The sequence below is a fragment of the Centropristis striata genome, chromosome 4 (assembly GCF_030273125.1).
Source record: "Centropristis striata isolate RG_2023a ecotype Rhode Island chromosome 4, C.striata_1.0, whole genome shotgun sequence".
Classification (NCBI taxonomy): domain Eukaryota; kingdom Metazoa; phylum Chordata; class Actinopteri; order Perciformes; family Serranidae; genus Centropristis; species Centropristis striata.
Window position 1 is genome coordinate 37,848,299 of NC_081520.1, and position 137,241 is coordinate 37,985,539.

At 39.1% G+C, this 137,241-nt stretch overlaps 5 protein-coding genes across 7 annotated transcripts; 4 read left to right on the top strand and 1 right to left on the bottom strand.

The window, feature by feature from the left end:
• Positions 1 to 4,651: 4,651 nt before the first annotated feature.
• Positions 4,652 to 29,193, top strand: si:ch211-235m3.5 (BICD family-like cargo adapter 1). The gene is made up of 10 exons (XM_059332000.1): positions 4,652 to 5,251; positions 8,700 to 8,915; positions 17,238 to 17,357; positions 18,836 to 18,982; positions 19,501 to 19,683; positions 22,006 to 22,158; positions 23,668 to 23,745; positions 24,355 to 24,467; positions 24,745 to 24,865; positions 27,151 to 29,193. Exons 1-10 carry the CDS (start codon positions 5,006 to 5,008, stop codon positions 27,394 to 27,396), a joined length of 1,623 nt encoding a protein of 540 aa, XP_059187983.1. The 5' UTR covers positions 4,652 to 5,005; the 3' UTR covers positions 27,397 to 29,193.
• A 1,324-nt stretch (positions 29,194 to 30,517) lies between these two features.
• Positions 30,518 to 48,329, top strand: ube4a (ubiquitination factor E4A (UFD2 homolog, yeast)). Of its 2 annotated transcripts, XR_009394163.1 has the most exons (21): positions 30,518 to 30,615; positions 34,341 to 34,507; positions 34,716 to 34,892; positions 36,413 to 36,525; positions 36,791 to 36,943; positions 37,075 to 37,234; positions 37,323 to 37,525; positions 37,738 to 37,929; positions 38,028 to 38,361; positions 38,938 to 39,064; positions 39,242 to 39,549; positions 40,039 to 40,171; positions 40,306 to 40,496; positions 41,401 to 41,501; positions 42,302 to 42,415; positions 43,368 to 43,542; positions 44,215 to 44,395; positions 44,609 to 44,756; positions 44,907 to 45,064; positions 45,846 to 46,447; positions 48,021 to 48,329. XR_009394163.1 is itself a non-coding variant. In XM_059331561.1 (20 exons), exons 2-20 carry the CDS (start codon positions 34,381 to 34,383, stop codon positions 45,979 to 45,981), a joined length of 3,231 nt encoding a protein of 1,076 aa, XP_059187544.1. In that variant the 5' UTR covers positions 30,518 to 30,615; positions 34,341 to 34,380; the 3' UTR covers positions 45,982 to 48,329. The 2 variants fall into 2 exon arrangements, 1 of the variants encoding a protein (XP_059187544.1); XM_059331561.1 differs by having other exon boundaries at positions 45,846 to 48,329.
• A 4,688-nt stretch (positions 48,330 to 53,017) lies between these two features.
• On the top strand, positions 53,018 to 98,330 carry kmt2a (lysine (K)-specific methyltransferase 2A). 2 transcript variants are annotated; one of them, XM_059330724.1, is made up of 34 exons: positions 53,018 to 53,278; positions 63,027 to 63,099; positions 63,217 to 66,560; positions 67,197 to 67,374; positions 68,317 to 68,545; positions 68,666 to 69,369; positions 69,478 to 69,551; positions 69,711 to 69,947; positions 70,849 to 70,995; positions 72,634 to 72,732; positions 73,047 to 73,167; positions 73,844 to 73,957; positions 74,169 to 74,353; positions 75,112 to 75,288; positions 76,074 to 76,184; positions 76,389 to 76,462; positions 80,699 to 80,913; positions 81,357 to 81,451; positions 81,536 to 81,673; positions 81,765 to 81,923; positions 82,614 to 82,725; positions 83,087 to 83,165; positions 83,306 to 83,466; positions 83,819 to 83,965; positions 84,364 to 87,007; positions 87,707 to 90,292; positions 91,358 to 91,426; positions 91,509 to 91,735; positions 92,279 to 92,353; positions 92,986 to 93,160; positions 94,043 to 94,150; positions 94,362 to 94,442; positions 94,982 to 95,111; positions 96,083 to 98,330. In XM_059330724.1, exons 1-34 carry the CDS (start codon positions 53,033 to 53,035, stop codon positions 96,356 to 96,358), a joined length of 13,590 nt encoding a protein of 4,529 aa, XP_059186707.1. In that variant the 5' UTR covers positions 53,018 to 53,032; the 3' UTR covers positions 96,359 to 98,330. The 2 variants fall into 2 exon arrangements, with proteins under 2 accessions (XP_059186707.1, XP_059186708.1); XM_059330725.1 differs by having other exon boundaries at positions 91,361 to 91,426.
• Positions 98,331 to 105,163: 6,833 nt separating this feature from the next.
• c1qtnf5 (C1q and TNF related 5) lies at positions 105,164 to 113,665 on the top strand. The gene is made up of 3 exons (XM_059330435.1): positions 105,164 to 105,292; positions 110,597 to 110,841; positions 112,734 to 113,665. The coding sequence occupies exons 2-3, from the start codon at positions 110,610 to 110,612 to the stop codon at positions 113,252 to 113,254; spliced, it is 753 nt and encodes a 250-aa protein (XP_059186418.1). The 5' UTR covers positions 105,164 to 105,292; positions 110,597 to 110,609; the 3' UTR covers positions 113,255 to 113,665.
• A 15,223-nt stretch (positions 113,666 to 128,888) lies between these two features.
• Positions 128,889 to 133,176, bottom strand: rnf26 (ring finger protein 26). The gene has a single exon (XM_059331889.1). It carries the CDS (start codon positions 132,704 to 132,706, stop codon positions 131,363 to 131,365), a length of 1,344 nt encoding a protein of 447 aa, XP_059187872.1. The 5' UTR covers positions 132,707 to 133,176; the 3' UTR covers positions 128,889 to 131,362.
• Between the last annotated feature and the right edge of the window lie 4,065 nt (positions 133,177 to 137,241).

Here is a 137,241-nt window from a genome sequence, read left to right on the forward strand (position 1 = left end):
AAAATAATATTTTGAGAAAAAAAGTTTACGAGATTAAAGTGGCAAATCTAACAGAAAAAAATGCGTAGATTTATGAGATTTAAAGTGGTGAATCCGGGAGAGAAAATATGTTTTTTTTCCCAATTTTTTCTCGTAAATCTGCGACTGTTTTCGTGCAGATTTGCCACTTTAAATCTCTTAAATCTGCAACTTTTTTTCTTGTAGATTTGACACTTTAATCTAGTAAATTTGCAACTTTTTTCTCGAAATATTATCTGAAGTTACCAAATATAGTTATTTGCCTGATAAAGGGTTAATGCATCCAAACAACATCTCTCCTCACAAAAAAATATGCATATATGAAATTAGAAGCAGCCAAACACATAACCAACTTCTCTTCTCTCGCTCTGTGGATTTATTTAAATCCCTGATGGACATAATGACGATTTGGGGTCCTTACTTACTTGGGGATCTTTGCTGACTAAGACAATCATGATATATGTGCCACTCACCATGTTTTGGCTCTGTGACATAATTCTCTTCACCTTGATTATGTTCTATAATATTTATGTGCCCTTTGCTCACAGGGCGTACTTTGGCACACTCAGCACTCTCAGCACATCACTGGTGCTGATGCAGGCAGTGCAGCGGATGTTTGCTTCAGTAGAGCTGGTTGTGCACACCAACAGTGTTATTTACAATGTTATTGCTGTCAGCAAGCTCCAGCGGCACTTCTTTGATTTAAAACATCAACCAGGCTTTTACGGTCGTCAGTTCTGCTTCAGTTTAATTTCTTCTTCACAGCTCGGAGCTCTTAAAGCAGGAAACCTTGGATTGAAGTGTTGCCATCACTGTGAGGGTGAAGAGGGAGACTCTTCTGTGGAAGAAGGACTCATTTTGTCTGAGTGTTGCCTGATGCCAGGAAGTAATGGATTATAATATCAGATTATAGAAGATAAGTAGCGACAATCCGCACAGATTACATTTGAAAAAAAATGTAAATGTTGTCAGTTTTGTTAATGGTGATTTAACTAACATTTGATTTTAATGATGATTTATTGTCAAATAGTTCTAGATAGATAGATAGATAGATAGATAGATAGATAGATAGATAGATAGATAGATAGATAGAAATTCGGTTGTCACAGCAGTCCGGTATTCAATTACAATAAAATACAATAAATGACAATAGAATAAAATACTGAAGTAGCATAAATAAAAACAACAATAGAAAAAAACACAGAATAGAACAAGGACACTTAAGAATTTAAAAAAAGAAGATCAGTTGGTAATTATACTGATGATATGATGGCAACAATGCTATAGTGACTAGACAGTATATAATAATAATAATAATAATAATGGTACAGTATATATGTTATTTACATTAAAAATGGAAGATGCACATTTTGAGATGGTGCTCCTCTTGTGTCACAAGTGTAGCAGCAACAAACACACACACACACACACACACACACGCACAAAAGAAACAGCATCACACATGTTGTCGAAAACGCACAGCGCACCTGGAGTGTGTGCCAGTTCTGGTTTTATACAAAAAAAACAAAAAAACATTGAAAACAAAAAAAAAAACTGAAAAAACATTTAGTGGCTGCATCCATTCTCAGTGTAATATAAAGTAATACAAAAGTATTCATAATAGATTACACCTTTTTTTTTTTGTAATCCAGTGGATTAAGTTACTAATTACCACAACCCGACCGATGTGGCTTTATGAGACATATGCCGATACTGATTTCAGAGGGGAGAACTCATCGATAACTGATATGGTGTCCAATACTGTAATCTTTTAAGCTGGAATGAAAATAAACCTTTTTATGAGGATTGTGCACTTATTTTACACCACTCTTAAACATAAAACTTTATTAAATAATATTTAACATTATAATGTATTGCAGTGTATTACTTTGTCAGCCAATTCTATAAATGATAACTGAGAAAATAAACAATAAATAAGAATACATCTACTACTGTTCAGTTTCAGTCAATTGCTGACTATTTAAAAATAAATAAATAGCTTACACCATTTCTAAATCAAATTTTTTTTTGTGTGTTTTTAGTGTGTTATTTTGGGTTCAAAATGTTGATCCAGTAAATAAAAAAATTACAAAATAATAATCAGTTGAGGTTTTGCTGAAAAAAATGATACCAGCATGGAATAATAAACATTTTTTTAAGTTGTTTATACAGACAGAATGAAAAAGAGTCAAAACCCATCAAAATAGCCCCAAACTCCAAAGGGTCAATATACTGTTATGAGGTTTAATTTAAAAGAAAATGTCTATTTAAATGTATCATGTTTTTTGTTTTAATCTTGACCTGAAAAGTAAAGCTGGCAGCTAAATAAAGTGGAGTAAATAGCTTACACCATTTCTAAATCACATCATTTTAATTTTCATTAATTTTAAAAGCTTTCATAACGGCACATATCCACCAACACATACATCGATGCCAACCAGCCAATATCGGCCAATAATATCTGTCAGGCTCTACTAATTACAAAAATTGGCTTTAATTTGTGTTCAGTAGCTGCCTGTATGTCAGACTAATCCGACCCAACCTGCCTAACATCTAATGAGACGACTGACTGTGCACACACACGCTGAGCAGACAAACACACGTGCTTCATTAGTTTTCTCTGAGTGTCGTCTCCGCTCCTCTGATTCACCACATGTGCCACCAGCCTCTCCATCAGCTGCCTGTAAACTGAGCAGCAACAAAGAAGACGGCGGCGGCGTGCGTCAAAGCCGAGCCTTCTACGCCGGCTCTGCCCTTGGTGCCATATGTACAGAAGCTGCACCGCCCCCCGACAACAAAAGCCCCGACATGCGTCAGGATGCTGCGTCTTTTATTCCCCTGACACTGCCCGCTGCTCCTTGAAACCTCACGGGGTCTGACCTCTGACCTCTGGCAAACAGCGGGACAAAGCAGGCAGAGACTCCCCTCTCGGTGGACTTGCTGAGCACTTGTTGGGTGCACGGATGACTGAAACAGTGATTCCCTGACAGTGTCATATTCACTGTAATTTTTTTTTTTTTTTAAACAATATGTTTATTGATTTTCACAGCACACAGTGAAAAGCAAACAAACACAAAGAACAATCAAACAAATAAAATAGAATATAAAAATAAAATAAAATAAAATAAAAAGAACCCACACTGGGCTATACTACACTACAACTCGGCTCACAGATACAGAGAAAAAAAAAATAAATTAAAAAAAAAAATACATATCGACAGATGATTCAGAAATTATATAGATACAAAAATAAATGACAGTTAAGCACATGTTCCAGCACATGTTCCAGTCCTATGTAAATCCTCGTGTAAATATGGTTGAAATATTCATACCAATGTATAACATAAAAGGGTCCCATATTCTATGAAAGATGTACTGTAATTTAATATATAACATGTTGTGGGCATCCAAATGTGTTTTGTTTACGTTTGTGCAGAGCAGATCTGCCCTACAAAGCAAAAAGGCAGTAACTGCATTTTTGGTCAAAAATGAGTTATTATCATTTTCATGACATTCAAGGCATCCTTTGTTATTTGACAACACATCTTATCTCAAATGTGTGTCGTTTTAGAGGAAAATGGTAGTCGTTTGTACAGTTACTGCAAAAAGCCCTAGTGAAACTAAGCAAGAGTACAGTAACATCCATTACTGTATTCTTGTTATGTTTTACCTAACAAAAAAATAACCATGTTGCTGCGCAGTGAAGTTACTGTTTCCATGGTGAACGCACACAGCTGATTTTGCGGCATCCTCACGAAAAATTATTTTGTTTATTGTTTGTTTTATTTTGGAGAATCTACTGCCTTTTTCCTTGGTATGGTGCCACGTTTTTGGTAACTAATACAAAGCAAGATTACAGTAACTGCAAAATAGGGTTAAAATATAAAATTAAATATGAGGATTGATATGTACAAAGAATAAGCTAATATAAAGTAACAAAACAGCCACATGTCCAATAATCTACCTACAACTACTTAGGCTACTTTAAAGTCATTTTTCTCAGTTCTGCACTCTGCGTACTTACTGCCTTTTTGCTTTGCAGGGCAGAGATCATGTAAACAGTGTGTTGTATTAAAGGACAAAATGTGATTTGTGGTGAAAAGTAACTAAATACATTTACTCAAGTAAAGTTCTTTATTTGACCTTTATATATATATATATAAAGATCATTCTGACTGTACTGCACTTTCAAAATAAAAAAAAGTGATTGTGCACAAAAATGAGAAATGTCATTGTCATACAAAAAAAAACTGTTATTGTTGGTCAGTCTCATTATTTAAATCAATGTATTTGTATCTTCCAAATATACTTAATGAGATGTTTAAATGAGCTAAAATAAAGACTTTAAATGCTTCAGTATCATCATTCAGTATCATTTTTTAATGTGCTAATGTGCCTTTCTGATTAAACACTGGGCCCCCCTTGGCCCCCACAGTAAAACTGGTCTAGAACCGCCACTGCCTGAAAAGTAAAGCTGGCAGCTAAATAAAGTGGAGTAAAAACATATAATATTTGCCTCTAAAATGTAGTGAAGTAGAAGTATAAAGTAACATAAAATGTAAATACTCAAGTAAAGTAATGTACTGATACTGACACTCCTCCCAGCTCTGGTCTCATCTCTCAGTTTCTGTGCTCATTGGGGATTTTCCACAATAAGGTCTGACCCTGGGCGTCGCACGCGGACAGGTGTCAGCGTGGTTGGTAACAGTTGCTCAGGTGACTGAAGCCACATCCCCATGGAGACAGTCAGTCATCTGCTGCTGACAGGCGGACCAGCCCACTCTGCAACCTGCAGCCTCACTCACACATCCACTCAGACACACGCAGGGAGCAGCAGCGCTCAGGTGTCATGGCCGGACAACTTCTCCACACATGTGCTGCGATATTTCACCCAGTTTCTGCGTCGTTGCGTCTTTAAAACTCCTCTATTTATTTATTCATTAATGAACTGATTTCTGGAGGTGTGTGTTTGATTTAACTCTCGGCTATGGATCGGCTGGATGACTGGAGCTTCAAGTCCAAGAAAATGGAGCTGGAGGAGGACTTCTACTTCGACTACGGAGCGGAGGAAATGACAGATTATCAGGACCCCGGTGAACTTGTGGCTGCTTTGAAACAAAAGGAGGAAGAGGTTATTTTGGCAGCCCAGCTGGGAAACGCATTGCTCCTGGAAAACCGTCAGTTGAAAGAGCAGAGCGACAAACTTCATGAAGAGTACGCAGACAAGCTGGAGGTAAGACGAGCCTGCTTTTATTATGATCATTCTCAGATATATACCATATTAATTAAAGTTTCCGGTGAAATGAGGCATTTAAATAAGATTTCTCCGGGTGGTTGCTGCTAGTATTTGAAGTGGGTGGTGAAAACGGGATGTTTCCTGATTAAAAAGGATATCACGCTGGAACACACATTTATAGGATCACTGATATCAGACTGTTGGAAATAATACTGTGAGAAGTTAATCTGCAAAGACACATACATCAGTTTTATTCCTTTTTAGTAAAACTGCTGCTGTTTTTTCTCGTTAAAAAATGATCCCAAGTTTGTTTGTTTTTTAATTTATTGTGCTCTTACAGTCAATCTAGTGTTGGTTTATTCATTTTCATGAATGTCTCTTATTTGTTTTTGCAAATGAACTCTTCACTGAGTCTCAATTTGTATTTATATGTCACAAATTATACAGACTATAGATTACATCAGTTACTGAACTACAAGTAAAAGTTCTGATTCAAAACTCACTGAAGTAAATGTACAAAAGTATATACATGTACTTGAAGTGTCAAAAGTAAAAGTACTCGTTATTATATTTTACTGTTATTCTGGTAGGGCTAATTCTAACTACTTAATATGCTTTTATTTGGTTTAATTTATAAACATGTGTAATAATTTTAAATTGATCATATTTTTCATGTTAAATCTTGACCTGAAAAGTAACTAAAGCTGGTAGTTAAATGTATTGGAGTAAAAAGTACAATATTTGCCTCTAAAATGTTATATAGTAGAAGTTTTAAATAAAATATGTGGGAATACTCAAGTAAAGTACAAGTACCTCAAAACTGTACTTAAGTACAGCAGTTAAGCAAATGTACTTAGTTACATTCCACCACTGGATTACATGATTATAAATGTAGCTGTCATAACTGTACTAAAGTGTAAACATGTGTTGTTTTCACACCAAATCGTCCCTTCACCTCACTGTGTTCAGGTGCCCTTATTGAAGTTTCTTTTGATTATAAAAAGATTTATAAAGCTTATATAAAATGTCTATTCTCTCAAACAACACTCACACATTTCAAACATCTTGAAATGAAGATTAAGATTAATTAACAGAGATTAATCTAAGTGTAATAAATGTCTTAAAGCAAACAAATTGATCCAAGCCTGACAGCAATGAAGTGAAAAAAATCAGGTTAAAAATAAATTCTCTGCACTTTTACACATGTTTGTGTTTGTTGTGAAGCTGTACTGCAGAAGATCACACACCTGAGCAGTTTATGACAGACTGAATAATGGCCTCATAATGCTGATGTGCCCTTCAGATGTTCAATATGAATCCTTATCAAGTGGGACAACGATTTGAATCAGGACTTTACAAAGTACAATAAAGATGTGGTGAGGACTTATCTGCAGAGAGACTGATACAATGTACAAGAGAGATCATGTGATGAGTGATTGTTACATAACTGAAATAAAAGGCTGCCACTCTGGACTATTTCCATTATTGATAATCTGCTGATTTGTCAATTAACTGATAAATCATTTGCTCTTTAAAATATTAACAACCATTATAATACCTTTATCTATAAATAGCTTTTCAAAACAGGTTAAAATGTGCATTACATACAATTAATATAAGAAAATGTTACAATAAAAAACAACAAAAGATAATAAAATAACAGTAAAATCAATAAAAGTCAGTTAAAAGAACACGATGTGTTAGCTACTCCAGAAGAAGAAAATAGTGACAATTTCCTAAAGCTCATCATATGCCTCAATGCTGTTATTTTTTAGATAAAAATATGTTTTTTATTTCTTCACATGAAACAAAGATATAGACAATGATTTTCAATTTTACCCCAAAAAAGACTCAAACTATTAATCACCTTTAAAAGTAGTTTTTCGCTGATCAACTAATCAAGTAAATAGCTAATAGGTTCAGCTCTAATTGAATATTTTAGATCTCACTGATATTTCTTTATAGTAGGCTATACATTAGATGATTTAAATTCTCAATGCAACCTCAGATACTCCATTTTCATTCATTCAGATTCCAGCTCTCATACATTTCCCATAATCCTCCACTGCTCTGAATGAGCCCATTTTGTCACTGAAATTCCTTTTCAAAACATTATTGTTGCAACATCCTTTTGCAGATCCATTGTATAAATAGTAGCAATGCACCTATTGTGAAATTCTGAGCTGATAACCAATACCCATACTGATGTTTTTTGTAGTTATTTATTACCTTTCATTGTAAAAAAACAAACAAACAATTTTTAAAGACTTTTTTGTTCAAGTCTAACAAGTCTGCAAGCCTCTGTTGAGTAACTGTGATCATGGATCAACATTATTCCTTTTTTTTTTTTTTACTTTTTTTTTTTTCAGTCAATAAAAACACATACAGAAACATCCAAAAACACAAGGGGGGTAAACACTACTGTGTCACATAGAGATGCCATTTTGTCCATCTTACAACATGTAGCTCTGTTTTGATTCTAAGACTGTGGGTCATTTGTTCCATTGATCCAATTTCTTCTACAATGTCCAGCCAGTGGTTCAGTCCAGGAGGGTCAGTTCTCAGCCAACTTCTTTTTTTTAGAATATTTTATTTTTCAGTTTTCAATTCAACAAGATATACAGATATACATGAAAACACAAACACACAACTCCAAACCCCTTTCCCAACCCACCCACAAACTGAAAAGCGAGAGAGAAAAAAAAATAGATAAATAAAATTAAATAATGAAAATATTAATGATATAAAATGAATTTAAAATAAATAAATAAAAATAATAAAAAATTAATAAAAAATAAATTAATTAATAAAAACGGTCGAGAGGCAAGGAAGACAAGAGTAAGCACTGACAACAAAGAGAATGCAAAAACTACAACCCGTCCACCATAGAAGATGGCAATGTGTCCATAGATGCTAAATAGGGCTGCCACATCTCTGTAAAAGTATTATAATTCCTGAGTATACAGTACAGGCCAAAAGTTTGGACACACCTTCTCATTCAATGCATTTCCTTTATTTTCATGACTATTGACATTGTAAATTCATCAAAACTATTAATGAACACATGTGGAATTATGTACTTAACAAAAAAGTGTGAAATAACTGAAAACATGTCTTATATTCTAGTAAGCAAAGGGTGGCTACTTTGAGGAATCTAAAATACAAGACATGTTTTCAGTTATTTCACACTTTTTTTGTTAAGTACATAATTCCATATGTGTTTATTCATAGTTTTGATGCCTTCAGTGAGAATCTACAATGTAAATAGTCATGAAAATAAAGAAAAACGCATTGAATGAAGGTGTGTGTCCAAACTTTTGGCCTATACTGTATATGTAATTTTTTCAGCCAACTTCTTGTAATGGCTTTCTTAGCTGCAAGTGATGGGATCTTCTTCACCTATTACATGATCTGGTATAACATTAATCCTTTTACTGGTGTGCAGGAGCTGGAGCAGGGCAGGCATGAGCTGCGGCTGAAGCTGGAGGGCTGCCAGTCCCAGTGGGAGAGCCAAGTGTTGGACCTGGAGAGAGATGTGAGGGAGCTGAGCGCTCAGGTGGAGCGGCTCACCCGGGCCCTCAGCGAGGCCGAGAGGGACCAGAGTCGAGCCCAGCTGGAGCACAGTGAGCACACGCAGCGACTCAGGGAGCAGCTCCACACTGTGAGTCCCACACCTGGATGTGGTTTTAGTTAGTGTTAATGTGATTCTGTCTATAAACTTTGGTTCAGAGAAAGCTCCCGGCTGCGTCAGGTAACTAATCCTCTGTGAAACAAACACCTGAGCTGCTGGCCCGCTGAGTCAAACTAGATAAGACGGGCTGTCACCCAATCCTCACACTGAAACTCAATGTTCTCTGCAAAGCACTCAGGTATCAGTCTGACTCAGTCTAATCTGCTCCAGAGTAAGGCCAAGCTCTCAGGCTGTGCAGACTCAATATGATAAAACGCTCACTTATACAAGTTAGTTGTATAAGTTTTAATCAGAGCAGCAGAGACAGAAGTCTTGAGCCTTTTGGCTTCATGCAAATGATTCATGTCCGTGTGGAGCAGCATGGAAACGATATGCAAACAAGTTGGAGGCTGAAAGTTAACGCCATGATGTGATTTGAGAGCGAGGACAGAGGGAGGAAAGCAGAGAAAAGTTCTGGAAAAAGCGTGTTAGTTGATCAGATTCAGTGTCACTTTGTTGACCAGAAATTCAAAAAATGCTCTTTTTCCAGTTTCTCAAATACAGTATGAAGATGTTCTGCTTTTGTTTGTTTTTATGTTATTTTTTGAGTATTGGTTAAACAAAGCAAGATATCTGATTCGTTTGCCTTGAGTTAATCGTGACAGTCCAATTTCATTTCCCATTTCATCTTTTTTTCTGACCTTAACTTTGTCTGAGATAGTAGATTAACTTCTTTTTTTTAAATAATAATCCTTGTGTGGAGATGGGAATAGTTTGGTGGCACAAATCTCTTACCTTAAACCGGACCTGGGACCTTTTTGCTAACCTTAAGCTACTTGGAAATTAAAAAAGGCTTTTGTTAGAATCTCTTAACCTAATCTGACTTTTGACCTCTTTCCTAATCTTAATCTGTTTGGAGATGGTAGTAGTTGTGTGTTAGGGCTCTCTCATTCTTATTTGGCTCTGGATTTCTTTACTAACATTAACCTGTGGTGATAGTCAATAAATTGAGTGCTTTACCCTATTTTTTTATTTGTTTAATGGGTTTATTAGAGTTTATTAGAGTAACTATTATTTAGACTAAGACCTTTTCATGATTATAGTCACCTAACCTGAGAAAAAGAAATGTGCAGATGAATCAAATATAAGAGCAATCATTAATTGTCGGCCTACATGAGAACATTATAATCTGTGTAACCAGATCCACATTATTTAGTAACATGGAGTTAACTTTTAACAAAGTGCTGAGGTACTCATGTGACGTAATGGACAAAAATAACTTACTGATTCACCTCATTATCAGCTCATATGTTCAAGTCAGACATTTATGATGCTCAGTGTTTGATCCTGAGGTAACAACGGGAGCAAAATCAAACCAGTCACATATTTTACTGCCTCTTATCAGGAGCTGATTGAATCACACAGCTGGACAACCTTGAGTGTTTTTCCAGCCTGAGAAAGTGGGGAATGTTTTGCTTAACATTTTAGTCATGACGTGTTGTGTGCTACACGTCTGATTACTGAGTAGAGCGGTTCTTTAAAAATGCAAACCAGAGCTGGCAAAGTTAAAAATGAATCCAAACAAGTGCAACCCTCCCATGAGTCAAGGTCCACAGATTAACTAAGAACCATGAATGTCTTTCCCCCCTCTGCGGCCGGGTTGAAGCACTTACTGAGGAAAACTCCCTGGAAATTCAGGAAAAAGTCAATTTAGATAAAAAGTGCTATCCCAGTTTGGGCTGTTAGGGAAGAAGGAAGTGGAGAAAATGTTTTATTTGGCATCAGATGCGGGCAACTCTGGACTCTGTTTGGTTGTAAAAAGCCAGAAGAGAGAGTGAATGTGTTGAAGGAAGAAACACAGTGAAGGAGCTCCATGTCTGATGTGTCGTTACCAGACGTGGTGAAGGCTGCTGTTGTTTCTGCCGCGGTGAGTTTGAATTTCTGTGATTGTGTGTGTGTCTGTGGAGGCACTCCCACAGTTATGACTGGAACAGGGGGTTTTCTTCTGTGTGTTATAATGGGGCTTCAGATCAGGCTTGAAGGTTTAATATGTGGCTTTTTCACACTAAAAATGTTTTCACACCCAGAGATATACACAATTTTAATCAAAGTAATGATCCTCTTCATTTGGTCGCCTGTAAATGGCATCATGAATTCACTTTCTATCCACTTTTAAGACAAATGTTTACTGTACACTTTCATTTAAACGAAGGATAGATAGATAGATATACTTTATTTATCCCAAGCTGGGAAATTACAGCGTCTGTATCTCAAGTTATCAGAGAAACAAGCTGAGCAAACCTTAGCAGCAGCTGTTCACCAAACAGCATCTGAGAAACATGAAACATGAAACTGCTTTATAAGTAACTATTATTTAGACTAAGACCTTAAAAAACTTAAAAAAACAAACAAACAAAAAAATAATAATAATAATTTGGCCCCCAGTAAAAACCTCCTGAACATCTGGACCTTGAGTTATCCTCATTTTCCAAAATATGACCATTTTATTTAAGTGTGAAACCGATGTACGGATGCCGTTTAAACATGTCAATATTGTGAAAAAGAACGTAACACAGCTAGCTAACATAAAATACCTTCTACCTTTAATTGAGACCCAGACATTGGTCTCTTGGGTCTCGTAGTTCAGAAACTAGTAAAAAGGTACCCAAAGATGACTTCTTCACATGTCTCACAGCACAAAAAAATAAACGATATTAAGTTTGCTATCATCAAAGGCTAAAACACACAGCAAATAGTCACTAGACAACCTTGGAACCATTTGCTCAGGAATACACTTTAGGGCATTTCTGTCTACAATTTGTCCTCTTATGGATTGTGTACATCTCTGACTGATATACTGAAGCTGTCGCAGCCATCAGAGAGCTTGAAACACTATATCCTAATTATGAGAGTGCAACCGGAGCATGACAGGAATCTGGAGGAGGCCGTCTGTGTGTTCTTACCAGAAACCTGAGAGACAAAGAATTAATAGTGTTTATAGGCAGCAGTAAAGCAAAGCAAAAGCTCTGATCGGAAAAGCTTCGCTGTGACTCAAATCCCGGAGCATTTGAGGAAGCGCCTGCAGAACAACAGTGTTGACATGTGCCAGATTGTCACATGGTTCAATGCTGACTGTAGGTGTTAAAACATCAGGGAGTGTTGAGTGATGTCAGGCTGTTTTTCTTCTGATTACATTACAAATGGTTTTATTCCTGCAAGTCACGCTGTGAGATCACTTAAAGTCAAGCATGAATGAGTTTCGCTTGTTTTGGTGCATGTGTTTGTTAATTTGTCACTTGACTCTGTGAATGTTTAACAAGGAAATATATAAAATCTGATTCTGAGGATCCAGTGAGTTATTTACTCCAAGGAAAGAAAAATATCATGAAGACATTTTGCTGGTTTAGTTTGACTCTTGTGCAAGAAAATGTTGCATGTATTTACAATATCAGTGTATTAGAAACTGGGATATAAACACGTCTAGTGGATAAGAAATGCCAGACTGGAAAGGGAGTGAGATCACTGGAAGATAAGCTGGAAATATTGATAGTATTCAGTGTATTTCTTATATAACAAATGCTTAAAGGTAAGTTCAGGACATGTGTTTGAATAAGCATTCATCACGTGTTATCAGAATTTATATTTTCACCAGCAACTTAATCTGCTTCAGTCAATATTGAATCTGAATGATCAAAGTTCTTTAATAAAAGAATAGAAGTTAGACTTTCTTTAATGAAAGTGAGATATTAGACTCCCCTGCCACTGCCTGATACTCAAAAAGAAAAAAAGTCCTAGACACACAACTGGATTACTTTTTATTTTTTATTAACAGCTTGCACACAGTGCTGGTGCAGAAAAGGAAAAAAACAAACCAACACAGTTGATTTTTTGTCCCCGTTGTTTCACCTGTGCAGCCTTGGATTCAAATGATCGTATCAAACACGAGTATCAATACTTTTGAAAACTTTTAAAAAATAGTGAAATAATTCCAAAATGATGTGTTTAAATTTCTTATAAATTGTTAAGCCAAAAATACAACTCCCAAATATATTTAGTTAACCATCATGTGTGACCCCAAAGCATCAAGTCCTCACATTTGTGAAGCGGGAACCAGCTTAAATATCGGATCATCAATAAAGTCCAGTTTTCTTTTTCCATAGATTAATTAAACATAGTTTTTTTTGTAGATTTCATAGTCTAAATGATTCATTGAAAAAAATAATTGGCAGATTAATCGGTAATGAAAATAATTATAATATTTCATTCACCTCTTTTTTTAACAAGGAGGGTAAATGGGGTGTAAATAGAGGTGGGCGATATATATCGTCTACGATAATATTGTTAACGTTGGTTTGACGATATGCAATTTTACATTATCGAGTATTTATAATATCTCAAAAAGAAAACAAACTGATATTTACCTATTTAATGTCTCAACATTGAAGTTTAATTGGGAGTCTTGAATGCTTAACTTTAAAGAAAATAAACAAGCGCTGTTGTTCTGAAACATTGTGTCCATCCATAGATGTCCTAGTAGGCAAAAATTATTTTCACAGCTTTTCTTCTTGGTAAATAAATCACATTTCAAAAGATATCATCAGATTATCGTTTTCCGAAAATTTAGAAAAATAATCAAGATTTTTTTTTTTCCTATATGGCCCACCCCTAGAAAGATATTCTGTTTTTTACTTTTTTGTGTTTCGTCAACAGATGAAATACACATTACCTTTTCAGCTTTCCACCCAGTGTTACATGATGGCCCCCCTGGCTGTGGATCACAGTGCGTTTATTGGACGCCTGTGACGAATCCACTGTGAGATTTCCGTTATTGTAAAAGGAGAAGCCTGAATTGAGGCGAGCCCCCGTGACCTCTGCTCCCTCTAGCAGCATCACATAGCTCTGGGACAAAAAAGGGAAAGACAATATACATTGGGCAGAGATATAAATCTTTCATTTGCTCCTTTGAAGTCGCCCCTCATACCCAAACATCCCATCATCCCAGGGGAAAGCCGTCTTTTCTGCCCGCTCCCTGAGGGGCTCTGCTGTAGCTGGGCTAGTCAGCTGTTGGATGCCTCCGCCTTCGGACCGGCCTGAAGCTCGGGGGGCCGTGTGAGGGGATATCATCTTTGTGTCTCTACCAAATGGAGCGTCCTCCTTCCACTCCTGTTTTGGTGATTCTCAGTGGGTCGCTGCCTCTTTTGTGGAGAAGGGGCCCGTGTTGATGAGATGAGGCACTGCTAATGATGATTTACAGACATAATCTTAACCCATAAAAACCCATGGTGACACCCATGTAACAAACACTTTAAATCTTCTAGAATCTCCCATATTCAGCTTTATGCTTCACCATAACTCATTAAATCCCTAAGCGACGTATATTCAACACCCTGGTGTGCTGGTCAAGTGACTGTGACAAGAAGTGATTTCAAAGAGCTTATTTTTTGTTACGAGGCTAAGTTTAAACCCATTTAACAATTCTAATCCGTTGTGTCCTGTATTGCATTTAACTTGTTCTGACCGTATTTCCTGAACAAATTAAATTCACAATTTTGATATATGTTATGGAGATGCAAACAAAGAGGCAAATGGATATTTGTTTTAAAAAATCTAAAAAATATGTTGTTGTTAAACAGCACTATTAATGTTGTGGAGATGCAAAGAAAAAGGCAAATTTGTGTCTCTGTAAGTAGAAAATGTGTCTAGTTTTTTATTTTAAAATAAGAAATATCATAAACATAAATACCATAAACGCCCAATGTCACATCACAGATCTTTGACATTTAGGGGAAGATTTTAAAAAAACATCATAAATGTGTTCTATGTGGTCCAGTTGGTCTGTGGTATATCCCCCATAATTTTCCTTTAAGGATTACTGGGTCTGGGTTCTTATGGGTTAAAGCCCCCCTCCTCTCCCCACTCCTCCTCATAGTGTCTGCATGCCATGTTTTTGTTTTTGTCCATCAGTGCCGGCTTTACTCTTGTCACACACACACTTCCCACTAATTTTAACCCTCACGCCTGCCTCACTTCCTCCGTACACTCTTACAAACACGTACACCCCCCCCACACCCCTCCGCTTCACCCTCATGATGTCCAAGTTCAAACCTCCGCCACATTGTTGTCTAATGTGGCATGATGATGTCACAGACAAGACCAAGATGCCCTCTGCTCCATCTGCTGCAGAGGCCCGCCTTTCATCTTCTATTATGTGGCAGTGATGGGACCTGACAGGGGCCCGCCAAACTGCTGAGTAAGGGCAACTGAGGGTCCCAGACCAGGACGGAGAGGGAGGATGGGGAGGGGGACCGGGGCTTCAGATCTGGCACTGCAAAGATCCCTCGGTTTCACATTCATAATGTGTCAAAGTCTTGTGTTGGAAATAAGAAAGTAGGGTATAGTTAGATGAACAAGTAGAACAATGACATAATAAATAAATCGCTATCTACAACCTTTTTTGATTGGCTAGTCATTTCTGTTTTGGATGGATGACTGATCACAGGAGTCATGTTGGTTTTTGTTTTTTTTTGCCTTTTTGGCTTTTGACCTCATGAAGGGTGGTGGACATTTTAAATGGTGTTTTCCCCTTAATTGGGCAGTTTGACAGTAAAGAGGTAAATCTGATCATAAAACATTTTCAAAACATTTTTTTTCTCTTCTTTTAAATCCAACCTTGGGCAACGCTTTATAATAAGGTCCTTAATAACCATTAATTAACAAGTAATAAGGCATTGTTCTCGCTTTAGATCCGGTAGTTGCAAAAAGCATAGTTAACTTATAGTTAACTTATTATAGATGAGCAATAAAGTATATTTTAATATCAATAAGCAAACAAAATAAGATTAATAAAGGCATGGCAAAGACATAATAGGTGGGTCATGGGTGTTTGTAATGCCATTATTAACACTTATATAAGCTTATAAACACACAATAATGTTAATAAGCATCTTGTAAGGACTTACAAGGGCCTTATTACTTGTTAATTAATGGTTATTACAAGGACCTTAATATAAAGCGTTACCCAACATTGTTTATATGTATGTTTGGTAGCACAGGACACACTAGTTTGTGAACTACCTCTGAAGTCTTTGGCATTTTGGGCCGTAGCCATCTGGTTCTTTCTGAAGCCAGAAGAGACCATGTGGCTCCACCAGGTCTTTTTTCCAGGTTACACCACAGGGATTGTGTGATGTGTTGAGTGTTTGAGCTATCCATCTCCAGGGCTGTTGGAGAATCCCTTCCTCTACTGGCTGTCGTTTCCTCAGTTGCCACAAGTCTTTGTTGCTGATTATGTTCGGTCGGTTGATACATTTTCGGATTTTCAAGTAGGACTGGCTAGGGCTGTGCGATATGGACCAAAAGTCATATCCTGATATATTTAGGCTGAATATCCATATAGGATATATATCCCGATATTTTTATCGCAAATTGAGAGCAAATGTTCAGTTAAAGCCAATTATGACATGTCACAAGTAGTTTTAATGAAACCCTTTATTTAAGTAAACATAAATTCGGTATAACAACAGGAGTACCTTTTTAAAAAAAATCAAAGCTCCATAAAGTGCACATTTGAATAAAAAAATATCTTAAATAAAATAGCCTGTAAAATAAGATAGGCCAATCCTTTTCTGTAATAATTATATTCTGATCTTTGTTGTCGTGTGTGAACGTGAGTTACGAGCTGTTCCTTAAAAAGCTTTATATGATGGATTTTTTCAAGAACTGAAGACATGAAAATTTTATTTCAAGTAAAAAAGGGAGAAAAGATAAAAAAAAAAAAAACATAGTTTTGTCTTTCCTAACCCTTCAATCATCTTGTGACCGCTCCGATTGTATCTTTAGACCCCACTGAGGGTCTTTGGGTTCCCGGGCAGGGAATATTGTAAACATGAGCAGTAAAGAAAACCATCTCCCACTTTCATTGCGCTTCATGGCCCACAGCAACAACAAAAAAACACATGTTCAATTTTAGCCACCTAATCCCCACCTTTCACTTGGGTATCATATTGTGCTTCTTCTCATCAGGGTCGAGATTACAGGATTTAAAATCCTCCTGCTATATATTTGGTTATTTTAAGATTCTCTTAAAGCTCATCCCTCAGGCCAGATCCAAATGTATGATTCCAGTTTTCCCGGTCATAGTTTGATTTCTAGCTGAGTGAACTTCTTCTCTGCTTTTATCTCTTTTATCACGAAAAGAACAAAGAAGGCTGTCCTGCCAATTCAAAAGACAACATGTTTTTTCTTCTTTCACTTTCTTTCATTTGTGAATCTCATGTGTGTGTTTCCTGTCTCTGTGTATTTGTGTGTGTGTAGGCCATGGAGGTGGAGAGAGCCATGTCCAGTGAGCTGCAGGCTCTGAAACAGGAGCTCCAACAAAAAGGAAACCACAACAGGCCGCAGGACGAGGAGCTGATCAGCGCCATGAGGGAGCAGGTAAATAACATGCACTCTTATTTGTTCCTGTAAAGGCTGCTGCCAAACCAAAACTAATCCCTTATATAAAAAATGTAAAATGTTCTGTCTGAGAGCATTGTGTACTCACACGGACAGGATGACCAGAACACACTGCTCCAGTGTGTCTGTGTGTGTTTGTGTTATATTTCCTGTCAAAAGCATTGATTGTGTTACCAGCTGCTGGTTCACCTCGCCTTACCTTTTTGCATTCACTTCAGTTTAGTGTCATTAACAGACCAGACTGTGACAAGAAATGTTATAGAATAGAATAGAATAGAATAGAATAGAATTCTTTATTGTCATTGCACAAAAATACAACGAAATTGGATGGCAGTCCTCTTGGTGCTTATAAATTAAAAAAAATTAAAAAAAGAATAAATAAAGGCAAATAGAGTTCTAACATAATACAAGACAAAATACAGTATGGCGACCATTTTTAACCTATGTAGAAAAAAGTGGATAACACTGATTGTGTAGTTTTGTATTACTGACCCTGTATTATATAAACATTTTTATAACTATGATTTATTTATTTCTAACTTTAATTATTTTTTAAATTCCTTCATTCATTCATTCTAATTTATTTATTTTTGTTTATTATATTTAAAAAATCCCGTCGGTCATGATATGTATTTAAATTAATTTATCTGATTTTTTTAATTTTTTGTTGTTTTTGTGTCTCACTTGTGTCTCAATTGTTGTCCTATTTAATTGATTTATTTGACACAATAGTAATAATCTTGTAGTAAAACATGAACATGAAGAACATGCAACAACAAATTAGATGGGAATTAATATGGGCACATAAAAGAAGCCAATAGAAATAAAATAAGACAACCCATTAAATAGAAAAGAGTACCAAGAAAAATACAACCTAAATACAAGAAACGGTGAAGAAACGGCATTTCCACAATAAAATTGTATTTCCAGCCCATCTTCTACCATAGAAACATCTATGTTTCTTTCTGTATATAAATTTAAAAATAGGGTCAGACTGCACAGAACTTCCCTTAATAATTAATAAGAAGCAATATCTTTCATGTATTCATTCATGATTCAGCGAAATCAGGCTTCAGCTGCTTCTTCCAGTAACAGAGAGTATTCCTTGAAAATACAAATTCTTGTCTGAATAGACCTGGTGGTTAAAGAGACCCGTCTCCTAATAAACACAGCAGGGCAGATTCTGATAATGGTTTATGCAATCACACTTTCGTTTCGAAAGCAGAGAAAAAAATCCCCACATTAAATGAAAAAAAGTACCTACTTTAAGAATTTTAGCGAGAATAAAGTCAGAGATAAAATTCCAGATATTCTTGGCAGCTCTCCAAACACCCCTACGCCAACACTGGTGGAGTGATACGGTGTGGTGCAAGTAGATAGTGGTAGTTAGTGGGAGTTTTCCTTTCCGAGAAGTTATAACTAAAATAAATTATAACACTGTGTTCGTGTTCTCTCAGGTGCTGCGTCTCACCCAGAAGGAGCAGGTGCTGGAGGAGCGTCTGGAAAGTGTGTGTCAAGAAAACACCGAGCTGAGGGCAACTTTGGCCTCTTTACACACACGCCTGGCCCTGCACGACCAAGTCAACCAGCAGCACAGCCAGCAGGTACAGGACACATGCACATACCCACAGGCAGACACACACACACAGACGGGGAAACACAAAACAGCTCAGTGCGGTCGGTGTATGAATGAAAGAGCCTTCAATAACAAAGGGATTTTCTACTCCCTGCCCGGCGGACTGGGTTTCGGCGGGATTGTGGACAGCATTGCTAAACAATCACCTCATTCCCGTCATTGTGACTTTCACTGGCAATTCTGGATTCCACTCGTGTTCGTTTAGTTTCATGTTGTGCTGCAGGCTGGAATCTGGCATGTCAGGATTTCTCTCCCACTGAAAGTTAAACAAGTCTCTTGTGACGGCTCTTTATAAAGCACACATATGGCCTTAGGGAAAAATCATTATCAAATCCCTCTCTCTGTTTATCATCGATATAATCTGAGGATTCATTACGTTTTATCTCTGTCATCTGTTGTACATGTTGCTAACTTCATATTCACGTTTGTGCCTGAAGCCTTTGTCTCTGTGTTCATGTATGTGTGTGTGCCTCCTTGTGTGTTCAGCTCGCCGAGGCCTGGCAGGAGGTGGAGGTGGCGCGGGGTCGCTCTACACAGCTGCAGGCGCAGGTGGAGGAGCTTCAGGAGGAGGTGTCCCTGCACGACGGAAGGAGTCACGGAGACGCCTCGCTGCTGTCGGAGCTGGAGAGCAGCCTGGAGACGGCAGGGCTCGGGGTCAGCAAAGAAGAGGTATCAAGCAGATTCCTCAAATTATCAGGCCAGAACAGGAAAAGATTAGGCTGAAATCTTCATTTCAGAAATATAAAAATAATATAAATAATATGCTTCATACGGGAAAAAAATCATGAGGCCAGAACAGGGAAAGATTGGGATGAAATCTTCATTTTAGAAATATAAAAATAATATGAAGAATATGCACTCCACTTCAGTTTGTTATGAGATTGTCCACTTCAGTTTTGTTTGTAAAAAACAAAATATTTGTAGTTATCTTTGTAGTTATTGTTCAGTGTGGTTGTAGTTGAATTACAGTAATTATGACTAGTCATCTTTATTTCTTTCTTTTTATGCATCACAGTATGATTTCAGGTCTTGGGAAATACTACAAGCAGTTTATTTTCCAGGAAATTTACTACATCTATTATAGAAATATTGTGATATGAAATCATACATCCAGTGACTTACTTGATTCCTGTGGTCTATGTCTAGTACCATCAGGTTGAATGCACTGAATGTAAGTCGCTTTGGACAAAAGAGTCAGCTAAATGACATGTAATGTAAAAATGTAATGATTTCTTTATGCATATCACATAACACGCTTTGCAATAGGTGACAGGGCATAGTTTAAAATGTTTTTATAACACAGTTACAATGGAGGCTGCAGATTAATTGTGCAAAATGAAAGTAAATCTGTTCCCAGAAGTAGGAAATATTCAGTGTATCTGATTAACACAAGCAGCCTTAGCAACGAGGCAGAGAGGCTGTAAATTAAATTACTTGTACTGTTCTGACTTTATCTCCACACTGTGGTCGGCAAGTGTTCGCTTCAGGCTTTTTTTCTATTGTACTCCTGCCTGCGATGATTCATGTCTGTTTTGAGGGGAAATTGTTTTCCTGTGATGACTGGAAACAAGAATATTAAACAAAGTCTTTCCTGAACGATGTGGTGAGATAACAGAATAATGGCTGCAGAGAAACTTTAAAGTTGAGTTTTAGGAAACATGTCTAAATGTTGTTGCAGGGAGAGGAACGTGCTGACTGAACATTTTGTGCAAGTTCTTTGTGAGAGTGTGACTCGTGTTTGGACAGACATGAGGAGGTGTGAGATTTCAAAGTGAAGACGCTCTGAAGACATACTAGATAAGAATTGTTGCTTTGAGTTATGAAACTGACAGTGAAGCTCTCTGTGTTTCTACTGTTTGGTTCCAGTAGGAAAATGTGACATTGATCTGCACTCATGAGTCATTCGCCACATTTCCTGTTTGTCATCGCCACATTGTAGGAGAGTTTCCTTGTTTTACAGCTTGCGGCGCCCATTTACACCTGCGTCTGTTAACGGATCATAGCATATCATGTGATTATCTCTTCTACTGTATGAAAATCAACCTCAAGATATCTTTGTTGACCTGTCATAGGATCAACATCATGTGACTCAAGGAAGTTAAATATAGTGATGAGGTCATGTTTGCTCCTCCCAGCGTGTAAATACTTGATGTCACTGATTTGTGTCACACTGAAATGAAGAGGAGGAAAGATATACCTTGTTTTTTGACCCAGTTTTTGAAACTTTAGCTCTTTTATTGTAGGCTAGTTATATAGTAGCAGCCTCGAAGCACAAATAATAGTTGTGAGAGAAACTAGGGATGGGAATAATAAATCAATGATCGATTAATGGTCGTTAAGAATTTGCTCAATCACATCGAATTTTTAATCGATCTGTGTATTTTTTTATTTTAATTTTATCTTTGAGCCTTTGAGCTGAGAATTAAATTGGATAAAGGTACAGTTTGCAAACTGGAAGTTGCAATAACAGTTATAAAACACATAAATACAAGAGACAACCTTGCTAGCATGAATTACTGAGTTTAATTTTATCAAAACTTATTTAGACACCAAACACACTTAAATATGCAAGATTAATATGAAAACTAACCTCATGCCTCTTCGGGGGCTAAAACATAAAACATTGAAGTCCTTGACGTTATCTTTACAGAATAATCTCAGTTGATTTAGTTTTACGATCGACAGGATCAAGTCTCTTTTCGTCCTTTCAAAATAAAAGCGTCCGTTATCAAAACAGGCTTGTGCATAGTACTGTATATATATATATCTTTTATTTTGCCCATGTATGCATGCGATTAATCGATTAATTGATCATTAACGATAGATAATAGAATATTAATATATATAATTGAGTTGGCAGGTTTCTTCCAAATGCAGATCCCTAAGAGAAACTCAACACTTCTAACTACCTATTTTAGGTCATGAAAACTGAAAGTTAATAATTAAGTTGGCACTTTAGAATCAACACGCCTCCTCTCTATTTCTGCGTAGATAACACAAGAAATGGGCTCCATCCTTCGGTTGCTGCTCCCATTGACTGGCTCGGGGAGGTCAGAGGTCATGGATCAACAGGAGGACATGCAGGCGGTGCTGCAGCAGCTGAAGGGAGTGGCCCAGAGCCTGGCACAGACCTCCAGCCCTCAGGTGAGAGACGGTCACACAGAATGAGCAAGTGGGGCAGCAGAGGAAATGCAAAACAAAAGGCTGACCTTGTTGTTTTAAATCAAAGGGGGATGGGAATATTACACTGTGCCTTTTATATCTTAGAAGGATTTCCAGAATCATATATCAATAACGTATACAGAGAATATATGTGCAAGACTCCCAGCTGTTGAGTCTATATGTGTCACGCTAAATAGGATAAAAGGTAGAAACACAGGGGTGCAATAACTGTACTCTCTGTAAATGTGTAGTCAGCGATTCTGGATAAAGATTGTTGATATTTGAACTGAACAGCGAAACAAATACACCCCTCCCATCAGCGCTCCTTCACACCGTCAGCATTTGCCAAATTTACCGTCCCTCACACTCCCACTTGGCCACTTGGATTGTTTCCGTTATTTACAGAGCCAGGTCTGTTCCAACACCTGACTTTTTTTTATTGCACACAGAGAATAAACAGATAATGGACTGCAGAATTAATTTTTTTACATCTGTTTTAACATATAAGACAATATACTACAATCGAATAAAGGCATAAAAACATTTTTCCGTAGAAATTAAATAAATCCCACAATCGTCTTCATCTGACGAATGACCAACCAAGAGAAAAGCTTTTTTTTTTCTTTTTTCTCTTTCGTCAATTATTTTCTTTATCTCTTTGCTGATCCTACCCCAGTGTCAGCATAGAAATACCTCCTCCTCCCTCCTTTTAACTGGCTAACATACTACTCACTGCCAAATTTTGTCTGGGAAAATTGAATCAAGCTCTTCTTGTCTGTGTGCTGTCGAATAGGACCCAGTGACAGGCATTAAGAAATAGATATAGAAACAGCTAATCTTCTCAGTGAGGCATTACATTAAGACTGTCAAAACAAATTAAGAAGTCCTTGTAGCTGCATTAAAACTATGTCACTTGTGGGCCAGTGCAACATGCACAGCTTATGTAAAAATAAAATAAAAGATATTTAATAGCACACATGATATCACCTTGAACCTCTAAAAAGGGTTTTATGATCCAGAAAAGGGACTGAACTGGACTGAAAGTGAAATAACTTCACTACTTTGTTTTTTCTGGACAAATCATTCTGAAAGTATTCTCCTCACATACCACATCCATCATTTAATTCACATTCAACCTCTCTGCCCCCTGGTGGCTGTTTGAGGCACCACGGTGTCCTCACACTAAACCATGCTGAGGAAGTGTGTTCTTGTTAATGCAGTGGATGTCAGTGAATTGTTGCAATAGATAGCTCATGTGTATTGTTGAGCCTCTATTTGCCACAAGCAACCAAATACAATTATCTAGTTGTGTCTCATGGCATTCAGATCCGTAACAGGTGTTTACCACTGTAACTAAATATTCCTGCCCATCCCCTTCCTCCCTTGGAGCGCCTTGCAAATAGGCCAATGCCACAGAAGCTCCTTTTTGGTGTAGATCTCTGAGAATTGCACAGCTGACACCTGATCCATGTGTTAATGTGTCTGTCCCAGGAGCTGAATCGGGCTTTTGTCGACAGGACGGGCGATCAGTGTGGGAATCCGAGCGCAGCACAAGGACCCAGAGATCAGGTAACACAGTGATGCACGAACAAGTCTGTCAGGGAGGAGCAGAGCACACAGCAGCCCATTATTTTAGGATTTGATTGTGTCTTTACTCACCTTGCTGCTGTCACTGTCATTCACTGACCTTTGAGAGCTTTTATTTTTACTGAAAATTGTATTTTTTCTCTCTCTTAAAATGACTTGAACACATTGAATATTATAGTGCAGTATAACACCTGAACAAGTTCACAACTTCCACAAAAATATTTGTAAAGAATTGCAACTTATCTCATTGCCACTTCAGTGTAACCATCTGTCTTAACCGAAAAACCCCAAACACTGTTAAATGCTCCCTTTAAATTGTATTTTTATTACATTAGAAAAAGTTGATTTTAAAACCAAAATGGCTCATTGTAAGCTCCAGCAGTATAAAAGATTAAAACTAAATAATAATTAAAAAAAGTTTTCCCACACTTGTACATTTTTGGAGATGTAGTAACTGAAGTAATATGCACATGTTCTGTATTTTTCATCTCTGTGGGATAAAATTGTAAAAAAAACAATAAAACATATTCACACAAAAAAGCATTTAAGATAAACAGTAAGTTTCACACAGTTCATTTCTTTGTCCTGCAGAAGGTTCAGCTGCAGCAGGAAAACACTGAGCTGAGGCAGAAGCTGCAGGGCATGCAGGAACAGACTGAAGTGGTCCAGCAGGCCATCAGAGACCGAGATGAAGCCATAGCCAAGTGAGACCCTTATTATTCTCAATGCAAATTATAATAAATCTGATATATTCTGCTGTGTATGACAGCATTTGTTTGTTTTACAAGAATCTTACAAGAATATATAATATTTCTGCAGAATATGGGTTGAATATTCAGAAGAAAATCAAAGAATTACTGTCAGGTGTTACAAAACATATAGTGAGATGAGTCACTGTTGCAGCTCTAGTAATGAGTTTGAATTGATTCTTGTTTGCTACTTTGATGATGTGACTGAAGAGATTAAATCTTTTCTTGGTAGGAAAAACCTGATGGAGGCAGAGTTGGTGAGAAGTAAAAATGACATGATGTCTCTGAACAACCAGTTACTAGAAGCCATCCAGCGTAAACTGGAGCTGTCGCAGGAACTGGAGGCCTGGCAGGTGAGACGCCTTTTTAAATGCGATATAGAATTAGACCAAAGTGCATATATTGATATAGTTCAATTTTTTTTATTTCTTTATATATAAATGCTGCCCTGACTAGGGTTTGTCATATTTAGTTATTTTATAATGTTCTTCATTATTTTCGGTAACGCTTTATATTAAGGTCCTTGTAATAACCATTAATTAACAAGTAATAAGGCCCTTGTAAGTCCTTACAAGATGCTTATTAACATTATTGTGTGTTTATAAGCTTATATAAGTGATAATAATGGCATTACAAACACCCATGACCCACCCATTATGTCTTTGCCATGCCTTTATTAATCTTATTTTGTTTGCTTATTGATATTACAATATACTTTATTGCTCATCTATTATAAGTTAACTATAAGTTAACTATGCTTTTTGCAACTAACGGATCTAAAGCGAGAACAATGCCTTATTACTTGTTAATTAATGGTTATTAAGGACCTTATTATTAAGCGTTACCTTATTTTCTCATATGAATATAGTTATTTCAGAAAAAGATTGGCCTATTTTATTTCATAGGCTTTTTTTATTTAAGATATTTTTTTATTTAAATCTGCACTTTATGGAGCTTTGATTTAAAAAAAAAAAAAAAGGTGCTCCAGTTGTTATACAGTATTTATGCTCACTTAAATAAACGGTTTCAATAAAACTATTTGTGACATGTCATATTTGGCTTTGACTTTGACTCAACATTTGGTCTCACTTTGCGGTAAAAAATATCAGGAAATATATCTTATATATGGATATTCAGCCTAAATATATTGAGATATGACTTTTGGTCCATATCGCCCAGCCCTACCTTAAACCATCTCTTATGCTGCCACAAACTGACTTGTAGACTGTGAGCACAACTCCTTTTTTATGAAATACTTTACAGATCCATTTTGGTTACACCTTTTAGATCTGCATCATAACTGACTTCATATATGGTGATAATTTGACAAGACAGGAGATGGATGTCTCACAGTTTGGTGTCCTCAGTGGGAGGTCAGGGACAGATGCAGCTGTATCTCTCTCGGATCTGTCAGTTTGGAGGAATATGAGCAGCAGGTGTTTCTGTCAACGAGTCCTTCTGGTGCTGAGTCACGATGCCAAGCAGAGCCATCTGCCCGATTGTCTGATCTCTAGTGTTTCAGTGGAGATAATGCAAATAATATCTTAATTGGGAGAAATCTGGTTTGTTAGCAGAATTATCATGTTGTCCTTAATCAAAATGTGACTTCTAATGTAAAGTATAAATGATAAATATATACATTTAGTCATTTAGCAAACTCTTTTACCCAAAGCAGCTTAAAGAAAATGGGAAACAATCAAGGTACATTCATGGAAAAAATTATTAGACCACGCTTGTTTTCTCTAATTTCTTGTCTTCTTTTCTCTAGCCATTTTCCATGGTTTTCCTGACAATGACTTTGGTTATTATCAGCTCTTAAATGTAACTCTTATGAGCTATATTTCTATTGTTATCGCTATATTTGTCCAAACAAATGCATCTTTAGTTGAACCAGGCATTAAAATGAACAAGAAATTGTAGAAAACAATGGTCGGTAACACTTTACAATAACCATCTAAGTGATGTTTATAGATGGTTTATAAGCCAATTATTAACCATTTACAAAATTATATACATATTTAATCTTTAAATGTTTTCAAACAATTTCTTAAAGGTATAAGAATAATTTTGAAATCATTTACATACTTAATATGGTGTTAAAATGTTATGAGTGCAAAACTATTAATAAACGAATAATTATAATGTAATTGTTTATGGTAAAGTAACTATCAACTTACATTAATATACCATCTATTTGGCATTTATAAATTATACTTCAACATTAATACATTTTCTATTCACCATTCTAAATGGCCTATATACGGTTTATAAATGATGATTAAACATTAATAAACTATCTGTTTACCATTTGTAAATGGTCTATTTACCATCTATAAATGATGGTTATTGTAAAGTGTTACCCAATGGTCTGATGTTTTTTTTCATGACTGTATAGTGCGATAAGAGCCGTTGGCGCTAGTGATGATTCTTTAGGAGTAGAATGAGTAGAGGAGTCTTGTAAGTGCAGATACAAACTGGTATCAACTCATCTAGAAAAACAAAAAAGCAAAGCAGTGTTTAGATCTGATGCAGGCAGTTGGCTGTACTGTTTATGATAAGTTTGATTGATATGAGGGCCGTGTTGCTCCTGCTCCTCAGACTTGCAGCTCATTTCCTCTTCCTCCCCACCTTTCCTCAGGACGACATCCAGATCATCATCAACCAGCAGCTCAGGACCCAGCAGCAGTCGGAGCATCCTCAGAAGAAGCCCGCCTCCAACGGCATGTCCTTCTTCCGCAGGCCCAGCCGGACGCCCTCCACCTGGACACGCCAGCCCTCCTCCACCTCCAGCTCCACCTGGAGCTCAGACACTAATCAGGGCAAAACCCAATCCCCCTGGAGGGACTGGTTAAGACGAGGGAAAGGGGCAAATAATGGACAGTGAGTGTTAAACCTAACCCCTGAGGATGTGCCAGGATGTGAAGACAGGTCAGAGGGAAGTCACAAGTGCAGCTTCCTGTACGGCGAAAAGCCATAAAGACACTTTAAGTGACCAACAACGGAGCCACTGCGGACAAAGACTCTTCAAATAGGCACTTACTTACTTGTACACATTTCACTGAGAGGCTGAGCCCTTCTAAAATCTAAACTGTGACAACCTTGAACACTACATTTTTTCACAGAATTACATTAGAAGGTTTGTTTGAGACTGTAGATATGTGCCTTATTTTTGTAATATTATGAATGTCTTTATGTCTGAGACTTTATACATGAAATACATGGTAGATCAGTGGCAAGTATTTGTTCACATTATTTAATGTCACAGATCAAAGAGAGAGAGAGAGAGTGATCAAATACTTCATTTGTAATTGTGCTGAATCGTGTTGTTACACCAAGTCTGATGTGAGAAGTTACGTTTTTTACTGACAGCTTTGCTCAAAAGCTAAATATGTAAAAATGTTGATTGTAAAAGTAACAATGTATGTCTTCATGTACACTGACATAGCTGTTTCTTGTTATTTTTCGTTCTCTGAATGATGACTTGGTGTTGTATGTGTGAAGCTGACACGTTGATGTTTGTTCTGTGACTCAGTGTTAAATATCAAAGCTGCTCAGTACAAACTGGGTTGTTTCCTAAGCTGTCTGACTGGCCACATCTGGAATGATTGCTGGATAATTTCACAAAACATCAAATAATATGTACAGTTTTGTGTTTTTGAGTATTTCTGTTCAAAATGTTAAAGTGAAGAGGGAAGAATCGGCCAGCTGACGACACACCTGCACAAGATGTTTTGTTGGAAAACTACTCAGTTCAGAGCAACAGTCATTCACTGTTTTATTTAGAGTTAGTATTATTTTGGAAAAGTACATTGTCTTTTTAATATCATGGCAGATTTCTCTGAAACAACTTGCTAAATGCACTGACTTGTTTGTAGAACCTGTAGAATATAAAGCGTGCCTGTAGAAATGCCATCATTGCTTCCGCAAAGTTCAAATTGTACTGTTCAAAAATTGCATTCCAACACGTTGAACTTGACTGACAGGTGAAGGAAGAGGAGTTAACTGTAAATGTTTTCCTCAGCTGATAAACAGTACAGCATAGGGCTTATTGCATTGCAAAGAAAATTATTCTGCTGACTTTAAAACTTCAAAGTAACAAGTACTTTGGGACCTTCATAGAAATGTAGGCTTTCAAGTGTAGTGGAGTCAAAGTCATACATTTCTAAATATGAAAAATACTCAAGTCAAGTACAGATTCCTGAAGAAGAAATTCTTATGAGAGGATTATATCAGGGAACTAGAAAATGTTTTCAATTTAAAGAGTTGCAACTAATTTTCTCCTGTACAAAATCAAAATGCAGCACCAGTCGCAGGATGACCTGATACTGAGATAGTTTGACACAAATTGAAAAAAAAAGTATCTGTATTGTTGAAAGTAATTTGTACATGTACTGGAGATCCACCAAATCCTCACTGAGTCTACATGTTTGATACACACAATTACAAAGCTAAAATGTTTTGTTTTTTTAATAAATCTTGACCAAATTCTTGAAAAAAAATGATTGCAGCAATTTCATTTACAGGGTTAGAGGTACATTTCACTGCCTCATAACATGAAAAGGATATATCATATTTGTGATTCAGTGATTAATAAAGTAAAAGATCAATAACAGTTATGAAATTGTGACATCATCAGGTAAATTAAATTGCTTTCCTTGCAAAATAAACTTTCTTATATACAGTAGCCTTTATATGTGTTTCTTTCTTCACATAACCCACATCTATGAGCTTTTAATCAATTTCATACAACCCAAACACATTCAAGGCATTTTCAGCATTGTTTATTCAGAGCAACCCAGTGAGAGATGCAGTCTGCTGCTGCCCTCTGCTGACGGTCAGCAGCATCAGAGAAATACCACAGAACAAGCAGATGAAGCTGAAGCATCAACAGACTGCAAACAGCCAGTGCAGTCTCACAGTAGGGTAAATCAGATTTGTTCCCTGGATATTCTACAACATTTACATCTAAATACATTATCGTAAATTAAAATGTAAAAAACCAAACATTTAAATTGCATGCATACATTTAACATACAAAAGGCAAGAATATCTCAGTCCTTCCTATTTATTTAACCAGTTATTTATTAAAAAACTAGATCCATTGTTGTAGGGTGGGGGGATTTTTATTTGTATGTGTGTTATGTAAAAAATCAAAAAGTATTATCTGTGTATATGACTGTATTTTTAACTTGTTCTTAATAAAAAGATAATTGAAAAAAAAAAATAGATCCACTTGTCCTTTTTTCCCCCTTACCATAAAAAGTGGAAGCAGTGTCTTATCTAATAGCTTCTATTCTTTCTTGCATAACAGTCAAGAAGTATTTATTTCCACAAACAATTAGTGTGGATCTAGTCTAAGTAGGTGATATTATTAATTCCCATGTTTTGACACCATACATTTACTACCTATAATTCTGTCACACAGAGAGGTTGTTTTACCTTATTTTTTTGTTTATGCATTCACAAATACATAAGAAATATAGCCTACTGTTTATTATGGACAGTTAGCTCTGTTAAGTATTGACTTTTTGTTTTGTCAAAATAATAGTTAGATGAATCAAATAGAATGGTAAGCAAATATTTCTTTGTTCAGAATAAGAAAGATTTTTTATTGTCATTATACTCAAGTACAATGAAATTGTGGGTGGCTTCTCTCTAAGCATTTAGAAGAAGAAAATACACAACAACAAAAAACCCCACAATGTAATAAAATATAGAAAACAGACAAAATATAATAATAAATAAATATAATTATAATATGTACAACCCACACACAGAAACATTGCACAATCAGTACAGCAAGACACGCAAGAATATTCAAAAAGTCAAAAATAGAAAATAAAATACAGTAAAATTCTAATATATATATATTTACTCGCAGGAAACCAGTGAATCCAAACAATACATTTTTTTTCAATATGAAGCTGAGGCAGATATTATCAGCAAGATGTTTTCATTTTTAGTAAAAAGTTACTCAGCAAAGAAGACGCTTCGTCTCGTGTTGATGACGTTTACAATTTCAATTTACTGAGGAACTGCCACTGGTTTCGTAGAAGCAATTTTTTAAATAACAAAAAAACACGCACTTCTTCCCGTCAAACAGGTACGACAGCCCTCTTTATCGTTTGTATACCTGATTGAGACTGACGAAACGCGAAATCTATGTAATAGTTTGTAGAATAAATGCTGAAATAGAGTCGTGGTGACCCCATGACAGCTTAGCTCGCTACTCTAGAAGCTAGCTAACTAGCTAACTAGCCCTGATGCAGCTACGAGCTAACCTTGCTAGCTAGTTAGCTAACAAGTAGCTAAAGCTGCTGTTAATTTGCTTAGACCTCTGAAGTCCAGGAGTTTTGGTTCAAATTTGTCAACTTCCTATGCATTAATTTCTTTCTGTGTTCATCATATTTCAGTCTGTCCTTGCATCACATGCATGGCTCCTTTTTCTCCACACAAACTTGCTATCAGGCAGATTTTTCATTTTATTTTAATTAATAAAGTATAAAGCTGCCAGGAACCCAAAATACAAACAAAAGACACAGGTGTCTATGGGAATGTACCATTTTGTTTTTACCATTTATACAGACAAAAACAGCAGAAAAAATAATAAATGATAAAGCTACAAAAGTCTATTTGCATGTAAAATAGTAATAGCTCTCATTGTAGAAAGAAAATTCACATTTTATAAATGATCTAGAAGCATGAATGGCACACTGTGAAAGCTCCTATGATTGAACTTTCAACTGGCTTTCTCAGCTTGTCTACATATCATATATAAAGAAAGTTATTACTGTAAATAAAACATGTATTTTCAATAAATAGATGGACTCCAGAGGGTTAACCGGTGACATGACACGTTTGTAATAGCGCAGTAGTGGCTAGTGGGATAGCTAGCTCCACTAAGTTACACGAGTATAACTGTCAGGTGGTGAACTGATGTGATGGGTAACCGTGACAACACGTTGTAACGTTCAGCTGAGGAGGAAGCGATCAAACAGTCCGGTGAAGGGGAACAACAGGCGGTCCATATGTTCACTGTTGTCAGCAGCAGGAGGCGTGTTATCGATTCTCATTTTTCTGAATGTCATATCAGAAAAGTTTCTAAGCTCCTCAGAGGAAACGTAGCATGGAAACCAAAAGGGAAAACATCAGGGTCAGTTAATCTCATTTGACACATTCACAGATAGATAGATAGATAGATAGATAGATAGATAGATAGATAGATAGATGGATAGATAGGGTTGAGAAATGCATTGAGGAAACCTTTTTAAATTAAATTATCTGACTCAACAGTAAATCCTCTCACCTATTTCTCAGCGCAGATCGTTCGATGGGGAATGATGAACAGGAGACGCCCAAGTTCTCAGTTTAACATAATTTTTTTACAATACGTCAATAAATTTGCAGTTACAGAGTCTCTGGCTTCAAACTACAATGATTCACATGATTAAGGCGTATCAGTTTATGAAGTCTGGACCCCCTCTATTTTTTCCTGAACCCTTTTTAATATCTTAACAAATGTTTAATAAAAAATGTGGGTTGAGCTCTCCAGAAAGTGCGTCCCTCTTGAACCGTTGGGCACACACACAGTTAGTGAATTATGCATGCATAGATAGTGACCTAGTCAATCAGATAGTGACCCCCATGTACAGAGACAGAAAACAGAGACAGAATAACAGATTATTCCTAACAATAGATAGATAGATAGATAGATAGATAGATACTTGGTTTATCCAGGAGGATATTCAGGTATCCATTTTATTGTTATACAGAACAAACACAGGAACATTGCATGAACAGTACAGTACAAACAGTCGGTCCGTTGAGCAGGTCAGTGACAGCAATTTGCCACTGAACATGCTACTCTGTTGTTGTGCTATGGAGAGGGTGACTGGTATTGTCCAAGGGTCAAGAGCAGTTTTTCTAAGTTCCTTTCCTTTGCCACTGATGTTAGCGTGTCCAGCCCTGTGCCGATCACAGAACTGGCTGTCCTTATCATATAATCGTATCAGGTAAAATTCCAGTCAAATGTAATCCTGCCAATTACTTCAATTTGCGCATTTAAAGGAGTTTACAACGACTATAAATAGTAATGAATGTGTATGACAGCGGTAGATCCTGTACTTGAGTAAAAAAATAGCAAAAATATAATATTAGAAATACTCTGATACTCTATATATTGCTGGGTTACTTCACATTCATTGAATTAATAATGTATTAGTTGATGTAAAATGTGTGTCAAGAATCTAAATTGGCAAAACAACTAGTAATTAAGGCTGTTATATAACTAGTGGAGTAAAATGTACAATATTTACCTCAGATGTAGTTGGGTAGAAGTAGAAAGTGGCATAAAAAATAATACTCAAGTAAAGTACTGCTACAGGGCCTGAAGGCTCAAGCTAGACTTTCTCCTATATAGCTACCTGCTGGTGGAACAAGTTACCAAACTTCATCTGATATGAGTCCATCTCAATGTTTAAGAAAAGACTTAAGACCCATCTCTTTCCTGGACACCTTTAGACAAAATAGACATGGATGATGGGGAATCAATATATAAAGGGAGGGGGGAAAAAAGCTTCTATGCACTACGTTACTCAAACTTAACACTATGGCATTTACTCGTTTTGCTTTCTGACTAGATCTCTGCTTGTGTTGTACTCTCTCAAAGGGTACCGCCTTTCTGACCTTAACATGAATGGCCGTTACCTGGGTGGAATGGGATACATAATGATTCTCCTTAGCTTATTCTTGCAGCACCTGTTTTAAATATAATTTAGGGAAGTTAGAGCACCACCTATTCTATATCCTTCCAAACTAACCAAGCTTTACAGGGCCTTGCGGTCCCTCAGTGCTGTTTATGTACCAGGCAGTAATGTTCCCCATCCTCTCAATGCTGCAGTGGACAATAACCAGTATCCTAACAGATACAGATAGAATTTCCTCAAGGGTCTAAGATGAAACAGACTGCATAGCCTTTCTCACAACTGAGTCAGAATGCAGCTCCCAGGTCAGGCCTTGGTGATGAGAACACCAAGGTACACAAGAAGGCATTCAGCATATGGTAGATTTGGTACAGTAAACGTAAAGAGGATGTAATAATGGGCAGGTTGAATCTAGGACACAGCGATCTGAACATTACTAGAAAATGTCCAGTAGTTTATTGTGTTTATTATCAAGAGCTGCCTTGAGATGTCCTTATAACATGCAGAAAATAGGAGGTACAGACCCAGGAAATATTGGCAGGATTGCACAAATGAGGCAGGTATTAAAAGAAGACTAGTGTACGGAGGACAGAGGGATGGCTGTTAAGGTTTTTGAGGACAGCTGGACTGTAGACACTTGGCAATGGGCAATGAGGAATTAAATCCTAGAGCCACATCAAATGGACTTTCTTTCTGTCTTAAAACCTCAAGAAGAAGAGAAAAATGCCCTCCTGACATTTCTGTACCTTTTCAATATAATAATGATTTTAATCAACTCGTCTATAGAAAAAGAGGAGAATGACATGATTGGCCTTTTTGATGTGAAGTAGGAACCTAATTTGGGAATGAAAGTCCTGTATTCAAATGATCTATCGCTTGATTAGCGATAGATCATTTGAATAAAAATGATTAAAAAAAACTACCAAGCTGTTAACGATAAGGTGCTGAAGTTGTGCAGCTGTATTTTACTGTATGCATGAGGTAGCAATGATGTGAAGAAAGGATGATGATTTCATGTGTACGTGGAATTATACAGTACATGCTCACTAATCCCTTACTTTGGCATTTTTTGAGCCTTGTCTTGCTGCCACTAAGTTTTTTTTCTTTCTCTGCATCATTCTTTAAGGCTGGGATCTTGGATGGAGTAAGTGTTGAGCCCCAATGAGATGACTGACCAGGGCAACAACAACCAGAATATCTCCTGTAACCCCTTCGCTGCCCTCTTCGGCTCACTGGCTGATGCCAAGCAGTTTGCATCAGGCCAGAAACCAGAACAGTGTGCTGAACCACCACGTGAGTAGAGTTATCAGAGCTACTACAATCCTCTTAGAAGCGTAGTCAGTACTTATGAGGGATCAAAATTGCATTCACATAAAGACAGATATAACATACTTTCACGTATGAGTAGTATTTTTTATTTCTTGTAAGTGTAGGTCGTACTAACATCTGGCTTAGTGTATCCACATGGTTTAATACATATCCTCTGTAACTTGTATCACAGTGGAGGACTCAGGAGAGAGCCAATCAGAGTCAGAAAACTCTGTGTCAGACAGCGTTGATGACAATGACGACTCTGTGGCAGAGATCAGCCGCTCCTTCCGGTCCCGGCAGGAGCTGTGTGAACAGCTCAATGTCAATCACATGATCCAGCGGATATTTCTCATCACTCTGGACAACAGTAAGTAAAAGGAGGGCGAAAAAAAACAGCTTTTGATCTGTCAGTTATACCCCAAAGCATATGGGCATAAGATCCAGGTCAATATGTGTGTTGCCTCATTAATACAAGACAGCTGTCACTCACAGCTTGTTGCTCTGTCTGCATTGATGTCACAAACCCTTTACTGATACAGAGTTAGAGTGAATTACATTGAATAACTCCTTTCTAAAGTAATGCTGCCTCTCTTGTCAACACTGGTTCTCTTTAGATTTCTCTATCTCTTTATCATCTCGACCTGTCTTTCCTTCCTTGCTCTTTCTCCTTCTCATTTTACGGTTGGTTAAATAACAATTATACATCAGTATCATAAATGAAGTTTCACCTCAGATAGAGATTCCTGACCATCAACTCCAGGCAACTTTCAACTGGTGTTTTATCCATGTTGGAAGAAGGGTAGTGAGTCATTTATTTACATCCCAGATGCGCTCACACTGTCAGTCAGAAAGGCGGCACGACAATAAACCCTGCACACTTTGTCAAAATTATTTCTGCAGCTTTCAAATTGTGTCATATATCCTGCTTTGATCAATGACCCAGGACCCGTGACCTTACGGCAGTTTCCGGTGTAGAACCTAAAAGGTGAAGAAAAAAGTGTCATATAGGTTTATCATATCATATGGTTATTTGAAGACCCCTGATGACTATACTTAACATACAAGTTTTGTTGGTCAGTGGTACTAACACTTTCTGCTGCCTCAAGATCTCAATATGCCATCAGTGCACCTGACCACAGCGCATTGCCCATGGACGCATTAAGTGTATGTACATTCACTACTTACACAGGACACTGGGTGTGAAACTGACAGCTGCAGTGATCTGAAACTAGCATTGACAGTTGCACTGTGCTGTGCACTGCTTCGATGCAAGATAGGGCTCTTGGTGTGAGAAAGGTTTGTAGAATCAGGTCAGATAAGTTGACCGTCTTACATTAACAGCAAACCATTTCCCTTGAAGCACTTGACTCAGTCTGGATGGGACAATAGACAGGCAGACAGACAGGTGTCTTTAATGAACCTAAATAGTCTGTTCTTTTGTTTTTAGTGGTATTTTTGGAGGGTAATTGGCATCCTGAAAGTCAAATTTTAGGTTTCCAGTAAGTACTGCAACAAATGACTCACCAGCCTTTAAGACAATACAAAGACCTTGCACACTGTGAATTTCTGCTGTTAAGTCTCCCTGTGAGCCGGCTGGGTTTCTCCACCACTGAGACCGTCTAAGGATGAGTCATGATGATCAGGAAATGCTGTTTTCACATAGTAATGAATTCTTCTGCCACCTCAGTCTGAAATAAACCAGAGTAAATACATTAAATCCTCCTGTGTCTCATCCATTCTAATGTTGATGTTTATGCTGCTGATTTCTTTCCAAACCACAATTAATCCAGTGTTCATGCTTGATATGGTTTATTCGTCATGGGTTGTTATGTGTAATATGGTTTGAGCAGACTTTATTTTAAGGACCCTGTCCTTATTCGCCCCTAGGTGACCCCAGTCTGAGAGGAGGTAATGGGATCCCCCCTCGCTGTGTTTACCTGGAGGAGATGGCTGCAGATCTTGATGGACAGGACTGGCTGGACATGGACAACATAGAACAGGTCTGATCAAATCAAACAATGCGTTTATATGTCATCACTCTATTCTTCTCATGTTGCGTTTCTCTTATCTCAATAAACCACAACATTTTTGTTAAAACTGGTGATGAAATGGCAGCCTTAAAGCAGCAAAAACAATTAGATTCATTATGAAGATTGATGGATGGAGGAAGAAATTTGCAGAATACTGATTTCATTATTTAAGTTGTTTAGAAAGTGTATGTGTCAGTAAGCAGCTGTTTTACACAGGCTGATCTGTGTCCTCCAGGCGCTGTTTAACCGTCTGCTGGTACCTGAGCCAGGAAACCACCTCATCTACATGACGTCATGCAGCGCTGTAAACCTGTCTGCTGACCGTGATGCTGGAGAGAAATGTGCCATCCCTTACCTTTTTGCTTGTTACCAGAGAGCCAAAGAAGAGGTGCAAGGTTTTTTTTTGTAGCACTTAATGCAACATTTTCAAAGATAACCGGCTGTTAAGACTAATTAATTGGGAGATAAAAATAACCCATGCTCTTCCATTATTCATTGACTTGATTACCTGTGCATTAGGTGACGAAGGTACCAGAGAAGTTACTGTCGTTTGCTGTTCGCTGTAAGAACCTGACAGTCTCCAACACACGGACGGTTCTGCTAACCCCAGAAATCTACATCAGCCAGAACATCTACGAGCAGCTTCTGGACCTGTTGCTGGAAGGTTTCCGATCCGCACGTAGGTTCAGGGCTGTTTCTGTTGTCATGTATTTGTCCAATTTCTCTGATTTCTCTTTTCAGTTTCTTAAAAAGCCGTTGTGTTTCAGAGCCAGAGGAGGTCGTTGAGTTTGTGGAGGAGGTCATTGCTGGCCTGCTCTCCGACCAGGAGGTGCGTACCTTCGAGGAGGTGATGGTACCAGTGTTTGATATCTACCAGGGACGCATCAAAGACTTGGACCTGTGCCAGCCTGTCCTCTACACTTACCTAGATGTCCTGCTCTATTTAAGCCACCAGAAAGATATTGCCAAGGTCAGGGGACACACAAGGATGTTTGCAAATGTTGTCATAAATTTTCAAACTCACAACAGCTGTTAATGTCACTGTCCACTACTAATTAAGCAACACATTATAATATACAGTCATCAGATACCCAGTAATGGCCCAATATTTCATGTTTGTTTGTGTTTTTTGTGTGCCCAGCTTTTAAAATACTTCCAACTATTGTTCTTTTTTTCCCCTAGGTATTGGTGGAACATATTCAACCCAAAGACCCAGCTAATGGTTTGCAGTACCAGAAAACCCTTCTGGGAGCAGTGCTAAGTATCTCCTGCTTGTTGAAAACCCCTGGTGTGGTGGAGGGACATGGCTACTTCCTGAACCCCTCCCGCTCTAGCGCCCAGGAGACAAAGGTCCAGGAGGCCAACATCCACCAGGTGAACGGATTCTCTTTAATGTGATCTTCCTGTTTTCTTTACTACGTGAGTATGAGTGTCTCAGGGCTAATGATGTTTTTATTCTCCTTGTGTTGCAGTTTATGGGTCAGTTTCATGACAAGCTGCACCAGATCTTGAAAAACTTGCTCCAGCGAACTGGTGAGACGCGCCACTTGCTGCTATCGTGGTTGGGCAGCTGTCTGCAGGCAAACGCCGGCCGGGCCAAGATATGGGCCAATCAGATGCCAGAGATCTTCTTCCAGATGTACGCGTCAGATGCATTCTTCTTAAACTTGGGTGCAGCATTGCTGAAGCTGTGCCAGCCCTTCTGCAGGCCGCGGTCGCCCAAACTGCTCACCTTCAACCCTACATACTGCGCCCTCAAAGAGCTGAGCGAAGAAGAGAGGCGCAATCGCAATGTGCACGCAACAGGTTAATAAACCATTAGTTTTTACCATTTTGCTATTCATTTTTAGTTGCACCAATACTTTTGCTTATCGTTAGCCTCATAGCATATTTGCCTAAGTCATATTTGAACGTTTTTGGGAAACAAGAAATAACACAATTTTTAGTAAGCCCATTGGTATTTTTAATTGATATTGTAACAGTAAGTTCAAAAAGAAGTGTGAACAAGTTTGCATAAAAAATTAAACACATCGATTTCATAACAGATAAAAGTGACTTAGGCAGAATATGCCCTGACTAAGGCAATTTTTCTCTTATAAATAATGTAGTTTGGTTTGTATGTAGCGGCAAAAATGCCTAAATCACAGAGATGACTAAGGCAGAAAGTGATTTTGGACTCTAACAAGTGTTCTGATAGGTTGAGGACATAGGCAATAAGGCAGACAGATTGGCAGATATCACAATTTGGCTAAAAAATTAATTATGCAATTATGCTATGAGGCTAACGTTATATAACTATGCTTAAAGCAGTTTTTTAATAGCCGAATATTTCAAGAGTATACATTAAACTCAATGACTAAATGATTCCTTATCTCTTATAAGGTCTCGACAAGGAAACCTGTCTGATCCCTGTGCCCCCTCAGCAGCCGGTGGAGTCTGCACAGTCCTACAGCCTACTGACTGAAAACCTCATCCTCACACAGCTCACCATGCATCTCGGCTTCCACAGGTACAAGCCTCCAAACAAGCACCAGCAGCACATCTTCCATCTGTTAACAAGTGTATCTTTGAATAGATCCCGCAGAAACGTGCTGTGCTGTTTGTTCCTTATGTTTGCATCATATGGCAGCATTAACCCGTATTGTCTTCTGTGTTCTTTTTTGTGTCCATGCACATGCATGTGCAGACTCCATGAACAGATGGTGAAGATGAACCAGTCCCTCCACCGGCTCCAGGTGGCGTGGCAGGATGCCCAGCGAACAGGCAACCCAATGTCTGAGCAGCTCCTGGAGCAGTTTGAGCGTCTGATGATTGTTTACCTGTCAACCAAAGCTGCCACCACGCAGCCCGCCATGCTGCAATGCTGCCTTAACCTCCAAGCTTCCACCGCTGCTCTGCTGGTTCAGCTTGGCATGGGGAACCAGGGGCCTGAGCATGTAGCACTCAGTTTTCCCCTGCCCTCCCTACAGAATACTATGCTGTGCTATATACCAGGTAGGTCAGATCTTCCACTATACTACAAACACAGTAGAACAAAAAGCCCACCAAACTTTTCCCTCAAAGCTTTTATTGGCAGCCTGAACCGACTGAACTGAACTGTAAATTCTCTTAATATTTTACCTCCTAAATTGGAGCATGTGAAACGGTGTGTTGTGTTACAAATTCAGTGATAAGTGACACAAATGAAACAGGATTTTTCCCTTGATGTTATGACACCTTGCCAGCGTGTAATTAATGATATTTCACATCATTTTATTGTTAAACGCTGCAGGGTTCAGGCTCAGGTTAAGATAAAAAATGTCAGTTGAAATACTTTTGGACCTGAAATTTAAACCTTAAACTCTGGATAATATATTCAGCTGCTACTACAAAATGCTTGACTGCAGCTGTGCATACAAGAAAGTGATTAGTCACAATCATGCTTTCATGCTGAACATTCCTTTATATGATCGTCATCACTTGCGTGTGCCTTTTGTTTGTCAGAGTTTTTTGCAGAGAACTTGGGAGATTTTTTCATCTTCCTGCGACGATTTGCAGACGATGTTTTGGAGACTTCTGCAGAAAGTCTGGAGCAGATTCTTAACTTCATCACTGTCTTCATGGGTAACGTAGAGAGGTACATGACTTAATCTTTAATGTCAGTGATCACGGTTGATTGAAAGGCAGAATTGTGAAGCCACATGGGGCTAGATTGGTGCAGTCCATCTTGGAATTTTTGCTTTAATTCCTCCTTTCTTCTATGCACCACAGGATGAAGAACCCTCATTTAAGGGCAAAGCTTGCAGAGGTCTTAGAGGCGGTGATGCCCCACATGGAGCCGGTGGCTCCTGGTGCTGTTCAGCCAATCGTGTTCCAGCGGGAGAGAGTCTTCTGCTCCTACAGACATGCACCTCAGCTGGCCGAGGCCCTTATCACTGTGTTTGTAGACATTGAATTCACAGGTATTTAATTCATCATAAGTTGTAGATGGAAGCAGCATTGAGATGTATTGGATAAAGCCAAAGTCATATTGCTTAACAGGTGCTTTTACAAGTAAGAAGATGAAAAAGAACCTGATTTAAAGGCAGACTTTGATTAAAACTTGAAGTGACATTCAGAAAAACTAACTCTTGGGATCATTTGGGGCCTTTCACAGTCAGGTGAAGAGGTTGGATTGTGTGAGAACCAACATTATTATAGTTAACGAAAACTAACGAAATAACGAAAACTAGAATTGAAAAAAGATTTTCGTTAACTGAAATAAAAATAAAAACTAGAGTTTTTAAAAAAACTATAACTAACTGAAACTCTATTGTGTGGTTACAAAACTAACTAAAATTATAGTGAAAATGTCCTTAGTTTTCGTTTTTTCATTCATAACTCAGTGTATTTATTTGAACATGCAGGAACACATTAGTAAATATGTTTACTGAGACTGGGATGTCTACACTCGAAACAAAAATTCAAAACACCCAGAACTGTAAGAGTTAATAACCTTATTGGGGCTGAGATGGATAAACCAAAGGAAATAAAGGCAAAATTTATTATGACCTCTTTGAATCTGGCACCCAACATATAGCCCAGTACAAAAAAACTAAAACTAATAAAAACTAAACTAAAACTAAGCATTTTCAAAAAATAAAAACTAAACTAAAACTTGAAAACTCACTCTAAAAACTAACTTAAACTAACTAAATTTGAAAACAAAAATTCACAACGAAATTAAAACTAAAACTAATGAAAAATCCAAAACTATTATAACCTTGGTGAGAACACCTGCTCACACATTGTTAAGATAAGGAGAGAAGCTTGATGAAGTGAAAACAAATAGAAGGTAGCAATCTTTGATTTTTATTTTTTCCCCAGGTGATCCTCATCAGTTTGAACAGAAATTCAACTACAGGAGACCCATGTATCCCATCCTCAAGTACATGTGGGGCAAAGAGAACTACAGAGAGTGCATCAAGGTAATAAGAAGCTGGAGATTTTTCATCCAAGTAAACTGTTTACAAAATGAAAGGTTTGATTTTTACAGCCTTGTATAAAGAGGCTTGCTGGTTTATTTCTTATTTTGTCTGAGTTTGGTGTTTTCTTCATGTGTTTGCTGTTAGACTGTTTGGGTGCATCTGATAATCCTCAAAAACCTAATCCTGTCTCAATCATGTTGCTTGCTGCCCCAGTAGCTAGAAACAAACTCCTTGAGTCCCTTTCTTCAAGAAAAATATCACCTAACATTTACTGAAACCAAAATAATAAGTCTAAGTGTACTACTATACAACAATGTTGGTATTAGATAGCCATAAGAACATTGGGTAAATATGTAAAATATAAATATGTTGGTAATATTTTGTGGTGGATGTAAATTGGGTACCTTTATCAATAGCGGACACAGATTTTTGATGAGCAGTAAAAAAAAAACTCTTCCAGAAGGCCTTTCTTTTCCTCAGTCTCACCACATCACATTCAAATAGTTGTCAACTGTGAAGAGTAGCAGCAAGGAAAGAAAATGCCCTACATTAGACTTGTAAACTGTCCTTTGTGACCCACAATAGCCTGAATTCAGTTAAATTAAATTTTATTAACATCGCCCAAAATCACAAATATCCTCAGAGGGCTCGACAGTCTGTAAGTATTAAGGCAGTAGAGTGAATGAGGGCAAAAGCCGGCATGCATGGTTTATAACTAGTTGATTATATATTGTGAAACTGTAGTTTATTAAGATCTATCCCAATATGTTCCTCATAAAGTTTGATATCTCTTGTTTCAGCATTTGGCGCACTATGCATCTGAGAATCTGGAGGCCATGAACCCCCCTCTGTTCCTCAGGTTTCTTAACTTATTGATGAACGATGCCATCTTCCTACTGGATGAGGCTATTCAGGTAAGATCAGCAATGCATGAAATACTTTGTGGCAAAAAGGCATTTCAGTCACATAGTCGTATAAAGTGAACTATTATGTTCTGTTTGACTGTTTTTTCAATTTGCTGTGGTACTTAATTCACAATTAAAGTGGAAACAGGAAACTTTTCAAGATTTCACATCCCAGTGGTATTATTTTTGGCCCTGTTGCAAACACCACTTGATGTCTTTCTGCCTTCCTCAGAGCCCGGCAACTGCCAACAACCAAAAGAGTCCCTATTTGATTTAGAAACCCCTGATCTCAGTGCTCCAAAAAAGGCTGGGACGCTGTCGCCCATAACGTTGGAATAATTTCGTTTTTTCAGACGCAATCCTCTGTTAATTGTGGTTTAATTTTCATTGTGATCTGTTTGGTAGAGATCTGTTAATAACATTTTGAGAAGTTGTACACTTTATCTGTCAAGAATAAATCACATTGTCACAATCATTTCATGTAAAGAGGTAAAAAAAAAATGTATTCCAACTTTATGGGCGACTTTGTAGAAAGCATCAAATTCAGATTGTAGTATATATTTATATGTAGTATAAAAGTTTATCATAAAATATACTGTCTTTGTACCATTTTCAATTTAATACAAGTCTAAAGGGATTAGCACATTTTTGTATTCTGTTTAATTATGTTTTAGACAACATCCTAACTTGGGGGTTGTAGAAAGAATGCCAACTGAATGTTGAAGTTCACTCTTGTTTTACCGCAAAATAAACTTTTCTATTGCCACTTTATTTGTTGATAAAGGTTAGCTTTGCATTAGCGCAAGTGTACACAAAGAGGGAATCTGGCACAGCTTTTGTTGACTATGGGGATATAAACTTGCTTGCCAAAAATGTTAATTAGTTTAAATCCTCATGACTAATAACTTGTTTATTGTTTTAGCTGTTAATAGGAAAATAAGTCTGTCTTCTTACCTTGTAGTACCTGAGTAAAATCAAGGTTCTGCAGTTGGAGCGGGATCGAGGGGAGTGGGAGGGCCTGGCCCCCGATGCCCGAAGAGAGAAGGAGTCAAGTCTGCAGATGTTTGGACAGCTGGGACGCTTCCACAACATCATGTCCAACGAGACCATCGGCACTCTGGCCTTCCTCACCTCAGGTCAGCCAGAAATGATTTGATTCTTCATATCGATTTATGCATTTGGGTGGTTGACGTGACACTCAATTTTTGTGTTCCCAGTGACAAATATTACTAAAATTTGTTAATATTTGATTAAAATTAATGTTTTAATATGCAGTTCATTCTTCTACATCTAATCCGTCTGCAAACAATGAGTATCGTTCTTCAACAAATGACATTTGTCCACCTGTGCAACTGTCCTAGGTCGTCTTAAGGTAGTCCTTTGGTACAACGCAGTTTAAGTATTGATCTGAATATTTTTATCAATTTACATTGATTGATCATTGAAAATAATGTAAATTGATAAAAAATATTCATAACTAATATGCCTTGGGCTTATCTATCTTATCTGTCCAACATTCTCTGAATTAAATAATGACATTATTTATTTTGTTACACCGGTGGACACATTTTAGGACTACCACACCAAAAAGTTAATAATATGCTAAATATATGAAGAATTAGAAATGGACACATTCAGTTTTGAATTATTCACATATAAGGGAATATAATTGTATGTCATTTGACATATATTTTTGAATTATTCTTTTTTTCACTTTGAATTTGAGTTCACGTCAACCACCCATTTACAGTTTGACTTTATCCATCCCATATGTGTTTTCCTTTTTATCATTTTCCCCATTCCTGCAGAGATCAAGGGGATCTTTGTGCACCCCTTCCTGGCTGAGAGGATCATCTCCATGCTGAATTACTTCCTGCAGCACCTGGTCGGCCCCAAGATGGGCGCCCTTAAAGTCAAGGACTTCAGTGAGTTCGACTTCAAGCCCCAGCAGCTTGTTTCTGACATCTGCACCATCTACCTGAATCTGGGGTATGTTGTTAACACTCTTCATTGTTGAATTGTAGAATAAATTGTAAAAAAGCATTTAGCAGTCTCTTTTTTAATATATATATATTTTCTTGTCTTATCTCATTATTTTATTGCTGCAGTATCCTCTGAAGAGCAGATACAGAGGCACCTTGCTTATTTTTATATCTATTTTAGTTTCCAATTAAAAAAAAAAAGTTTTTCTGTTTTTGGCAGTGATGAGGAGAATTTCTGTGCTACAGTCCCGAAGGATGGACGATCGTACTCCCCTACCCTCTTCTCACAAACAGTTCGGGTACTGAAGAAGATAAACAAGCCTGGGGACATGATTGTGGCTTTTGGACTCATTGCTGATAAAATAAAGGTATCATTTGACTCTGAGACTGCTCTTCAGATAAGACTATAACAACAATAATAATAATAATATTTCATTAGTTTTCTAAATCTGTGTTTGCTGTCGTGAATGCAGGATGAAACATTGAAAAGGTTTGTAGTGATTGTGCCTCTGTTTTAGTCCCATGCAGACAGACAGCAGCAGGAAGAGGAGACGTATGCAGACGCCCCAGATGAGTTCTTGGATCCCATCATGTCCACTCTGATGCTCGATCCAGTTCTTCTCCCTTCCTCCAATGTCACAGTTGACCGCTCAACTATAGCAAGGCACCTCCTCAGGTTTGTTATTTTCCACAAAGCACAGAATTCTCTCGAGATTATTGTCATTATTTGTCTCTTCCGCAAGCGGAAAAATCTGATATGATCATTTCTGTGTTAGCAGTTTCCGATAAATGGTGTAATTGTATTTATTTTTTAAAGCCTTTTTAACCCTGCTATCAGGTTGTGGGTTTCAGGGGGTTAAACTTGTGAATGAGATGTATACATAAATACTTGGTGTGCAAAAGATAAGATAAGATATGAGTTGACTTTATTTATACCGCAGTGGGGAAATTTAGTTGTCACAGCAGCTCAAGGTATAGGTGTATAGGTATAGAAGACAGAATATAAATAATAAAAAATATGACACGTACATACATATTATATGCATTATATACTTTTCTGCTATTTGGCATTTATTATTAATATATATTTTTTGTGTTGTTTTTTTACACACTTTGTGTAAATTTGCAGACTTTGCATTTTTATTTTTGCACATTGGAGAAAATATATTTTAGCAAGTTAAATAGGTTAAAAAGGTTGTTGCATGTAGTAGTGTGAACATCAATGAATAAATATATTTAAATATATAAGTGGTATGTAACATATATATTATAGAAAAAATACAGAAGGCCTAATATAGGCCTATTGTCATCGGCTGTAAACAGAGATAGTGCAAATAAACCAGTAAAGTGACCTGGTGGAACAAACAGTACTGTATTATATGGTGCTGCTGTTAAACAATCTGATTGTCAATAGAAGTCAATGAAGTAACCATTTATAAATGATGTCTTTCTCGCAGCGACCAGACAGACCCGTTCAACCGCAGTCCCCTAACGATGGACCAGATCAGGCCAAACGAGGAGCTCAAGCAGCAGATCTTACAGTGGCTGGATAAGCATAAGCAGGAGAGCCTGCAGCTGGGACCCAGTGGCTAACTGTGATCCCTCGCTGTGACAAACAATGACTGCATATCTGTTTTCTTTCCCGGCTCACATCTCGCGTGCTCCTCTGCTTCTCGGCTAATCCATGGTGTGCTTGCCTCTGTGGATTTCTTCTGACTGCTCCGGTCGGACTGACATTGCACTAGCCTTTTCATGCAGCCTTCACGCTCAGTGGATTCTCTCTGTGACAACAGTCCAGGCAAACTGTAGCCCACCGGCTGGTGACAACTTCAAAATCCATAACAATCCGCACAGTAGCTGTTCGACTCCCATGATGCCCTATGGTAACATAAGTAGGGTGGTACAACCGCTGGGTCCTCTCTCCCTGAATACTGTGTATTAATTAGTTATTATTACAACAGAACTGTGGCCAGAAGTATCAGTTTCAACAGGACTTGTTGAATGTACTGAATGAACTCCTGACTGACCAGCTGGCCCAAACCAGATTTTATACTGCAAGGTAAGTATTTTTGGGAACTCTTAAGGCAGAACATGGATGGAATTGTTTCACCTTCATGAAGAAACCATTGTGCACTGCCTCTTAAAGTTCTTGAACACCCTACATTTCAACACTTTTGGTTAAATCTCAAGCAACATTGTAAATAAAAATAGCAATTAAAGGCAAGGCACAGGTAAAACTGAATTTAACTGTGTGCGAGTTTTGTTTAAGTGGAAATCATCTATATTTATTTGGAGATGTTCAAAATCTTGTTCACTGTAATAAGACACCTGAAGCACAAAACTGAAGCAATCTGACTTTTACATTCCCGACACAGAGAAACGATCTGATAGAGCTGTGTTGTGCCTCACTGTAGGGAAGCGACTGGGATCTTTCTTTTATGTGTAAGGCAACATCTGGCATGACTTAAACATTACTTTCCTGACTTTGAAAAAGAAAATGCAACAAATATAAATTATTTAATATTAAAGTAATAACTAATGCACCAGCATCTTGGCAAAAAAAATGTACAAGTAAAAAGGAATTACAGTTCAAGTGCAAACCTTTTAAATGCAGCAACAAATACCCAAAATTTAAGCAGGAATTAAAGTATATAATGTATTAACTACATAAACATATAAACAAGATACCCAATCCAGCTATATATGGGTCAGTATTGATCGGTATTGGATTGGTGCATCCCTACAAACACAGTGGGAACTTTTTTCTGTGTTGTGACATTTATACATAAGTGTCTTCTCATCTCCAGGTGCACCTGCCTTTAATTTAAGACCTTGTTAGAATTGAGAGCTTGCTAACTAATAGGCTGACATTAGGATTTAAACTGTGTTACTTTACAATAATAAAACTAATTTGAAACCATGTTTTAATCATAAAAATCATGAGGTTTAACTTGATAGAATGCATTCTAAAATAACGTGATTGTTGAGCGCTGCATTGACAGGCACTATTGTTGGGTATACTCACAGCAAGTTTCAAATTGATGCTAATTTTCAAAATTGTACATTGTAAAAGTGTTCCCAATTTGTCTCAGATTTTAGAAAGCTCCCGTCAGAGCTACAGAAGTCACAATGCAACTGTCGTACTTCTATTGACAGGTTAAATCTGTGAAGTGCCCCTCAGAGACACTTTATAATTATCTATAATGCATAGTTTTTATTTTATGAAAATGTAGAGTGAGGGCAAGTCAAGGGCATCTTTAACTATATATCAACATTTACTCATATCAGCACATCATTTTGCTTAATTTTAAAGTCTTCAGTGATCACATTTCATGTCATTGAACAAAAAAAAAAAGGACAATATGGGGTGTTCAATAATGTTTGACTGGCAGTGTATGTAATAATCATTGTCATCCTTTAAATTAACTTTCACCTGATTAACTGATGTATCCTGATCTAGCATTTGAACAGATTTTTTTGTTGTGTGCAAGCATAGCGTATTAACATGTGGGCAAACAAATGATCAATAGAATCGGTGCCTAAAACCAAGAGCCTTGCTGTTGATGTCAACGAATGAGGATCTGACCCGTTTCATACTCTTAAGAGACATAATTATGAGTTTGTTTCTTTAGGGCATACAGAGAGCTGTGGGTAGAATATTAAAGAAAGAAGATCAGAAAAAGATGACCTGTTTTTGAGTAGCTTTTTTTGGAATTAAATGGTTTTTAATTCAAAATCTTGTGTGGGTGTATAAAATGGCAAAATGTGCGAGAAAGACTGTGTATTTGTTGGCATGCCCTCATACTGTATGTTGAATATCTACCACCTGAATGATTACATGGGTTAAATTATAATGCAATATTTTTTGTTTTAATTGTGATTATAAAATGTTTATTTTGGATGTACAGTATGATTAATAAATAAAACTAATGTGCGTTATATATGATGTTATGTTCTCTTTAAGAAATATGATCCATATGAGTTCTGTCCATTTCAACATAAAAATTAGTGCAAAATTAGTGTTTTTAATCGTCATACATAATAGGATCCAAAAAGAATATAAATATAGATTACTTACCAGATATTTGTGAATGCCACATTAATTTGGAACAAGGTTTGTTGTCTGAATGACAATATGAATGTCGGAATATTTTATTTTCCTTTAATAATATCAGGGCTACACGGAGGTGTAGTGGTTAGCACTCTTTCCTCACAGCAAGAGGGTCGCCGGTTCAACTCCGGCTCTTCTGTATGGGGTTTGCATGTTCTCCCCCGTCACGTGGGTTCTATGTCTTGGTCTATGGGCAAATTCTGTGAATTATCTTAAAATATACTTCTTTAACCTTATTATTGATTATATATCTAGCAGGTAAATTCCAGATCTTTTTCCAGTTAAGGTTATTAATAAGGTAATTCCAATAGGTTGTTACACTCACTACACTCACTCAGGCTTCCTCCCACAGTCCAAAAACATGCACTTAGGTTTAATTGGTGACTCTATATTGCCCGTAGGTGTGAATGAGAGCGTGATTGTCTGTCTCTATGTGTCTGCCGTGCGATAGTCTGGCAGTTAAAGATAATGAATGAATGTCTCCAAGTCACTTCCAAACAGTTTATACCGTAGTGAATTCTCACATAGCTTTAACCCTTTATCGGGCAAAGAACTATATTTGGTAACTTCAGGTAATATTTTGAGAAAAAAGTTGCACATTTTCTAGATTAAAGTGGCAAATCTACAAGAAAAAAAGTTGCATATTTAAGAGATTAAAAGTGGGAAAAGGCAACTTTTTTCTCCCACATTCACCACTTTAAATCTCATAAATCTGGGCATTTTTTTCTCATAGATTTGCCACTTTAATCTAGTAAATTTGCAACTTTTTTCTCGAAATATTACCTGAAGTTGCCAAATATAGTTCTTTGCCCGATAAAGGGTTACGAGCTCAAACTCATTTGTTTTGGGGCACAGGAGCTCCCATCTTTGTGCATGAAGCTGCTTCTGGTTGTAACATCTAGCACATCTAGTAAACATCATAAATGTTTATGTTAACAATTAGCTCTTTCTATTAATAAATATTGAGAAACACTCAGATTATAAGAACTTCACATTTGTTACTGGATTGTGTCGTCTTCATCTTTAGAAGTAGCAGTTCTTACTTTTCCATAGAACTATTTAATATACACTGTAAGTGTTTTAAATGTCCATGGTTATAACACTAATTGATGTAATTTTCCTGATTAATATCAGGACTTTTAGCATTGCTCATTTATTACATATCATTTTAACTTTGCTAATGCAATATTTGCAACAGCAGGTGGTATTTTATTGTATCTTTTTATAATTGTATAGGCCAGGGGTTCCATATAGCATTAGCCTCGAGCTGGGACCCCCCCGTTGCATTTTTTTTTCAATGATGTGTACATTATGATGACAAATGTGAAAAATCAAACATACAGCTTCTTAATATATGTTCCTTTGTATGTTTTAATAATCAGTCTTATTTCTGTTATAAACATTCCTTGTAATTTCTGTCTTATTATTCAACAGCAATATTAACAGAAAACATATTTTCTATGTATTCATCACATTCAATGTATTCTCTTATAAGATAAGATAAGACAGAACTTTTTTAATCCCGAAGGAAATTCTGATTCCAGATTGCTGCAAGTTACATATAAAAAACATACCGTATTGTACATACAGAATATTAAAAAACATATATCAAAGTTTCCGTGACGCCCCGGCACCTGTCAGGGCCCCACTTTGAAAACAATATATAATATTATATATATATATATATATATATAAAAGAAATCACAATGACAACAAAAAATGTTTTCCCATTATCTTTCATTTAAATGTGCACTGCAAGTGCTTGGTGGTTGAATTTTCTTTTTGTAGATAACAGTTTATTACTTAATTATTTCTTTTTATATTTTTCTATAGCTTTCATGTTGGTAGATTCCTTAATAGACTTAATATATTGTTTGGTTTCATTAGTAAATTTTCATTAGCAAAAAATTATGTTTGTAGTTTAATGACAAGGAAAGAAGCATCTGTTAGTGAAAGTTGGATCATTTTAGGGGGATTTTTTCAATATTGTAATTATAAAATAAAAGGAAATGTAGGCCTCCTTATTTAGAGAAAATAAAGTTTGGTATGAAGTTTCAAATTGAAGAGGGGTTTTTAATGAATTGTTTTAGCCAATTAATTTTGAATGTATTATTCAGTGTGAAAGTCTAAGAAGTTAAGACCACCATACGAATTCATGATTACTGATTTTTTAATGTAACGTTTTTGTTTCGCCATACAAAGTTAAATAGCATCTTATCAATACTTTTTGAGACCTTTTTATTAACAGCAAGAGATAAAGCAGCATCTGTAAGACAGGAAAGTCCCTCAGCTTTGGTTAGCAAAATTCTGCCTCTAAATGACAAATCTCTCTGCCATTGATTCAATTTCTTCTGAGTTTTATCGATAATAAAGTTTAAACCGCATCTGGCTTCCTTATCTTTAGTAATGACAATACCTAAGTGAGTAAGAGAGTCTTTTATAAGTATATTACATATCGTCACCCTGTTAAAATAATCGCCTAAATCATTTTTTCAAGTTTTGCAGGAAAGACAAAAAAACTTCACCAAAAGTGTAACATATGACATTTATTGATAATTTCACTCAAAAAGGATGTAACAAAGGATGGCTATTGGCATAGTAATAACACTGTGTGTAAATTATGTAACTTAATGGAAATAAATGACTTAGGCAATTTTTTGAACATGCCTTTGTGACTTAAGCAAGATATGGTAACACTTTATTTTGAAGGTGTCTACATAAGAGTCACACAAGCCTGTCAGAAACATGACATGACAAGTATCATGAGCATTAATGTTACTTCAAAGTGTCATTAATGTTCATGACACATCCCATGTCATGTTTATGACACGCTCATGTCACTCTTATGTAGACACCTTAGAGTAAAGTGTTACCAATATTAGTGTCAACAATAAAACACTGATTAACTAAACAATCTCCCTCTAGCTCTTCTTTGCTGGGTTCTTATCTGATGCCTATGAATGTGGCAAATTGTCAAAGAAGTGATGATCTTAAAGGGGTAAAATCATGATCTGATCAACTGAGGATGTAGGCGATTTTACCATAGGTGGCCGGCGTCATGAGGAGATGATTTAGGCAAAAAACAACAACAATTTTGACAAAAAATTTGCAATTATATACAGTGGCGGTTCTACACAGGGGCCTACAGGGGCCACTGCCCCTGTGAAGAAGCCCTTGGCCCCTGCTGTGGCCCCTGTGTCAAATTAATAATAAAATGATAAATTTATAACAATGAATGACGGAACAATTCTTACCTATTTTTTGTTCAAACAATATCTCATTGAACACAAAATTAACCCAGAATCTGTACTTTGTATTATAGTTTAATTGTGCAATAAAAGCTTGTGTATATATATAAAAAAGATAATTCTCACTGTACTGCACTTTCAAAAAAAAAAAAGTAATTGAGCACAAAAATGAGAAATGTCATTGTCGTACAAAAATAGTTGTTATTGTTGGTAAGTCTAATTGTTTCAATCAATGTATTTGTATATTCCAAATATACTTAAATTAGATTTTTAAATAACCTAAAATAAAGGGTTTGAATGCTTAAATATCATCTTTGGCGTTTTTTAATGTGCCCCTCTGATTAAACACTGGCCCCTCCTTGGCCCCCACAGTAAAACTGGTCTAGAACCACCACTGATTATATAGTTATAAGAGCAAGCAATTCACACTTCTTTAAGTTCAAGCAAAGTCCGCAAGCAATAGAGAAAGTATTTATCAAATCAATGGCTAAAGGTATCTGAGAGCTATATATCTTTTAACCCTCTAGAGTCCATGAAACCACTGGCACATTACTTCTTCATGATGTGAAGACATAAAAATTAAGCAACATCGAGCCTTCAGCCATCAGCTGCCCTCTAAAGTTCTGGTTTGAAACTCCATGCCAGATTTTTTTTAAATCGGAGATAATGTCAAATATATTTAGTATAAAAATATAGAACTAGATCCTCATTTTACCTGTCATATGTAATATTTGCAACCTGTATTCATATTTGCAACATTTAAAATTGTGTTTATTGAAATATCTCTTTTCAAGATCAGATTTTATGTTTTCTTTTGTTTCTTTTTTGTCAACATTTTTATCAAGTAAGTCAAAGTTAAAAATTAATTATCAGGACATATAGGTGAGGTAAAGCTGAACAAACTGAAACCAACATGGCATGGTGAAGACTTTTTAACAGATTTTTTTTAAAAGCACATAATAGCCAAAGATTTCAGAGGGTTAATAATAAGGTGGTATCATCAGCCAGCTAACGGTCTTGTCCTTCCTTGTGATTCAAGTGCGAGGCTCCTTTCCCGGGCAAAGCCCCTGAACCTGATTTGGATTCAGCCATGCAGACTCTGAATAGGGCCGCTGAGAAAATGCATTGTCGGGGTTTCTCCCGTTCCGCCCCGAAACCTGAATAACGCGGTGTCGGCCAGTGAGAGCGGAGCGCTGTGGTGGAGGTTGTTTATGTGGAGTGCTGGGTTAGGGTTCCGCCCACCGAGGTATCTCTGATCGCAGGGCAGACAGGCAGAGAGTGTAAAATGGCGCACAGCTGTCGGTGGCGGTTCCCCGCTCGGCCCGGAGGGAGCTGCAACTCCGGTACCGGGAGGAGAGCGGGCCGAGTTAGGGTCACTGCCTCTCTGCGGAGTGTCTCGGGAGCCCACCCTAACGCAGCCGGGCTCGGACCCGGGTTTGATGCTGCACTACAGGTCTCTTCGGTTATCGGGAGCAACCTGCAGAAATTTCGGGATGTTTTGGGGGAATCGAGTGAGTCGAGCAGCGGGGAGGTAAGCACCCAGGAGCGGACAGGAGCGGCGGAGAGCCCCGGTCAGACAGCTGTGGATCGGTGTTTGTTACGGTTCAGACTCTGACCATCTCCTCCTCCTCATGTTAAAGTGGCTGCGAGCAAACTTGTCATTTCCAGGATGATCAGTTAACTTTGAGTTGGTTGTGTGGCCTTAAACTCTACATTAACGCGTTATAACGTTAACTTTACTCACACACAACACCAACACCAAATGGTTATGAGGTTTATGGTCCCACACGGTGCTGCTGGAGAGAAAGTTTCCTCCAGCTCAGTGGCTACACAGTGTGGATGAACTGATGCTAACGCTAGTAAGCTAGCCCGACCAAAACACTGGAGAAACCCTGGTGTTATCTTGTTAATTACAACATTAAATACAGTAAACACATAACACATATACTGGTAGCTGTAGTGACCTTAGTACACTGTGTAACTAAGCCCTTACTACTACTACTAAGCCTTATTACTAGTGAGCTACTTGACATTAGCTTGATGTGAAGCCTTCAAGGCTGGGCATGTTGACTTCTAATTCATGTACATCACAACAGCAAAAGTTACCATTAATATTAATTTCTCACAGTAAAATAGGATTTGAACATCTGTATTTATCACAGCCACGTGTCCCCTGTGTTGTAATAGCATGGGACCTTTAAGGTAGCGTGTAATATGTTTGAAAACAAGACAGACATGTCAACTTGAAGGAGGCGAGAGTACACAGTTGTGGTTTTAACGAGCTAACGTGAACGTAGCGTCTGTCTGCAACGAATCCCAAAAAAGGGCTTTTTCATAATTCACTCTACTTACTCCTACATTTCATTAAGATCATTTTTGCCTGCTTAATAGCTTATTATTTACAACATGAGCTCAAGGGCTGGCTGTTTTCAGCGAGGTGTCAAGCTCCCCAGCGAGGCTTGGCTAACATAGCTGATTGGTTAGCTCGCAGGCTAGCTGTCTACACCTCACAGCTACAACTACACCATTATAATCCTGTCCTAAGCGGTGGTAAAGTTGCAGGTTTGCTCGCTTGGAGGTTGCTGTGTTTAGCTCCGGTTAGCATACTGCTACGGAGCGGGTTAAAGCACCGTAGCCAAAGTTGGCGGCGCTCATACGCAAAACTAAATCATTCCCATTGGTGTTTAATGTTAAGCTAGGACAGCTACCATGCTACGCACTACGCCACGCTAGCCATCGGGGCTATTGCTGATGCATAGGAAAATGGGAGGTGGACATGTTTTCCTCTTCTCTAACACAGTCAGTACGGAGCTTGTGCCAAAATAATATCGTTTAATAATGCTTGGAGATGCAGTCGGATACACAGCCATATACTGAAAATTGTTCTCTCCCCTGTTGAAGTGCTAATAGGAGGATATCGGAAGGGTTTGGTGTGTGATTTCGCGTCATTTTTATCAGAGAAATGAGACTTGCTAGTGACAGTGCGCATGCAGGGCTGGCTACAATAACAACGAGCCCCTTCTTGACGGACCGTGTGATGTGGGGGTGTGTTCGCCTTAGCGAACTACCATCTTCCTTCTTCATGATGAGCAGCATGCGTTCATTGCAGTGGGAGTACACTGTGTGGGGATGTTTACCACCAACTCCAGTGCTCCACAGACTGCTTATTTGGTTGAAGCTCAGCAGTATTTGCATGCATATGTTAGTTTGACGTTTAGATATTTTTTTTCTACTCTGAACTTGAAAATGTGCGTCAATCTGTATATTTTTTTTTTATTTAACCTTTATTTAACCAGGGAATATCCCATTGAGATTAAGAACCTCTTTTTCAAGGGAGCCCTGGCCAAGAGGCAGCAAACACAGAATACAGTTACATATTTACATAACATACAGACCTTAAACACATCATGAGAAACAAGTGCATGTTGTGGAATTGGCCTCAATAACTCTTAGTTTGGATTTAAAAGTGCTCAATATACATTTTAATGCATGCTTTTGAGATCCCTCTCGTTATAGTGTAGCAGTCAGACATTGTATAATATTCAACACTTCATAATGTGTTTTTAACATCTGACTTTCATGATATTTTGGAGAAAAATGCATTTTATTTAAAATATCATATTTGCCAGCACATGTCTTTGGTAATTGGGAGTCATTTTTAGATTAACAACAAAAGCAGTATTTTGGATGTGTGTAGACCTGGGCCAAAGCTGGACCATTGCATCCCTATTGAAGTTGAATTATATGAATGGTGCAGACAGACCATGGTGATTTTATTGATTTTTGAAGTACATTATAGCTTTTAATCAATGCCTTGTTATTGGAACTCAAATTACTTAACTTGAATAACTTGATCAGTTTTTGTCTCCAATTGGTTTTAAAAGCTTTTTAAGTAGTGCTATTATAAAACGTAGTTGACTAGTTGATTAGTTCACAGATCTGTGAAACATGGGGTTTCCACAAAGAATAATCCAAAAGCACCACTTGAAGTCTTGACTCTTGTTTACCAGATATTCTCATAAGTTTCTTGGAAATTAGTCATTTAGCATGAAAAAAACACATAAAAAATGACTTATCAATTAAATAAATCTTAGTGAACTAAGACCATTATGACTGATTAGTGGACTAATTGACTAAGAGGGGCAGCTATACTTTAGGTCCCGCACACTACTACTTTATAAGACTGACAATTGGTTCGAGCAACTGTTTTTGGGGTGTGTGTATAGACGGAAATAAAATCTCAGTTTGTTTTATTTTATTTTTTATACGTACATTGGTGCTGTGCATCACAACTTTAAGTTTTTCCACAGAAACATTGTTATGCAAAACATCATCTTTATAGGCAATGGCTTATTAAGTAATTAAGGGTCTTTCCTTACTCCAGTGAATGAGAGTATAGCAGTGTTTGGGATGTGTGGAGACAGACTGGACCATTAAATCCCCATGGAACCTGAAGCCTATGGAAGTTGCGGACACAGCATGGTGATTTCATTGAGAGGCAGTGTATTGCCTGTCTGGCCAGACCAGGGCAGGATTGTTCAGGCTCACTGCAGCCTGCTGAGCTCACAGGGCGACCCTGAACAGAGCGCCAGCCGGACACTTGGCCACCCCTCCTTCCTCCATCCAGGCAGAAAGACCCAAATCCACTACAGACAAACACAACCCCGTCTGAGAGGCAGAGCAACTTTTATTCTGACAGCTGCCACTTTGGAATGGATTACTAAGCCTATTGGGGAGGCTCAAAAGGGTGCTTGTTGGCTGTTGCTGTCCAAATGAAGGCATTTGTTAGCTTTTGTATGTGTGTAGAGAATTCATTTTCTTGATCCGGCCAAATTGCCGTTGGTTATTTTGGTGCAGGGTGCATTCCATGTAGTTTTTTTTTGTTTTGTTTTTTAATCTGTGATCTTATCACCCCCTCAGCCTCAACCCCAACCCTTCTGTCCACCTGATCAGACTTAGCATCGTTTTCCCTTTTTGTACTTGGTCCATTATATCTTGCCTTCTGCTGCATCCATTCCACTCACATATTATTACCAATGTTTAATCATTCATACAAACGTGCAGCTGAATAGATGTATCAACCCAAATGTCTCTATGCCTCACTGGTTTGAGAGAAATAGTGTGTTTGAGCGGAAGGGGCTTCAGTCCAGCAGGTGTTTGGCCTATTTAAATGGAAGACCCCCCCCCCCCCCCCCCACCTGCTTACCCATCCCCGAGACAGCGTGTGGATTGGAGCAGGAAGCTTTGTGTCTGCTTTTATTCTAGCTCTCACAAAGTGCGGGCGGCTGAAAGAGCACAGGCAGGGATATCAAAGAGTGTGGGGCGACCCCCCCCTCCTCCCAATGGGACAACGCTGGGAGGAGAATTAGTCACAGACCCTCCCATCCATGGCTTTATTCTGCTACAGCAGAATGCTTTAAGAGTTGCCTGACTGGGAGAAAGGCGGCAATTGTGTTGTCTTTCTTACTCTGTGTGTGTGGGTGTGTGTGTGTGGGGGTGTGTGTGTGGTGGTAGGGGTAATAGGGATTGGGGTTTCCCTCAGACTTTATGTCTATGTCCCTTATTGCACTCAGGAGTAGGCGTGTTGTCTTTGTCTTTATTTTGATTAGAACTTCAATTCAGGCTGCCTGCTTGGGTGGGTAGAAGGGGGTGTGTGTCTATGGATGCCTCCCAGCCTGTGTGGGTGTTAGTGTGCATGTGTGTGTGAGCAAGTGAGATACCATGCGCAGTTGCACACGTGCCAATCAGTCTGTTTGTCTTTGTCCGTTGACTGTCCTCGTCTCCCTACGTGCGAGGTGTAGGAAAAGGAGTCATCTTGCCCTGCAAAGTGTTTGTTTTGGTGTGTGTGTGCTGTCGAGCAAATGCTAAACAGTTGGACTCAGTGTTGGGACACTTGGAAAAACAAATGTCCACCTTTTGGTCGGGGCTGACAGGGGTCACGAAGCACTGCCACTGTGTAATTCACTTTGCTGGAGGAAGCAAGGTGTTTTTATCAGTGACTAAAACTGAATCTTAGACTTAAATACCCTTTGGTATTACTCATATTTGCTGCTGTATATATACTTCATAGTATCTGTTAGAGTGATTCCTGAAATTCCTCTGTGGTCTTTCAAAGAGATGTGTCACCAGAGGGGCATATAGAAGTATGAGCTCATCATCAATTTACATTCCAGGAAGGGATGAGGCATCATGTCTGTACAGTAAATCCAAGAGGAAAGCTTCCTGGAATGTGTCAAGAAAATGTTGTTTTTTAGACTAGTAGGGAGGAAGGATTTCTGTTCTCAAACATCAAGCTGACTGACGAGGTCCCAACCTGAAAATTGAACACATCTTTTAGACATCCCATCCCTCAGTCTGAGTCACATCCTTGTCCTCCCTTTCCTCCTCATACTTTTCTCCTGACTCAAATTGGGTAACTTCTGACTTTAAACTCATCTTATTTCTTTTTGTAGGACTTTGATGTTCGTTGCGATCACATTTATTGTGCCTATTGCAAAGCCACAGGGGCTCTTATACCTGCGTAAATAACTAAGGATTGCTTGTGATATTGATTTGAGCTTATTTAAAAGTTGCACTCATTATATGTTGCAGTTGATAAGGGTGCACGGGGCGTGTGGGGCAGTTTGGGTGTGGGAGAGGCACGTGTCACATAACTGCGGTTTGCAACTCAAAACATTTGTCACATCACTTTCTATCTTTCTTTGTCTTTTATATCCGTAAGACCAAAAGAACATTTTTTGGGGGGAGATTTTGTTTTCTTTGTCATTGTTGCCATAGGATCACTACAAATTTAATCTGTTTCTGTTCCTTTGTTGTATCCAAACATGAACATGGAGAGTGCGAACTATGTGCATGATCACACACATAGTTGTCAAATCATTACCAGAAAAATGATGGGTGGGTTAAGTGGTATGAGTGGATATAGCTCGCTGTATACTGACACATCAGTGTGATACCACTTGCAGCATGCAGTTGGTAACATCATAGTGATTTCACTTTAACACCTATGAGAAGTAATGCCTTTTAAGTGTTGCAGAGTTTTTTTTATAGAAGTTTGTGTGCAACAGCATGACAGGTGAATCATAAGTAATAAAGAAACTATGACTTTATGACTGTGCGGTCTGATGCAAAAATAGACAATGATAATGATCTTTTAATATTCATATTGACACTACCAGAAACATTGCACTTTTAGAAATATAACAGACATGAGAAAAAAAACCAATTCATGTTTCTGCAGTGTGGCCTGGGCGTAATGCATTTGAAAATTTGAAATAATTTGAAAAAAAAACATAATATGAAAGTAAGTTTAAAAAGCTTGCTTTATAAAAAAAAAAAAGTTAGTGCTAGGGCTATATGAACATCATTCTACTTCCTTAATGTTGCCAGTGAATTTAAATGGCTATTGCAAATGAGCTGCCTGTGAATATATTAGTGGTACGGGAAATGGCCGGGTGATCACTATCAGTTTTCTGGGTTGTTGTTAACTTGTTCTTTTATTCACTTCCGTTATATTGTTTGTTTTCACTCCTCCGATTTCACCAAGTTCTGGGCTTTTTATGTGCACCTGCAGGCTGGAGCTGTGTGCACAAACTCCCTAAAGAGGACAAACATAGATGGTTAACATTAATCTTAATCAATCTTAGTTTGGTATTTCATAACCAAATGGTCAAATGAGGATTGGTTTCAGAAAGTCTCTTGTTTAGTAAAGAAACCTTTTCTAGGTTAAATTCTGGTGTATACCCTGCCTGGAAAACTGGTACCACCACCTATAGCCAGTTTGATTTCTTCTAAATGTTGTCTTGAAAGGCAGTAAAAAGTCCCGTTAGCTTATTAGTGTGAAGAAACGCTGTCAAAATGATATACAGACCTCAACCAAATTCACATCCGTCTCAGAACTTTCCGGGACAGTCCCTCGCACCTCCTGAAAATGATAATGTTGCTTCCACAATGACTCAGATCAGGTTCCCTTTCTCTATCTTTTAGTGATTTATATCAAATGATTTATGCATTGCTCAGTTACATGAGATCTAACAGACCAACAGGAAGTTAAACTGCTTTTAGGTTTAGACGAACAGAAAAAGCCAACAAGAAGAAGAACAGTGTTGTGTTCAGTGAATGTTCAAAAACATTCTTGTACACTGTTTAGCTGGTGCAATAAAAAGGAGACAAGAAAGAAACGCAGGTGTTTCCAGTAACCTTTTTACCCTGTGCATCATGTTGTGCAGCAGTGTAGTACATGAACCTTACCTTGCTAGTCTACTACAGTGTTTGTTTACTTCTTGAAGTTACCTCCCTGTGCCTGCCCTACTATTGAGCTCATGGTGAGCCTTGTGTTTCACACGCTGCTGCTCTGTGCTCAGCAGCCGGTGGGCGGGAAGCGAGCGAGCGAGCAATAAGTGAGTGACTGAATATGTGTTTGGGAGCATGGCAAAGACCAGGACTAAGGGGGAGGAAAGGGGAGGCTTGTCGTGTGTGGGAGGCCTGTTTAGGTAGGGATTTGGCAAGCTTCTGCATGAGCATGTTGAAACCTCAAACCCCTTTCATCCTCAGTGCTCCCAGGAGACGACTGCGCTCCCTCTGTTGTTGATGGTGCATGTGGTCAAGATGCTGCTTCCTTGTCTCTTTTCTTTTTTCACCCTCCTCCCACAGCCCTCCTCCTTTCCTCACTCATGTTTGCTTGCCTGCCTCGCCTGTGCTCCCCTCCCCCGCATCCTCACTCCTATGTTCAGCTTGTTTACTTCTTGCTGTGCAGTTCACGCGCAGGGGGCGTGTTCTTTTTGTTTTTCTCTAACCGTGTGTATGTGAGGCTTACGGAATCAGCTACATGTCCGCATGTGCGAGCGTGCGTGTACATGAACATGTACCGTCCCCTCTGTGCATGTTGTGATGTCATTGACTGCCACTCGCACTATCACAGCGAGTCAGAGCTGGCCATTGGTACTCCGCCCCCCTCTGCTCTGCAACGACACCAACCAGAAGCAGCAGCTTACTCAGAGAGGAGAGGAGAGGATGCTGGTATTACAGTGAGGAGAGAGAAGCGTGAGGAGATGAGGAATGGAGGATGATCTGATCATTATTGCCTGCCAGGATAAACAGCAGTATTCACTGTCTGTTATTGTTGTTTGTTTATATGCAGAACAGATGAAAGGGACAGTTATGTAGCGCACATTAGTGCTTTAATATTTTTCAATTAGATTCCACAGTGTGCATGTTTTAGCCACATTTAGGTATCAATTATTCACGTTGCAACGTGTGTAACTCTGAGCTGGTGAAAATCAGTTTTCATGTGCATACACCAGCGTGGACTACGTGGATAGCAGCTGCTCTACAAACTGGGCCAACGAGACCTCAACTGCATCCCCACACGCTGCTATAAATAAACATGATGAAATGACATACTCACCTCCACTCTTAAACACACACACTGATTGCAAGAAGTAGTGGCACAGATCAGGATCCTGAAGATGTTAATCATCCTCTAGTGATTTCTCTGTGGCACATCTCAAGGCTTTACTGTGGCATGAGACGAAGTATTGATGTACAGTCTGTCCACATCACGCATTTACAGTTGCATCCATCATGTCCTGGACCACCACTATCAAAATGAAATCACAATGAGTGACATCAAGTGCAACTTTTTATGTCTTTGCTTACATTTGTTTCTGTTTTTGTTGTTGTGCAAGAACATTGCACTTCCTTGATTACAGTCTGTTTAATTGCATATGCTTGTTGACATATCATTAGGCCGTGTGCCTGACAGATGGCTGATGGGTCTTGAGGCTTTTTTTTGGACCAAACAGTTCTGGGGACTCCCTGAGAGGAGCTGCCCACAGGGGAGCTTCCCAGATAAATATAAGTTCCTAAAAGAAACCCACTAGCTTTTCGCTTTGACAAGTAAAAATTTTTTGTTGTATTATCCCAATCGCATATGTTAAGTAAATCCTGGACTTCACCCTCTGTCCATTTGTAATGTGTTCAGCTGTAATTTGTGTTTTTTGTTGTTTACACAGCTAGGGGTTTTTCGTTGCTGATTCTGCATTGGCTTTGTTTGACCAATCAATGTATACTTAAATCTCTCACTTACGTTTCTCATTGTTCCTCTTGTGTTGACAGAGTACTTAGTCTGAAATAGGAGCAGAAAAGTCCCTCAAAACAGTGTTCTGAGAGCTGCCATTTGTTGGCTTTCCTTTGATATGTTTTAGTGCACTTGTTCTAAGGTAGTTATAACATGTTTCACATTCACACAGAAAGACATTCAAGAGAAAACTTTTTTCAGTGGAAGAATGAGACTCGTCTTTTTGATGTCATGAAGCGAAAAGTTGAGAATTGTTTGATGAATGAATGGGAGGAGATTGAGATTTGGTACAGATCTTGGTAATTGTGGTTATTGGTGGAGGACCCCTAATTTACCACCAAGCCAAACACTTCCTTCACTTAAGAAAAAAAAACAACATTAACATTCTAATATGTTACATGCCAAACAAGTGTGTAAACACCCAACAGTATGCTTGTTTATGTGTAAGCATGTCAGATTGTTGGAATTCAGCTAAAAGAGCAAAGGCAAAGCTGGGACTGATGACATTTTAACTGAGGCTGAAAATGTACATCTGAGTCTGATAAGCTCCATCTGAGAGGTTCTCTGTACATAGGATAAATCCTTCTGTGCAATAGCATTGCCTTTCCTCTGGTGCCACCCCCAGCCAGGCTTGCTGACACAAGCTGATGTGTAATGAGCATTAAAGGCTCACAAGGCTGCTCACATGGTTATAAAATATCAACCTCTTATTCTTTTGTGTGTCTTTGCTCCAGCTGTCTTTCTAGCTGTCTTTGTATGACCAACCACCTTAGCATTCTGCTTTTCCCTCAGGGAGCAGGAACGCAGCCTGATGTGTTAGTCAGCCCATAAGATTTGGTTGTTTGCAATTCAAACTGTCTTTTGTGGTTTGAGCCTGCTCCAACTGCAGGCATGTTATCCCAAAAGCCAGAGAAACATGAGAGCACCAGAGTAAGCCAGCAGACGAAAGTGAGATTGGGGACATCATTGTAGCCTACAGCCTGGTCTTCATCTGAGTCTGACTTCAAAAAAGACTCAAGTGTTGCACATCTAGGCCAACTGACAATTATGCAGTACATCATGGTACTGCATAATTGTCAGCCATGATGGATGCTGTTAATTTGACCTGTTAACCAACATTGCTGCTTGCCTGTAGTCTACAATTACAAAATTGTATGTTTGCAAAACATTGCTAAGCTTTCTTTTCCTTTTTCTTTTGTAGGAAGAAGCGTTTGTAGGATTTGGACCGGTGGCTGAGCAGAAAAGAATACAGAGCCCTTCAACAACCTCTTCAGGTAAAGTTACTTTGAAGTAACTCTCTGCTTCTCTATCAGGGATCTTACTGTTTTCTTGAAATGCCTATGTCTTCCATTCTAACTAAATTACCTCTGTGTTGTTCTATGGTTTATCAGCAGGCACACCCATACAGGAGAAGAAGCCTAGAGGCCGTCCCCCACGGGCCCTGACTGCCCAGAAAGCTGCTGCATCCCCTTCCTCCCTTCCCTCCCCCACACAGGCCAAACCTGAGGGCCCTGAAAGACCAGCTGAGAAGGTGAAAAGGCTGCCTGGGAGGCCACCTGGCACCGGGGAAAAGAGAAGAGGTCGACCTCCGTCTTCAAGCAGCAAGAAAGCTTGGAGTACAGGCAGCCATGCAGCAGGGGAGGACAATAGGCAATCTGGGTCTGAGTTGGGCATGGACACAGAGGAGGACAAGGACAGAAAGGGCGCCAAGAGGACGCCACTGGGCTCTGCTCAGCCACATGACACAGAGGCAAAGCTTCCCAAAGGTGGAAGGGGTGAATCCAAAGATACCAACCTGAAGAGGCTGAGAGCAACGAAACTTGCTCCTCTTAAGTCTAGGCTCAAGACTTTGCCTGGTGTACCCAGACGCAGACGAGGGCGACCGCCCTCAGCAGAGCGTCTCAAAGCTGAGGCGGCAGCTGCTGCTGCTGCTGCACAGCTGCCTACCTCCATTGAATGTGTGGAAGGGAAACATAAGGCCTTCAGGGTCAGAGGAGGAGGCACAGAACCACACACTCCTCAGCAGGCCATCCTGAGGAGTGTGGATGGTGCTGAGAACCAGGACTCTTCCAATCCACCTGCCTCCCCGTCTCCCTCCAAGGCAGGCAGGACAGTGGGCCTCAGGAAAAGTCCTCGCCATAGAAAGCCTGTCAGGATTGTCCCCTCTTCTAAACGCACTGATGCAACCATCGCTAAACAGCTACTGCAGCGTGCTAAGAAAGGAGCACAGAAGCGGCTGGAGAAAGAAGCTGTTGCCATCGGGGGTAGTGGGACAGGAGCCATTGACACTGGCATCAGGAAGACCCAACTGAAGAACATCAGGCAGTTCATCATGCCTGTGGTCAGTACTGTTTCACTTCGCATCATCAAAACCCCCAAGCGCTTCATTGAAGACGAGGGCAGCTTTGGAACCCCGGCACCCCAAATGAAGATAGCACGGTTAGAAACAACCCCCTCAACTGTCTCCACATCTGTCCAACCCACCTCCACCACTTCCTCGACCCCGTCTCCTGCACTGGCCACCTCTACACCTGCTCTTACTAGCACTGGCAACACTGTTCCTGTAGACTCCCTCCCCCCACCTCCACCTCCTGCCCCTGTCCCTGCTGTTCCATCAACAGCAGCCAACAACGCCGCCAACGGGCGATTTAGCAGTAGCGCGGCATCTTGCGACTCAAGTGCTGTGTCGCAGCATTCCTCCCAGCTCTCCTCTGCAGAGTCTTCCAGGTCCAGCAGCCCCAGCTTGGATGACTCATCATGTGATTCCCAGGCTTCTGAGGCCACGCAGGCGCTATCAGAGCCAGAGGATCACTCTCCATCCTCGCAGGGAGAGAGGGACGGCAACCTGTTACACAGCTCACGGCCTCCCTCTCCTCCCTCTGAGCCAGAGCCAGAGCACGTGTTGGCAGAGAGGAGTCGACGAGGCCGGAGAGGACAGGGCGTCGGTCGGGGAAGTCAGAGCCAGAGGGTGAGAGAGACTCTCACGACCGGGACTAAAAAACCTATCATCAGCCCACCAACAGGAGTGCTAATGTCCTCCTCTACACTTGTAAATTCCCAGCAAGCTTCATCCACAGCCTCCTCCTCTTCTTCACCTCCACCTCCTCCTCTTCTCACCCCTCCACAAGCTCCCCAGTCAGCTTCCTCCAATACAGCTGCTATCAGTGAACACCACTCGCAGTCACCCTGGATGACTCACCCCATGCCTCCATTCCTGTCTGGACCATCAGTGCTGACCGGCATGTCAGACAAACGAAGCCGATCAATTCTGAGAGAGCCCACCTTCCGCTGGACGTCCCTGTCCCACCCTGAACAGCAGTACTTTTCTTCAGCTAAATATGCCAAGGAGGGCCTCATCCGCAAGCCCATATTTGACAACTTCCGTCCTCCCCCTCTCACAGCTGAAGACGTGGGGCTGTTGCCCCAAGGTGTTAGTGGAGCAGGGGGAGCTGCTCCAGTAGTGTTCCCTGCACCAGGCAGCGGAGCGGGAACAGGGACCCGTCTGTTTGCCCCACTTCACTCACACAGCCACCACCAACATCCCTCTTCATCCCGCTTTGATGCACCACACCAGAAGCGCAGCCCGTTACTTCGTGCTCCACGGTTCACACCCAGCGAAGCCCACTCTCGGATATTTGAGTCTGTTACCCTGCAGTCATCTTCAGGGAGCAGCCCCGGCTCTCTCTCGCCACACCAGACGTCCTCTAGCTCCAGCAGAACATCGCGCCGCAGGAGGCGACTGGCTTCTGGAACAATACGTGGCCATCCACGGTCTCCTTCTCACTCAATGACCAGACGCAGCAGCCAAATGGGAGGCCCGATATCTATGGGCAAAGGCTCCTCTGAGATATCCGGGCTGCCAGGCTCTGTCTCCTGTAGTAATCCCAGTTCTTTGCCAGGGGTTTCTGCAAGTCCACTAGCCACTAGTGCCTTAACTCCTCCTTTCAGCACCTTCTCCACAGTATCAATGGGTCTGGCCCCTCAAGGGACACCTGATAGCAGGAGAGGGGCTGCTGGAAACCCACCTCCTTTGTCAACTACATCATCCACTTCTTCCCCACTCTTCCCTCTCTTTCCTTCCAGTGCCCAGGACACAGGGCGAGGAGCTGGGAAAGGAGCTAAAGACAAAAGCTTGTCAGCTCCCCAGGAACCTGCTCCAAAAGAAAAAGAAAGGGATTCTGAGAAAAACCGAGAGAAAGAGAAGGAAAATAAGAGGGAAGGCAGGAAGGATTTAGAGAAGAGAAGTAAGGTTTCTACACCAGATGGCTCGCCCAATGCACCTTCCAGCTTGTTTACTGTGGACGGAAGGGACTCTGAAGATGCTCTTTTATCTATTGCTCCAAAAAAGGCTCCAGGGAGGAAAAAATCGACGTCAGTTGACATGGTTCCTGACACTGCTTCCTCAGAGGTGCGTGGGCCTCATTCCACTCTTCCCATGTCCATTGCTAAAGGACGTCTGTCTAAGAAAGGCAGACCCTCTGAGAAAGGAGTAGAGATGGAGGATGGAGAAAAGGAGAAGGAGAAACAAAATGCTCCTAGCCAGCAGACAGCAAGCCTTCCAGGGCAGCCAGGCAGACAACAGCTCCCTGTCTCCTCTCTTGGATCAATGCTGGCACAAGCAGAGAAACAGCCTGTGACCGACAAGCAGGTAGTGGGACTACTGAAGAAGGCCAAAGCCCAACTCTTCGCGATTAAGAAGAGTAAGCTGAAGCCTGCAGAGCAGACGAAGGGCCAGGTCAGTTTCTCTGTTCGTGTCGTGCAGTCATGGTTATTGTGTCTCCTCCACAAAGCTTCTCTGTTTCTCTCATTCTCATCACATAGTCACAAGAATCTGACTTTTGATGCTATGAAAATTTGCTATAAATAGAAATCTGTGTTTGTACTCAAAGTGAAACTTGATAACAGGAAAGTCCCACTGAGGGTGTTACTCAAGGGGAATTCTGTTAGCCTCATGCATTATGCAGAAAGCAGCACTGCACTGGTTGGGCTTTTAAAAGTATTTTCCATAATATACTCCTCTGTTCTTCTACTGTTAAACTAAACAGTAAATGGTTATAGGCAATCATTGCACATTTTCAAGAAAAGAAAACTCCCTGTCCCTGCAGAACTCATCATAGCCTCAGCCTAGTACTGACACTATTCCTCTGCCATCTCATTATCATCATCATCCTCCTCCTCCTTGAGCAGTGATGTGAATTTTATTTGGTTTTGTGAAACATTCACAACAAATGAAATTAACCTCTGCATCCTAAAATGTCAGCTTGTTGCTCTGTATATTTGTGGTGATTGTCTGTGTATTTGCTTGTATCATTATGAAGCATGCTCTTTAAATATCTTTCACTCTTTGTGGGGATGTGTGCTGGGTGAGCAGGGTCAAGAGAGTGACTCGTCAGAGGCCTCAGTCCGTGGTCCACGCATCAAGCATGTATGTCGTCGTGCAGCTGTGGCTCTTGGCCGTAACCGGGCAGTGTTTCCTGACGACATGCCCACACTTAGTGCCTTGCCCTGGGAGGAGAGAGAGAAGATCCTATCTTCCATGGGGAATGATGGTGAGGCACACTCATCTTACCTTTCATTTGACCTACATGCAGATTAGAACCTCCTGGCTGTGACTTATACTAACAATTTTAATGATAGCAGTGCAGGAAAAAACTACTAAAACTAAATACTGAATAAGAATCGACAAAGTTTTACATTAGCAATTTAGCAATTTTGAGAAATTGGCAACCATTTCTTAGTCTTTGGTTGCCATTTGTGGCGACCACTTTTTAACATAGAAAAATTAGGAACAGCAAAATGTGCAGTCACATAGTCTTGGAAGGTGAAGTATCCCGCCATCTTTCAGATAGACAGAAAATAATAGCTTGATAAGTGACCCAAGTTCCCTTGTTCAGGTTAACACACTATAATACATGTAAGACTGTTATTCTTTTATGTCATATTTTAGTGTTAAGATGATGTGTGACTGCATAATATCTCAAAATATAAGGAGCTTACATTTTTTTTAGTTTTGGCAGCCTGACAACCACAAAAGATAGCATTATGCTCTGTGAGTGAAGGCTTGGTAAGCACCTTCCGGTCCAGACAGATATTTGCATTATTTGGTAGGGTGATGTGTTTACAGGTTCAATGTGACGCACTGGGATTGACTTACAGAACAGTCTGAGTTTATTATTAATGCCAGAACATCTGTATATGAGTCCTACAGTATAGTTCTACAGCATGTGGTGATGACGATTAATCACAAGAGCAGAGAAATCCAGTCATTAATGAGAGCACAAGTTCACAGTGAATTGTTGTTTTCTCTAATAGTGAACATTTATAATGCTTAATTCTGCTAAGCAACACTGTACAAAGGAGGTTTTTTTTGCTGTGCTTTTTCTGACCGGGCCAAAAATGTTTCATTGTCTTAAACTGTGCTGAGTCAAGTAAATATTGCACTACTATGTGTCAGTAATGATGATTTATCTGTGATCTCTCTCTTCTTACAGATAAGTCATCAGTAGCAGGCTCCGAGGAGGCAGAGCCTCAGTCCCCCCCTATAAAGCCACGGGAGACACGGCAAAAGGCCGTTCAAGAAGCTCCTCCTAAGAAGGGGCGTCGGTCACGACGCTGTGGCCAGTGCTCAGGCTGCCAAGTTCCAGAAGATTGTGGTGTCTGTACCAACTGTCTCGACAAGCCTAAATTTGGAGGGCGAAACATTAAAAAGCAATGTTGCAAGTGAGTCTTGATGAATGAGCTGTTTGTCAAAATAGATTATTGTAATAATTAAGCATAACAAGTTCCTTTTCAGTGATATTTTTTAAGAAATTAAAGGTTGGATTTTGTCACCGTCTACAGGATGAGGAAGTGTCAGAACTTGCAGTGGATGCCCTCAAAGATGTTTCTTCAGAAGCAAGGCAAGGGCAAGAAAGACAAGAAAAAGAACAAGTTGTCTGAGAAGAAGGAAGGCCTCAATCCGGTCAAAGGACCAATCTCAGAGTCTTGCCCTAAACCCACTCCTGCACCACCAAAGGAGGAGCCTCCCCGCAAAAAGAGCGAGACTCCTCCGCTCAAGTTGGGAGAGGAGAAGTCAAGACAGCAGCCATCGTCGAAGCAGTCATCTCCAGCCCTTGCATCTTCCCCTGCCCCAGTTGAACCCCCTCAGACATCCAGCACAGTCACACCCCAGACTCAGTCTCCAGCCCCGACACCGGATTCCAAACAGCTCTCGGTCACGAGCAGTGTCACCAGTAAGAAGGGACACAAACCACAGCAGTCTGTACCAACCTCTTCTTCCTCGTCCTCGTCGTCCTCCTCTTCCACTTCATCATCTTCTTCATCCTCATCCTCCTCCTCCCCGTCATCCTCAGCCCAGAACTCCCCCTCCCAGTCTACGCAGTCCCATCAACCATCACAGCAACAGCAGCAACGGCCTCTCACCAGTCAGGCACCTTCAAAGAAAGATGCTTCACCCAAGATTCCTCTGAGCGAGCCCAAGAAGAAGCCCCAGCAGCAGCACTCATCACAACAGCAGAGCTCAATTACAACCATTTCAGATACAGGTAAAAAACTGGTTGCACGTATTTGTCCTCTGTTAAATTTATAATAAATGTATAGTTTATACTTAACTCTATTGTCATTTGATTGTTGTGGTTGTCTTTTTTCCATAGCTGAATCAAAACAGTTGAAGAAGCCAACTTCTCGCTCTATTCCTCCATCTCCTAAACAAAGACCAAAAGACAAGGTAAGAAGTAGTCCCTGTGTTAGCTCATCCATTTCTGTTTATTTTTTCATTTTCACATAATTCGTATCAAAACTTTGAACGCTCACTGTATAGATCACATATAATTTCTAATATGCACCTTCCTCTGTCACTCTCCTCTTGCCTGATCAACACGAGAAGCCGCTGAGCACTAAACCACCCAGCAGCAGTACTTTAAACTGGCTAAGCACTCCCTCGACTAGGGGCCAGGCGAAGTCCAGAGCGCCCTGCGACGGAGTGCATCGTATCAGAGTGGATTTCAAGAGGGACCATGATGTGGAGAAGGTGTGGGAGGCTGGTGGCCTCAGCCTGCTCACTTCTGTGCCTCTCACGCCCCGGGTGCTCTGCTTCTTATGTGCAAGCAGTGGAAATGTCGAGGTAAAATCATCATACAACCACACAACAAAACACAGATATCAGTAAAGTTTCTAAAAGAAACGGCATTGAAACATCTGAGAGTTCTTGATGGAACATAAAATCAGAGGCAGTCGCTGATATATCAAGGTGCTAGGTTAAATTAAGCTGTGTAGATAACTAAAAAGACTTCATAAAGATACAGGTAGCCATTTCAGTGATGCAAATACAGGGGGTAATATGATCTCTTTTTTGTTACACGTTTTCCACTCAATTCTCTGGCAGAACAGAGATATATAGTTGTGTGTCATCAGCATAAGAGTGATATATATATATTTTTTTAAGATATTTTTATTGGGCATTTTGTAGCTTTACTGATAGGAGAGATATTGAGAGTGAAAGGGGGAGACAGAGGGGAAGACATGCGGGAAAGGGCTCCGGATTGGAACCCGGGCCGCCCGCTTACGAGGACTGGGCCTCTGTGGTATGCGCTCTACCAGGTGTGCCATCGGGAACGCCCCCGCATAAGAGTGATATTTGAAAATTATGGTGCAGAAACCTGCAAGCCTTGCCAACAGACGGCACTTAATATGATTATATTTCACTTTTCATTTTTTTGCCCAGAGATAGCATGTATAGAGGAAAAGAAGAGGACCTAGAACACTTCCTTGAGGAACACCATATTCAATGTCATCTAAAGTTTCCTAAATGAACATAAACTATTCTGACAAATATGAGCAGAAACAGTCAAGCTCTACTCCAGAGAGACCTTTCAATTTCTCAAGTTGATTAACTAAAATCACATGATCAATTGTATGAAATGCAGCGCGAAAATATAATAAGTCATAACACAATGGTTAAATCTGTAAGTAACAGTGTCTTTTTCTCCCCACGTTTATTATTTGTTGTTTCTTTCTATCCACAGTTCGTCTTCTGCCAGGTATGCTGTGAACCGTTCCATCTCTTTTGCCTGGGGGAGTCAGAGCGCCCTCTCCAGGAGCAGTTTGAGAATTGGTGTTGCAGAAGATGCAGGTTCTGCCAAGCCTGTGGACGCCAGCACCAGAAAACAAAAGTAAGCCATTCAGTACAGTTCTGTTCATTTTTAAATTGTACACAAAAGAAGCTTAGTGCTGAGTGACAGTTTGTTAAGGCTGGAGAATCTTCCCTAGAAAGAAGCAGGCTAGCCTTGCCAGCAGACAGCACTTAATCAGCTTCTTGGATCCCTGCCATGTTTTTATTATTTAACTCAAGTCCTGTGTAAAACGTGCATGGTGTGAGCCTTGTAGGTTTATCATTTTAGGATTATGTAAAAACTGCAAATATTTGGCCTAGGCAACACGATCGAACACCTGTTGGATTCTTTTGTCCTGTTGGTACATGTTAATAAGTTCTATAGATTTGTTGGTTATTGGTCATTAAACACCAGGCAGCAGAGGCAACTAGAAATAAATGTCCCCCTAAAGGGCATTTCGTCATTTCTTACTTTGATGGCTTTTATCTGTGACCAAAGAACTGCCTCGACAGCAGCAGGTCTCTGGCTCTCTCTGATACTACAGAGCCTAAAATCTCAGCTCCTGGTAAGCTAACTGGAATTTCAAACTGCTGCAGATACAAAATATCCCGCACAATCTGTGCTAGGTGATCTTAAAAATCCTGCTTAAAGTTGCCCCGTGGAGTTTAAAGGTTTCTCTTGACAGTCAGTATTGCTCACCAAACATTTTCAGACATGTTCTGTGTCCCTGATGTCTAACTAATGCTGTGAGTGTATCTGCTTCCTCAAAAAACATTCACAAACTGGCTTTTTCTCAAATGTTTGAAGCCTGTATTGTTAAATCCATGTTTACTCACTAGCAGTCTTCTTCTCTCCTGCCTTTGCTGACACATTGTTGTGTTTCTTGGCATGTTATCGACCACCTGTAGATCAGTGGAATAGTGTGAAACCATTTGTAAGTGGACACACGGATACTGAATTGACATTAATTTCAGGCGTCCACCTTGAAACTGTGGTAATTCTATAGGTCTTGTTTGCAGCCCGGTTGAAGATATGTGTGTGAAGCATCTACGTTTAGCTAAAAAATACACTTAGTACCATTTATTAAACGCCATCAAAGTCTTCTGTGCATATATTATTTGAATCTGGACAGACATGAACGTAAAATGCAACTTGACTGGTTGGCAGAGGCATGCAAAATTCTAGTTTTTCATATGTATGTATGACTCTTGGTTTGCAAATGGAAAGAAAATGCTATGTCTGTTGTAAAGCTAGTTGTGTTGACCCGTAGCCACAAGAACAACTTGTCTGCAGTTACCGTTTAAGTAGCTGTCTACAAAACCTGCCAAGCTCTGTACCGCTCACACTATAGCTGCATCGTAAAGCCTTTGATAATGATCTTCCATGGTCCACGGGAGATCCATGAAACACACTATGAGTGAGTCCCTCAATAAACTGAGGCTAGCACTGTAGTTAAATCTCCGCATAAAATTTTAGATGCACTGATCCTCATTTGAGATCAGACTTGTTAATTATTCATTTCAAAACAAAGCTGATTGACCAAGGTGAATACTACCATTGCAGGTCAGAAGCAGGCGACATAGTTGCATCTAATTTGCTGTGATCAGAACTGAGTTGTTTGTTGTGCATGAACATTTTTATGTCGCCTCCTTTGATATTTAAATAATCTCCTCTCACTTTTGGCCTCTGTCACCATAGCAGCAGCTGCTAGAGTGCGATAAGTGCCGTAACAGCTATCACCCGGAGTGCCTGGGTCCCAACCACCCGACTAGACCCACCAAGAAGAAGAGAGTCTGGGTATGGATCCACACTTCTCTTCCTTCAGACTCCTCTCTGCCCTCTCACCTTTATGTAACTGTAACAGTTTCACCAGTGTCTGACCAAACTTTAGCATTATGCTCTCACATTTTTCTCTTACCTCTCCTTTTGTTCACACATTTTTTTTCCAGCCTCTCACAACAGTGCTACTGACATTTATGGGACCCTCTGTGAAAACATTTTACTCCTCTGACAGTGTCACTTTCACACCATTCCTGCTCTTTACACAACTGCTGGCAAGTTTCTGACATGTAGTCGCCACATTATTTACCGTATGTGTTCTTTCTTTTCAGGTGTGCACCAAGTGTGTGCGTTGTAAGAGTTGTGGAGCCACTAAACCCGGGAAGTCCTGGGATGCCCAGTGGTCACATGACTTCTCCATGTGTCATGACTGTGCCAAACTCTTTGCTAAAGGTTAGTGACGAGCGTGTGGATCCCCAAATGCTGTTCACTGTTATGGAGTCAGTACATAACCACCACTAGTATTCTTTCTGAGATTAAAGGAGCAGGTTTTCCTAACCCTTGATAAATAATTTCAGAATTTTAACCCCATAAATACCAGGTTTTCTTTACATAATGTCACTTTTGCTTTTAATAGAAACAAGAAAAAAAAACACAAAAATGTAATGATGCATTTTTATTTCTTGTGCAAACTCCCACTTTTTGCCCACAATAGAGGGCAAAAAAAATATTTTCTACTTTCACTGAGTTTAATTTCGTTAAACTGCTCTTAACTAGCTAATATTTATTTTATATTCATTATTTTAACCCCAGGGCTCTACATTGTGCACTGTTATTATTGAATGCATGATTTAATGCTGATGTGACATTTTTTGTGTCTGCATTTTGACTATACAGTTAATTATTGACTTATTATTGGAGCAGAGTTTAAAAAAACTAACAAAAAACCTCACACCATTTATGAACTCTATGGTATACGAATTAACACAGCTGAAATTGTTGAAAAACCAAAAAGCTAAAAATGTCTCTAAAGATGCACAAGAATCAGTAAGTTGAAGAAGGTAACAGCCATTAAAAGGAAAGTATTTGAGTAACATTTGACTGTACCTGTTGCCATCATCTCTCCCAGGAAACTTCTGCCCACTGTGCGATAAGTGCTATGACGACGACGACTACGATAGCAAGATGATGGAGTGTGGCCGTTGCAACCATTGGGTTCATGCCAAGTGTGAGAATCTGACAGGTATTAAAGCACAGGTTCACTGTGTGACTTCACACGCAGAGTGCTGCGTTTAGTATTCAGCAGCACTTGTTGCACTTCATTTGTCTTGTCAGTTGTCAGTGTCTGTGCAGCTGACTGACAGGCCGTCCTGCGAGCGCTGTCATGCTGATGAGATGCTGAAAGACCTAATAATGGGAGTAGTAATGACCTGTCATCTTTCGCCCTCCCCCAGATGAAATGTACGAGCTGCTATCAAAGCTGCCAGAGAGCGTTGCCTACACGTGTACCAAATGTACCGAACGCCATCCAGCTGAGTGGAGGACGGCGTTGGAGAGGGAGCTTCAGGGATGTGTTCGCCACGTCCTCACTGCACTGCTCAACTCACGCACATCCTCACACCTGTTACGCTACAGACAGGTTAGATAAACACTCTTCTTCTTCTATTTCTTCTTCTTCTTCTTCTTCTTCTGAAGTCTATGCATTCTTCTTCTTCTTCTTCTTCCTCCTCCTCCTTTTTCTTCTTCTTCTTCTTCCTCCTCCTTCTTCTTCTTCTTCTTTTTCTTCTTCGCACAAATCGCTGTGTTTGAAAGTATAGTACAGTTTGATTTTCACTCATTCTGTTAGTCGTGGTGTGCTTGACGTTATTATGCATTCTTCTTCCTCCTCCTCCTTTTCTTCTTCTTCTTCTTCCTCCTCCTCCTTTTCTTCTTCTTCTTCTTCCTCCTCCTCCTTCTTCTCCTTCTTCTTCTTCTTCCTCCTCCTCCTCCTCCTTCTTCTTCTTCTTCTTCTTCTTCCTCCTTCTTCTTCTTCTTCCTCCTCCTCCTCCTGCTTCTTCTTCTTCTTCCTCCTCCTCCTCCTCCTCCTCCTCCTCCTTCTTCTTCTTCCTCCTCCTTTTTCTTCTTCTTCTTCTTCCTCCTCCTTCTTCTTCTTCTTCTTCTTCTTCTTCTTCTTCTTCTTCGCACAAATCGCTGTGTTTGAAAGTATAGTACAGTTTGATTTTCACTCATTCTGTTAGTCGTGGTGTGCTTGGCGTTATTATGCACTCCCAGATATACAGTAAACACTGATGGATACACAGACATATTCAGTTACAAACAGCTGAGGCAGCAACCACAGCTAAATTAACATACTGGTGAGATGTTTGCTCAGTGTGTAACTCTCTGGCTTTGGGACAGGCGGTGAAGCCTCCGGAGCTGAACCCAGAGACAGAGGAGAGTCTTCCATCCCGTCGTTCCCCAGAGGGCCCGGATCCTCCGGTGCTGACAGAAGTCACTCCCACACCTCCCAGTGACTCCCCTCCAGACCTGGAGTCTGTTGAGAAAAAGATGGATCAAGGCCGCTACAACTCAGTGGTAAGTCATATCTTTCGAGCTGTGTCTGCTGTTCTGACAAACTGGACCTGGGGCGGTTTCAAGAGACCATATGAAATGTGTCTTCCTTTATATTTTAGTCAAATTATGTAATGTGTGTGTATAACTACTCTACATTTCCAGTTTTTCAGTTTTTCCCTTTTAGACACCTAGGCACACGTATTTGGTCCTACTACAAGAACATTTTTGCATTTTCAATTAAAAATATACAATTTCACATAATTTTGAACCCTAATTAACACCATATCTGTGTACAGAAAATGGAAAAGCTAGAGCAGATAATAAGCAAACAAAACACAAAACCTGCAAAAGAAGTCCACTGGGGACCAACTACAACCATTAGATCTATAAAAAGTTCATGTTGACTCATTGATTTTACTTTAATTTGGCTTAAGTGGTGCCCAAAACAGCTTAGGTGCTGCAGCTAATGGAGGGGAAAACTCTTGATTTATTTGAGGATGGGAAGCATCTATGCAAGCGAACTGGGAAAACATTCTCTGATTATGAGAATATCTGCTTGTTTTACACAGGGTTGGAATAATAAGAGTTCAGATACCGTCACAAAAGCAGTCTGTGTTGAAAATAATCAGCTTTTAAAGCATTTATGTAATAGCAACACAGTATGTGTCTTTCTGTCTGTGCTGTATAATGGTGAATTAACTTAGACAGCTACGGCAACTATGACCTTTCCACATTGTTCATCATTACTTCACTGTTTTAACAATCACTCTCTGCATGCGTGTGTCTGTTCCTCATTTCTCTCCCAGCTGGAGTTCAGTGATGACATCGCACGAATCATTCAGACGGCCATCAACGGTGATGGTGGACAGCCCGAGAGCAGGAAAGCCAACAGCATGGTCAAGTCTTTCTTCATTCGGGTAAGAACTGAAATTCCAAAATGTATTCCAAAATATATTATCTTCATTTTGTGATTTGGGTCACATCATATCTGGAATCTTTGTCATTCTGTGGAAACAGTTAACTTGAGCAACACTGACCACCGTCTTGCTCCAAATGCGGGTCTGTGCAAGTGCTTTAGTCGGCTGATATGCAAACTTCATCACATTTTTTTCCTGTTTCAGCAAATGGATAGAATCTTCCCGTGGTTCAAAGTGAAAGAGTCCAGGCTCTGGGAGAGGCAAAAAGTCTCTGCCAAGTGAGTATCCATCACTCCGTACATCCCATTACGTATTGTCCAGTGTACAGTGTCCAACTGTTCTGAGCAAGTTGGTTATAAATCACTTTTACAGTGTCATGAGGTAATTATGTGATGTTTTTTTACATTAAACAGATTTTTTAAAATAGGGTTGTATGAGGAATGTGTCCATATATAGTGTATTACCTCCAGTAGATGACAGTCAGAACCCCTGCAGTTTGGAGAAGCAGGCAGGAGTATTAAGCCACCTTAAAAGCAAACTCACACTGTTTAAGTGTATGCTTTATTTAGACTATTTTCTACTGCTTTACCTTGCTGTCAGATAGCCCTTTCCAACAGGTAACTGAAGCCATTACATCCACCTTTGCTCTCTTTAAAGCCACCAGGCTCCATTGACAGAAACAGTATTTTTTACTTTGCAGAACATGTTGCTGGTCTGCTTCTTCCTCGATCGTTTGGTTTCGTTTGTGTTATTGGGTGACTTTGGAGTTTTAAAGGATTCATTCTGATTCACCGGAATCAGAAAAAAATACTGTTTTTGTCAATTAAGTCTTGTGGCTTCGAAGAGAACTTAGATAACAGCTTCAGTTTGAACAATTGAAGCAGGGTTGTCTGACGGCAAGGTTAAGTGGTGAAAATAGTCCACATACAGTGTTCAGTGAAACTGTTATTGATTTTCTTTTAGCTAGGCTTTTTCTTTACATAACTATAATACATTTTGCTGCTGCCCCCGTCCACAGCAGTAGATTGCTTAGCCTCCATGACAGCACTCCTTCGTACTCATACGACCCAGCTTAAATAAAACTGAACTATTCTGTCAAAAGATTTTTTTACTTGCTGTGGCGGTTTGAATAACAATTTGCTTGTAAATTAAAGGGTTTGTCCTTACAGGCAAAACTACAGGACAAGAAGTTAATATGAGCTAATATGAGGTCTGAAGTCAATATTTAGGTTACACCCAGAAACAAGCATTGCTTTTAATCTTAATAGTATTGTGAAGTACTCGAAGTGCTTCACAATAGTTATTCAGTTATTTCCAAACTTGTAGCGCAAGTTATGTTTGTAATTACAGAGAAGAACATTCAAATGTAATACTCCTGTAATGTGAAACCAGTCCAAAGAGTTTGGTGAAGAACTGCAGTTTTCAAGGACTGTACAGTAGGTCTATAATTATTGAAATGAGGAGTAAGATGTGGTTTCACTGGGACGAGCTGTGCCATCATCTGTATACAGGAGGAAAACCAGAAAGCAGTGAACTAATATTTACAAAATGTGTGGGCTGACTGTAACAACAACCTTCGAGTAAAATGAGTGGATATACAGTAACAGCCAAGGGGGAAGATCAGAGTTTCATATGAGCATCATTTTATCTTAGTGTTTAAGGAAATCTATAATTCTCTGTGATGTTCAGTTCCGGGAACTAAAACGATTTCTTGGGCATAACATCAAAAACCAAAAGAGACTCTTTTAAAACTTAATAAATTAGCGACTGAGAGAGTTGATCAATGAAGTAGTTTTCTTTAAAGGCACCAGTTAAGATCTAAAGCTGCAGTAATGAAATAGATTCCACAGATTTAATGAGCCCACTGGACAACTTAGTGGTGAATGTAAGACACTAATAGATGACAGGAGGCCCATACACTCAGAATAACACTGATTGATGTGATTATTAAATATCTCTATCTAAATAGATAAAGTCAGTATCTACACTCACCAGCCACTTTATTAGGTGAAGTGTGTTTCTAATGAAGTGGTGGCTGCTGGAGCCCATCTGCTTAAAGGTTAGACGTGTTGTGTGTCCAGAGATAGTCTTCTGCATACTTTGGTTGTAACGAGTGGTTATTTGAGTTACTGTTTCCTTTCTATCATCTCCAACCAGTCTGGCCGTTCTCCTCTTACCTCTTGCATCAACAAGTCATTTTGGCTCACTGGATATTTTCTCTTTTTCGGACCATTATTCTGTAAACCCTAGAGATGGTTGTGTGTGAAATCCCAGTAGATCAGCAGTTTGTGGAATACTCATCATACTCAACCCATCTGGCACCAGCAACATTTTTACATTACATTACATGTCATTTAGCTTTTGTCCAAAGTGACTTATAGTGCATTCAACCTGGTGGTATAAGCCTTAGACCACAGGAATCAAGTAAATACATAACTTTAAGAGCCATCTGTAATCACTACAGGAGTACTATACGCTGAATAAGAAGAGTTTAAGAAATAAAATAAAATTTACATTTATGTTCAAAGTCACTTAAATCACCTTTCTTCCTCATTCTGATGCTCACTTTGACCTAATGAAGTGGCCATTGAGTGCATATTTTTATGTGCTGTCAGGATACAGGATCAACGAAAGTGAGCAGTTACCTTACACTTATTCATGGAGGACAGCAGCACTATTGATTAGTGCACAGGTCTTTACATAAACGATTAATAATGAAGTGATCATATTGAATAATTGATGCCGTTTACAGAGATGACAGGCACTGACATTTGACATTATTACAGAGAGTAACTCAAAGCTCAGAGCCTCTGTTTTGTGGCAGTGAATGAATGTAAATGAATCTTATGGTTTACTGCTTTGCATATTGGAATTTGTCCAACACACACACTTTCATTTACACTCTCACTCAGTCATTCACTAACTCTCTTAGTCACTCACTCACTTACATCTAGATATCAGCTTTCCCAGACCATTTACTCTGCCTGTCCTCCAGGCATTGTGGGAGGCAAACCGTAACAGTGTCACATTTCACTTGAAGGCTCTTTGATACATATTTGTGGTCTAATTGTGGTGTACTTGTCAGTTTGGTCTGTTGCGTTATGTATCAGTGCTGCAGCCCAGGAAAGCAATGATCCATCCAGTGGATCCTGTGGACATCATTGGATAAATGCCTGTTTAAATGCCTCTGCTGTCTTATTAAGTGGGAGACTTCACATGACACCGATTACCCAGCCTGGCTTGACTTGGCAAAACTTAACTTGGCAAAGTTCCTTAAATGCAGTTTATTTATTACTGCTCACAAACTACCCAGAGGACTTTTTGACATCTTCTTCGGGGGAAATAATCCTGAGATCCTCACAGCATTGCACATAATAAGTATGATTGTTTTGAGGGATTAAACACCGTACAGTGCTTTCAAACATATCTCAGGCATCTTCTTTAACCTCCTAAACTTGCAAGGCTGCAGTCCTTAGATTTAATTACTGTCTCTCATAGGCTGTATCAGGCTTCCATTTGTACAAACCATGGCATGCTGACCTTTTGAAAAGGGGGGTTAGCGTGTTTCCACTGAGTACTTTTTAAGTACTTTTTGGAAAGCGGCTGAGTGTTTTGGCTACGCCCACTAATTAGTTCCCCTCGTCCTCTGTTCCCTTACTGGTACTTTTGTAGCGGCTAACCAACGGTGTTCGAATGTGATGAAAATACCTACGTGATTATTCAGCGACAATTTTGACCTTGACATTGCGGTGAAGTTGTGCGGATCCTCTCTCCCAGGCCACACCCATAGCGACTCACTTAGAGGGAAACGTGCCTATGGAAACGTGCCTAATAATAGCCGAGTTTTGACTAGCGGGAAAGTGGCCACTGGGAAAGTCTCAGGCCACACCCTCTCAAAAGTCCGCTCACTCTGCGTGTCTCCATTACAAGTTAGCTTAGTAGGTCACATCCCGCTTAGCCATCTATCCAATCAGGAACCAGGCTTTTTTCAGGGGAGAAAAAAGGCCCAGCTCTTCCACAGGGACGAAAAAGGTCCCGACAAAAGCTAGCTCCGGACTGCTCATATTCAAATTAGGGCCGTTTCGGCGAGTGAGACCCGCCTCATTCCGGGTATTGCCCAGTAGTGGAAACAGCCCTATAGATAATTATAAATTATCAATAATTAATAATCAAACCTCAAGATATGTGAATAAAAATGTGTTCTATTAGTACTTGGGTTGAGTCTCCACTTTGCAGTTTGGGACATAAAACATGCAGTTTTTCTCATGCAGTACAAATGTGTTATCTTTGCCCTATTCTAAAATAGTTTATTTGAATATTTTTGCATACTGATGTCCCTAAACAGCCTCGCAATCACATATATTGCATTAATAGTTATTTTGAAGTTCTTTGGGATTTATCTCTTGTTTACACCAGGGTCTTGGTAATAAAATAATCAGACCTTTACTTTATCCAGTTATTGTTAGTGGTGATAGGACCTCAGTTGATAATGCCTGTCTCTGTTTGTCCCCCAGCAGTGGGCTTCTCCCGAACGCTGTGCTGCCTCCGTCCCTGGACCACAACTACGCCCAGTGGCAGGAGAGACAGGAGCTTTCCCGCGCTGAGCTCCCCCACCTCATGAAAAAGATCATCCCAGCTCCTCGGCCCAAGACCCCCGGGGAACCGGATTCTCCAGCCTCCCCTCCTCCTCTCCCTCCATCTCTACCCCCTCCACCCCCACTCCTACCTGGTAAGGCAATCTGCAATTATACAGTACAGGCCAAAAGTTTGGACACACCTTCTCATTCAATGTGTTTTTCTTTATTTTCATGACTATTTACATTGTAGATTCTCACTGAAGGCATCAAAACTATGAATGAAAACATATGGAATTATGTACTTAACAAAAAAAGTGTGAAATAACTGACTCTTGTATTTTAGATTCCTCAAAGTAGCCACCCTTTGCTTACTAGAATATAAGACATGTTTTCAGTTATTTCACACTTTTTTGTTAAGTACATAATTCCACATGTGTTCATTAATAGTTTTGATGAATCTACAATGTCAATAGTCATGAAAATAAAGGAAACGCATTGAATGAGAAGGTGTGTCCAAACTTTTGGCCTGTACTGTATGTACGAAAACTTTCATGCAGACCATTTTTGTCACTTATTTATAAATTCTTCTCTTCAGATCGTGAAGACAGCCCAGAGCTCCCTCCTCCGCCAGGTGTCAGTGATAACAGGCAATGTGTTCTGTGTCTGAAGTATGGAGACGAGAACACTAATGTGAGTCAGGAAACAGGTTGGACACTCTTCAACACACTTAAAAATGTGTTTACCTCACTTTTATAACTCGGCTGTGTGTTTCAGGAGGGCGGCAGGCTGTTATACATCGGTCAGAACGAGTGGACCCATGTGAACTGCGCCCTGTGGTCGGCCGAGGTGTTTGAAGACGACGACGGCTCTCTGAAGAATGTTCACATGGCTGTTCTCAGGGGAAAACAGCTGGTAAGACGCTTTGTCCAGCAAAGGTCCACACGTGATTTTTCGTATATATTTGTTGCACGGTTATTTAAAACCTAATGTACTTTTTATTCAGCGCTGTGAGAAGTGTCAGAAGCCAGGGGCCACAGTCGGCTGCTGCCTCACGTCTTGCACCAGCAACTACCACTTCATGTGCGCCCGACAGTGCCACTGTGTCTTCCTGGAGGACAAGAAAGTCTATTGTCCAAAGCACAGGGACCTCATCAAGGGAGAAGTAAGAAAATCTCAATATTTACTGTTAGGACTGGTTGATCAATCAAATTTTACCAGATAATAGAGTTTATTTTTGTCAGTAATTCAATTCAAAAAGTTGAAATATCACATTATATAGAACCATTACACACAGAATGAAACATTTCATGTCTTATCTATTTAATTTATTCTTATTGTAATGATTATGGCTTACATTTAGTGAAGACCTAAAATTCAGTAAAATTGAATATTATAAAAGACCAATTTTAAAAAGAATGTTTAATATGGAAATGTTGGCCTCTGAAAAGTATGTCCATCTATATGCACTCAATACTTGGTTGGGGTTATTTGACTTTAACTACTTTAAATTGACTTTTCCATCATATTCTAATGTATTGAGATGCACCTGTAAAATGATTATTGGACCATTTTAAGTTTCACAGTAACACTTTTGTTTGTCATTTGTTAAATCCATCGCAGTCCTTTCCTTTTCAGTTATTGACTGGAATAAGTTAAATATAGTTTAAAGAAATGTTGATTATTTGTTAAGTACTTTTTCAGTAGGTTGTGGAAGTGCACTAACGACATTTGATCCTGGTTATGATTTTTGCCATGCTCAAGCAGTCCTTTAATCGAAAGCTTATTTATACATTTAGATAGCATCCACCTTAAAAGCCGGTTCAAGTTCTATGTTTCTGTATTTTTTCTCCAGGTGGTGTCTGGGTTCGAGGTGACCCGCAGGATCCTGGTGGACCTGGATGGCATCAGTCTCAGGAGAAAGTGGCTTGCAGGACTGGAGCCTGAAAATGTCCACATGATGATAGGTACGTTTGACCATCATCAATTTACTCAAACTACCCGCAGTATCTCTTCAATGCTGCACTATCAAATAGTCTTGGGACTCCCAAGACTATTTGATCCTTGAAAACCATTATGTTAATACTATGGATGGGAAATATATGAATATTATATTGATATAAGACTAGATATTGTCTTAGATTTTGGACATTGATATATATATATGTATATATTCCTGGTTTTCAATGCTATATCATTTTTTGATGTGTTTTTACTGTTTAAATGTATTATAATCAGGGCATCCTCGTAAAAGAGCTCTCATTGGCCTTCCCTGTCTAAATAAAGGTTGTAATAATAATAATAACAATAAAAATGCTATCATTGCAGGCTCCATGACCATTGATTGTTTGGGAATACTGACTGAACTCTCAGACTGCAAACGCAAACTCTTCCCTGTTGGATACCAGTGAGTTTTTTTCTTTTTTTTTACCTTTTCATTTATCTGAAAGTCTTCTCTTGCTATTTTTAGTGCCACCATTCTAACTCTTAAGTACATCTGCTGGAGGAAATTGAAATTGTGAACTGAATAAATTCTCTTCTCTGCAGGTGTTCGAGGGTGTACTGGAGTACTCTGGATGCCCGAAAGCGCTGTGTGTACACCTGTAGGATTCTAGTTTGTCACCCTCCAGTGGTGGAGTCTGACCTGAAGAGCCTCATGGCTCCTGAGGAGAATCGCACAATAGCACACAGCCCACCTCCCATAGCAGGTAGACGTCACACTATGTATATATATATATATATATTTTTTTTAGAATAGATTCAACTTTATTGTCATTGCACATGTCACAAGTACAAAGCAACGAAATGCAGATTGCATCTAACCAGAAGTGCATTAAGCAGTAATTGTGAATCATATTGCAATATATACAGGAATGAATTGTATAAAAATACAGTATATATATAGATATAGATTATATAATAAATAAGATAAATAAATGCAGATTTAACTGTACATAGTGACTCTATATAGTTCAGGTTTCAATGTATTTGAGCATGTACCATACTTCCAACCGTAATTACTTTATTACAATTAAAGATGTCTGTGTCTTTCATATCCAGACTTCCCAGATCCATTTGAATCCCCAAGGCGCTCTGACACCCTTTCCCCCGCCAACACCCCCAAGCTCAGGGTTTACACCAGGAACCGACACCCCAGTTACCCCCCTTGTCAGCGCTCGCTAGGCCCCAGGCCCATGCCGTCTCCAGGTATAAATATGCATTGATTTTTTTTATTTATTCAGAACCTTTTTTAAAAAAAAATAATTTTGATATAAAATTACAGATAATAATAATATTTCTTTGTAGAACTTAATTTCAACATTCGGCAGTCCCGGCCTTACTGCAATTTTAATAAATTACATTTTTCCCTCGTCAAAATTTTACTTAACTCTGGATATCATAATGTAGTTGGTACCAATTCATTTCTTAAGGCTAGTAGCTTAATGTGATACCAGTAAACCTGCTACAGCCCAGAACTTTTGTTTTTTGTTATTTTTTAAAACCCAATTAATCTAAAAAAAAAAAAACCACACATTAATTTTGACAGCACTACAATAAACCATCCTTAATCATCTGTCTGAATCTCTATTTCTTTTATTTTGTAGGAGGAGCCTCTCAGCCCCAAAGCCATGAGATTGTGACAGTAGGAGACTCCCTGGTGAACCCCGGCATGCGGAATATTGACTCACGTCGCCACAGCTCCCCTTCTCTCTCTCCTCCCCCCCACCAGCCCAACAGACAGAGAGGGGTGACCTCCCCGCCTCAGATTGTGTCACGACCCCTTACCTCACCCCCTCCCCTCATCCCCTCCCCTGCCAGAGACCCCGAAAAGTCCAAACACCTTAGCAAAGACTTGGCAAAGAGTCCAGCCCAGAGAGACGACGAAAGGGGGAGAGTGTTCTCAGCAGACAGAAACAGACAGCAGCCATCCAGAGAGCAAGGGTCGAGGGACGCGGACAAGGGGAGGGTGTCGAGTCAAGACCAAGCATCTAAGGATTCTGACAAGAGCAGATCGTCCAGAGATGTTGGGCAAAAAGACTCCGACAAGGGTGAAATACCAGCCAAAGAGCCAGAAAAGAGGAGGCCACTGGGTAAAGACTCAGGTCTGAAAGATTCTGAGAGAGGAAGACCTCCAAGTAGAGATCCTTCAAGAGATTCAGAGAAGGGGAGACAAGTGAACAGAGACCCTGAGAAGGGGAGGCAAGCAAGCAATAGAGAAACAGATAAAAGCAAGTCATCCTCTAGAGATCCCAGTTATAAGGATATGGAGAAAGCGAGGTCTGTAAGAGATGCAGGGCTAAGGGACTCTGAGAAGCATCGACAATATAGCAGGGAAACAGGAAAAGACTCAGGCCAAGGTAAAGACAGACCGTCTAGCAGAGACTCTGACAAGGGCAGACCTCCGTCTAGAGATTCCAGTTATAGAAGCACAGAGAAAAACAAAGACTCTGGCTCAGGGAAAGACAGTAACCCTGGCAGTCAGTCCAAACAGGCTGGAGGTGAGAGCAAGAGCCCCAGACTGGCACCTGCAGGCTCAGGCCAGTCCTCCCCTCCTGTGGGCACCACTGTTCACACCGGTCAGCAGAGAGGCGGCAGCAACAAGCAGACGGACAAGCAAGGGAAACACGGAGGCAAAGAGCAGGACGTTTCTGCAGGTTTTTTGCCTCGTCACCGGGCCACGCCCACCTCTAACATCACCCAGTCTAAGGAGAAGCCCAGCTCAGGGAAGGACAGTAGTAGCGGCACTGGAAACTTAATGCCAGCTTCACTCCATAAGGACTCTGTTGTAGGGAAATCTGGCTCCCCGCAGTCTTCATTTCAGAAGTCCAATTCACGGAAATCAAACGATTACTCATCAGGTCCAGCCACAGCAGCAGCTATGAAGCCTGTGTGGCCGTCAAGGACACCAGCAGAAGACGACAAGCGAGGCTCCCTGCACCTGGCCTCCCCAGCTGCAGCCTCAGCCGCCAAAGACAAACACCCCAAAGTTAAGACGGCAGGCAGCAGAGAGGTGTCCAAAGACCGTGAAAGAGAAAAGACTCTTCAAAACAGCAACAGCAGCAACAAAATCCCTCTTCTCAACAATAATACTAAGGCAGGCAGCTCCAACACACACGCTACCAACCCCAGCTCTCACAACAGCAGCAACAGTAGAGCTCCAGTGCTCGGAAACAGCACCAAAGCTCACGGGAAGGCTCAGGGGGAGAAGCTCGACAACCAGGGAGGGGACAGGTCATCCTCAAAAAGCAGAGAAAATTACTCCTGTCCTGAGAGAAAGAACAGCTCCACTCTGGAAAACTTACAGCAGCTGCAGCAGGGTGTTTTGGCTCCAGAGAAAGGAGTGAAGACCTCATCGCAGTCTCACACCAAAGCGACAGCGAACCAGCTTCCATTGTCCTCCAGAGACAAAAAGAGATTAAATAAACCCCCTGCTGTAGCTCCACTGAAGACAGATATCAAGACCGACCCCAATGGGACCAGCACCGTCGGTGGTATTTCTTCCTCCTGTCCCACGACCACTACCTCCACTGTCTCTCCTGCCGGCCAGGGGACCCGACGCTCCGCCCGCTCCGCTCTCTTCTCCTCACCCTCCGCCAGCAGCAGCGACAGCTCCGAGTCCGACACCCAGACTCAGACAGAGGACGACGATTTGCACAAGGAGCGCTCACGCAGCGAGATCCGAGACCACCACAGCCTCCTCACTCAAGGCACCGAGGACGAGGGCGACGGCCCAGAAGACGACCACGATCGAGGCATGGACGACAAACACCACGAGGACGACAGCGACGGGTCGGGGTCGGCCAAGCGGCGCTACCCTCGACGCAGTGCCCGCGCACGCTCCAACATGTTTTTTGGCCTCACGCCTTTCTACGGGGTTCGTTCTTACGGCGAAGAGGACCTTCCCTTTTACGGCAGCGGGGACGGAGCGGGCGCCATGGTGAAGAGGAGAACCGGTGGCCGCAAGAAGTCAGCAGAGGGTCAGGTGGATGGAGCAGATGATATGAGCACCTCGTCCTCGTCGGGGGACAGTGGAGAGGATGAGGACAGCGGGATGAAGCAGAGGGTTAAAGACCCTTACTACTACAACTTCACCCGAACTATAATTAACCCCGGTGAGGGTCTACCGTCTATAGAAGGGATTGACCAGTGTTTGGGAAGGGGATCCCAGCTACAGCGCTTTCTGAAAGACGAAGAGCAGCAACAACAGAGGAGTCAGGGAAAATCTGAAGAAGACATGCTGAGTGCTCTGTAAGTACATTCATTCATTTATTTATTTTATATATATGAGATGATTTGCGGAAGAGAGAAAGATTTTAGGAAGTCATTTTAATTTATGGTTTAGAAAGATGTTTCACTTTACCTCCGGTAGTTACAGTTCAGAATCACCACTGCTTCCCTCAGCTCCTGTAGTTCATCGTTTTCTTTAGAAATCAAATATAGATGTCAGCATGTGCTAATAAAGGAGTTCATTCTTTCTCTCAGTTTTCTGGAAGTGGTTCAGTTGTGCAGTGCCTGACCTCAAGCAATCCACTGTTCACTATAAAGGATGTAGCACATCAGACGCTGCCTCTGGGCCACCTGAGAGCTACAGGAGCTGCAAAGCTTGCAAACTAGAAATCACCTGCATTTCAGTGGTTAAATGGCTGCTATTTAAAGTGTTAAAAAGCAACAAATACAAAACAGGTTTATGGAAATTAGATGAATTGGACTATAACCCAGATTCCAAGTAAATTTTGTTGTTAAAATAAAACTCAACTGATTTGAATCCTCTTAGGTATTTGTTTTGTTAAGAAAATAAAAGTAAGAAAAAATAAAATTGTAAATGAGGTGCTGTGTGGAAAAAATGAAAAATTTATCTTTTATCGCCCTGCACTTATTGCTGTCTTATTTTCATTGTTTTCTGTTGTCTCTAATATTCCAACATATTGTCTTTGCTGTGTTTAACAGGACCTTAGGCAAGCAGCGTATTGGCCAGCTTGATGGAGTTGATGATGGCTCAGAGAGCGATACCAGCATCTGCACCACCAGCACCACCACCACCACCACAGCCACCTCCTCTTCCACGCCACACAAGAGCACTCCTAAGAGACGGGGCAGAGAGAGGCACACTGAGAAACCCGACTCCCACGACTCGAGCAAGGAGGCTGACAGCAGCGGTGGAGCCGTGAGCGGCAACACGCGAGAAGGCAGAAAGAACCAGAAGGAAAACTGTCTTCCTCTAGGAGGCGGGGTCAAGTCCCAGCCGCAGAGTCAGGGTCAGGATCCTCTCGAGGCCCAGCTGTCCCTCAGCACAGACCTGCTGAAATCAGACTCTGACAACAACAACAGTGACGACTGTGGTAACATTTTGCCCTCAGACATCATGGAGTTTGTCCTCAACACACCTTCCATGTCGATGCAGGCTCTGGGTCAGCAGTCTGAGCCGTCCTCCTCGGAGCTGCTGCTGGACGAGGGCTACGTTGGAGTGGATGTCAACCGGCCCAAAGACATTCTGTTTGATGACTTTTCTCAGCAGCTGCCCAGTGCTGAGAGCGGAGGTGTGGTGGAGAGCAGTGTGAATAGCTCCATGTCTGTGGAGGAGCCATATCTTCCTCTGGAGCTGCCTTCTGACCTCTCTGTCCTGACCACACGCAGCCCTTCTGTCAGCACCAGTCAGAACCACACCTCTGGGAGTCTCATCTCCGACACCTCAGACCGCACCATGCTGGGCTTGACCTCTGACCCAGAAAAGAGTGGGGACAAGAAAAGAGCCGGGCCAGGCGTGTCACCGTCAGAGAATCAGCATGATGCTACAACTTTGGGAAACAGGGAGACACAGGTCACCGAGGGTCACATGACCCCTGAGCAGTTCATTCCCAGTCCTGCCATTGGCCAGGTGGTTGAACCTGCAGGTAACCAGGATGTTCCCAGGAGTTCTGGTACCCCTGGTTTGCCAAGTTCACCCTCCCTGCCTTTGCAGGGTCAGAAGTACCTCCCAGCATCAGCTGCAGGTAGCCCCAGTCCAGTTCCAGGCCCAGGACCATCCCAGCCTCAGGTGTCTAGCCCAGCAGTCATCAAATCGGGCCCTGACAAGCTCATCGTGGTCAATCAGCAGTTCCAACCTCTCTACGTTCTTCAGACCGTCCCTAATGGTGTCGCCCAAAAGATTAGCGCCACAGGAGTGATGGACACCACCTCTTCTGCAGTGCTGAGCTCCATGACTCTCACCACAGGGTTGAACACTGCTCTATCCACAGCCCAGCCGATATTTCCTGCTGGTGGCAAAGTCCTCGGCACCATGACGCACCCCTCACAGATCCACACCTTCACAGGAGCCACACAGACGGGCTTCCAGACGGGAATCCCCAGCACCACCTCAGGGCTTCTCATTGGGTTGCCCCACGACCAGCCACAGATTCTGGTCTCCGAGGCTGGTCGGCCGCACGAGCTGGGACCCAGCGTGGCCATAGTGTCCAGTCCCTCCTCCCTCTCTTCCTCCCCGACCATGCTCGCCTCTGTTCACGGCAAGAAGAGGCCCATCTCTCGTCTTCAGCCAAGAAAAAGCAAAAAGCTGGCCCGCTCCCGCAGCCAGCCCACTTTGGCCCCGTCTGAAGTGGGCCCGCCAAACATGACCCTCATCAACCTGTCTTCCCCTCAGATCACTGCGAGCATCCCGGGCCAACCGGGCGGCTTGGTTGAGTTGAGCACCCTCTCAACTTCTCAGCGTAAGGTCCCAAATATTATCAAGAGACCAAAACCGGGTGGGGTTATGTACCTGGATCCCACTACCCTCCTTCAGCAGAGGATTCCTGGTACCGGCCAGCCTGGTATCCTGGGCCACGATTCCTCCACTCACCTCATACCTTGCACAGTCTCTGGTCTTAACCCCAGTCAGTCAGTGCTGAATGTTGTGTCTGTGCCCCCTAGTGGTGCTACAGGCCTTCTTGCTCCAGGATCAGTTTCCCTCTCCACCCCTGTGCTCAGCTCCACTGAGCTCACTGGGCCTATTAGCAACCTCCTGTTCAAAGCAGGTCCACACGGCTTGGGCCTGTCAGATCAGCCGATGGTCCTTCAGTCAGCAGGAGCTCCTCTGATGTCACAGCTCGGCTCCTCCGTGCAGACATCTATAGCCAGCAGCATCTGCGTCCTGCCCTCCCAGCAGACTATCAGCATGGCTGTCAACCAGCAAGGAGAGACAGAAGTCACTAACATCCACTTACAGCGGCAGCCTATCAACAGAGCCCACGCTGTGGACTCGGGTCCAAACACCACCGTTACTTTAGCTACTCCTCTGAGCCCTGCCAAGGGACGTGTCGTCGGAGTGTTCACACAAACACAAACCTCCGCACACTCCCAGAGCAGCAGAACAACTCCCATCTCCAGATCATCAGAACACAGGCCGCCTAACTCCACCACATCAGGAGCAGAAAAAGGCAAACAGAAAACAAAGAGGAGCCGGCAGAGTTCAGACATAACCAATGTGAAGAAGCTCAAGGCCTCTCAGGCAGACGAGCATCACAGCAACCCTTCAGGACGACATCACTCAAACCCAAGGTGAGACTGTTATTATTATTTCACTTTACTTCTATTTACCAAAATAAATAGGATGAATCAGCGTTCTCAAATGTGTTGTGCGTCATGAATGTGACATTGAAAATAATGAGAATGTCTCTCTTTTTGATTTTCTGTTGGTTCATGTTTTTTTTTTCTTTTTTACGTCTTCATAAAATTGAAAAAAGAGATAAAAATGTTCTTGCTATACTACTGTTATTTTAACTAAGTTTCATGGTATATCCATGGTGATAAGATACATATAATTATACACTCATTTTAGTTTAATTTTAGAGCTGATATCTAGACATTTTCCATGGTTTTCTTGATAATGATTTTGGTTATTATCAAGATAACAATTTTTGTTGTTATCATTATATTTGTCCAAAAAATTTACCTTTAGTTGTACCAGGCATTATAATGAACAAGATATTAGAGACAACAAGGGTGGTCTAATATTTTTTTCCATGACTGTATATATATTATTACTTGTGAATTAAAAGTATGGAATTTTGAAAATTGTTGCCAACTTGGCAAATTTCTCGCTAGATTTAGTTACTTTTAACACACTGTTGGCACCTTTATTTCAAAAAAGCAAGTAGCAACAAATTTAGCAAACTTTTTCGGACCATCAAGGAAAGGCGAGAAAATATATGAGGTCATGCTGTTGAGAGTTATCAAAATTCACAGCTCCTCTGCCAGCAGCACTAGATATCTTCCTCTTCTCTTGCCCCATGAGCAGGCAGTCAGCTGACACTCTTTTTATAAACCTGCTAAGACAAGCGTGGTGATGTCACCAGTATGCAGATGAGCATATGATATCATCTGACAACTTTTGGAGCTAGAGCTACTTTCATTAGAAATAATTGGCAACACTGTTTTTTTATTTTTTACAGAACATATTTCTTTTGTCCAAAATGATGTTTCAGTTGCTGTGCAACATAAAAGTTTGGTTCAAGTACAGGTTCTGTGAAATAACTCACCTTGACTGAAAGTCCCAGTTATTCATTTAAGTACTTTGCATAAAATATAATTACATTTTCAACCTCTCTTCTTCTTCTTTACAAGCAGTTCCAAAGATCTGATCTCCCCTGAACCCATGGACACGGGCAAGCCTGCAGACAAGACCAACAAGAGGTACAGGCTCATCCATGCCAGGTGCCCATTTTCATACTGAATATGTACATATCGTAGATCTAATGCCTCAAATCTTTTCCAGTGTGCTTGGTAAAAAGAAGACATCTGAAGGTCCTGTGTTACCGGGGAAAGTAGTGGGGAAGGACAAACCATCTGCAGCTGGGGGAGCAGGGTCACTTCCTGTGGCTTCACCACCCGACCAAGACGGCAACAGCAGGGACACGGGCCTGGATAGCAAACCCAAGAAGGGCATCATCTTTGAAATCTGCAGTGAGGACGGCTTCCACATCCGCTGTGAGAGTATCGAAGGTGAGAGGAAGCAATATCACCTTTACCACATTTGTTGTATTATTTTTCTGTGCCAATGTACAGTACAGGCCAAAAGTTTGGACACACCCATCTCATTCAATGCGTTTTTCTTTATTTTCATGACTATTTACATTGTAGATTCTCACTGAAGGCATCAAAACTATGAATGAACACATATGGAATTATGTACTTAACAAAAAAAGTGTGAAATAACTGAAAACATGTCTTTTATTTTAGATTCCTCAAAGTAACCACCCTTTGCTTACTAGAATATAAGACATGTTTTCAGTGATTTCACACTTTTTTGTTAAGTACATAATTCCATGTGTTCATTAATAGTTTTGATGAATTTACAATGTCATAGTAATGAAAATAAAGGAAACGCATTGAATGAGAAGGTGTGTCCAAACTTTTGGCCTGTACTGTACCTTTGGCAAAAAGTATGATCTGTGTTTTTAAAGTTTATGTTGCTATAATGAGCAGTTTGTTGCACATAATATAGTGCACAGGGCTGTCTTGTCCTAACTGTCTATCCCTTTACAGAGGCTTGGAAATCCCTGACCGATAAGGTGCAGGAAGCTCGCTCTAATGCACGACTCAAAGAGCTCTCTTTTGAAGGTGAGGCATCACTCTGACCACATCAAAAAACAAAGAAGAATAGATATGTAGTGGTTATACACTACTGGTCAAAAGTTTTAGAACACACCAACTTTTCCAGAATTTAATTGAAAATGATGCAGTTTAATGTCTCAGTGTACTCTGAAATTAATGCACATTTGCAACATTTAAAATTCTTTATTGAGCATGATAATGTTTTGGAAGTAAAAAAAAGATTCAAAATTACATTTTATGTTGGACTAAAGGACTAAAAAAAGACACAAAATGACAAAAAAAAGACAGCAAAAGACACAAAATGACTTATAAAGACATGAAAATAATTCAAAAATGGACAAAATAGCCAAAGACTCCATAGAGTTAAGTTGTTAACCCATTTCTTGTTCCCTGAAAAAGGCCTACCGTACTTGTATAATTCTGAAATGTACATTATTTTTCAGTTTTGGTTAACCTTACCTTTTTTTATTTACCTCTGGCAGTTCACCACTTACCTTTGTACCCTTTCAAGCTGTTCATTTGACTTGAACTGCTTGAATTTCAATAAAAAACTGGAAAAATTGGGGTGTTCTAAAACTTTTGACCGGTAGTGTATGTGCAAACGATTCATTGTGGACATGTTTCTGTGCTCCTCCCAGGTGTGAATGGATTGAGGATGCTGGGAGTCGTCCATGAGGCAGTGGTCTTCCTGCTCGAGCAGCTTTACGGCTCCAGACACTGTCGGAGCTACCGTTTCCGCTTCCACAAACCAGAGGAAACCGATGAACCTCCCATCAACCCCCACGGGTCAGCTCGTGCAGAGATCCACCACAGGTTAGACTGGGACCCACACATACACACATGTCTATAGGGGGGTTTGGTTGTGCTGTGTGTACCAAGACTGTTCTTCCATCGCAGGGCCTGGATGCAGGGAGAGCAGGCTGTTCTGCCAGAGCAAACAGAAACATGATTAATAATATATACGGTGCACAAGTTGGTAAACAATCCTGGAGATATGAGCAACCCCCAAAGACATCTTTGGATAATGGGGACTCTCTAAAAACTTTTGTAGCCACCCGTGGTTTTGCAGGGTGTAGCCGTGCACAGTCTGTTTGATGTGTGAACACAAAAAGAATATATTATTCATGTTCCCCATAATTTGTTTATTTGTTTGAGCCTTTAAGCCTGTTTGGTCTGGGCATCTGCTGATGCAAGATACTACATTAATATCAGAATAGAGACCTTTTCATCTGAGTAGATATTTGTTGATGGACATAATTTAGTCCATCTAAACGTCAATATATTTTAGCCCCATTTAGTTGAACATGTTCTCCAATATAAAGTTGCAATGTTGATTTGAAAGTCTGCAGTTGCAGCTGTGCAGCAGTACAAGCAGCAAAACTATGTGTATCTTAGTTATTTGATGATCACAAAAAAATGTTTAACTATCCGTCTCCTGAATGGTTAGTGTTGATGTTAAGGCAAAAGCTAGCTTGTCCAAAAGGTGACAACATGACCCACTTTGAGCCGCATATCAGCTACACAACACGCAGGATGTTTTTAGAGAATCCCTTTTATTGGGATTAACCAACAGCCTTCTTTTTTTGCTTTAATACTAGAAAAGGGCTTTTAATCACTCTTTAAACCATAACTGTTCTGGATCTTGTGTGTATTTGTGTCTTTAACTGCTGTTTGTCCCGTCTGTTTGCCCTCCAGGAGGTCTGTTTTTGACATGTTCAATTTCTTGGCATCAAAACACCGCCAGCCTCCCGAGTACAGGCCGCAAGAAGACGACGATGATGAAGGACAGCTCAGGACTGCCAGGTCAGTGTCTGCACCCACAACATCTTTTATCACAGTAAACACAATCTGTCTCTGCGCTGCAAAACGTGAATTTCCCCCCGAGGAGCAATAAAGGAGCGTCATCTGTTAAGTTATCTCATGTGATTTTTATTATCTGAAATTGAGATGGTTAACAGAAGGGAAATATTTTGTGAAGATGGTTTAACATTTCTTTCTCATGCTGTTGTTGCAGACGGGCCTCCATGGAGCTCCCACTGGGTTTGAGATTCAAACAGCTCAAGGCCACCTCCAAGGAAACTGTTGGAGTCTACAGGTCAGATCAGTGGGACTCAAACTGTTAAATGATTCATTTAGGTTGATTTAAAGTTGCACAAGATGGAGATGATCTTTAATGTCCCTTAATAACGTCTGTTGACTGTTGTAGTAAGTAAGTAAGTAAGTAAGTAAGTAAGTAAGTAAGTAAGTAAGTAAGTAAGTAAGTAAGTAAGTAAGTAAGTAAGTAAGTAAGTAAGTAAGTAAGTAAGTAAGTAAGTAAGTAAGTAAGTAAGTAAGTAAGTAAGTAAGTAAGTAAGTAAGTAAGTAAGTAAGTAAGTAAGTAAGTAAGTAAGTAAGTAACTAACTTACTTAATAACGTCTGTTGACTATTGTAGTTGTCTGGGATCAAGTTCAGTCAGAATCAAGCTTCACTTTCAGTCATTTTCAGCATTTTAATTGTACAATTTCAGCTGAAAAACTTAAAAGAGCTCATTAAAACTTCAAGGTATAAAAAAAGACAGCTGACCAAAAGAAAAGAGTTTTAAACCAACATCTATACACACAGGCTAAAAAACATTTTTCTGGTTCCTTCTGCAGGTCTCCCATTCATGGCCGAGGTTTGTTCTGCAAGAAAACCATCGATGCGGGGGAGATGGTCATCGAATACTCTGGAAATGTCATCCGGTCCGTGCTCACTGACAAACGGGAGAAATATTACGATGGAAAGGTGAGTTTAAGATCTAGTTAAGATCTGGTTTGATTAACTTGAGTCAAAAAGTAATAGCAGCTCTTTTTTATTTCCTGGTCGACCATCAGAGAAGCAAACATCAAATCAAAATCCTTATGAGTCTAAGTTTTTAGAAATAAAATTAAATATATAAAATATAATGATAACAAACAAGAAAACAAATTATAAGGCATAAATTTAAATAATCAAAATAAACAAAATGATGAATAACAATAAATGGTCTTTAGTTTAAATTAAAGGTTTGTAAATTCAAAATTTCGATTAACTCCTAAGGAGGTTTTTGCAGATCTTATGCTCATATTTTTCAGGGATTCATAATGTAGGCAAAATTCAGTATGAAAAGCATTAAAAAATGGGTAGGGTTCATAAATTTGGCTTTGTGTTGTGTGTTCTATTTTGTTTATTATGAGAATTGTGTTAATTGTGATTTTCTCTTTTACCAGTAAGGAGACATGTCAGTAACGCTTTATAATAAGGTCCTTAATAACATTAATTAACAAGTAATAAGGCATTGTTCTCGCTTTAGATCCGGTAGTTGCAAAAAGCATAGTTAACTTATAGTTCACTTATAATAGATGAGCAATAAAGTATATTTTAATATCAATAAGCAAACAAAATAAGATTAATAAAGGCATGGCAAAGACATAATGGGTGGGTCATGGGTGTTTGTAATGCCATTATTAACACTTATATAAGCTTATAAACACACAATAATGTTAATAAGCATCTTGTAAGGACTTACAAGGGCCTTATTACTTGTTAATTAATGGTTATTACAAGGACCTTAATATAAAGCGTTACCGACATGTCTATTATTTACACTTAATTTATCACTTAAATAAAAAAGTGCTTAGAAAATAAACATGATTAGAAACTATTCTTTTTAGACTCACTTCATTATTAGAGAAATAAAAACATGCATAAAACCTCTGTGTTTTCTTTGCTCAAAGGGGATTGGCTGCTACATGTTTCGCATTGATGACTACGAGGTGGTCGACGCCACCGTGCATGGCAACGCCGCCCGCTTCATCAACCACTCCTGCGAGCCAAACTGCTACTCCCGGGTCATCACCGTGGACGGCCAGAAGCACATCGTCATCTTCGCCTCTCGCCGCATCTTCTGCGGGGAGGAGCTCACCTACGACTACAAGTTCCCCATCGAGGACGCCAGCAACAAGCTGCCCTGCAACTGCGGCGCCAAGAAGTGTCGCAAGAACCTCAACTGACACCTAAACAATTTAACGAGTACTGCGAGTTTGTCGAGCAGCAGCGCCACAACGTTCTGAGGTCCCGTGGCGCTGACTTTATGCTGACTTCCTGGGTCCGGTCCACGTAGGACCGCTGCCGCCAGAACACCAGCTCTGTCAGTGTTTCTGCTGCTGGCGTTGGCAGAAGGCAGCAGAGGCAGCGGCCGTGGGTCAGACCTTACATACAGGAAAGGCCATTTTGGAGGAGGGGCCACTTGTAGAAATTCCAACATATTGTGCCTCCTTTTGTCTCATTCACATTTGGCACGGGAAGTTTCACCTCCAGAGGTGAGTTACGAAACGGTTTGAGCCTTCACATTATTGCAACATTAACTTTGATTTACATTTGGATGATTAAAGTTATCCCTTCATATGTTTTTTTTCTTACATTGGCCCATCCTCCTTAATTTTCTAAAATATGTTATGGTCCAATAATGCTGAGATGTGAACATAGAAGAAAAAAAAATTCAAAGAACTTGGTTCCATTTTACACCAAAGTGCAATTTGTTGAAGGGACTTGGAATAGTAATTTTACTAGAAAGAAAAAAAATTAGAAACTTGTTAGATCTTTTTTTTTTTTTTTTTTTTTTTTAAATCTCAGTGTCAGCTGTTATTGATGCACATCTCGCTGTCTGAATGTGCCCTGATGCCTTCAGAGCCGTTGTGATTTACTGGAACCTTCCCCTGACTGGGCTTTTTTTTTAAAAAGCTTGTAGGTGTGTACATTTAACACTGTAAATAGGAGCTGCTTGTGTCAAAGCAGCCTGATAAGAGCTGTACAGGTGGAAACACTAGGGGGAGCAGTGGCCACAGAAAAGAAGAGAGAAAAAAGAGACAAAAGGGGGATAGAAATGTAGATTTGTTAAAAAAAAAAAAGAAAAAAGAAAAAGGTTATTTTTGGCCGTTGGTGTAAAGGGTGATATCTGAAGTCGATACCATCCATTGTACTTAAACTGACTTTTTTAGTCTGACAGCTTGGTAGCTATGTAGACATGTTATTGATGGGATTAAGCCTCTGGCCTGACAGAGCGAGGCAGCTAGAGATTCTGGTGGACTGACAGCCAAGGGACTGGAGAACCCTACTGATGTGCTTTAGTAGATGTATTTATAATTGAATTTTTTTTATTTTCTTATTTTTTTTAGCTGCGATCCAGAAACAGCCATGGATCTTACAGAAACATACAGACACGTGCATGCTGTTGTTGTTATCAACATTGTTTTTGGTAATTATATAAGCTTGGACTTTTGAATTCCAAATTACAGCAGCAGAGAGAACCAAACATCACGCCCTTGAATTGAATATTTCACACAGCTTGTTTTCTTCTTGGCCTGTTGTGATAACCATTACTATGGAAAATGTTTTTTTATTTGTATTAAGTCTTTTAAAGTCTTGTCTGTTATCTTGTCTTTTTATTATGGACAGGTAAATATCATGCTTGCTTTTAAAAAAAAATGTAAATAATGTATATTTTTCTACAAAAAGACTTAAAAAGCACTCACTAGTGAATAGCACTTAATGATGGTATTTATATTTTTAAAAAATCGTATTTATTTTATTGCCATTTTTGTAGGAAATAGAGGTTTACAAACACTAATGCTTGGTCTCTATGTTTTGTATTCCGCTGCCTTTTCAAAGTTGTTTTTTGTTGTAATTTTTTATTTTATTTTAATTTGTAGCCTGAATGTTTTCTTTGATTCCAAAGACTGACACTGGTCTGTGGCTTGGTCCCGTTGAGTTCAGTCCACCAGTAGCTCTTTTATCTATCCCGGGCCGTTTGGTCAGAGCTGACGTCTTTTTTTTTTTTTTTTTTTTTTTTTTTTCATTGATCCAGTTCAAGCTGGCAGTATGGCAGTCATGTGAACTATTATTATGCACTTGCGAGAGTTCAGATTGTTGATCCATAGCAGATATCTCCTCTCTCTAGCCTTATTGTCTCCACACCACATTACACCAAGAATCAAGTCCACTGAAGGGCTGCTACCAGGCAGCCTTAACAAAAAATGAGTCAGTTTGTCTCGTCACTAATCAATCGTGGGTCGATAAATCCAACAAGAGTCCCAACAAACTGTTTTGTCCCCCTGCAGACTTAAAATAAAGAGGTGCCTTTATTTTAATGCTACCAACAGCATTCGTCACAGCCGCCGTCTGTTTATTAACCACTTCGCCCTGGTGACAACTCATCACCAGCATTTAGAAATCACTTTTATTCTCTCGTTCAGTCTCCTGGTGGTTCACCTTAGATGTAAACCAGCTTCTCTTACGAGCCTTCATCTCCCGGACCTTCTAACTTAATTCGACTGTTGTTTATATGCCACTAAAGTCTGTTTTTGTCCCTTCTCTCCGCGTTCATACTGACTTTGTTTTCACCTAAAGGCCACTAGCACAGTGTTGGTACAGAGTCGTGAAAGTTTACCTTGTTATGGTTAAGGTTAGGATTATGTTTGAATCTATATATACTTATACCAAAAACCTTTCAAAATTTGATATAAAACAATACCATCGTCATAGCTCTTTGTCTCACACCAGACACAGAGCTAGGGGACGTTTTTTCCGTTTCCATCTGCTATTTTTCACAGTTTTTTTGTAACAATTTAGATGTGATGATAAAAGCTTCGATCGTCTGGACGTTTTTGGTTAAAGAACTGTGAAAGTGCTTGAGTTTGACTCTGAAAATCTGCATGAACCCTGCTAGCAGGTACTCCCACTCTGCTCCTTGTTGTGAAATACGACCCACACATTGGTTTGCACTTTAGCTGTGACACAGGCACTGAACAGACATAGGAAAACTTTCTCCAGACAGACAATGCAACTCCAGCGCTGAAACCACAAGCACAGATGAGTTAGTTAGTGCATCAGATATAAAAACCCCAGTTTGGTCACGATTGATTGATGACTCCTGAAAGTGGCGTCTGAGGCTCTAGCAAAGTGCACTTGACTCTTTTTTTTGTTTTTTTTTCTGCAACAAAGTGAAGGCAGGGACCACACCGGCAGCCCTCTCCTTCCTGAAGGTGCAGTGCGTGCAAACCTCGGCTTTGCTTTTTTTTCATCTTACAACCCTGAGTGAGGCTAGCCTCGTGGTTGTACAGCTGCACCTGCACGGGGCTCGCTGGGTTCAGCTGCTAAGGTCAACAATGAATGTATATTCGTCCTCCACGTCACCAGACTTGTGATGATGTTGATGCTTTGTCGGCTACATTTTGTTTTTCAGTTCTCGTGTCAACAACCCTGGTAGATATGGATGTTGTGTAGACCTCAATATGGGCTGCAGTTTCATTTCAGCACTGGGTGGGAGCAATACTGAAGTGTGGTGGCGTTTCTGTCTGTAGGACAACAAGTTCTTACCGGGTCAGCTCAACACTTCACTCTAGCGTCGGTGATAACACGTTTACCGGTGCCAAGGGCTCCGTCTCCGGCTCTCGCATCTCGAGATCCACTTTCAGTGAACAATAAGTCATTTATTTCACTGTTTAATGGCGTATATACAATAAGGAAATGGTCTCTGTTGTTTCTTCGGGCTTCATTTTACCACGCCACACCAGTGGCCCTTCTCCATCATTATCTGTAATTATAGTATAAATACATAACAATATTATACGGAAACATGCATAGTAATTTCTTGTACTTTAGTATCTATACAATATATGGAATGGACAGACAAACTTAGTTACAGTAGCAAAACAGCAGATTTATAATGGTTAATAGCAATGTTTCAATGTACTCTATAATGGTTTTGTGTTACAGTACTATCAGATGAAACTAACGTGCATCATTCTTTTGTATATTGATATCCAGTACCAATTTTGCTGTGCCTGTGAGTGTTTCTCCATCAGCGAGGTTCACTGCAGTTTTTCTTTTTTTTCTTTCTGGAAAGGAAAACGGTTTTTATGTGATGAGAAATGTAAACTGTATTAATGTGGTTGTGAACTTCTTGAGGTCAGCCATTTTTTTTTCTTCCTTCCCCTGGTCGTTATAGTGAATGTTTTTCTGTTTTTTCTTTGTACGTTTTAACAGGGACTTTTTTAGACGGCTTACTTGATGTGGTAAAAATTAAGAGTTTGGTTTGTGGAGACTGACCAGGAGTTTTAAAGATCTCACCAAAATGGTGTTGTTTTTGTTTGTTTTTCATTTTTTGGAAAACCTCTCATGTCTCCCGGACCACCCCTCTCTCCTCCGAAGCTTTGGTTGTACTTATCATGTACTGTTTTTTATAGAAAGTCATAATGCTGAGATAATGCTGATGTTGAAAACATTTAATTTATTTATTCTGTGCAACATCCACCCTGAATTGTTCTTTTACAAGTCAAGGTTTGGGAGAGGTCGGACGAGTACGTTAACATGTATTTGTAATTTTCTAATTGTTTCTTGTGTATAGAAGTTATCAGCCTAGGATGGGATGTGGTGTCACAGAGGGGGCGGACGGCAGGACGTGCAAAAAAAAAAAGAGGGATCATGGATCGTAACGGGCTCGTTTCTTATGCCTTGAATATACCTTTGTCTTATCAATATTCCTCCTGCTCTCTGTAATAATAACGGTATTCATTAAGTTCAACAGTCATATTTTCTCCCGTTTTAACAGTGTTCTTTCAATACACATCAATAAAAAATGAAGGAAAACCACCACAGTGAAAATAGACCACAAACTACTTGGTTGAATGTATAATTAGGAAACAAAGTTGTACATAAGTGTAAAAAGAAAAGTTTCTAATCATGTTTATTTTCTATGCACTTTTTTATTTAAGTGATAGTTTAAATAATAAACATGTCTCCTTTACTCTTTTTTGTGTCTTGCCTCATTTACTGAATTTATAAAAAGTTATCCTCAACCATACATATATGTATGTATGTATATGTGTATATATATGTATTTTTTTACGTATATATATATATGTATATATATATACACATATACATATATATATATATACGTATATATGTTTATATATGTATAATTATAGTGTGACTGTGAAAAGCAAATATTTCATTTTAACTCATTATTTGATAAATAGTCGTGTGAAATAATTCTTAAATAAATGCATTTTTTTTAAAATCACATTGTCATAAAGAAACAATACAAGTTTATAGTTAGATAATATTATGGAATTATTTATTTTTCTTTTTTTAAATATTTATCCTACATTGGGCTTGAAGCAGAGCAGAAACTTTCCAGGGAATTTTTCCATGGGAATGTTGTGTATTATGGAAATGTTATTATTATTTTTGGATACATATCAGTCAGTAGAGTCTGTGGGCACAATAATGAGCTGTTTTAAAGTTCAATACTGAGCCAAAACTGTTCTCAATCCACGAACAGATGTTGTGGGAAATAAGTGCATCATCACACTCTGTGGAATATTTTCCCCAGCAGCACAACATATGTGTTCACAGCTTTGTGAGGTTGAAACATGTCTTTGTGTCTTAACTGTGAAAAGTTGCTCTGAGTCCAAACTAAAACTGCCTTATTATTATTCAGCCAAGCCAATCACACTCCTGCTAGCTTCACCACCACCAACCACCAGAAATTAATTGGTGGTGGTCTGAGTTAACAGTAAATCCTCTGAGCAGTTTATGGATCCTAACAGGAAATTAGTGTTGTGGTGCCAGAATGTGCTGATTCTGGTGCTACTAATGAAAAACATGTCCTAACTGAGCCGTGTTACAGCTCACTGTCTCCACAGGAGCCTGCTGACCCCTCCTCACTACAGCCTGATGACTCAAATTCAAAGGAAAGTCAGTTCTTCTTTCAAAGAGCTGCTAGCACCCCGCCTGCACCACTTTCCCATAAAAACCAGTGTTTCAGTGTTAAAACACTAAGCAGCCCCATGTGTTCAGTCAGAGCAGCTTCACTCTTTGTTCCCAGTGGGAACATATATCTCACTGCTAAATACTTCATGTTTAAACTGCAGGGTGTGTGCACATTTACACAATCAACTGTGTCATTTTAATTGCTCCGACATGTCGATAACACATAAGAGACGATCCGGATAAAATTATTTACTGTGTATTTAAACTATGATACCATGGTTGACCTGTGAGCCAAAATCCAGTCCTCCAGCAAAAATATTGCCCGGATTGAAGCTGAAGTTTTCATTTTTATTTGTCACAAATCTCCTGTAAATATCCGTAAAACACAAACCCCATTGAGTAGTGGTGGCGGACTCAGACTGTTAGAAGGGCAGGGCCGAAAAAAATAAAAAGGGCACATTCTGCACAACATGGAGCCCCACCAGCACGCAAAAAGCTATGATGCATCATGTATGATGAAATATTAGCATTAAGTTAAAAGGAGATCCAGATCAAAGTAGTTAATGATATGGTACTGACAATTTAAATTATCGAACCAAACCATCTAGGGGGGTCCAGGGATGCAAGACACAAAATGACTAGAAAAAGACACAAAATGACTAAAAAAGACACAAAATGACAAAAAAAAAGACACAAAATGACTAGAAAAAGACACAAAATGACTAGAAAAAGACACAAAATGACTAAAAAAGACACAAAATTACTATAAAAGACAAAATGACCAAAAAAAGACAGAAAAAATTACCAAAAAATGACACAAAATGACCAAAAATGACACAAAATGACTGAAAAAAGACACAAAATGACAAAAAAAAGACACAAAATGACTAAAAAAGACACAATATGACTAAAAAAGACAAAATGACCAAAAAAGGATGCAAAATGACACAAAAAAAGACACAAAGATTCAAAAATAAATAATTAGTATAAAGGGGCACCCTAGAGGGCAATCAATACGTTTTTTCATGTGTAAAGGGCAGCCAATAAGGCACTTTTTCTCATTTTCACCACTCTAGAGGGCACTTTTGCGCGCTTTTTCAACCACGGAGGCATGAGGGTGTACTGCTGCACCTCGTTCTGCTCTAAGCTATTTGAACTGCACATAAGTCCAATAAACCAACCTGAACATTAGACAGATATATATAATAATCCACTTTAATTTTACAGTTTAAATATAACAGACATTCCATTAATTCAGACACAGTGTAAATTTCCCAGCTTTAGCCTTCCTCACTATGACAGATTTGTGTCTCAGGAACACAAATAGGTGGCCGTCTAACTAAAGTTGTATGCTGATGATATTATATTCTAAGTCAATAACAACAATAGCATTTCCATTCAAATATAACTGTTGATCTATGGAAGAGGATTGGGGCCAGGTAACTTAAGCAGATATCCAAAATAAAAAATCAAAATATTTCGAGAAATTTTTTTGATTTTTAGTAGATAGATTTAAAGTGGCAAATCTGTGTGGAAAAAAGTCACAGATTTACGAGAAAAAAAGCTTTTTTCTCGCAGATTCACCACTTTAAATCTCATAAATCTACACATTTTTCCTCGTAGATTTATCCCCTCCCCCCGGGTCCCTATATTTTATAATATAATAATAATAGTAATATTCTCCAATATTCTTTAGGGTTGAAATTTGGAAATTGCAAGTATTTCAATGAGCGCCCTATTAAGGGTTAAACACGTGTGAAATGTTCAGTTTGTTGGTTTAGGCATCAAACTACCTGGGTAGGTTTAGTTAAAAAATAATAATAATTTGGGGATAAAATAAGAACGCTTGATACAATAAGTCAACATTTTGTTTTACATGGGAGACGGACAGAGGTTTCCTAAAGTAGAAGTCTCATTTTTGTTTGAGGCATTCATGCACACTTCCCTCCTCCCTTTGTGGGCTTTGATTACAAACATATTTGTAATACATCAAAATAAATACAGTCCACGAGAAAATGTTTCCCTCTAGACATAATTAACTGCAGGGAAACAGTTTTTATGAGCCCGCCCTGGTCATAAGGGGTAATTCTCTGGAAACCACCAACGTCTGCACAAAATTTAATATCAATCTATCAAATAGTTGTTGAGCTGCTTCAGTCTGGGCCAACATTGTGCACAGACTGATGTTGTCATCTCTACAGCTGCTAAAAAAAATAGTTTTAGACTTAGAAAACAGTTTTATAAATCGATTTCATTCTGAATTTAAAGATGCAACATGTCAAAAACCTGTGAGACGTTGGTCCTCCAGTAGTCAGAAAGGTTCCCATGTTGAGTGTAACTCCTGACCCCTGTATTACACTCAACACATTCCTGCTCCAAGACTTCCTCATTTTCTGTTTTCTGTTCTCCCACAGAGATTAAACGCTCCTCCAGTTTTGGCGCAGTTCTGCTCCGTTTGGGGTCACTGCTGAATTTAACCTCCTCAGGTTTGGCTTCCTTGCCAAAAACATATTAAGAGCTCTTGCTTTATCAACTTAACACTGCTGCTGAAGGATTACAGGATTACTGTCAGAGAGACTTGCCGGGGCGGAAGACTGATATATTAGAAGGAAGATGTTATCTGGATGGAGCAAATTGCCTCATCTCGGAGGCAGATAAAGAACAGCACAGAGGAGGGAGAAGAAAATATGATTGTGTCCGTATATGTCTGTTTATCTTTCTTTTCTACCTTTTTTGAAGTGCTGGTGTCTTTGTGTAATAAAGCAAGCTCATGTAGCTGCAGTTTGTCGTGGTGACATTTGCCTTTTTCTGACCACAGCCCTGTGAACTCTCAGTGGTTATGTGTTGGACAGTTTCCCAAACACTGTTATGCAATCTCCCAAACACCCCCTCATTTCATATTGATGTTGTCACCATTTTTTGTTGCCATTTCTCCTCTATTTGAGCTGGATTAACATCAAATATTTTTCTCCGTATCCTCCCTGTTCTCTCCTCTCCCACCCACCCCACTTTCTAATTGGATTTCATTACCATTTCCTCTCAGTTTTTTTCCCAGCCAGACTCTCTGGTTGGGAGGAAGGACTTTCACTGGTTTCTCTTCAGCACACTCAAACATCTGCAGCAGCAGCAGCAGCAGCAGCAGCTCCCAGCACTTCACACTGCATCATCTGGTAAGTAAGGGTTTGATGTTTTTCCTGTATTATGAGAGAAATCTATGTATAAATCATGTCAGGGTGCAGAGTGGAGAAATGTCTGACAGCTTTAGTGTTGAGAACAGAAGTACAGGCATGTTTATTTCCCTCAGAGCAACCGCTAAGAACTAAATCGCCACAAAGTTCACCACTGTGTGTAGAAACGTCTGCTGGATTATATAGAAGACTTTAAGACAGTGGAGGAAGAAGTATTAAGATTCTTTACTGAAGTTACAGTAGCAACACCACAGTTAAAGTCCTGCAAGTAAAACTGTACGTAAAGTATCAAGTAAAGGTTATCATTATGCAACAGGATGCCCCTGTCAGTGACAGCATGAAATATTAAAATAATAAATTACGGCTCAGTCAGTGATCTGTTTTCAGTCCCTTCTTAAAACATACTTGAATCTCGGATTTTTATGTGAGTTTTATTCTCCTTTTAACTGTCTTTTATTTCCTTTAAATTATGTTTTTTTTCTAGACTGTATTGGTTGTTAAACACTAAGCTGTTTTAATCTGTTTTCTTTTAAACCTAATCATTTGACTGAATGATTTGTCTGTTTTATATGTTGCTGCTTGTGAAAGCACTTTGAAAGTTGGATTTTAAAAAGTGTTTACAAACATTATAATTATTATTTTATTTAGTGATGCATTCAAGTTTAGGCAGCACTTTTAATGTTGTAGCTGATCAGATTCGAGCTGATTTTAACTAGATTTTTTAATTGATTTAATATTTTTTTACTGTTTATTGTTGGATATTTGTTTCAAAAGTAAGCAAACTGTTTTATGAGCCCTTCTCATAATCTATGTAAAAAAATCTTGAATTGTGAATTAAGCAGTAACTAAAGATGTCAGATTAATGTGGTGGAGTAAAAAGTACAATAGTTTTCTCTGAAATGGTTAATTAACAATATAAATGGAGAAAACACAGGTACCTCAACATTGTATTTGAGTAAATGTACTTTCCATCACCAGCTAAGAGAAATGATTCAGCACCACAGGGTTAAAATAAAGTGCAGCTCTGCCTTGAACAGCCTGGTATGAACTTACAGTAAACGTGGATGAAATCAGTGCACTTCAGCTGGTCTCAATATGACAAAAAAAATGTATGTCTTGCAGACAAATCAGATCTTCGAATGCTTGTTAAAGTTCATCTCAGTCCTCCAGGTGGCACAATGTCAAAAGAAAAAGAGAAGAAAATCAAACAAATCAGAAACAATTATATATAAATTCACAATTAAACAATTAACCCTTAATAGGGCACTCATTGAAATACTTGCAAATTCCAAATTTCAACCCTAGAGAATATTGGAGGATATTACATACGAAAAACATACGAAAATAATATTTTGAGAAAAAAGTTTACTAGATTAAAGTGGCAAATCTACGAGAAAAATTTTTGCAGATTTATGAAATTTAAAGTGGTGAATCTGCGAGAAAAAAGTAGTTTTTTTCCCACTTTTTTCTCAGAAATCTGCGACTTTTTTCGTGAAGATTTGCCACTTTAATCTAGTAAATTTGCAACTTTTTTCCTCGAAATATTACCTGAAGTTACCAAATATAGTTGTTTGTCTGATAAAGGGTTAAGAATGTGTATACAAAAAGCAAAGACAATAGGCTGGTCTGACAGTATAAACTGGGTCAGAGGTGTATAGTCGTACAGTAAACACACATTAGGGGTCCTCAAACAAAGGATTTGTCTCTTGAATACATTCATGTTTCTAATCTTCTGAGGAGTTGTGGCAGACAGCTGTTCAGACTCTCCACTATTTGTCCTCTTGTCTGCTCTCCTCTTCTGCCAGGAACGCTGACATGCATTTCTCTCTCCCTCCTCCTTTTTTCTCTCTAACTGTTTCTTTCTGTCTTTCTGTCTTTCAGCCCCCTCCTCCTCCTCCTCAACCTACTCCTCTTTTATTTTGCAGCTGTTGTGCATGTAAGCTCTCAATCCCAATTAGGAGACCTCCCAATAGATGACAAAAAACCTCTAAACTGTTCTCATGATTGTCACACACCGCAAACAAGCGACTTTTAACCATAAAACACGGAGTCCACAACAGAGCTGTGCCGCCGTGAGTCCTGCTGCTCAGCTCATCAGTTCACTTTATGGTCCTGGGACGCCTGACAGACGGCCAAACGGGGCGACAGTGGAGACGAGCTGACCCTGCAGGAAAATACTGCAAGCAGGGGCGCTGCAATACAAACATACTGATTACATACAGGTTAGTTAGCTCTCTCAGGGTCAGTTGAGGATTGAAGATTCACACACAAACAGGAAGCAGGAGCAGACAGAAAGGATGACCTTTTAGGTGTGAGCGTGAGTAGTTTCTGAGAAGTCTGTCTGGTATTCAGCATCTCGTTAGACTGTCATTAGAAACATCTGTTTAGAAACCAAGAGTGCCATGATTTGTTTGGAGGATATGATTCGTCATTAGATCAGGAATTTGTATTAGTCTAATTGTCCTAAATATGAAAACCAGACATTTTGTTATGGCTAAGTCTGCTTGTCGCTCACAGATCAACATGGTCTCACAGGAATCCGTGAAATAACCACGTAATCACTCAAATTTCCGTGAAACTGACACGGATTTCGCTACAATGCAATTAATGACAGTCATATCCCGTGGCTATTCCAACATACAAAGTGATTATGTACATTCACTGAGTGAATATTTAGAAAATAAAACATATATTTCTTGCTAGAAATGTGATCAAAATCCATTTTTATGCAGAAACTAAGTCAAAATATTGATTTTTTCACTAAAAATGAGAGAACTGTCCACCATGTTTTTTGTTCTGACCACCAGGACCTTGAAAGTCATGTGACTTGGAACAAACCAATAGGAAAAAATATCCATGGAATATGACTGTCATTAACTTGCATTGTAGTGAAATCCGTGTCAGTTTCACGGAAATTTGAGTGATTCTGTGGCTATTCCACGGATTTTGAGTTAAGCGAATCCGTGGCTATTTCACGGATTCCTGTGAGACCAGGTTCTCACAGATACATGTGTTAGAAATACATACATGGATTTCCTTTTGATGCAATGTTACTAAGTACATTTAAGATTCAAGATTCACTTTATTGTCAGTTCACTGAGTATTTTAATACACAGAAGAAACTAAATACAGTTTCTCCTCAGCTCCAATCAGTGCATTTAAAGACAGTAATACATATTTGCATATCCCTAAAATCAGTAGTCAAAAGTAACTAAATACATTTACTCAAGTACTGTACTTAAGTATAATTTTGAGGTACTTTTACTTTAGATGAGTATTTCCATTTTATGTAACTGTTACTTTACAGGATGAGATTTAAAAATGATTAACACAATCAATTAGACATTTTTTTCATTAAACCTCATAACAGTATATTAAGTAGTTAAAAGGAGCCCTATTTTTACTAAATTAAAATGCTGTTTAGATGAACGCATCAGTCCAAATAATCTAATTATATACATTTGGAATAAGGACTGCAATCATTCTGCACAATGAATACTTTTACTTTTGATACTTTCAAAACATTTTGCAGGACTTTTACTTGTACTGGAGTAATTTCATAGTGTGGTATCAGTACTTTTACTTAAGTAAGGGATCAGAATACTTTTTCCACAACTGCCTAAAATCAAAACTTTCAGACATACAGTTAAGTAGCAGAGTTCATTAAAACATGATAGTTTAGCAGCAAAATAAAAGTTCAAATTCTCCAAATTATTTAGATCTTAAGTTCAAATTCAAGGTACTTTTCTTGAGCATGTCCATTTTATAACAATATATACTGTTTGCTGTTGGCTGTTGGAGAATCTTCTTTCATTTCTGGTCATTTTTTTCTTTTTCCTTCATCACTTCCCGCCACGTGCCTTCCCTGAAACAGAGCACGCTCTTCTTAGTATCATGACTCTCAACACATTATTCACCAGCTGGATCCAAAAGCTGCACCTGTGGTAATAAACAAAAGTTCCACCTGGTGTTGTTACAGACAAATCTCAGTAAAAACATCTCCTTAGATCTATGTTTTTGTATTTTAAAATCTATTATTATCATTATGACATCTACCTGAGTGGAGAAGGACACTTTTGTGAGTCATCTGTTCTGAATTACTGGTTATTTCCTCTCAGTTTTGGCAGAACTGACATCCAATGAGTAATGCCAACTAAGTAATGTAATACAGTTATTATAGTTTGACTTTGCTCTTAAACCAAGTGAGGAATTTGTAGAAAAAATATAATGTTAGTGGTTTGATAATTTAGTTTTTTTCAGGTAACAGGTCTGCCTAAAAGCCACTCACACAGAACCAGTTATTAAAGGTATATTATGTAAGTTTTCTGCATTAAGATGTCTTTAAAAAAACCTAGTCCTATCCCTGTTTACTTTGTTAGGTTTTGTAAGGGTTTCAAACAATTTTAAAAACCAGATACATCTTTTATTTTAATCAAAGTAACTGTTTCATTTGGTCACCCGCCAATGGCATCTTATCACACTTGCATCAGTATTGTGGTTGTCTGCCAGAAGTCATAAATTGACTTTTTTTTTTTCAATCAACTTTTATGCCAGCTTTTTATGAAACTCTCTTTGTTGTTTTTTTTCAACCAACCACATCTGGATCTTAAGTTATCAAAGAAAAAGCTGAGCAAACATTGGTAGCAGCTCAGCTCAAAGCCCTTTCAGGAACAGCATCAAGAAAACATAGATTTTTATCTTTAAACTGCTCTATTCAGTGTTTTTATTGGTTTTAATCATCTGGTCCATTTATTTTGGGAAGAGGAGAGCTCCGCGGATAATTCAGCTTCCAGCAAAAAGTTCTTAAACAATAAACACTAAATCCTAACCAGGAGAAGCTGACTGCAATGATGACAATGTATTGTTTTGATTGACCCTTCGTGGCAGAAAAATACATATTATGAGTTTGAATTCACGAGATAGATTCCCTTTAACTGCAACTAAACTGAACTTTTCTAATCATGCTGTGGTGTGTTTGAGAAGAAAAGGTAAACAAAATATTACTGTAAATTATGATGTAAAACACTAATTTCAGTGTGTTGACATTTGCAGCAATTTCAACATTTCTTTGTGCTCTCCCAGCTTCTATAATCTGCTGGTTTTAGGGTTTTAAGTGATGTTTATAGGGGCCTTTGTGGTGCAACTTTTGTTTGACCAGATCCCTATTATCCCACTGTTTACAGTACAGTTCAAACTGTGCTGTTCCTCCTCCGCAGACTTGTTTGTAAGCCATAATGTTTCCTTTATCTTTGCAAGTCTAAACTCTATTTCTCTTTTGTCCCTCAGCCGTGACACTGCAATGACCTCACTCCGGCTGTTGCCCTTGTTGAACTCCCTTCTTCTCCTCCAAGTCCATCTTTCCAACCAGTTAGAAGACAACAAGATTCCTCCCAGTCTGTGTACTGGTCACCCTGGCATCCCGGGTTCTCCTGGAGCTCATGGCGGTCCTGGTCAGCCAGGGAGAGACGGGAGGGACGGGAGAGATGCTGCTCCTGGGGAGAAGGGACAGCAGGGGGACAGGGGAGACCCAGGTGCTCTATTTAGTTTAAGTCCAACAACCCATACGGCCACATATGTAATTTGTTCATACCATTGAAAAAATTGTGGGATTAGTTACAGTAACAATCGTTAATCAAAATGATTAGCTGACTCCTTAGATCAGTGATTCCCAACCGGGGGGGCCCGACCCCCCCAGGGGGTCGCCAAAGATCCACGAGGGGTCGCGAAGCCCTCTTGATTTTAAGCTGTGTAAGAAATCTAATGGGTTAAATATATACATCCATACCTATAAATTTGAAAAAAAAAAAAGCCAATCTACAAACTCACAACACTTGGCAAGGCTTCATGCAAGTTTGAATATCTGCATTTTTCAAAAGTAAGTAATTTAGCACATAAGTCAGGGATGGGCAACTTAAATGCTGGAGGGGCCCACAATTTTTCATGGACACTACCACAGGGCCACATATAGGAGCGTGCACTTAACCAGATATGATGAAACTGCAATTTTAAATATGTTTGCAGTGCAGTAACTTGACCTATTTCATGCTCAAATGCATGTTTAACAGTATAAATAGGAATACAAAAGGTTTGGAGCAAATAAAAAATAACCACTTACTTTAATATCCAACATTTATTGGTAAAATAAGTGAGGGTATGTGGCCCCTGGGCCTCCAGTTGCCCATCCCTGATATAAGTGTAAATTTAACCTCTTAAAACCGCACAAACCACACAAACTTGGTGTCCTGTGAAAGCAGAAACTACGCTGATTACGAAGATATGTGTCACATCACTGTGCAACGAAAACATAGCGAGCTAGCCCCCAAAAGGTCGCCAAAGTTGGGGTAAAATTGTGGGTCCCTCAAGAAAAAGGTTGGGAATCACTGCCTTAGATTACAATGATGTTTGATGAGCTGAAAAAGCATTGTGAAAGGGTAAAAGAAGAAAACACAGAGTGCACTGTGGTAGTGACCTGTCAATCTAAGGTAGCCCTCCCTTAAATCATATCCTGCTTTATCGTCTATTTTACTGTAAAATGGGCCATAATTAACTGCACATCATGCTGTGTTGAAGAAGACTTGAAACTAACATTTGAGACAATAAAATCACTTGGAAAATGTTTTAAAGTAAAAATATCAAGTGAGAAGTAAGGTGATTTTCCGATTGACTTCCACACAAACGGACTTCTTTTTGTAACCAGTGGAGTCGCCCCCCTTTGGCCATTATGAAGAATGCAAGTTTAAGCTACATAGGTTGCCATAGGTTGCTACATGGTTCATATCCTTAAATACGACCCATAGGGGCATCAGTCATTGTTTTTAACACATTGTTAACGCTATGAAATGGTGGCGTTTGGTTAAGGTTAGACAACAGAGATACTTGATTAAGGTTAGAGGAAAAAAACACCTAGATAAGCATTACAAAAGAAAAACAAAAAAGAAAGAGGAAAGCTATATAAGGACACACAGGACAGGACACATACAGCAGTCTCCTAGTTCAAAGTCCTGTGTTGTTTGACGCACCCACCATATGTGGACTTTGTCATTCTTTACACTTCATATGGTGTCTTTCATAATGACTACAAACATAGTTATGGACAGTTTCAAGCTGCTGTACAAACAACAAAGGGTCATTTTTAGGGGGAGGACTGTGTCATTCATGTGTGAAAGTCTGATAAATGTCAGTGCACTGTAAAACCCAACTTGTTGTTTCAACTTAAATATTTGAGTGTCCATGCTGCGAAATCATTTTATGTCAAGACAACAAAGATAATGGAGTTAACTCAAATGAAACTTGCTATTTAACTCAATATTTCAAGGTAAAATGACTTTTGCACAAATCTTAGTTGTACTGAAAAGGAAAAAATAGTTATAATAACAAACAAGCAACATTGGGTTTCACGGTGCTCGTGTCTGTGCTCCTCCAGGTGAGACAGGAGTGCGAGGCCTGACCGGGGACAGAGGTGATTCAGGACTAAAGGGGGAGAGGGGGCAGCCAGGAGAGTGTGCAGTGGCCCCCAAATCAGCCTTCAGCGTCAAACTCTCCGACGGCCTCACTCTACCACTCACTGCGGGCGATGTCGTCCGCTTCGACAAAGTCGTGATCAACGAACAGGGCGACTACAACTCAGAGACGGGGCGCTTCACCTGTAAAGTACCAGGAGTTTATTACTTTGCTGTCCACGCCACAGTTTACCGCGCCAGCCTCCAGTTTGACCTGATGAAAAACGCACACGCGGTGGCATCTTATTTTCAGTTTTACGGCAACTGGCCCAAACCGGCATCTCTGTCAGGCGGTACACTGCTCCACCTAATCCCTGGTGACCAGGTGTGGGTCCAGATGGCTCTGTCAGAGTACAATGGATTTTACTCCAGCTCCAAGACAGACAGCACCTTCACCGGCTTCCTGGTGTACTCAGACTGGAAAAACTCTGCAGTGTTTGCATGACACGTGCTTATGAACAAAAGTCATATCCCACTTTGGGAAATAAACCGCAACCTGTTTTCAGTTTTCTAATTTAGAAGTTCTGGATGAAGACAAGTGAATAGGCTGCAACTTGGTACATCTGTATTTGTGTAATGAGTATAAAACACTCCAGACAATGTTACTTGAAAGGCACATACTGTCCTGGGGAAGTGTGAAGCACATACACTGTTTATTTGGTGTCTGTTCTTCAGTTGCAGCCTTTAAACTGCTGCAACACTTAATTCTTGTAACAGATGTTGTGACAACGGCCTCCAGCCAACTCCAGGCCACAAATTCGAACAGCTTTCATGCTTTTATTGCACTTTTGTTTCCCATTAATACCTGCACAGCAAACATGAAAAATGAATAAACCATCGTAGTTTTTAAAACAAACATGATTGACATATTTTTGGCCATAAATCCTCTTTCACACTGAACACTGACAAATAACAGATAACTGAGGCTAAAAAGTGTCAAACTCACTTATCGTCAATCTCCAAACATGATGTCAGGCCCACATCTGTTTTATTATATAATCATTGACTTGATTACAGTGGTGGAAGTCATAGTCAGAGCTTTTATTTTGGTAAGCGTGCCAATAAAACTCCTACTTAAGTTTAGATACAGAAACATTATAGGCAAAATACACTTAAAGGGATATTTCTGATATTTGGAAGTGGGTTTGTATGAGGTGTGTTACCTACAGTAGATGTTAATAATAATAATAATAATAATAATAATAATAATAATACATTATATTTGTAATGCACTTAACATTACAGGGAATCTCAACGTGCTACAGGTTAAAAGCATAACAGTCTAATTATAAAAAGGATAAAAAAGGAAAAATGTTCAATTATATTCAATCCTGGTGGAAAAAAAGTTGATCAGCGTCAATTTAGAGAAGCAGACAGAGGTACCAGCAAACTAAACTAAGCAATGTGCTGCTGTGGACGGGGGCAGCAGCAAAACATAATTTATTCACCTAAAATCAGTGTACTTATATTTAGAATATTATCTCTACTTTAACTTACTGTCAGACAGACAATTCTGACGGGCAGCTGAAGCCGTTCTCTACATTCTCTTTGAAGCCACCACACTCCTTTTACAAAAAGAGTCATTTTAACTCACAGAACTCTTGCTGCTGGTCTATCGCTGCCTTGATTAGTTAATTTGTTTGTGTTAATGTGTGATTTTGATGTTTTTAAAGGGTTAGTTCAGATTCACCGAATACAACCACACTTCAAAAACACCCCAAAAAGCGACATATGATTATATCTAGTGTTTTTGTAATGTTAATATTGGCATATCAATGTGTAAGTGGCTGTGGATGGTTGAAGTGGAGCTGTTTTTTTCTAATTAATAGCCGATGTGATGCGTTTTTGATGTGGTTTGATGAACGATTACGTCGGATTCAGTTCTCACATGCAGCAGAATGAATGAAGGAACACACAACAGAAAGCTTTTATAAGGTCATGGCCCAGTGCCAGCTATTCTCGTACATTGAAGGTTCCTGAAGTTGTAACAAGAATGTGTCCTTGCATGGTCAGTCTATCAACACAGAAGCAACATCTTACTCAAGTTCTGAAAGTGCAGACGTTAAGAATGTTCCTGAAATAGACACAAGTACAAAGTTTCTGCAGTTGCATACTGTGCAAAAACACCAACAAAACATGAACATCCTGTTGTGTTAGGCTGGAGTTATACATGCTGTAGTCACGTATACAACCAGCTGTGTTGTGCACGACATTGTTCACATACTGACCTGTGTGGAACGTGTGTTACTGGAGGTTTTCACTAGAGGGCACACAGCCTGAAGGGGAAGGGATTTGCAGGATGTACAGTACAGGCCAAAAGTTTGGACACACCTTCTCATTCAATGCGTTTTCTTTATTTTCATGACTATTTACATTGTAGATTCTCACTGAAGGCATCAAAACTATGAATGAACACATATGGAATTATCTACTTAACAAAAAAGTGTGAAATAACTGAAAACATGTCTTGTATTTTAGATTCCTCAAAGTAGCCACCCTTTGCTTTTTTGATAGCGCTGCAAGCCCTTGGTGTTCTCTCAATGAGCTTCATGAGGAGCTTGATTCACCTGAAATGGTTTTCACTTCACAGGTGTGCCTTGTCAGGGTTAATTAGTGGAATTTTTTCCCTTATTAATGGGGTTGGGGCCATCAGTTGTCTTGTGCAGAAGTCAGGTTGATACACAGCTGTTAGAATTCATATTATGGCAAGAACCAATCAGCTAAGTAAAGAGAAACGAGTGGCCATCATTACTTTAAGAAAGTAGTTCTGCGCCAGATGACCTGGCCTCCACAGTCACCGGACCTGAACCCAGTCGAGATGGTTTGGGGTGAGCTGGACCGCAGAGTGAAGGCAAAAGGGCCAACAAGTGCTAACCATCTCTGGGAACTCCTTCAAGACTGTTGGAAAACCATTTCAGGTGACTACCTGTTGAAGCTCATCAAGAGAATGCCAAGAGTGTGCAAAGTAGTAATCAGAGCAAAGGGTGGCTACTTTGAAGAAACTAGAATATAAGACATGTTTTCAGTTATTTCACACTTTTTTGTTAAGTACATAATTCAACATGTGTTCATTAATAGTTTTGATGAATCTACAATGTAAATATTTATGAAAATAAAGGAAACGCATTGAATGAGAAGGTGTGTCCAAACTTTTGGCCTGTACTGTAAATAAGAAACATGGCAACACTCCAAGAGGTCACTATATTCAAAGATATTAGACAAAAGCTTCTAAACTGTCTTTGCTGTATTGTTTGTTTTAAAAAGTGACAGTGGTGCCATCATTGACGATATGTGGGCCGCATGGTGAGTACCCCTCCTACCCTCTCCCTGTTGTTCATGTGTGTTTAATTTCAGGTGAAGTGCAAAACAATGCTACAAAGAGATGCAGGTCACATGAGGCGGCCATCATGTACATGCAAACACTTAGTTAACACCAAGTATTAACAGCAAGGTCCAGATAATAGACAATATATTACATAGAATATGAATAATTTTTTTTGTATATATTTTTTTTTTTTGGGAAAAGGCATTTACAAACAGACATCAGCACAAAAATACAAAATCAATGTTTTTCATAAACCTTTTCCATTTTTTCCTTTTCACCCATTTATGCATACAGGTGATCAAAAGAGACTGCAAAAATCCGTTTGTGTGGTAAAAGACAGTCCTCCTGGTCCTTCATGAGCCTCCATATTCATTATCCTGGAAATGTGTCCATTGAATATAGAAGGTTTACTACATTCAGACACACACACACCTTAGACCCACACTTCTACCCACATGTTTACAACCTGCATAGAATATTAATTCTATTGACAAAAACACGATAACCAAAAAATACACCACTATGTCCACAGCTGGGATTGGTAGCGTGTCAAGCTAAACCTTATGTTTGATAAACCCAAGATCATTTTATTAAGCCAGCAAATAAATATATACATGACATTTGTTGTAAAGTAATATTAGGTCTGTATCCTTACTGATCTCTGCTGATCCACCCAACAATAGAAAAAACTTAAAACTTTCCTCTGTGGTGCACCATTTCACACAGTTTTGAGGAAACATTTTGTTCTACGTTGTGCAAAATGTTTCAGATTGAACATACCAATAACATCTGAAGGCTTGTGAGTTGTTTAATAGGTGAGGAAAGAAGAAAAAGCAATACATATATATGTAGTTTTCCGCTTTTCCTCCTTGCTTTTGATAGTTTTACCTCATTGAGTCTCAAATTGTTCTTTAAATGGAACCATGTGAGAAGTTTGGAGGGGAAATCTCTCTCTGTTGGAGCTGCTAACACCTCGTAGACATCTGAAGTATGAGGGGCCGCAACACACACTGCTTTTTTGTTCGAGGTCACAAGTCAAAAAGACTGTGAATCAGTGATTTAATCTTTAACAATGCCTCATATTTTATAAAATCATGTGATTTTTAAATGTAAAATCCTGACCTTGAAGTAGCTATAATCATAATAAAAATAAAGTGCTCTGAAATGTAACTGAGTAGAAGGTTAAAGTCAGATTGATGGGAAATACTCAACAAAAGTTTAAGTATCTCTCTGGTTTTCATTCCCAAAGGCGAAGCACTACCAAAGTAAATATGGTAATGAAAAAGGCTGGAAAATATTCATTTTCCACTGGATTTACACTGTTTACCTCCGTCTAATGGTTTCACCAAACGCTGTGAGGCTCTCCAGCTGCACTTCAACACTGTGAGCTGGTTGATGTTAGTCATCCCCGTCTTCCCGTCACTGAAGATGGTTAAAAACAATAATAACATGTATTCGTTTCCCAGTTTACTGAGCTGAGTCTCTCCCATCGTCTCCTGACATCTCTCTCGAGGCAGGCTTGTTTATTTGGGAGGGTAAACACTGACAAGACCAACAAGTCAGAGCTCTCTGTGCCTGTCAGCCGCCTCACACATGAGGAAATGTTATTTTCCCTTCACTCCGCGAGACTCCTACACATAATTAAGCTTTAAATATGTCCTCATAACTTTTCCCTCTGGGGCAGAATGAGAGGAGCAGGGAGTTGATCAATCTTCCCCTGGCATCAATCACTTATTTCCATTAGTTCACGGCCTGTAAATTGCTCTGCTTGAAGCTGATGTCCAAACGGTGACATCACTCTCTGAAATACTGAGCTTTCATTGGTCGACGGGTGAGCGTGTGGTGAAGGAGGGCAAGAGTTTGATGTCTGGAGTAAAGCTTTGAATCAGATACAATGTGGTTTAAATAGTGAGACAATATGATAGACAGGAGTGTGTAGAGGCCACCCACTGTAAAAAATCTATTTGTGTGTGTGTGTGTGTGTGTGTGTGTGTGTGTGTAAGTAGACGTTCAGCTTAGCTTAGCACAAACAGTGGAAACAGAGGGAAACAGCTAGCCAGGTTACTCCCCAAAGGTAACAAAACTTATAAATAATAATACTACTGGTCAAAAGTTTTAGAACACACCAACTTTTCCAGAATTTAATTGAAAATGATGCAGTTTAATGTCTCAGTGTACTCTGAAATTAATGCACATTTGCAACATTTAAAATTCTTTATTGAGCACGATAGTGTTTTGAAAGTAAAAAAAAGATTCAAAATCACATTTTATGTTGGACTAAAGGACTAAAAAAAGACACAAAATGACAAAAAAAAAAGACACAAAAAGACACAAAATGACTAAAAAAAGACACAAAATGACATGAAAAGAATTCAAAAATGGACAAAATAGCCCAAGACTCCATAGAGTTAAGTTGTTAATCCACTTCTTGTTCCCTGAAAAAGGCCTACTTGTATAATTCTGAAATGTACATTATTTTTTATTTACCTCTGGCAGTTCACCACTTACCTTTGTACCCTTTCAAGCTGTTCATTTGACTTGAACTGCTTGAATTTCAATAAAAAACTGGAAAAATTGGGGTGTTCTAAAACTTTTGACCGGTAGTATATATATATATATATATATATATATGTATGTGTGTATGTATATATGTGTATGTATGTATGTATGTATGTATGTATATATATGTATGTGTGTATGTATATATATATATATATATATATATATATATATATATATATATATATATACACACACAAATTCTTTCTTTTTTTAATCTTATTTCTAGCTTTAAGATAGATGGGGTGAGGCGGGGCGAAAGGGTACAGATGACCTCGTTTTTTGACTCTTAAATGGGTTTGAGTACTATTGAATTACTGACTTATATCACTAACAATACAACTTGAATGTATTTACATGATTAATAAATTACAACTGTATCTTTATATTCAAAATGCACTTCATCTAGTCTTCTGATGATCCCATCCTCTGCAGTTATTGTGAAAATGGTGTGTTTAGTTGGTTAACAGCTGGGGTTATATATTCAAACCACACATGTGCCTTTACGTCAGTCTTGGATGGTTCAGCTGTAGTTGACTCTGTCCAGCAGGGGGCAGTGGTGTATCACGTTCAGCAGATAAAACAGTGTGCAGTAACATCTGCACAGGAGAGTATGATGTATCAACACTTTGTGATTCAGATTATGTGGGCAGCACCGATCATTTTAACCATCTGGATCAACAATCTCTGAGTGACGGAAAGAATTCACACAGGAACTTTTAGCACATTAGGGTTTTATTAGTTCAAGCACCTGTTCAGTGGCGGTTCTACACAGGGGCCTCCAGGGGCCACTGCCCCTGTAAAGAAGCCCTTGGCCCCTGCTGGGGCCCCTGTGTCAAATTAATAATAAAATGATCAATTTATAACGATGGACGACGGAAAAATTCGTACCTATTTTTTGTTCAAACAATATCTCATTGTACACAAAAGGAACCCAGAATGTGGACATTGTATCATAGTTAAATTGTGCAATAAAAGCTAAATATAAAGATCATTCTCACTGTACTGCACTTTCAAAATAAAAAAAAGTAATTGTGCACAAAAATGAGAAATGTCATTGTCATACAAAAATAACTGTTAATGTTGGTGAGTCCCATTGTTTCAATCAATGTAGTTCTTCCAAATATGAGGTTTTTAGCTAAAAATTTGAATGCATAAATATAATTTTTGACGATTTTTAATGTGCCCCTCTGATTAAACACCACTTCCAATTCTGTCACAAAGGGACTCCAATCATTACTGATCATAATCTCCCTTCACAGGTTAGTATCAGAAATTAAAGGGCTTCTTTCTAAATCAAATATTTACCATTTGAAAATTAACCCTGCTCTCAAGAGATTATTAACACAAATTAAAGGCGATTAGGTAATTAAATCATTGATTAGTTAAGGTTTTAACTGAAAAAGTAATGGCACTTAAGTAGACGTAATCCACTGAATTTCAGAGACAGTAAATGCTAAACCAGAGGGCTAATTTTCATAAAATGAAACCACATTTGTGAAGCACCTAGTCGTACGGTAGACACATCAATACGGATCCACTCTGCGCTCCTCTCTCTGTATTATATATGCATGAAAGCTGGTGAAACATTAAGACACTTTGAGAATCTGTGAATACTAAATGGAGTTTTGAACTTGTCTGCAGATCAGCATGTATAATGAATAACTTGATACAGCCACTGAAGAGCGAGAGAGGGTTTTATGCTCCACTGATAACAACTATCACTTTGTTTTACATGTTGAGGACTATTTTATATATGATGTCATTAATTCTTCATATAGTCTAGTTCAGACGTTCTCAGTTGTTTTTCAGCAAAGCAGCAAGATAGAGAATATACCAGGGACCCCATCATGTAGGATGACTTTTAAGTAGCTTTTTACACTTCTATATTCTTAGTTATGTGAAAGAACATAGAAATATATTAGACATGTATACATTTTAGATCATGATAATTAACCCATAAGAACCCAGACCTATTTATCCTTAAAGGAAAATCATGGGGGATATACCACAGACCAAGTGGACCACATAGAACACATTTATGATGTTTAAAAAATAAAAAAAATAAAAATACTACCCCTAAATGTCAAAGATCTGTGATGTGACATATATGAAAGGGTATTTATTTTTATGATATTTCTTATTTTAATATAAATAAACTCGACACCTTTTCTGCTTACAGAAACACAAATTTGCCTTTTTCTCTGCATCTACACAACATACATTAAAAATTTGACATTAATAGTGCTGTTTAACAACAACTTATTTTTTAGATTTGTTTTTAAGTGACAAAATGCTAATAAATCAATAATAAATAAAAAGAAATAACAAACCCTAATAGGGTTAAATGCAATTAAGGACACCCTTTTAGCGGAATAGAATTGTTAAATGGGTTTAAACTTAGCCTAGTAACAAATAATAAGCTTTTTGAAATTAGCTACTTTTTTAGATTTCTGTTTCCAGTCACCCACATTTTGGAGAAGTCACGTATGCTTAGGGATTTAATGATTTTAAGTGTTTGGTACACCCGTGTCACCATGGGTTCTTATGGGTTAAAATGAATGAATCTCAAAACCTTTTCATGGCAGAGTACCATGAAACCTGATAGTCCCTGGACCCCACTTAGAGAATCACTGTTGTACTAAAAAAAAGAGTAAGAAATCCCTTCTGCATGGACTTCTGCATGTTATTGTTGGACTACAATTTGAGATCAAATACTTGAAATATTGTACTGAACAAATATTGAACAGTTTTGCTGTTATGGCAGAATCAGGAAGAAATTCCACTTTACTTTCATTTGCCTATAGAAAATGTCATACTGTGAGTTTAAGTCTCCTTTGATTCAATATTATAAAAAAACTAAAAGCTCAAAATGTTCACGGGGGGCTGACTGTCCTCTATAGGCACTGGATTCAAATCAGTAACAGAAGTGACTAAAGTTTCTTTTCCAGCCCTTTCCCATCCTTCTTGTTGTGTAGGAACAGTGGTGCATCTCATTGCATCTCATTATTCTCTCTGTCCAAAGGTGAAAGTTCAAGTACCGGGAGGGGGGGCTCCAATGATGAGGCCTTTGACCTGATGGCTATCATCCATCTTTAATCTGCATGTGGTCCATACATCACATGCTGCATTTATTCAAGGCTGTCAGGATTATCTAGATTAATTACAACAAACCTCTTAATTACAGTTGAGTCAGAGCTGCGTGGGGGCCGGAGCTAATGAGCAGCTCTTCCTCTTCTTTATCCGTTCACATTACTGTCAAGCTGCTGTTTACCGTCTTAAAGGGATAGTTCATTTTTTTTAAAGTTAAGTTGCATGAGGTAGTTAACCAAAGTCAGTGTTTTACCAACTGTAGATGGCAGTCAGCACAGAGGCATGAAAGCTAAGCTAATTTACGGCTATATATATATGGGCAGCAGCAAAACATACCTTAGCCACCCAAAATAAATAAAAATCTATATTTAATTTAAGTGTATGTTGTATTCAGAAAATTTTCACTGCTTCACCTTGCCGCCAGACAACTCTTTCCTACAGGGAACTGACTCTGTTAATATCCACTAATGCAGTAGTTCTCAACCTTTTTGAGTCGTGACCCCCAATTTAACATGCATGTTGTTGGCGACAATATATTGTATTGTTACTTTTAATCTAAATCCTTTGCTATAAGTTTAAAGGTCCATTCTGACCTCCTGAGTGTGTAACAGTCAGCTTCAAGCCAGAGACTCCTTGGAAAGTAATAACTTGCTACTTTGGGATTTGTCAGGAAAGACACAAAATTATCCAAAAAATAATCAAATTGACCACAAAATGACAAAAAATGACCACAAAAAACAGAAATTGACCAAAAAAGACACAAAATAACTGAAAAAGACACAAAATGGCCCAAAAAAGGAAAAAAATGACATAAAAGAGACAAATTGACCACAAAATTATCAAAAAAAGACACAAAATGACCAAAAAAGACACAAAATGACCAAAAAAAATCACAAAATGACCAAAAAAACACACAAAATGACCAAAAAAGACACAAAATGACCTAAAACCCCCCACAAAATTACCAAAAAAAGACATGTTAACACATGAACACTTTAACACAGTGGAGAAAGAGCTGACTTGTAAAATGATTTGGCGACCCCCAGAAATCATCTCAACCCCAAGGTTGAGAATAGCTGCACTAATGCTCTCTTCAAACCCACCCACTTTTATTATTTAGTATTTAACCGGCAGGACACGGGACTTGCTGGTCGACTGCTGCCTCAATTTGTTAGTTTAAAAAAATAATAATAATAATTTAATTTAATGTATTTTATTGTATTTTATTTATTGATTACAAAAATAATTCACAAAACAAATATTCACATACCTTTAGATATGCTTATATACAATTGCACATGAGTGAACAGTTAAAATAAAAATCAGTTAGTTTGTTTGGGTTATTGTCAAACTTTGCAGTTTTAGAGAGTTGGTGCAGATCCAACAAAATCACACAATAACACAAATAAACAACCTGATGGAGGCAGCAATAGACCAGCAACTTCTGGGTTCTGCGAGGTAAAATTACTGATTTTATTAAGTGGCCTTGACGGCAGGATAGAGCAGACTAAAATTAAACAGGCCACTGAATACCTCATACAATCCACTTCAGTAACTATTTCTTTGATTCAACAGTGCAGTTTCCTCTCTATTGTATCTTACCTTTTATAATTTTTTCAGATTTATTCCTGAAATGTTTGTTTCCTTTGAACTCTTGTATTTGTCTCTGCATCATGAGGGAGGGCTGTGGTATGTCATGTCAGGCTGGCTGATTTCAGAAATAGAAACTTACTCTAAAACTTTCCCATCCCATCTATGCAGGGGATTTCTCTTATTGTTCATGAGCCCCCAGAGGGAGGTCAAAGGTCAGGGTCATCTCACTGTTTGAAGCTCTATTTCTGACCTTCCAGCAGGGTCGATGCTCACTGTGATAATGGTTCAAACCCATCTGATTTTGAAAAGGTTTTCCCACTCACCACGACACCAAGATGAAAGCTCACACTTTAGAGATGACGGAGAAATAAAGAGTCAGCGAAAGAGACGGAGACAGTGATTATAAACAGAAGGAATAGAGCCTGAGTGAGGCAGCGAAGAGTGCACGGCCGTCTGACATTTTCCCACACTGCTCCCGGCCACGACCACCGAGGTCAAAAGGAAGAGGTCGAATCCCCGGAGTATAAAGCTCTCCTCGGTTTACCCCTCCCTGCTCTTCCCCTGACATTAAACTTCCTCTCCTCTGTTAACACCACCCTCACTTACAACCAACACGTAAACACTGCTGAGGCCCGGCTCACAGGTCACGAGACAGTAAACAACCCCTGGATTTCTTTTCTGATCTCTAACAGTGTTTAGTTTGTTGTCGTCCAGCTGAAACTGGCGCACACCTCTGATATTATTATAACTGTAATTATCATTATTATTATTATTATTATGATCATCAGTTACAGTACAACGACCCTTGACCCTCAAAAGAGTAGCGTAGCATCAATGCTAATCTACATAGAATAACTTTGGTACCATTTATAGAAGAGACAACCTTTTAACTGAGTCTGAACTGAGAGATTCTCAGCTTTCTGAGCTTTCTTTCAAATGGTTCCTTCAAAACAATCAGCCCTAATCATGTGTGTGATAACTTGATATGGAAATTTGCAAAAAGGACTCAAATTGACCACAAAATGACAAAAAAAACAGAAATTTACCAAAAAAGACACAAAATGACTGAAAAAAGACACAAAATGGCCCAAAAAAGGAAAAAAATGACCTAAAAAGAGACAAATTGACCACAAAATTATCAAAAAAGACACAAAATGACCAAAAAAGACACAAAATGACCAAAAAAAGACACAAAATTATCATTATTATTATTATGATCATCAGTTACAGTACAATGACCCTCAAAAGAGTAGCGTAGCATCAATGCTAATCTACATAGAATAACTTCGGTACCATTTATAGAAGAGACAACCTTTAAACTGAGTCTGAACTGAGAGATTCTCGGCTTTCTGAGGCAATTCAAACGGTTCCTTCAAAACAATCAGCCCTAATCATGTGTGTGATAACTTGATATGGAAATTTGCAAAAAGGACTCAAATTGACCACAAAATGACAAAAAAAACAACAGAAATTTACCAAAAAAGACACAAAATGACTGAAAAAAGACACAAAATGGCCCAAAAAAAGAAAAAAATGACCTAAAAAGAGACAAATTGACCACAAAATTATCAAAAAAGACACAAAATGACCAAAAAAGACACAAAATTATCATTATTATTATTATGATCATCAGTTACAGTACAATTACCCTTGACCCTCAAAAGAGTAGCGTAGCATCAATGCTAATCTACATAGAATAACTTTGGTACCATTTATAGAAGAGACAACCTTTAAACTGAGTCTGAACTGAGAGATTCTCGGCTTTCTGAGGCAATTCAAACGGTTCCTTCAAAACAATCAGCCCTAATCATGTGTGTGATAACTTGATATGGAAATTTGCAAAAAGGACTCAAATTGACCACAAAATGACAAAAAAAACAGAAATTTACCAAAAAAGACACAAAATGACTGAAAAAAGACACAAAATGGCCCAAAAAAGGAAAAAAATGACCTAAAAAGAGACAAATTGACCACAAAATTATCAAAAAAGACACAAAATGACCAAAAAAGACACAAAATGACTAAAAAAGACACAAAATGACCAAAAAAAGACAAAATTATCATTATTATTATTATGATCATCAGTTACAGTACAATGACCCTCAAAAGAGTAGCGTAGCATCAATGCTAATCTACATAGAATAACTTTGGTACCATTTATAGAAGAGACAACCTCTAAACTGAGTCTGAACTGAGAGATCCTCTCTCTCGCTTTCTGAGGCAATTCAAACGGTTCCTTCAAAACAATCAGCCCTAATCATGTGTGTGATAACTTGTTATGGAAATTTGCAATAGCTTATATGTGGAAGTTGATATTGAATACAAATATAGTCATGGAAAAAAAATATTAGACCACCCTTTTTCTTCAATTTCTTGTTTATTTTAATGCCTGGTACAACTAAAGGTACATTTGTTTGGACAAATATAATGATAACAACAAAAATAGCTCATAAGAGTTTAATTTAAGAGCTGATATCTAGCCATTTTCCATGGTTTTCTTGATAATAACCATAATCTCTTATGTGTCGTTATATTTGTCAAACCAAATGTACCTTTAGTTGTACCAGGCATTAAAATGAACGATAAACTGAAGAAAACAAGGGTGGTCTAATATTTTAGTACCTAGACTGTATATAATAAAATATAGAGACAGCACCAAAATGTTTTAATCTCACATTGTCTACTAATAAAACAATAGCCAATAAATGGCTGTAACCCACAGAGTAAAAGCTGTATTTGCACTAATCACATGGTCCCCTTAAAAATAAACATACTATTGCTGCATGTGGTGTGTAATGTAATGGGCAATCGAGGAGGCAAGGACATGTGTGTGTGTGTCCTGTTTCCCTCAGTACCATAGATAAGCAAAGGAAGGCCTACATGAACCTGGTCTCATAGGAATCTGTGAAATAGCCACGGATTCGCTTAACTCAAAATCTGTGGAATAGCCACGGAATCACCCAAATTTCCGTGAAACTGACACAGATTTCGCTACAATGCAAGTTAATATTCCATGGATATTTTTTCCTATTGGTTTGTTCCAAGTCACGTGACTTTCAAGGTCCCGGCGGTCAGAACAAAAAACATGGCAGACAGTTCTCTCATTTTTAGTGAAAAAAAAAATCAATATTTTGACTTAGTTTCTGCATAAAAATGGATTTTGATCACATTTCTAGCAAGAAATATGTGTTTTATTTTCTTAATATTCATTCAGTGAATGTACATAATCACTTTGTATGTTGGAATAGCCACGGGATATGACTGTCATTAACCTATATTGTAGCGCAATCCGTGTCAGTTTCATGGAAATTTGAGTGATTCCGTGGCTATTCCACGGATTTTGAGTTAAGCGAATCCGTGGCTATTTCACAGATTCCTGTGAGACCAGGTTGCCTACATGGATGATAACCGTCAATGTTCTTGAGATAAGAGTTCATGTCTCCTGTTGTGTCACAGATGTGGTGAATGTCACATATGCATTGTTCTTAAAATATATTGTAGTTTAATGTCAGTGAGTGCATACTATTGTCTTGTCTGGTATGGCACTAGGGATATTTTTAGCGAGGAACATTGGGAACATTGGGAATGGGAATGACGTTTTAAACAACAAGGCTCTGGTGAATAGTCATATGGTGGTGGAAGTGGTCCCATATGAGCATTAGGGGCCCACTCCTCTCACCCTGCGACCCCACTACTGTAAACCCCCAAACACTCCCATTATCCTCACAGATGCAAGTCATGAAAGCTGATCTCTGGACTCAACGTCTGCATTATCTCTGGTTTTTAGATACCATGTTGAAGAGTGAAAGGAATTTGTACTCTGGTGTGTCCAGCCCCTGTGGAAATACTTCCCACTGTACTCCAGTTGTAAAAAATCACCCCTGGGGGCATAAAGCAGCCTGCGTGGATGTCATGAGGAAAACCAAATTTGGTAAAAAAGATACAGAGGCCACAGCTTAAACTATGTGAGCATTAGTAAACTAGGAATGTAAGGCAGATATATGGCTCTGTACTTTGCTTTAACTTATCTTTATCTTTATCTACACAGGCATTTTTAACATATAGTCTGCACAGGTGTTACGAATAACAATAACATTAATAATAATTACTGACACCTGAAGGCAGCACAATCAGTAGCACAGGGCTAACCTAGGGCTAACGAGGCATAAAGGCCTTTCTGTTGTTCATCCTGCAGCACACTGCCACATTTACACTCATAGGGCTCTTCTAATTTTGCTATTTTGCACCTCCTCCGTCCTCCTGCCTGTCACCTTGAAGTCGATCTAAGCAAGCCATCTAAATCCTTAAAGTGCATCTGGAGGAGAGAGAGGAGCTATGAGGCGGGGTGAACAGGTGTTAACTTTGTGGAAGTCTTTTGTCACCGGGGACATAAAAAAGGTATGGTGCACAGGTGCCATATTATGCCTAAAATACAGACTAAATATACATAATGTATAGGCACAGCACTAATTGCAAAATGTGGAAAGGTTTGTGAAAGGCCAGCAAGCAGACGATAAATACACTGTAAAAAAAGATAAACAATAGCTACTCAATAAAATTGAGGCAACAGATTGCACACAATATTATTAATGAAATCTAACTACGTTACAAGTTGAGTTAATAACAACTTAACAGGAAGTGCCTGTCAATTAAAAACCGACTAATTTGTGTTGGATTAATTCAAAATTCTCTTGATTTAAAAATTACATACACATAAAGATTATATTTAATGTGATCAAAATAAGTAGATTCTATCTAAAACATTTTATCAAATATATTAAGTAAAATGAAATGACTACAGAATAATTTATTACAGTGTATACCCAGTGTCACAACTACCTAACTATAAATAACCTTAAATAAACTAAATATAAACTAAAATATACTGTAAGACATTTCTTGCTCATTGGCTTCATTGTGTTATTGGGGTTTGAAAATATTTGTAAATACAAAAGGGGGGCCCTGCAGAAAAAGTTTGGGAGTCAGTGCTATAAGTTGTCATGGTTACTGTTCTGCCCATCTGTCAGAGATCATAAAATACAGCAGTAGGCTGGAACTAAACAACAGACAGATGATGCAGCGGTCACTTTAAAATGACAGCTAAGAAATCATTCTCATTCTGTTAAAGGAGGAGTCTGTTGCCTTGCCTCTATTCGCTGTTGATGTCGGAGGGAATGGCCGGTGAAAAAACCCACAAAGAAGTGACAAAACCCAAGACGGTCCAGTTTTCTCCTGTAGATGGGCAATGCTTGGGTTCTGGATTTGACCGGTCAATGAATCATTTAATTTAAAATCATTATTTTAAAATAATAGTAATATTTCTTTATTCTTACATAAATCATTTTAACATATGAGACTATTTTTACAGCATGGAATTAGTAGTTTTACTTTATTGAAGGGACCTGAATACTTCCTCCTCCACTACTGCTGCTCACAGTCTGAGAGTTGAGCTGTGAAAACATTAATAAGGATTATTACATGTTGGACTGATGAAGATCACAAGAGACAGTTTCAGTCATTGTTGTTTTATTATGAACAGAAGACTTGCCAGTTACGTGGCAGCCGTAGATTTTATAAAAAACACAAGTTACATTCATGTCATCTAATCACATTGTCCCACACTGTATCATACAAACTGTCTGCAAAAAAAAAAAGGTCACATGAGCTGTTTTCTCCCCAGTGTACTGTGATCTTAAATTAGGAATGGTGTTTTATGAATACCTCAGAGGAGCTGCCTGTAATGACAGTCTGCTCTCTCGAAATCACTTACAACCTTATCAACAACTGACTTTCAGACCACTTCCATGAATGATATCTGTTAATGTTGTAGGGCACATAATAATGTCAGTAATTGAAAAACAATGTGAAAATCCAATTTCTTCAAATCATACAAATTACTTTAAGAAAAACAAAAAAACAACCCAAAACAAAACAGACTCCATACCAGCCACCATCAATAACAACACAATTAGCGGGCGTCCAAACTATTCCCTGTAAACTTCGATCAATATCAACACAGCTTCGACGGCAACAAATGAGAAATAAAAGCAAATTAAATTGAAAAGCCTTATTAGTTTATGGTCCTTTTATACAACAGAAATCTATGTTTTATTACAATGACAAAGGTAAGGGAAAACCTTTTATAGATTATGCGTTGGCGGTGACTGTAATGTGGCTCTGATGGAAGACTGGAAGAAGCCCTATCAATAGAACAAATAAACGGAATAAAGCTGTATTTTATCAGGCCTGACTGGAAAGATTACCAATCCCTTTCCTTAAATACAGAGAACCTTCTTTTCCTGGCTCTGTGAGCAGTGGTCATCCTTTACACAAGTATATTTAAATGGTAAAAAGCTTTTTTACAACAGAACAGAAAGATTGTGGCGTTGCTTTGAATACACTGTATGGAATCATTCGTATCATCATGCAGTAAAGCACAGTTTTATCTTCTTCAGAGCTTGGCCCACTGAAAGCACAACATTTTAAGACATGAGCGGTGGTAAACATTTCAGCATCAGCGAGGGCACTGGCGGGTTACTATGGCTAAGAGACCTGAGACTCAACGTGGCAATACTGGGATATGAACAGGTGCATCTTAAACAGATTGTGTCCCAAATCTATACTACAAAGTTATTCTAAGCAGGGTTCCAATGTCGGATGTTCACGACAAAAGCTACGGAATAATGTAACTCAAAACAGTCAGTATACATACAGAAAAAAAAATAGCTTTTTGAGTGTACTGTACTGGTGATGGACACTATTCTCCCACAATGCAATGCACAAAAGACATGCAGGAGCTGCTTATAGCTGGAAAAAATAGTAATGTAATGTGTAACAGTAATGAAACTGTTCTTATTTGGTAGTGGCATTTTAAAGTTGAAGTTTCACTGACACCCGACAGTGCAAAAGGTCAAAATCAAAAGCAGGATTGGTCATATAACAGACTACTTAAATGTAACCATATGGTCATAACACACTTGATACCTTGTAACCCATCTCTTTAAAGGATTAGAAAATGTGTGTAACAGGTATCAGTGCATAAAACCAATGATCTGTTAATTGTTACGAATCAGGATTTGATAGTCTAATGATGTAACAACTGTCAGTGATGAAAGAAAAAGCTTAAATCAAATATTGAATCGAATCGTGGCATTAAAGTCTAATTGAATCGTGTTTTTGGAGAATCATGATATCCTAATAATTTCCTATTCCCTTAGTTGGCACAGTAAAGTATGTTGATTTCTTTTATACTAACTGCAAAAACAGTAAACTATAAGCATTACAGCTGGGCAGTTTATTGATAAGATATCGATAGTGTGATACAAGTCTATGTGTTTCCTTTTCCTGGTTTTAAAGGCTGCATTACAGTAGAGTGAGGCATTTTCTGAACTAGCCAGACTGTTCTTGCTGTTAATTATTTTCCTTCAAACACAAGTCATTATATCCACATTTCTGATGATTATTTATCAATAATCTCATTGCGTAAATATTGTCGCAATATTGATATTGAGGTATTTGGCAAAAAACATTGTGATATTTAATGTTCTCCGTTTGGCCCAGCCCTTATAAAGATTAACACATTGTACATATGTTCTGAAACAGGGACAGTTTGGGTTTTCTTGGTTTTCCTTTCCTGTCATCAGATTTAATGAGATAAGTTTGACCATATTTGTGATTATCAATAAATCCCACAAGATCTTACTTCCAAATTGACCCATTGATACCTGCTTGAGTGAGATTTTTTTTTAACTACTTAAATGAAAATGAATAAGCTTGGGGCTGAGTGCCACTGTCCAGGCAGAAAAGTATTAACAGATAGACTAACTTTGGTCTTAGCATGGGATTTGTTGCCAAATTTAGAGTATTTGAACACAACTGAGTAAAAACACAAGTCATACATGATGTCAGTGGTCGTAAAACTTTAAGTATAGATACTGACAGGCTGTCCCCTGTGCTCAGACGCCAACAGATCCACTTGGCCCCTCATAGATACACGTCCATAGTGCTGAGTATCATGTGCCGACAGAGCGGGCAGTTCTGTTGGTATATGGGCTGCCTCAGCAGGATGTTCGTACAGTCTCTACACAAGCAGAGATGCCTGCACGGCAGCAGCACCACCGTCTTGGTACAGTCCTGACAGATCACACACTTCTTCCTCTCCTCCTGCTCCTTCAGTAGAGTCAGCAGATTCTCAGCAGGCAGAGATTTACCGTCTTTGCCTAAAGACGTCTGCTTCTTTAGCGGTCTGTCTGTGCTTGATGAGGGGATAACTAAATCCAGCAGCTCCTGGTGGGTTCCATCGCCTGCTCTTCCGTCCGGCGGGTCGCGTCTCTCCTCTCCGGGGTCGCCATCGCCGTGTACTCTGTTGTCCCTGTTGAGCTGCGTCCTCAGAGCCAGACCTAGCCGGCTGCTGAGTCGAGACAGTTGCTGCCAAAGTCCTCTCTCTAGCATGTAGAGGTGATGGAGTATTCTTTGCAGACGCTGCATGGAGCCACGTACAAAGTGCGGGGAGCTCTGCAAGGCTGAAGCGAGGCGGTGAAGAGCTAGATAGAGTCTGTGCAAGGCAGGGAAAGAGTTGATGTAATCCACAATTTGCACGACAGCCTGTCGGGTCAGCTCTGGATTCATGTAGGCAGTGGTAGTGAGAGCAATAGTAACAGTGAGCAGGAGTCCGTAGATGTTCAATATGAAGACGCTGATGAACATATGAACTAGCGAGACGAGGAAGTCCAACAGCAGTTTGCAGGGTGACCACAGGAACGCTGAAGTCCCAACCAGGCTGCTGTAGAGGAAGGTGAAGGAGGTCAGCGTGAGCTCCAGCACCTTCTGCAGCGGGCTGGACACCGTCTGCCACACGCTAACCAGCACTGAGTAGATGTTCTGGGTGGCAATGAGGGCAAAGTTGACCAGGGTGTTGGTGAAATAGACCACCAGGCTGACAGCGATGCCGCAGCCCTCCAGCAGCGACAGCAGCCCTCGACACAGCTGCTCCTTCCCACGGAGCAGGACGTGCATGGACAGGTAGCCCACCATCTTCAGGCTCTCCAGCAGCCCCTCCAGAGCCAACACCAAGCTCCCCAGCATGGTGACGGTGCCGTGGGCTACGTTGGTCGTCGCCTCCGCCATGGACACCAGGGAGAACACGGTGAGGTTCCCCAGCTCCATGATGGAGCTGAGGAGGAGGCTGGGCAGGCTGTTTATGAAGGTGATCACCGCCAGGACTGTCTGCACCACGGTGTGGACCACGACAAAATTCAGGTCCAGCAACAAACACACGGCGTCCAGACATTTTCCAACAGTGGAGATGACAAAGTTCACCAAACCCATGGTCACGTAGCTTTAACTCGGTGTTTACCTTTCAGTGCTCCCCACAGCAAAGTCACTTTAGTTAGCTACATCCCGGACCGTGTCGCTTCTCCGTTGTATCAGGCGGAACAATACACCGTGCTTCTTACTGTTAAAGGGGTGATGCGGCTGCTTTTCATATTTTCCTCGTATTTCTTTCGGCCGAAGCGACGAGCTAACTTGTAAACACACGCGTTACAGCGGCGGATGTTTAGTTTCAAACCAGAGGCACACACTTCCGTTTGTTTTCCTGGTTTCTTTTCAGCTCTCCGTTAGAAAAATATACTCCAGAAACATTTTCCTCGCGACACAATCCGTTTACAAAATGTCAAATCTGCAAAACAGACAGGCGGAAATCAAAAGAGACGGAGAAAAAACACGGAGAAAGCTTCGATATGTCAACCGTCGTTACTGTAGCCGCCATATTTGTTTTGGTCGAGGCTGCTGAGCTTTTTTTTTCTACAAATCTTTATTGACAAAGACATCCAATAGGAACAAAAAGGCATAGACCTATGGTACAGACAAACAACCTCATAGCCAGAGGGGATCTTTGAAGTGAAAATATTAAACAACGAGCACAAATAAATGGGGCATTCGGCTTGTTATTTTTATTGTTAAATTGCTTTTAATGTAGGTGTGTTTCAATTCCAAATACTAATAAAGTCTTCTTTCTTTCTTTCTTTCTTTCTTTTCTTTCTTTCTTTCTTTCTTTCTTTCTATCTTTCTTACTTAACCTCCTGAGACCCTGCGTCCTCATATGTGGACATTTCATTTTAGGTTTTCTGGACCATATATTTCATTCTGCTTAACTATAACTATGCAACTAGAATAAGAACAATACACCAATCAGTGTAAAAATCAGATGGCAGCATCTTGGTAAAGTCAATTAACAGCTTTTACCCAGACAAAAGTGGACCAGGTACCAAAGCTGATCAGATTTTATGGATAAAACTATTTGTGCTTAATAATGTTTGTAGTTTGATATTCTGTGCAAGTTTGACTATTTTTAGCATTAGCAACAAGTTCCGACTCTGCTAATCAGGAAGTATTCATTTGAAAACGAATAGACTTTTACTATCATTCTTCAAATGAGAGGGTGTAAATGTAAGGAAATAAAAAGTTTTATTCACTGGTGAATTAATTGCGTTATACAGTAAAATGAACCCATTATTTTTTTTCAATAACTAATTCCTGTTCAAAGACAATGCTTAGTTTTTGTATTTATCAGGTCCTACAATTCCAAAATATCTAGGAGAAACTAACAATACATACCAAACAAAAGCTTGGGTCTCAGGAGGTTAATGCTGTTGTAGATACCAAACAGTAGGCTACATTTTCCCTGTAAAGTATAGAAAATTACGAGTCATTGTTGTCAACAATATGCAGGATACGTTTTTTCCAAAATCTGTCAGTGCAGGAATATTAGCAGAGCAGGTGCAGCATTGTTCCTGGGTACAATTTCCCAGAAAAAGGAAACTCGCTCTCTACTGCGGATCAGTTTAGTTATGTTCATTTCATTTCAATGAGCTCACTCTTTTTGCACAACTCTTATTTGTATTTGCACTATTCATCTACGCTGCTGCTACAAACATACATTTCACTTCATATTCATGAATATTCTATATTATTATACTGTATATTGTGTATTTACATTTGTATTGTCTTTTAGTATTTTTAGTATTCTTTATATTCTTTTACTTTTTTTTTATTCCAATGTTTGTCTAGTGACAATAAAGTTGACCTCTGACCATTGATTAATTTTGGGTCTCAATAATTATTAAATTTAGCACTTTCTTCCCTAGCATTGTTTATAAAACACGAAAATAGGGGGAAAAAATACACTTTTATTTAATTTATAGAAATGTATTAAAAATGTTCCTGTACAGGATATAAATCCTCGACACCACCAAAACAAACGGATAAATTAACAATATTAATATATATAATAAATATTTTATGATTTAATTAAGTAATTAATTAATTAATTACATTAATAATATTAATATAAATAAATAAAAAATAAAAATAAATTAAATAAATAATAATCTAATAATGTAAAATACAATATTCAATTTAAAAAATATAAAAAGTAAATATTAATACATATTGTCCTTTAAAAATATATTTTCTCTAAGGCAAGGTAGGTTTCAATCTCGAGTTTCCCTTATTGATTTTTTTTCCTGAAATATGTGAATTTCAAGTGAGCTTCAGCCACTACACCTATATGATCAAGCCTCCTTTAAACATTTTCTTTGTTCTTAGAAACTGTGTGAGAGAGGGAGGGAAATGAGAACAATTGCATTTAATTTTCATCGTAGTGATCTTTAATGCCATCACCAGGGTTTTCCAATTTCCTTAACCCATTCCATGTGCATTAACTCAACGCCACTTGTTGAGCCATACTCTCCCATTACCTCAGCCACTTTAATGACAACGAAACACAAAAGCTTTGCAACCCACGAACAATACCAACAGTATTTCCTTCCTTGCCTTGTGCCTCATCCTCCCCATCTGAGCTGCTCAACACCAGCAAAGGGAAACTCTGTCTGATACGATCATGGGAAATCCTGTTCCGAACCTTTGGATGCTTGACAAACAGCATTTGTTTAAGCATTTAATGATACAACAGGGATACTTAGGAGCAGTGCAAGAAGCTATAAAAGGTCTTGTGCATTTCTTTGTCTGTGGCAGAGAGCTTCTGGACCTGCTTGCTCCTTTTATGGTAGCTAACCTTCCCCGTGGTCCTTCCAGTCGTCAGCTTCCTTTGTTTGTTTTCTGGTCAACCGAATCCTTCCTCTCTGAATGACGAGAGGTTTCAAAAAGCTTGCTTTCATCTGAAACCTCCTGCAGCCTCGCTTTACACGTCCTTAAGCATACTGCACCATTACATGTCAACTTGTTGAAGAGTTTCTGTTCAGGACTCAGGAGATCATCAGGTGTACCTAAATTTAATGACATACATTTTTATGAATGTGGCCTCTGAAAAAGATGATAGAGGCTATTAAGAAAACTTTTTATTTTAATTTTTTGTTGGCACTCTTTATTTAAAAAGTGTGCAGAGTGTTCACATTCTGACAGCATCACTGACAGCTGAGACAATGACCAGAGATCCATCTTAAACTGAGACCTGGAAGCTCTCTCTCCAGGGATGTTTGGTTAAAATAAGCGAATAATCCCCAAAATAAAACATATAATCAACATAGGAAACAAGATACGATTGCACAGGATGAAACGGAGACGGCAAGACCAAGTCACCTCTTGACGTGCTTCCTACAAGGAGCAGAGGGTCCACGGATGAAGGATTTACAGCAATTGGGCTCCTCACCCGCTGGGACGTTTCCACCCTTTAAAGGATCCTGAGTGTCCGACCCGCCCTTCCACCTCTTTGTTTGTTCTTCCACTACACAGAAACAACTCTTAACCGCTTTGTGTCAGCACCACGGGCAGCTAAAATTAATTTAGCAGTGTACCCACAGACACTTATATATATATATTTCCAGTGGGTGTTATTGTTAAAGTCTTGATTGACGTGATTGTGTGAAACAATATTGCCTGGAGGCTCCATTAAAGAAAAACTATAAATATGAAATATAAAAAATAAAAAATAAAAATACTAACTAAATAAAAAGAAACATGAGGGGAAAATCCATTAAAAAATATAAAAGGTGAATATAAAAAGACATGAAAGAAAAGAAAAATGCTAACTAAATAAAAACAAATATGAGGAGAAATAAAAAAAAAACATTAAAGAAATACAATAAATATGAAATATAAAAAAATCATAAAAATACTAACTAAATAAAATGAAAAAATGAGGAGAAATTTAAAAAATCCATAAAAAAACCCCAATACATAGTAAATTTAAAAAAACATAAAGGAAAAATTCAACTTTAAAAAAGAAGTATGAGGAGAAATCTTTTAAAAATCCATTTAAGATTTACAATAAATATTAAATGTAAAAAACATAAAATAAAAATACTAAGTAAATAAAAAGAAATATGAGAAATAAAAAAAAATCCATTAAAAACAATAAATATTAAATATAAAAAACAAAGTAAAATAAAAAATGCTAACTAAATAAAAAGAAATATGAGGAGAAATTAAAAAAACATTAAAGAAATACAATAAATATGAAATATAAAAAAATCATAAAATACTAACTGAATAAAAAGAAATATGAGAAATAAAAAAATCCATAAAAAAAACAATAAATAGTAAATTTAAAAAACAAAGTAAAATAAAAAATACTAACTAAATAAAAATAAATATGAGGAGAAATAATCATTCACCCGTTCACACGCACACATTCATACAGGTTCAGTATCTTGCTCAAGGATACTTCGACATGTTTTTTTCGCGCAGATTTGCCACTTTAAATCTCTTAAATCTGCAACTTTTTTTCTTGTAGATTTGCCACTTCAATCTAGTAAATTTGCAACTTTTTTCTCGAAATATTACCCGAAGTTACCAAATATAGTTCTTTAGGGTTAAGGTACAAATGAGATTAGTATAAATCT

What these genes read in the sequence shown, in the direction of transcription:
- rnf26 (XM_059331889.1), bottom strand. Translation starts at nt 132,706, where the DNA reads ATGGGTTTGGTGAACTTTGTCATCTCCACTGTTGGAAAATGTCTGGAC.
- c1qtnf5 (XM_059330435.1), top strand. Translation starts at nt 110,610, where the DNA reads ATGACCTCACTCCGGCTGTTGCCCTTGTTGAACTCCCTTCTTCTCCTC. An exon ending in GGGGGACAGGGGAGACCCAG is followed by an intron (nt 110,842 to 112,733) that starts GTGCTCTATTTA and finishes GTGCTCCTCCAG; the next exon opens with GTGAGACAGGAGTGCGAGGC.
- si:ch211-235m3.5 (XM_059332000.1), top strand. Translation starts at nt 5,006, where the DNA reads ATGGATCGGCTGGATGACTGGAGCTTCAAGTCCAAGAAAATGGAGCTG. An exon ending in TCAGGGAGCAGCTCCACACT is followed by an intron (nt 8,916 to 17,237) that starts GTGAGTCCCACA and finishes GTGTGTGTGTAG; the next exon opens with GCCATGGAGGTGGAGAGAGC. An exon ending in ACCAGCAGCACAGCCAGCAG is followed by an intron (nt 18,983 to 19,500) that starts GTACAGGACACA and finishes TTGTGTGTTCAG; the next exon opens with CTCGCCGAGGCCTGGCAGGA.
- kmt2a (XM_059330724.1), top strand. Translation starts at nt 53,033, where the DNA reads ATGGCGCACAGCTGTCGGTGGCGGTTCCCCGCTCGGCCCGGAGGGAGC. An exon ending in TCCACCCCCACTCCTACCTG is followed by an intron (nt 80,914 to 81,356) that starts GTAAGGCAATCT and finishes TCTTCTCTTCAG; the next exon opens with ATCGTGAAGACAGCCCAGAG. An exon ending in TTCTCAGGGGAAAACAGCTG is followed by an intron (nt 81,674 to 81,764) that starts GTAAGACGCTTT and finishes CTTTTTATTCAG; the next exon opens with CGCTGTGAGAAGTGTCAGAA.
- ube4a (XM_059331561.1), top strand. Translation starts at nt 34,381, where the DNA reads ATGACTGACCAGGGCAACAACAACCAGAATATCTCCTGTAACCCCTTC. An exon ending in ATGCATCTCGGCTTCCACAG is followed by an intron (nt 39,065 to 39,241) that starts GTACAAGCCTCC and finishes ATGCATGTGCAG; the next exon opens with ACTCCATGAACAGATGGTGA. An exon ending in TACTGGATGAGGCTATTCAG is followed by an intron (nt 42,416 to 43,367) that starts GTAAGATCAGCA and finishes CTTACCTTGTAG; the next exon opens with TACCTGAGTAAAATCAAGGT.